The sequence below is a fragment of the Oryctolagus cuniculus genome, chromosome Y (genome assembly GCF_051225735.1).
Source record: "Oryctolagus cuniculus isolate XC-2025 breed Fujian yellow rabbit chromosome Y, ASM5122573v1, whole genome shotgun sequence".
In the NCBI taxonomy this organism is placed as follows: domain Eukaryota; kingdom Metazoa; phylum Chordata; class Mammalia; order Lagomorpha; family Leporidae; genus Oryctolagus; species Oryctolagus cuniculus.
In genome coordinates, this window is record NC_142889.1 from 22,668,291 (window position 1) to 22,812,469 (window position 144,179).

At 38.8% G+C, this 144,179-nt stretch overlaps 2 pseudogenes; one reads left to right on the plus strand and one right to left on the minus strand.

Moving 5' to 3' along the window:
- Window positions 1–5,229: 5,229 nt before the first annotated feature.
- Window positions 5,230–5,914, minus strand: LOC149119371 (acyl-protein thioesterase 1-like; annotated as a pseudogene).
- A 45,529-nt stretch (window positions 5,915–51,443) lies between these two features.
- LOC149119372 (nuclear receptor subfamily 2 group C member 2 pseudogene) lies at window positions 51,444–95,714 on the plus strand (annotated as a pseudogene).
- The last annotated feature ends 48,465 nt before the right edge of the window (window positions 95,715–144,179 follow it).

The following is a 144,179-nucleotide window of genomic DNA, read 5'->3' on the forward strand; positions in this document are numbered from 1 at the left end:
AATATAAACATAATTTAAAGATAAATTAATTCAGTAACAATCTCCTAAAACAGAAAGCACCAGGCCCTGATGGGTTTGCTGAAAAATTCTATGTAACATCTAAGAAAAAATTGCTGTAATTATTTATGAAGTTTTCTGGAAGATAGAACTTGAAGAAATGCTCCCCTATCCAAACCATACAGAGAGGGTAGAGGAAAATAATTTAAAGGCCAGTGTCTTTCTTATACATAGAGGCACATATTTTAAAATTTTTCATAAAATTCAATAAAGTATTATAAGAGTGATGTTTGATAAATGTATGGAATTAGTTCCAGATATTTAAGGCAGGTCAAACTGGTGGCAATTTAATTTCCCAAATCAATGGAAAAAAAGAAAAGCACAATTTTATCAATTTGATGAATACAGAAAATCCTGACAAAGTCTAACACCATGAGTGATGAAACAAATGGATGAAAAATTAAGTAAGAGCCTCCAGCCCAGGATGTCCTCAGGTTGATACAGTACATTTACACAGACCTCTCAGCTCACATTATAGAGAATGATAGAAAGCCCCAAGTTTTTCCACTAAAATGAGGAATAAAATAAGCGTGTGTCTTCACATCCAATTTTCAACATGTTACTGAAAGTCCTAAACAATGCAGTAAAGTAAGAAATAGAAATAAAATGCATACAGTAAGAAGAGACACTCTGTGGAGCAGCAAGGATTGCACAGACACACAGCAGCTCAGGGGACACCACCAGCTACTCCTATGGCTGCAGCTCCTGCAGTCCTCAGCTGGCAGTGAGGCCATCTTCCCAGAGTGAGTTGAGAGGATTCTGTACAAGCCTGTGCACCATTGATGATCCTGTCTGGAGACGAGATTTGTGGTCCCTGCTGACTCTCATTCTGGTGAGGTGAGTTATCCAGGGACTTAACTTTGTGAATGGAGGGCACATTGCCCCTTCCCCCACCAGGGGGGAAAGTGCCACCTTCTCATAGTAATGGGAGTAGAGGCTGCCACAGCTAGTGAATGTCGGGTTTTTATCACAGGGAGAAATCTACAATCTCCACTGACTTTGAGTCCAGAAAGAGGAGCTGGTGGGGGCAGGGCACCCATTTAGCTCAGGGAATGGAGAGTATGTTGCCTTCCTGCCCTATCCCAAGGTCAGGGAGAGAATAGGTCTCTGGATAGAAAGGCTCCAAGTGCAGAGAGTGGATACCCTACAGTCCGACTGCAGGAACCCTACACTCTGTGACTGGGAATGGAGGTCTTATGCTATAAGCCAGGAGGACTCCATGTTCAGGCTACATAGTGGACAGATTTTTGTGCAGTTTATGCACCTGAGTGAGTTGGGGGCAGGGTGCAGGCACAGAGAAGTTCATCTTGGCACAGAGAAGGGTGGAGGCAGTGACCACAACAACCAGGGGAATCATCCACTCTCTTCTGCTGAATACAGAGGAGAGCTACCATGCATATTTTGGGTGTTACCCTGGACTTTGACCTCACACACAAATGCTGACCAGAGCTTCCAGATCCCACCCAGCACACACCTCTAGATATCCACTGAAGGTGCAGGCATCTCCCTATTTTTAGGGGCACGTTCCTAAAAACAAAGACTTCAAAGGAGATATCCACAAGTGCTTCTCCAGATGTGTAAAAATCATAAATATAAGATATATTAACAAGGAAGACAATATGAAACATCAAAGAGAACACAATAATACTTCAATATTGGACTGTGAAGATGAGGATCTTGACAAAATGCCTGAAAAGGCATTCAAAAGACTTATTGTAAGATTACTCAAAAATACAGAAAAACAATTACATGAGTTAAAGAAACTGATGCATGCCACAGATGAGAAATTCATCCAAGAAATAGAAATATTAAAGAATAACCAAATTGAAATATTAAGAAATGAAGAATTCAATACGTCAAGTAAAAAATACAGTGAAAAGCCTGAACACCATTCTCAGTGGTGCCAAAGAAAGAATATCCATGGTGAGAGACTAAGGTTTTGAAATATCACAGTCTTGGGGCCAGAGCTGTGGCTCAGTGGGTTAATGCCCCAGCCTGAAGCACCAGCATCCCATATGGGTGCTGGCTCAAGTCCTGGCTGTTCCACTTCCAATCCAGCTCTCCACTATGGCCTGGGACAGCAGCAGAAGATGGCCCAAGTCCTTGGGTCATTGCACCCACGTGGGAGAACCAGAAGAAGCTCCTGGCTACTAACTTTGGATTGGCACAGTTCCGGCCATTATGTCCAACTGGGGAGTGAACTCTCAGATGGAAGACCTCTCTCTCTCTCTCTCTCTCTCTCTGCCTCTCCTCTCTCTATGTAACTTTGACTTTCAAATACATAAATAAATCTTTAAAAAAAAGAAATATAGTCTGGCAAAAAAAGAAAATAAATTCAGAAAAATGAAAATAGTGTTTAGTCTATGAGATACCATCAAGACCAAACTACACATGTCTTAGACATTCCCGAAGGAATGGAAAAACAAAGAAACTTAGAAAACTTACTGTGAAATAATAGAAGAAAATTTCTGAAATTTGGACAAAGATATGGACATTCAAGTACAGGAAGCACATAGAATCCCAGATAGACATGATTGGCAAAGCTCTTAATCACAATATAGAATATTCAAACTTTCAAATGTAAAACACAAGAAAAAGATGCTAAAAAGTACAAGCAGAAATGCCAGAGTATCTTTAAAAGAGCTCTATTTTGACAGATTTCTCAAAAACTCTACAGAAGAGGGTAGAACAGAGAGACATAGCCCAAGTCCTCAAAGAAAAACAAAACTGTCAGGCTAGAATACTGTATTAAATTATTTGCATTACCAATTAGCACCCATTTATAAAGATGCATTCTTAACATTGTTTGGTCTGTTGGAATACAGCAGAAAAATTAAAACACTTCAGAAATATTAAGCATCCATTTTTGCTACATATTAAACTGTGGTAACTAGACCACAGTACATAGTTCTGATTAATGTTTATTATCCATAAACTTGCTTTCAAAAATTATTCCAGTAATCTGGGAATTCTGACTATTTAGAGTTGAATGATCACTATTTTTATGTCAGAACAGAAAGCTAATCGTTAAAACTCGTTTTGCTAAATGAAAACTTAAGTTCACTGGCATAAAAAACACTTTTTTTTTGAGAGGTAGAGTTATAGACAGTGAGAAAGAGAGAGACAGAGAGAAAGGTCTTCCTTCCATTGGTTTACCCCCAAATAGCTGCTACAGTTGGTGCTGGGCCGATCTGAAGCCAGGAGCCAGGTGCTTCCTCCTGGTCTCCCATGCAGGTGCAGGGGCCCAGGCACTTGGGCCATCCTCCACTGCCCTCCTGGGCCACAGCAGAGAGCTGGACTGGAAGAGGAGCAACTGGGACTAGAACCCAGTGCCCATACGGGATGCTGGTGCTGCAGGTGGAGGATTAGCCAAGTGAGCCATGGCACCGGCCCAAACCAAAAACATTTTTCTAATGGAATGTTTATTTCCTACAGTAGCTGGTTTGAAACAAATGTACAGAAAAGAGAATCTATACTACCAGGAGATGAAATCATCTGAGAAATTAGTTTGTTTTTAAAGATTTATTCATTTATTTGAAAGTCAGAGTTACACAGAGAGAGGAGAGTCACAGAGAGAGAGAAAGGTCTTCCATCTGATGGTTCATGCCCCACCTGGCCGCATGGGCTGGAGCTGTGCTGATCCAAAACCAGGATCCAGGAGCCTCCTCCAAGTCTCCCAGGTGGGTGCAGGGGTCCAAGGACTTGGGCCATATTCTTACCTCTATCCCAGGCCACAGCAGAGAGCTGGATGGGAAGTGGAGCAGCTGGGCCTTGAACCAGCACCCATATGGGATGCCAGTGCCTCAGGACAGGGCATCAACCCACAGCACCACAGCACCAGCCCCCAGAAATTAGTTTTTAAGATTGGTCTTAATTATTTCAGAACACACTAGAATGTGATCTAATTATTCTTTTAATTATATACAGAAAAATAAAAACACAGAATGACTTATTACCTGGATTGAAGATTCTAATCACTGAACAGGTCCAAGTTTAGATTAATGTACAGCTACTTGAAATATTATACAGAAAGTTTTAAGTAATAGTTGCTTTCTCTTAAAGTGCAAATAGATTTTCAATACCATATATCTATGATTCAGAATGTCAAATTACAGCATTACTGACACACATTCTATGGCAGGAAAGCAGTATTTGGTCTGCGATGAAGGACAATCAGGCAAGAACATTTTTTTCTTGATACCCAGGGAAAAGTCTGTTCCCCAAAATAAAAGGGCCATTACTTGAAGAGAAGAATATTACTCTTTACTGACACTTAAAAGCATTATCCCCACTATTAGGAATAATGTAATACCTTCTCCCTCTTATGCATTACAATCATTACACATGAGAGCATATATAAAAACACCAAAGAGTGCATGGTGACTAAGCAACTTTGGAACAAATTTATAGACTAAGTCACACCATGCAAAAATCTCATTTCTTAACTGTTCATTCATACCTACATAAATTTTTCTTAAGCATACTGTTAAATTTCAAATAATATAATAAAAAATCTGACTGAAATGCTTAATTATTTTTCTAAATTCCAGTTAAGAAAAAGAAGCTAGCTGCTTCACCTATATTAATAACAGGTATTTTGGATCATATTTTACAAATACACGTATAGAAACTGATATATCACAAGTTTCCTATGAGGAGACATTATTTAGTCAGTGTCATAGGTGTGTAATTGTGAAACATTTTAACACTGCAAACAGAAGTTTCAAGGCTGAGTACAGGAAAAGGATTATACTGTATAACAATGATACTGGTGTATTTCTTTTTTTTAAAACTTTTATTTAATGAATATAAATTTCCAAAGTACAGCTTATGGATTACAATGGCTCCCCCCCCCCATAACATCCCTCCCACCCGCAACCCTCCCCTTTCCTACTCCCTCTCCCCTTCCATTCACATCAAGATTCATTTTCGATTCTCTTTATGTACAGAAGATCAGTTTAGCATACATTAAGTAAAGATTTCAACAGTTTGCTCCCACACAGAAACATAAAGTGAAAAATACTGTTTGAGTACAGTAGAAAGAATGGGTCATCAAAGAAGGAGGTACCTTTCTCTGAAGGGAGGAGAGAACTTCCACTTTGACCATGGCCTTGTCTAAAAATTATCAGAGTCAGTGATACTGGTGTACTTCTACACAGTCCTCTTAATGACTCAATCAATTGGAGGTAGGATTTTACCAATGAATTCCTTGACATCCATCATTTCCTGCTGACAGGAACTGTGACTCATGCCTTCATAGGCCTTAAAGGTTACACTGGCCAGATTTAGCAATGTGTTTAGTTTTTCCACAGTAAGAGAACCAAACATGAGTGGAACTAAAGAGTTGCAATCTCCATGGCACTGGAGAATAGAAACATCTCTATTAGCACCACTGATAGGACCCTGTGGAAATGAAGCCCGAAGTGGAAGCCAGCAACTGAGTGCAGTGACACCACCAGTTTCTGCTATGTGGTAAGAGCAGTATATTAAGCTCCTCCCTGAGGAAATCCTCCCAAAATAATTCTGTTAGAAGCAATGCTACTCGTCACCTCTTGATCTATCAAAGCCTTTACATTTTCTGTTGCTTGTTTAATTCCAGATTCATTCTCCAGTGAGCCTGGTGAAAGTCCAATATTATCAAACCAAAAAGGCATAGCCATGTTTATATTTAATGCAACAGGCACAATGGGTACATGCAGGCTGATATATCTGGCATGTGAACTTGTGCTACCTGCAAAGGCTTCTGCCCATCCATGTCCAGGATCTTCCAATCATGAAGGAAAATTACCACAGTGGCATCCTTCCTGGTGCAAGGCACTATGGCTGACAGTGGAGCAGGCATGGTATTACCAGACATACACAGACTAAGCCAACAGCATGTCAGAGGTGGAAGGGATGAAGAGTGTCTGGCCTCAGCCCAAGGGTCTGCCAGCAGTGAGTCACCAGAGCCCTACTTGGAGTATGCTCAGTTGTGTGGGTGCCAAGCCAGAGAAAATAGACTTTAATACAGAAACTGTCAAGGCCAATGCTGTGGCAAAGAGGGTAAGGCCACTGCCAGCAGTGCTGGCATCCCATATGGGTGCTGGTTCATGTCCCAGCTGCTCCATTTCTGATCCAGCTCTCTGCTATGGCCTGGGAAAGCAGTAGAAGTCCTTGGAGCCCAAGTCCTTGTAGACCTGCACCCAAATGGGAGACCAAGAAGAAGCTCCTGACTCCTGGCTTTGGATTGGTGCAGTTCTGGCCATTGCAGCCAATGGAGAGTGAACCAGCATATGGAAGACCTCTCTGCCTCTCCTTTCTCAGTGTAACTCTGACTTTCAAATAAATGAATAAATCTTAAGAAAAAGAAGGACCAGTGCTGTGGTGCAGCGGGTTAATGCCCTAGCCTAAAGCACCAGCATATGAGTGCTGGTTCGAGGCCCGGCTGTTCCACTTCCAATCCAGCTCTCTGCTGTCCTGGGAAAGCAGTAGAATATGGCCCAAGTCCTTGGGACCCTGCACCCACATGGGAGGCCGGGAAGAGGCTCCTGGCTCCTTGCTCCTGGCTTCAGATTGGTGCAGCTGTGGCTGTTGCAGCCAATCTCCCCCACCTGTGTAATTCTGACTTTCAACTAAATTATAAATAAATCCTTTTTCAAAAAGAAACCATCAAAAAAGACAAAATAAGGTCATTATGTAAAAATGCAAAAAATCAATGAAATGAAGAAATAGTGCTTTGAAAAATAAATAAAATTCATACCTCCTTGGTTGGAGCAGGCCAAAATTACCAAAATCAAAGATGAAAAAGCCGCTGCCTAAAGTGCTGGCATCCCATAGGGTTGCTGGTTTGAGACCCGGATGCTCCACTTATGATCCAGCTCTTTGCTGTGGCCTGGGAAAGCATTAGAAGGTAGCCCAAATCCTTGGGCCGCTCCACCTGCATGAGAGACATAAAAATCTCCTGACTCCTGGCTTCAGATCAGAACAACTCCAGCCATTGCAGCCAATTGGGGAGTGAACCAGAGGAAGACAACTCTCTTTATCTCTGCCTCTCCTTCTTTCTCGGTGTAATTCTGACTTTCAAATAAATTAAAAAAAAAACTTTAAAAAAAGAAAAAAGAAATGTTACAACAACCACAAAAATAAAGAATCATCAGGAATTACTGCAAACAGCTATATGCCAACAGATTGGGAAATCTACAAGAAATGCATAGATTTCTAGAAGCTTACAATCTATCAAACTTGAGTCATGAAGACACAGAAAAGTTAAATAGGACAGTAAGCAGGATGGAGACTGAATTAGTAACAAAGACCCTCTCAACAAAGAAAAGTCCAGGACCAGATGGCTACACTCGAATTCCACAAGACTTTTAAAGAATAACTAATTCTAATTCTAATTCTGAAATTTTCACAATTGAAAGGGAGGGAATCCTCCCAAGTTCCTACTATGAAGCCAACATCACCTTAAGTCAAAAACAAGAAAAAGATACAGCAAAAAAAGAGAACTATAAACCACTATCCCTGATGAACACAGATGCAAAAATCTTCTATAAAATATTAGCTAATCGAATCCAACAACACATCAGAATGGTCATAAATCTCACTTGCTCTGGACCAAGTGAGATTTATGTTTCAACATATGCAAATAAATAAATGGGATACATCACATTAAGCTGAAGAATAAAACCATGGTTATTTCAATACATGGAAATGAAGCATTTGATAAAATATAACATTTTATCATTATAAAAATCTTAAGCATATTGAATATAGAGGAACATTCATTCCTCAACACAATCAAGGAACTATATGACAAACCTACAGCCAGCAATGCACTGAATGAGGAAAAGTTGGAAGCATTTGCACCGGGATCCAGAACCAGATAAGGATGTCCACTTTCACAAGTGCTATTCAATATAGTCCTGGAAGTTTTAACCAGAGCCATTAGGAAAAAAAAAAAAAGGAGAAAGAAAGAAATCAAAGATATACAATTTGTAAAGGAGGAAATCTGATTATCCCTGTTTGTAGATGTCATGATCTTATATATAAAGGAACCAAAAGAGTCCACTGAAGAATATTGGAACTCATAATAGAGTTTGGTAAAGTTGAACGGTATAAAAGCAAAACAAAAAATTAGTAGTCTTCTTATACCTAGACAATGCCATAGCTGAGAAACAATTTGTAAGTTCAGTACAACTCATAATAACTACAAAAAATTTAACTACCTTGGAATAAATTATAGTTTTGAAAGATCTCTACAATCAAAATTACAAAACATTAAAAAGGAAATGAAGAAAGCACAAAAATATATTTAAAATTCATCCATGTTTGTGAGTTGGAAGAATTAAGATATTCAAAATGTCCATATTACCCAAAACAATTTACAGACTTCAATGCAATCCCAATCAAAATACCAATAATATTCTCAGATCTAGAAAAAATGATGCTAAAATTCACATGGAAACACAAAACACCTGGAACAGCTAATGCAATCTTAAACAAACAAACAAACAAAAAGGCCAGAGGCATCAGAATACTAGATTGAGACATACTACTGGGCAGTTACAATCAAATAGCTAGGTGCTGGCAAAAAGTTGACATGCAGTCCAATGGAACACAATAGAAACCCCAGAAATTAATCCATGTATCTAAACTAACTTTGACAAAGGAGCTAAAATCAATCCCTGGAGAAAGGACAGTCTCTTCAACAAATGGTGCTGGGAAAATTGGATCTCCACACACAGAAGTATAAGACATTTACCTTACACCTTACACAAAAGTCAACTCAAAGTGGATCAATGATCTACATCTATGACTTGATACCATCAAATTACTAGAGGAAAACAATGTGGAAATTCTGCACATTAACATAGGCAAAGAACTCTTGGAAAAAACCCGATAAGCACAGGCAATCAAAACTCATAGACAGATGGGATTACATCAAGCTAAGAAGCCTTTGCGATATAAAATAAAAACTTGACACAGTGAAGACACAACCAACAGAATGAAAGAAAATATTTGTGAACTATGAAACTGATAGTTAATTTTCAGAATCTATAAAGAGCTCAAAATCTCAACAACAATAAAACAAGATACAGTTAAGAAATTGGTAAAGGACATGAACAGGCATTTTTTCAAAGGAGGAAATATAACAACAAATGAAAAAAAAATGCTCAGGATCAGTAGCCATCAGAAAAATTTAAATAAAAACCACATTAGGTTTTTCCTCACCCAGTTACAATGTTAATAATCCAAAAATCAGAAAAATAATAAATGCTGGTGAGGACGCAGGGACGTTACCTTAATACGCTTTTGGTGGTAATGTAAACTAGCACAATTGTTATTGAAGACAATAGGGAGATTTCAGAAATCTGAAAATAGATCTATCATATGACCCAGTCATGCATCTCCTGGGAATTTACCCAAATGAAATGAAATCATCATATAAATGAACCTTATGTTCATTGCAGATCAATTCACAAATAGCTAACACATGGAATCCACCCAGATATCCATCAATTGATGACTCTATGAAGAAAACATGTGGGCCACAGCTGTTCTGCAGCAGGTTAAACTGGCATCTGCAGTGCTGGCATCCCATATGAGCACCCATTCAAGTCCTTGATGCTCCACTTCTGATCCAGCTCCTTCCTAATACACATGGCCAAATAGTTAAAAATGTCCTGTGTTCTTGGCATCTAGAACCCATGTGGGAGACTTGTAAGAAACTTCTGGCTCCATTCTGGCCCAGCCTTGGCTTCTGTGGCCATTTGAGGAGTGAACCAACAGAAGGAAGATGTCTCTCTCTCTCTCTCTCTCTCTCACCCTTTATAATTCTGCCTTTCAAATAAATAAATAAATCTTCAAAAAGATTTTTTAGTACATGTACATGATTGCATACTACTCAGCCTTAAAAATTAATGAAATCCTGCTTTTTGAAAGAAATGGATGCAACTAGAAACATTATGCTTAGTGAAATCAGCCAGTATCCCAAAAACAAATACATGGTTTCTCTAATATATTGTAGTTATTATAAAGCACAAAAGATGTATAGGAATGAAATGGACATCTTACAAGTTGATGTATTTAGCCTTTGTTCATACTTCTGTGGAACTATGGTCTTTCTACCTTATTATTGTTAGTGGTATATTAAATCTGTGAATATACAATGGATTGAAATTGTGCTTTTGCAAAGATTAAATAAAAAAGAATGGAAGGAGGAGCATTGGTTGATGGAGAGAAGGAAGGGAGTGAAGTATGGTTATCTCACTAATTGTACCTCAGAAATATATTAAATCTGTTCTTTTTACATTAATGAAAATCAAAAAGAATTGAAAAAATATTTTGAAATAATGAAGGGAAAATTTTAAAATTATACTGAATACATAGAAAAAGACAGAATAGGAACTCAAATTAGTCTTTCCATCATATTTGTGAAATGTAGAATCCCCTTGTAATCTTCAGTGGTTAGGATTAAAGTCTAATGATTATTTACTATTATGTATGCTTTGTGAGTCCCAGAAAGAAGACTTTAAACTTGTTTAGGCATTTTTGTGTCATCTAGTGACAGAAAATAACAAAGCTAAAGGTCTTTATTCACTCACCCATGTGTCGGTATCTATCCATTAATCACTACCTAAACTTCCAGTAAGTCAAAATGTTTTCAGAGTAGATAAGGAAGAGGTATATACTTCTTTAAATTTCTATTTCTCCACCATTTGTGGAAAACAAATGAGAAATGACTGTTGCTGCACTTAGAGGGATAAGGCATAATTCCAGATCTGTAAGCCTCTAAACCCCATGCTCAAATGCATTATGTACAATAGTTTCTCTCTGGAGAAGAAAAGAAAAGCATTTGTGACCTTCACATGCTACTTAAACTCCCTGGGTCTAGTTTCTTTTTGCAAAACATAAAAAAATTATAGTTTCTGCCTTACAGTGTTATTGGTATACCTGCCAAGTCCAAAATTATTAGCCATTAATTTTATTACCACAATTCAAATTCATGATTTATCCAATTATAGTCATAGTCTCATTCAACAGAATGAGATTGCCAAAGCTCAAGGACCAGGAACTCTGGTGTCAGTGGACAGAACAGGGATGTCTCAGCACCAGAGTAATGAGATGGAATTGGCTTTCTCTTTCCTATTTTGTTCTGTGTGGACCTTCAGTGGTTTGTACAACACTAGCCCACAATAATGATGGTGAATCTTTACGCATACTGATCCAAATGTTAGGCACTTCTGGAAATACCCTCAGATATACTTGGAAATAATGCTTCACCACCTCCCTGAGCATCCTTTACTCAAAAAATTAATCAGAATCACTAAGTGAAGAGCTCTGGTCCCTAGCATTGAAAGTGTTGCCAAATTGTGTTGGTACCTCCCTAAACATGTTAAAGACCATGGAAGAAAGATTAACAGTCACATTGACAATAAAGTTTGGCATTCTACTCTTACAAGATAGAAAGCAGCCTGCAGAACCATGAACATTTCAGAAGTTACATCTCAGGATTTGGAGGCTTTGGAGGATAAAGTCACACAGTTTTGTCAGGGTCAGATCATCATTGTTTAGTAAGCAATTTGGTGAAGTATTCAAGTTTTCTTTTATCTTTAGAACATATAACCCAATGCCAGATTACTGTTTGATTTAACAGATGTATTAATATTTATATATGGGCATTTAAAAAGTTTATTGCTCTTTTGTTTATGTTCTTATGTTTATACTCTTATGTTTCTTGCATGTCAGGAAAATTCATCTCTTTTGTGATACATAGCAATGCTTTACAAATTGTGATTTACATTCAATTCTAAGTCCCCCTCTCCTTTAGCCTATTTGCTAGGAAAGTCATTTTTCACATCATCAGAAATTAGTTTGGAGTTTTCTAATATTTATAAGGAAAAATAATTTGGGGTTAATAGTAATGGGTAGAAACAGAAATAATAGTGTATTTGAGAAATATTCGTGAGGCAGAGCTATTAGGCTTATTTAGGGCTAAGGGGAAAAGAAGTGTCAAAGATGCCTATTAAAGAATCAATACAATTTTGCTAAATATTCATCCACATATATACACATATTAATGTTAAACCAAATGAAAAACAAAATATTTAAATTATTGCATACTCTATAAAATATTTATCTGTTAAGATTTATTTATTTTGGGTTTTCTTTAATTTTCATATATTTTTAAATGTATTTAAGTTATACAAGTTTCATGTAGTTCATATATAAGGTTTAAGGAACATAGTGATACTTCTCACACCACCATCTCTCCCACCCATTGTTCAAACCTTCTTCCTCCTCCCTCTCCTATTCCTACTCTTAGTTTTTACAAAGATCTGCTTTCAATTTACTTAATCACCATAAGGTTAATCCTACACTAATAAAAGAGTTCAAAAAATAGTATGGAGAGCAAAAAAAAAAAAAAAAAAAAAAACCTAGAAGAGATAAGGGCTGTAAACAATCATCAAATCTTATAATGCCCTTTTCACTCTAATACATTACATTTTAGGTACTCTATTAGTTATGTCAGATCAGGGAAAACATATGGTATCTCTCTTACTGGGATTGACTTGTTTCACTAAATAATGGTTTTCAGTTGCATCCAGTTTGTTGCAAATGACAGATTTTGATTTTTTAAATAGCTGAATAGTATTCCATAGTGTATATATACAATGATTTCTTTATCCAGTCAATGGTTGATGGACATTTGATTGGGTAATTTGGTTTGAACATTTACAGCCATTGTGAACTGAGCTGCAATGAACATGGGGTTACAGATAACTCTTTCTTATACTGACTTCTCTTTTGGGTAAATTCCCAGCAGTAGGATGGCTGAGTCATATCCTAGGTCTATATTCAGGTTTCCAAGGTGTCTCCACACTGTCTACCACAGTGTTTGAACCAGCTTATATTCCCACCAACAGTCAACCAGGGTACCTTTTGCCCCACATCTTCACCAGCATTTGTCATTTGCTGATTTCTGTATGACATCCACTCTGATGTGATGTGAAACCTCATTGTGGTTTTGATTTGCATTTCCCTGATGGCTAGTGATCCTGAACATTTTTCAAGTATATGTTGGCCATTTGAATTTTCTCTCTTGGAAAATGCCTGCTAAAGCCCTTTGCCCATTTCTCAAGTGTATTTTTTTTTGTTGTTGTTGAATCTCTCAAACACTTTATACAGCCTTGGTATTAGCCCTTTGTCAACTGTGTAATTTGAAAATATTTTCTTCAATTCTGTGAGTTGCCTCTTTACATTGCTGATTTTTTTTTCAATGTAAAGCTTCTCAGCTTGAAGTAATCCCATTGTCAATTTTGGTTTTGATTTCCTCTGCTTCTGGGGATATTTTCCAAAAAAGTCTTTGCCTATATTAAAGGCTTGCAAAGTTTATCCAAGTTTGTTCTATAATAATTTGATAGTATTCAGTCATAGATAGGTCTTTGATCCATTTGAGTGGATTTTTGTGTAAGGTGTAAGTAGGGTTCTAGTTTCATTCTTAAACATGTGGAAATCTAGCTTTACCAGCACCATTTGATGAAGAGACTGTCCTTGCTCCAGGGATTGATTTTAGCTCCTTTGTCAAAAATAAGTTGGTTGTAGATGCATGGATTAATCGAGTTTCTGTGCTGTTCCATTGGTCTACTCATATTTTTTTTGCCAGTTCCAGGTTTTTTGATTATAACTGCCCTGTAGTATGTCTTGAAATCTGACATCATAATGCCTCCAACTTTGTTTTTATATAGAAGATTGCATTAGCTTTTCAGGGTGTCTAATGTTTCCATATGATTTTAGTATCATTTTTTTCTACATTAGAGAAGAATGTCATTGGTATTTTGATTGGGATCTCATTGAATCTGTAATTTGCTTTTGGTAGAATGGACATTCTGATGATATTGATTCTTCCAATCCATGAACATGGAAAATGTTTCAATTTTTTGTGTCTTCTTCTATTTTATTCATTTTTTAAAAAGTTTCATCATATAATCGCTCACATCCTTGGTTAAATTTATTCCAAGGCATTTAAATTATTTTGCGTCTCTTTGAATGGGAGTGAACTTAAAACATCTTTCTCAGCCATGACATTATTTTTCTATACAAAGGCTATTGACTTCTGTGTGTTAATTTTATATACTGCCACTTTTTAAAAAAGATTTAGTTTATTCATTTGAAAGACAGAGTTACAGAGAGAGGTAGAGAGAGAGGTCTTCCATCCACTGGTTCACTCCTCAATTGGCTACAATGGCTGGAGCTGTGCTGATCCAAAGCCAGGAGCCAGGAGATTCTTTCAAGTCTCCCATGTGGGTGCAGGGGCCCAAGGACTTGGGCCATCTTCTACTTCTATTCCAGGTTATAGCAGAGAGATGGATCAGAGGTGGAGCAGCCAGGTCTCGAACTGGCACCCATATGGTATGCCAGCACTTCAGAACAGGGTGTTAACTGACTGAGCCATAGCACTGGACCCTTGATTTTTTTTACTTGCCTATTGGATGTAGCTAATACTTCCAGGGCTATATTGAATAGCAATGGTGAGAGTGAGCATTCTTGTTTGGTTCTGTATCTTAGGGGGAATGCTTCCAGCTTTTCCCCATTCATTAGAATGCTGGCTGTGGGTTTGTCATAAATTGCCTTGACTGTCTTAAGGAATGTTCCTTCTATACACAATTGGCTTAGGGTTTTCATCATGAAATGATGTTGTATTTTATCAAATGCTTTCTCTGCCACTGTTGAGATAATCTCTTTTTTTTGTTGTTCTTCAGTTTGTTAATGTGATTGATCACATTGATTTGTGAATGTTGAACCTTCCTTGCATATCAGCCTTTAGTTCTACTTGGTTCAGGTGAATGATCTTTCTGATGTGTTGTTGGATTTGATTGGCTAGTATGTTTTGAGGATTTTTGTGTCTATGTTCATTAGGGATGTCTGTAGTTCTCCTCTGTTATATCGTTTTTCTGATTATGAAATAAGGTGATACTGGCTTCATAAAAGGAGTTTGAGAGGATTACATCCCTTTCAAATGTTTTGAATAGCTTGAGAAGAATTAAACGCTGTTCTTTAAACATCTGGTAGAATTCAGCAGTGAAGCCAACTGATCCTGGACTTTTCTTTGTTGTGAGGGTCTTTATTATGGATTGAATCTCAATGTTGGTTATTATTTGTTAGATTTTCTATGTCCTCATGACTCAATTTTGGTAAATTGCATGTGTCCAGGAATCTATCCAAGTCTTCTATAGTTTCCAATTTGCTGGCATATAACATTTTGTAGTTAATTCCTGATGATTCTTTTTATTTCTGTGGTGTTTGTTGTTACACCCCCTTTTTCACTTCTGATTCCATTGATTTGTGTCTTCTCCTTTGTTTTGGTTAGTTGGGCCAATGGTGTGTGTATCAATTTTGTTTACTTTTTTCAAAAAACGTGTTCTTCATTTCCCATCCACAGAGAAAGTAGAGATGTTCCCAGAGCCAGCTACCTGAGGGTGCTCCTCCTTGGCATACTGAGCATTGGAACCTGTAATATGTTGAGAGGCTGGGGGCACCTCACAATCCTGTATGGGTGCTTAGCCCCCAGCCAGACTCAAAGTCTGTGGGGAACATGGATTTTTCCCTCTGGTAACATCCCTGGCTCACAAGAACATACAAGTACTGCTGCATCCACTCTGTTGTCAAAATGGCTCCTTCCACCAGGTGCCTTGGTTGGGGTAAGGGAGAAAAAAATGCCCTTTGTCTTCACTGTGTTAGATGGTGCCCTGCTCCTATTAGGACCCCAGGATGGAATCAAAGACAGTGTGGTCTGCCAGGCTCTCCCTCTGGCAATATCACAAGAGGCATAGGCTGCTGCATGCAGCCTGCTCTCACCTCACTCTCCAAAGCTGGCAGTGTCCTGTTGCTCATGGTTGTGGGATCCTATATTGTGTTTGTACTCATTGCTTTATCTTCTGCACTATCTCATAGTGTCACTCTTACATCTGTAGAATTTCAACTGCAGTTTTGTCTCCAACTCTCTCCTGGGAATGCAATCCCTCCATTTTTTTCTGCTATTTTGTCCTTGCCTAAAGCAGTACATCTCTTTTCATTTCAGCTGTCTTGCAATCCTACAAGTTATGAGGATAGTACCTTTGCAATATCCCCACTGTATTGTGCCTACAACTTCCAGCATTTTGTGGGCATTTTAAAGGGTGATATACAAAAGCATTTTCAGTAAGATTAATTTCTTATTGACTATATAAGGATAAAAAAAGAGAATAAATGTTTCCATACTTTAGATTTCTAGCCAGTATTTAAGTCCCTCCATCTCCAAAATGGAGACGACTTTTCTCTGAGAAATTGTAAGAGATGCCACACAACTAGGAATTAAATATAATCTACAGCAAGGAGCTACTCTGTGACGAACACTACTCTGCTACTGGCAATGGGAGGAATATGCCAGGTGAAATCCTGAAACAGAAACCAAATCATGAAATTATGTGGGGTGTTTCTTAAGTGATAAATAAGACAATTTCAGAGGCATGAATGATGAAAATGTATATGAATTCCTATATCTGAAATTAGTTGCCATTGTGCCTTTGGTAATCAAATACATGAACTGTGTAGCTAACAGGCAGCTGCTGTTAGATTTTTGCAGTGTTTTGAGAAATACACTCATCTACATTTAAGCTTAAGGAAATTTCAACTAAGAATCCCAGTTGCAGTCCACAGCTGCCCACATTAAGCATGGACAAGCTGCCACAATGACCATCTAGTTCACTTTATTCATTGATGGTTACTTATGCAGCCCTTCCTTATATAGTCTGAGAACTCAGTATGACTGAAATCATAGAACAACAGGAACCTGGCGGATCCCTTTTTCCAGAAGAATTAAAGGAATTATAATTTTTCTGGTTCAGACTATTATTTGTTAGAGAACATTTAGGTTCTAAACCCATAACCATTGAATTGTAGAATTCAATGACACTGAGTTATTTAGACATAGTCAATAAACTTGTTACTATTTCTCTCCTCAAGCATGCCTTCTAATTATTCAGATCTGTCATATTTCCATGAATTGTTGTTCCTCTATTACCTGGAAATCTGATTTTTATAATCACAACTTTCTTTCTGTCTAAATAATGGCATCAATTAGAATAAGTATCTCAGATACATTTTTGTTGAATTCAAGATAGTTTGTCCATCTCAGTTATATTCAGCAACATGAATTTTTACCAACTGTTACACATATATGTTGTGCATATTTCCACTTAACAATTCCTTAACACTAATGTTCATAATCAAGCAAATAGCATTTTTCCTTAAGGTTTGATTTTAACTCTGAGAATTTGAATCAAATTCATATTTTACTTAAAAAGAATTTTGCATATTTTTTCAAAATTCTAATTTGAATGACACTTAGAATTCTGACTAATCCATGTTCTCTAGCATTCTCTATAAAAAGCAATAGGAAAGGAAATAAAAGAGTTGCAAGCAAACTGGAAGCTAAATGCATATACTCTGGAAAACATAAGAAGAAATACTTGGAATCATTGAAAGTTAACCATCTTGAGTTTCAGTATGAAAATTTATTATGCCTACAAATGTAAACAAAGTAAATATGAATCACAATATCTATGAATTACAGATTGATTAAAGGCACGTGATAATTTAGCATGCTCTCTGAATTCCAAACACATAGAGAAACATAGTGATGGTTGGATCCCTTGTACATAGTGTAATTTTTCAATGAATAAAATCACATACAAATTATACCACAAGATGGAAATACATGTATATAGCTAATTGTGAATATTTTGACACTTAAACTCCTGCATTTTTGCTATAATTCATAATGATGCATGAATAACATGATCTAAAGCTATCCAAATAATAATAAATCTAATCATATAACTCTTATTTTTTATAGTTCTAACACCATTTATTGACCGATACTGTGTGAATGATAAAATGTTTCATTAATATAAACCCAGTTACATAAAAAATGACTATGAATAGAAAGCATCTGCAAAGGAAGCTGTCAGTTTAACAATAGATTCTGGTTATGATGTATTATCATACTGTATGCCCATAATTATATTATATTTTCCATGACTCATAATTTATCTATATTTAAATAATAATATTTTTGAAGTACAAGGTAGTAATTTCAACATTTTCTTTGTTTTCTAACTGAGGTTGATGCTTCTCTGGCTTACACCTACATTTCAGAATCTATATATTGTATTAATAATTTATAAATGCATTTCTGGACATAAAATTATGACATGTCTACTTTAATAATAAATGCAAATATTTTATTTTGTTGCTCTTCTTGACAATTGCAAACTGTGAAACAGTACCCTGTGTGGTTAGAATTTTTTCCAATGTCAGCTGTGCATTGGGAGAGCACTAACACTTGGCAGCCATGAGATATTTCACTGATTCAGCTGGGCAGATGGAAGTCATTCAGGACAGACCCTAAGTACATACTGTTTATGTTTTATATTTCTCAACAACTAGACATGCTTTTATAACTTATTAACATACTCAGAAATCTATACTGTATGAAACCCCTTTATTTGTGTTTTTATTTCATGATCACTTTGAAGCCCTTATAGGATCCAAAAGTTACAACTAATGTGCTTGCTTCCCTTCAGAAATATCTACAAGTAAAGGAGCTCAAATATTCATAAAATGAAATTATATCCATAAAATGATCTTGCCATCTCAAGAACATTATATATCACTAGACAGGCCTATTTTTAATAAGATGGGATACTCGAGTCCTACTTCTCTGAAGGTGTCTTTCACTCTACAAATCAGGCTGTTCCCACTCAGAGGTGGAAACACCACTGTTGAGGTTTTGAAGGTTAAAGAGCTGGAGGCATAGGTGGCTGGGAGGCTCCCAGAACTGTAACCAGGCTGCTGTCGCTTCTCTCTTCTCTCCCATCACCTCTTGTCTTGAAAATAACTTTTTTACTCCAAAGAAGTGGCGAGGGCAGTAGCCATCAGTGCTTCACTCCCCCTTAGCTCTCTCACCTGGGAGGGATCCCAGGGGAAGTCTCAGCCACCTGGATGCAACCCCATGCATCCCTTTTACACCTGGGCCACCCCCATGATAGGCGAGATCGCCACCACCAAGTTCATCATCTCCATGTTCCTCCACACCAAGAGGCTCATGATCAAATGATAGCTGCAGACCTTCAGTCAGAGCCTGCAGGAGACATGGGCAGAGCATTACACACTCCACTGGCTCCCAGAGAAGCTGTGCAAGGGATCACATTACATCATAATCCTGTGAGCATCAACCAGAAACTGGACCCTCTGATTGCACTGAGCAGTCAAGAGCTATTCAGGCTTCTCCCTGAACACTAACTTGCACTCTGGGCTGATGCCTATGAAGTGTCCTACAGAGTAGGACAGGATGGCTCCACCAGCGTGCTATAGGAAGTCTCACCAGCAGGAGGAAGCACTCAGAACAGCACCAAGGTGCAAATGGTAGACAGAAGAATCTGCTCAAAGGAGGTTCTCTTAAGTAGAAAAAAAAAAAAAACCTTCTAAAAATTATAAGATAATGCCTATCAGGCTAAGATATAGGCTATGGAAAGATGTCTTATAATGGATGGACAAATTTGATTTTTGCTTTGGGTGAGCTTTCTTGAGGATACATTATGGAACTTAAAACATGTCACAGCTTTGAAGATCTTGCACAAAATAGAATGGTAAAATAATTTTAAGTGTCAAAAGCCATGGTTTGTACAGTCCATTTCAATGACTTAGTAGCCTTTGAGACCAAGTAAATGATCATTTTATTTCCTAGGGAGTGAAGTCCTATGTTTCAGTTTCTCCAAGGCATTAAACCTAAAGTTTTATATCAGTCACTTTAATGAAAATCAATATTTCAATGAATCTTTCTCTGCAGTATATCTTGCAGATAAGTTTTCACTATTAATGCTTGAAAATTAACATTAATTTTTGGTATCTCAATAGGAAAGATAAATGTCTTTAAAATGGTAGTACTGGGAGCCGGCGCCGTGGCTCAATAGGCTAATCCTCCACCTTGCGGCGCCGGCACACCGGGTTCTAGTCCCAGTCGGGGCACCGGATTCTGTCCCGGTTGCCCCTCTTCCAGGCCAGCTGTCTGCTATGGCCAGGGGGTGCAGTGGAGGATGGCCCAGGTGCTTGGGCCCTGCACCCCATGGGAGACCAGGAAAAAGCACCTGGATCCTGGCTCCTGCCATCGGATCAGCGCGGTGCGCCGGCTGCAGCGGCGGCCATTGGAGGGTGAACCAAAGGCAAGGGAAGACCTTTCTCTCTCTGTCTCTCTCTCTCACTGTCCACTCTGCCTATCAAAAAAAAAAAAATGGTAGTACTGGGAATTTTATGGCAAGACTTTAGCTAGCACTTAAATATCTATAAATTTACACAAATACAGACCAGTAAGCATGACCTGGGGAAATGGTCAGCTCTTGTATTTTTTTTTTTTTTTTGCCTTGAAAGTAGCAAGTGACCAGAATCTTCCATGGCCACAGGATTTAAAAAAAAAAAAAGACTCTTTAGAAAATACCAGGCACCAGCCAGCTCTCTGTATATTTGTTAGTTTGTAGTTTTCTAAGACCAAATAAACAACTTAATTTTAGAAAGTGTAGGTCTGGTTTGTAACTCTCCTTGGACTTAATTATTTAAAAGTCTTTTCCACAAATCACCATCTATTTCATTAACTTTGTTAGTCATGTTTTATTGTGTAAATTAGGAACTGGTATAAATTTGTACAGATTGTGGCAAAGTTGTACAGATTTCTATATTTTGGATTTTGGATGAGCAATATTTCTTCTCTCTATAATAGTTTCTTATAGTGGCATTGAAAATAAATGCTTTAGAAAATGTCAGGAAATATATAACTCTGTATGTGTTTTGAATATGTCATTTTCTAAAATGTATTGGTAGATGAAAAATATGCTGTGATTTATTAAAGTCAGATATTCTAAGATTCAATTCTGCTTTTCCAATTTAAGCTGATAAGACTGAGTCTCATCTGGAAGAAGACTGAATTATGAAAGTACACACTCAAGAGAGGAAGAATATATTATTCACATTATTATTTACAGGAAGGTGCATCAGATATGTAAATGATTTCATAACATATGTATTCTGTGTATGCAATGTATGATTTCTAAGGCTAATAGGTCTATTTTATCTTTCATCTGGATTCTATGTGGTGCATTTTTGGGTAAATATTCAAATAACAGAAGTTGTATAGAATATATATGTATTTATACATTATTATAAATATATCAATTTGTGATACTAAATGGACCAAAAGTAACTCCTAAACTAGTAGTAAAAATCAATTAAAATCTATGTTTTCAATATTTTCTCATAGTGTAAATCTAGAATTTTATTTAAATAATTTTACTTAACAAGTTTACTTAAATATTCTTAGAGGCCAACATTATGGTATAGTAATATAAGTCACTGCTTGTGATGCCAGTATCCCATATCAGAGCATTGGTTCAAGTCCCAGTTGCTTTACTTCTGATCCACTTTGGCTAGTGTTCCTGGGAAGTGTTATGGGTCATGGAGGGGAGGGTGGTTACCTGAGCAAGCTCCATGTGTGCTTTTCCTCAGCTTAGCATAGAAATAAAAACATGGGAAACAATTTGCAAATAAGATGCAAAATCTTTATTTAGTTTGCAAAGCAACAGTAAAGCATCTAGCCCAACAGGAGACCAGATGGAATGCCAGAGCAGGACAATGGCTTTCAGGAAGTGCCCAGGGTTTTTATGGCATTACTGCATTTTAATTGGGTCAATCTATGGGGGTGCCCATTGGACAGGGGCTTCACATAGTCTATGTTGATTGAACTGGGGCCACCCAAGGAGATAGTGGGGGTCTCATGAAGTCAGCCAGATTCCCCTTAGGGGCTCAGGCCTCTCCTGTACTAGCTCTGGGTAGAGGATTGATGTTGTGGTTAGAACTACAGGCTCACATATACTGAACAGGAGGTTATCATGGGGAAGATGCCAGCAGGTAAAACAAGCTTTCCAGCCACAGCTTGCAGCCTGCTTGCACATTTGCAACCTCATTATGTCAGAAATTCTTTCTGTGTCTAAAAGGCCCACAGGCACTTGTCCCCCTCCCCGGATATCCTCAGGAAGGCAGCAAATTATGGCCCAAGTACTTGGCCCCTAGCCACCCTCATTGAAGACTCAGATGGAGTCTCTGGATACTAGGTTCAGCCTGGTCCAATCTCAGATGTTGGGAGCATTTGGGAAATAAACCACTAGATGGAAAATCTGCCTCTACCTTTCAGAAAAATATATACATTTAAAAAAATAAATATTTAATTTTTAATATTTTTCAGTGGGAATTTTGTATAGAATATTGTTTTTTAAGATTTTTTAAAAGATTTTATTAATTTATTTGAGAGGTAGAATTACAGACAGTGAGAGGGAGAGACAGAGAGAAAGGTCTTCCTCCCGTTGGTTCACTCTCCAAATGGTTGCAATGGCTGGAGCTGCACTGATCTGAAGCCAAGAACCAGATACTTCTTCCTGGTCTCCCACGTGGGTGCAGGAGCCCAAAGACTTGGGCCATCTTCTAGAAGAGAGCTGGATTGGAAGAGGAGCAGCCAGGACTAGAACCGGTGCCCAATGAGATGCCAGTGCCACAGGCAGAGGATTATCCTATTGTGCTATGGCGCCAGTTCCCTAGAATATTTTGAGCCCTTATTTCATTTTGCTGTACTCTCAGCATTCTTTGAGTTAGCCATTGAGTGTGAAATGAGCTATTGTATAATGGTAACACTGAAGACTGGGCAGCAGAATACTCTGGAAGTTATACTTGCTCATGATAAATGGACAACAAGGACTAACACCTTGTTAGTGACTACTGCTGTCCCTCGCCCTGTCCTGGATGACACCAAGTGTGACCACAGGGTTTCTGTGATTGGTTGACACACTGTGATCCCAGTAATCAGAATAGCTGGTGCTATTGACATTACTTCCCACAAGCAACTGAGAGCAGGTGATAAAATTAAGAAGAACTTTTTGGGGAGGTGAGAAAAATAGGAGCACAGACACATAGGCACAACCTCAGATAGGCACATCTGCACATACAACAGAAAAGCAGCCCAGAGCTGCTGCATAGGCCTGCATCAAGTTAGGGATACTAGTGTTGCTTCCATCATACTAGAACTAAAAACACTCCAGGTCTTAGAAACCCAAATAAATTGATGATATACCTCTTAGAGTTGGAAGGGTTTTACTGTCAGCACATTTATAAGGCCTTCTCTGATTACTATTTTCTGTTTCTCACATTTTCTTCCCAAGACATTTGCCTGTAGAGATAATTCCATTTAGAAATGTCCTCTCCCTTTAAATGTGTTTTGTTTATGGCCCTGCAAAAGCACTCATAATATAGATGAAAACTAACTCATTTCCTAAACTCTGGATTATTTATAGCTACCACTGAATAGTATATTCAAGATTTGGATATGTTATATGATGTGTGAAAACTTAAAATTAAAATTACAATTAAAAAACACACATGTTTCTCATGAAAATCTGAGAACTGTTAAAAGCATAAAACTGTAATGCATTCCATTGCATGTAATCATTCTATATTTATTTTGGAACACTAAATTATCTATTTTCATTCTATATGATCACCACATAATAGATAATTTGCTAGTATTTACAAGAGAGGTACAACACTTTAACATATTTTTAAAGTCTTGATAACACAATGAACATAAATATTTAATGTAAAACTGTATGATTTTCTTAAAAGCTTGGTAGCATTTTCAAATAATTTCTATTAATGATTTTTTGAGAGAATTAGAAGAATGTGCGTTTATGTGCATGTAGGTCCTCATGTATATGTATCTTTCTTAAAGTTAAGCAAATTATATTTGAGAGTAAAATGGATTTATACCACTGCAATTCATGTTTTGTGGTATGTTGACAAAATATGATATCAATGTTTATCTCACATTAAATTTTTAAAGTACATGGTAAGAACACTGAGAATTTATTTCTAGGAGATTATAATATAATTCTCTAGAGTTCTCATGCTGTTCACCAGATCTCTAAACTGATTAACCTTACAGAATTAAAACTTTATACATAGACCAGGCATTTGGTGGAGCAGTTAAGATGCCACATGAGAGGCTCACATCCCTTATTGGAGGGTCTGGGTTTGAGCCCTGGCTCTGCACTAAATTCTGGAGTCATGCTAATACATGTTTGGAGGCAGCAGGTGATGGTTGAAGTTGTAGGTCTGTCACCACAGGGGAAACTTGGGTTGAGTCCCTGGCTCCTGTTTTGACTTGGCCTAGCCCTAGGTATTGTGGTAATTTGGATAATAAACTAAAAGGATAAATTTCTGTCACTGCCTTTCAAATCAATAATGATTAAAAACAATTTCTACCCTTTGATCTACATCATTCCATCCTATCCCAGTAACCAATGTTCTGCACTGTTTCTATGTACAGCATTTGGATCCTAAAAATTCTACATATAATCAAGACCATAAAGCAATTTAAATATTTTTTATATATCTGGTTTATACTCCAGATTCATCTGTGCTGTAGCAAATGGCTAAATAATTTTCTCTCAATAGCATTGCATTATAAAATATTTGATTCTCCATTTCTTTATTTATAATATTTCTTCATCCATCAGTGGTTACTTAGTGTGTTTTCATTTCTTGGTTACTGTAAAAACGCTGTAATAAACATGGGAGCACAGATGTCTCTACCAGGTGATGACTGACTGATTTCTTTGCATATACACCCAGTAGAGTAATTGATGAGTCCTATAGTTATTCTATTTTTACTTTTTGAGGAACTTTCATATTGTCTTCATATTGGCTGTACCCATGTACATTTCCACTAATTATATAGATGGGTTCTTAGTTATCCACATCCCTGACTACACTTGTCATCTCCTATCCTTTTGACAAAAGGCACTGTAAAAGAAGGTGAAATATTATTGTATATTTGACTTGCATTTACCTGGTATGTTAGTGATATTGAGCATCTTTCTATATATCTGATGCATTGCAAGAAAATGGTTCTCTACTTATATATGTACTTTGCTATAACTTTATTTTCTATAACAAAAGATGCCAGAAGGTAATTATAATAGCATTATTTATTAAAACCCTTGCATATTTGTTTTTCCAGAAACTGGTTTGCAGCTCAGAAAAGAATAAAATATTTTTAAATAAAGATTGTTGCTTGCTTTCTGCATATTTACAGATATTCCAAGTTTTGTGCTGTTATTTGTCTCTAGTTTCACTTGTAATCACCAGATGATATATTTTATATTATTCAAACCTTTGAAATATTGAATACTTTTCTTCTAAAAAATTATGACTTAAGTCATTTCCAGACAGCATTCCATGTATACCTGGTAAGAAATATTTAACTCACCAAGAAAATAATGACTATGCCATACATTCTGAGTGTTCCTCCCACATAAGGTCTTGATGTGGTTAACAGGTGACTTGTTAGTCTTACAGACAATTAAGTCATGCATTAATGAGTTAAGGTTTAGACTGTGGTAAGGGAGTTCTTATTCTATAAGCTTACATAATATATAACTTTAAAATACATAAGACATTTCCTGTGTACTTCTTAGTTATTTTTATTTTTATTTCATCATACTATATCTTTTTATAAAAGGCACTTATTGTATAAATTAATGTAAAGTAGCCAAATCCAGCTATATAGCAGCTTCAGAAACAGACCTGACCAAAAAGTTCCCAGTAACCAGGCATGATCCAATTGTAGTGGTTATTTGTATTTCACGAATATCAGAACTTCTTTCAGGAGCTGGCTATAAAAGAGAAGCTGGCCCAAGTCCTTGGGCCCCTGCAACTGCATGGAGACCTGCTAAAAGGTCCTGGCTCCTGGCTTCAAATTGGTGCAGCTCTGGCGATTGTGGCCATCCAAGGAGTCAGTGGATGGAAGACCTCACTCTCTCTGCTTCTGCCTCTCTGTACTGTGCCTTTCAAATAAATAAATAAATCTTCAAAAAAGTAATAGAAATACAAAGTAAACAATAGTAATATTTATGGAAAAATGGCAGGGTCAAGTTGTTACATATCAATAGTAACCTTGAATGTAAATGACTTCAACTCTCCAGTTAAAAGATTCAGACTGGCTGAATTGATTAAAAAACAAGAGCTCTCTATTTGCTGCTTATAATGAACACATATCACCAACAATATATACACAGAGACTGAAAAGTTATTCCATGCTAACAGAAAACAAAAAGAGTGGGTCAAGCCATCCTAATATCAGACAAAATAGACTTTAACGCAAAAATTGTTAAAAGAGACAAAGACGGCAGTATGTAATGATTAACAGGACAGTTCAACAGGAAGATGTCACTATATTAAATGTATGAACCCAATTACATCATACCTGGCAATTTTTTTCTTTTTTTTTAACTTTTATTTAATGAATATTAACTTTCCAAAGTACAGCTTATAGATTACAATGGCTTCCCCCCCATAACGTCCCTCCAACCCGCAACCCTCACCTTATCCACTCCCTCTCCCCTTCCATTCACATCAAGATTCATTTTCATTTCTCTTTATATACATAAGATCAGTTTAGCATACATTAAGTAAAGATTTCAACAGTTTGCTCCCACACAGAAACATAAAGTGAAAAATACTGTTTGAGTACTAGTTATAGCATTAAATCACAATGTACAGCACACTAAGGACAAAGATCCTACATGAGGAGTAAGTGCACAGTGACTCCTGTTGTTGACTTAACAAATTGACACTCTTGTTTATGGCCTCAGTAATCACCCTAGGCTCTTGTCATGAGCTGCCAAGGCTATGGAAGCCCCCTGAGTTCACTGACTCTGATCATATTTAGACAAAGCCATGGTCAAAGTGGAAGTTCTCTCCTCCCTTCAGAGAAAGGTACCTCCTTCTTTGATGACCCATTCTTTCCACTGGGATCTCACTCACAGAGATCTTTCATTTAGTTTTTTTTTTTTATTTTCTCCCCCAGAGTGTCTTGGCTTTCCATGCCTGAAATACTCTCATGGGCTTTTCAGCTGGATCCGCATGCCTTAAGGGCTGATTCTGAGGCCAGAGTGCTGTTTAGGACATCTGCCATTCTATGGGTCTGCTGTGTATCTCACTTCCCATGTTGGATCGTTCTCTCCCTTTTTTATTCTATCAGCTAGTATTTGCAGACACTAGTCTTGTTTATGTGATCCCTTTGGCTCTTAGTCCTATCATTATGACCAATTGTGAACAGAAATTGATCACCGGGACTAGTGAGATGGCATTGGTACATGCCACCTTGATGGGATTGAATTGGAATCCCCTGGTATGTTTCTAACTCTACCGTTTGAAGTAAGTCAGCTTGAGCATGTCCTGAATTGCACATCTCTTCCCTCTCTTATTACCACTCTTATATTTAACAGTGATCAATTTTCAGTTAAGTTTCAGCACCTCATCCTGGTTAGAAGGGCTCACATTCAGAAATCTACCAACAATAGATGCTGGAGAGGATGTGGGTAAAAAGGGACACTAACCCACTGTTGGTGGGAATGCAAATTGGTTAAGCCACTATGGAAGTCAGTCTGGAGATTCCTCAGAAACCTGGATATTCAGAATTCTTATATAAATATACAGCAAGGACACTCAACATATTAATCTTAAATATAATTAATAAAATTTTGAGTAAAACCAGCGAATTTCATTTCGAGTTAGTCTTTCCAATTCAGGGAAGCAACAAAAGCAGGCTGTTTCTTCTAGAGTTATTCGTCCCAGAGGCAACAAAGAACAAAGAGAAAAAAGAACAAACATCTGCTGAGTTTGACTAAAAAATACAGTGACCCTATTACACTTGGCAAGTAAAAGTAGCCTAATGACTAAAACAATATCTCAATATTGGGAGAATAACTCTATATCCTATTATGACCCACAGATTCTTGACCTTAGGCTAATAACATTTTCAATCATCTTTTGTGCAACTGTAAAGTGATAATAAGGGCAGGACAATTTATTTTCTAGTACACATAAAATCAACAGTATGTACTAATAAAGGATTTTAATCATACTGTTTTTTTGAACATCAGGTTCTACTTACATTTTACTTAAAGTGGCCACATAATTTATCATTTTCACTGCAACTATTTTAAGAATGAAAGAGATAAATGATAGTAATTACATTGGAATTACAGGCATAAATTAGGACTGATTGAGGAATACCACACCAATTAGTATTGTCAGCAGAGATATTTTATTTCTGTGTATCTTCAAGATCTATGGTGATCTAGTGGCTAATTACTTAATCACTATGAAATACTAATATAATAATTAATAGCTCTCACTGTGATCAGCTATTTGTACTCTGCAATTAAATATATGAAAATAATATTATTGGATGCCTTGCACTTCTAAAATTGTAGGGGCCTCAGACTGCACATGTCAACTCAAGTTGCACTTGAGTAATCTCCAATCTATAGATTAAGAAGTATGTCTGAGTTAGCACAGCTTTTAAATGGTGGAGTTGGGTCTTGAACCCAGGAAACAAAACTCCCAAACTCAGTGTTCTTTCTCCTACATCATGGACAGTCTCTTACTTGTTTCTTTGACCTTAAATCTACTAGAAAGTATTCCCTATACTGATTAAAAAAAAAAAAAAAACACCACCACAGAAATCTGTGTTAAAACATTTTGTATTTACAATCTTTGCAAAGTTGCTTTCTATGTTTGGGAACTCAAACTCATGAGGATTTGATCAAAGTTCTGCCACCATGGTCAAGTGAAACTTCAATCTTTATAGTGATTAAATTGGACTATTGGTTGATGAAAAGAAGTAAGTGTATTCACTGTAAAGTAGACTTGACTTTTCAAATTTATTGGCTCTGGGTAAACTATTTTACCTAGCCTGATTGTTACAACAGATGAATGCTGTTGAATGCTGAGTACATTGCCCATGAAGTGGTTCTATCGGTGGGATCTTATCAAGGTCAAGGAAACCAGCAGAGTGGATATTGTTAGGGATACCTGGACACTGAATCCACTTCTTCCTCCCCAGTGCAGATACTGACTTGATATTTAGAGTTCCGTTCAAGAACTAGGATGACCATGTATATGTCAACAAGGGCTTAACAGAAGTGCAAAAATTATTTGCAACCACCTGAAGAGAGATGGAAATTAAAAAAAAAAAAAACTGTAGGAGGAAATGCTGGCACAGTAAGCAATGGGCTTTCCAGACCAGTGAGTCCCTACTACTGACAGCAGGTTCTCATGGCAGGAGGGAGACTAGAAAAATTATGTTAGGAGTATTATTGGGTTGAACCTTAAGGAATTACATAATTCAAATTATTTTGACCCACAAAAAAGTCAAATTCATGTGTTTTAACTAAATACCTATTTCAGCTCCATGACCTGGATGGTTAATTTTATCCTGCAAAATTTGTTTCCTGCAAAATTTTAACCCAATTGAAACACATCTATTTCTTGTCAGTTTCCAGTGCAATGAATGGATGATACATCCAAATTCATGTGCTCAAAAGTATAAATAGATTGAAAAATTAGAACAGGGGTCAGAAAATTTTCCTATACAGCCCAGATAGTATATATTTTAGTCTTGTGGGCCCATCTGTCTCTATTTCTGTATTTTCTCACTTCTGCAGTTACAAACTAGAATCAACCAAAAACAGCCCCAAGCAATACATAAATAGGTGTACATAGCTCTATTCCAATAAAACTTTATTTATAAAATAGATGCCAGTCAGATCTAACATACAGATCATAGTTTGCCAACCCGATCCAGTAAAAGAATAGCAGATACATCATCAAACAAGTAGGAAAATGTAGCATTTGGCTACAACAGAGGAATTACATGTGAAAAATATGGGGGGATATAGATAAAGGGGAAGAAAAGTAAATGGGTGAAATTGTCATCAAATTCTAATTAATGTAAATGTTCAAACCTAAGGAACAACTACCTTCAATAAGCATACACCAACATCAAAACCTAAAAAAAGGTTACAAAAGCCACTATTATCCTAACAGTCACCTCCATTTCCAAAGGTCATCCAAATCAAGCCACTATTATCCTAACAGTCACCTCCATTTCCAAAGGTCATCCAAATCAAAGCTAGAAGAACCAAAATACCTGAACATCTGTGTTAGATGGTTCTTGCATGTTGCTTTGTTCCTAATGTTGTATTTTCCCACCACAAGAGGGGTTCTAGTGAAATAGGAAAACCAATATGGCCTGGGAGTGAGAAACCCTAAAGTAGAGTCCTACAGTTAGAACCAGAAGAAAATGTTCTAGTCTTTGATCAAAGGTTTCCATGTAAAAAATGAAGGGGTTAATTTATTGCCATATATTCTACTAGCACATATATATTGTTGTTCTACACACTTAGTCTATTTCTTCTTTCAACAATCCTATAGGAGAAAAATAACACATTAAATTAAGATAAATTTCCACTTGAACTTTAAAATGCATATATAAAGTACCAAATAGACACATGAACTTTTTTAAAAGATTTTATTTATTTCTTTGATAGGTAGAATTACAGATGGAGAGAGAGAAAGGCAGATGGTCTTCTGTTTGCTGGTTCACTCTCAAAATGGCCACAAAGGCTGGAGCTCAGCTGATCTGAAACCAGGAGCCAGTATCCTTTTTCTAGGTTTCCCATATGGGTGCAGGTGCCTAAGCACTTGAGCCATCTTTCACTGCATTACCAAGCCATAAGCAGAGAGCTAGATCAGAAGAGGAACAGCTTGGGCATGAATAGGTGCCTTTATGGGATGCCAGTCCTGCAGGCAAAGGCTTTGCCTACTACACCACAGCACTGGCCCCATACAGGAACTTTTAATGCTAAGATCTATCAATAGGTACTTTTACCACCTTACTGAGAAAGCTTCCTCATTTCTCACATGTGACTTAACACTGCCGTCTTCTATGGTTTAGGGTGACTGTATTCAGGCCAACACTCTGCTGGATATCAGCTTTTGTCTTCAGGGAGAAGACACTATCCACTGTATAACTTAAAGCCAAGCTTAATTCAACTACAAAGCCAATTATAACTGGGCCATTGGGCACCAAGCGTATGCAGAATTGTAAGTCCTTTGAAAATGAGCCAGTGATAATTAGCTCTGTGTTTTGCTTTTGGATTCGGGTCAGATTCATGGTGATCAGGGCCTTCGATTCATGATCATTATCTTACACAGAGACCTAAATAGAATTACATTGAAGCCTTCATGGATCAGGTTCACATAGGCCATCTGCTCTGGGGAAATTTTGGCTTTTTTTTTTTTTTGACAGGCAGAGTGGACAGTGAGAGAGACAGAGAGAAAGGTCTTCCTTTGCCATTGGTTCACCCTCCAGTGGCCGCTGTGGCCGGCGCACTGTGCTGATCCAAAGGCAGGAGCCAGGTGCTTCTCCTGGTCTCCCATGTGGGTGCAGGGCCCATCCTCCACTGCACTCCCGGGCCACAGCAGAGACTGGCCTGGAAGAGAGGCAACAGGGACAGAATCTGGAGCCCCGACCAAACTAGAACCTGATGTGCCAGCGCCGCAAGGCAGAGGATTAGCCTGTTGAGCCTTGGCGCCGGCCTCTGGGGAAATTTTGGATGTGCTCTCAGCAGAACAAAAGAACCAGATTCCTGATCACCCATATTTCAATGCTGGCCCAAATCTGCCATTATGGAATCTGTAGATGTTCTGAAATTCAACTGACTCTATGATTTTTAAAGGGCTATTTTGTTTAGCACTATCAAGGTGAACAATATGGATGTGAGGCCAGATGTTTTGGATTCAATTGACTTCAGAATTAAAAATACCAAGGACATTGAGGAATAAGGTCCCATTTTTGTTTCTTTGAGTTTTTTCAATCAACTACAGTCTTTAGAATAATGGTGAAACAAAATTTATTCTCAGCAGCTAAAGCTTTGTTGCTTGTTTTCCTTCTTCAATCCAGGGCACATAGCAAACAGTATTTAGATTTACAGAGTTGATACAAACCAGAAAAAGAGGGACCCTCCTTGAAATAATCTCAGTTATTTTTTTTGTCTCTGCAAGGTTTGGACTGAGAATTTCCTGACTATAGGCTATTTGATATGATGCAATCTGACAAAAACAGTGGAAACTCTTTTTGCCATCATAGTTTTAAATGATACCAAGATAAACTTCAACATACCCACTAGTATGTCCAAGACCCATAAAGTATTACAAAGGGAACACCCAAGAAAATCATGAAACAAAAACAATGAATTTACTTCTATTAATATTTATTTTAAAACAGAGAACTTCAATTATCACTGTTCAAATAACACCACTGATTTTTAAACATTTATATATATATATATATATATATATACTGTACATAAATGCATTTTAAAATATTTATTTATTTATTTGAAAGGCAGTTATCCACACACACACACACACACAGAACTTTCACTCACTGGTTCACTCCCCAAATGGCCACAAAGGCTAAAGTTGGGCTGGTCCAAAGTCAGGCGATTGTTCTGAGTCCCACACGTGGGTGTAGAAGCCCAAGAACTTGTGCCATAACCTGCAGCTTTTCCAGGCACAGTAGCAGGGAGTTGGATCAGAAGTGAAGTAGCTGGACTCCAAAGGGCACCCATATGCAACGCTGGTATTACAGGCAATGACTTTACCCACTACAACACAATGCCAACCCCCACATACACATTTTATATTTTACCTCTAAACTGCTTATTCAAAATTTAATAATAATTTCTAATAAAATAAGATTTATATTTTAAAACAAAAATGGTTTACTACTCATAAATGTATCCCACATGATACAAATATTCTAGTGATTTAGTGCTTACTAATGTAAGAAGATAATTTTCCCACTTTGTGATATGGTTATAAGATTTAAAACTGATTGTCTTGTCTATTGAGTTTACTTATATTTTTTTTGGACAGGCAGAGTGGCCAGTGAGAGAGAGAGAGAGAGAGAGAAAGGTCTTCCTTTGCCATTGGTTCACCCTCCAATGGCCGCCGTGGCTGGCACTCTGCAGCCGGCACACCACGCTGATCCGATGGCAGGAGCCAGGTGCTTCTCCTGGTCTCCCATGGGGTGCAGGGCCCAAGCACTTGGGCCATCCTCCACTGCACTCCCTGGCCACAGCAGAGAACTGGCCTGGAAGAGGGGCAACCGGGACAGAATCCAGTGCCCCGACCAGGACTAGAACCCAGTGTGCTGGTGCTGCAAGGCGGAGGATTAGCCAAGTGAGCTGTGGCGCCAGCCTAGAGTTTACTTATAATACATGTTATGTCATTAACTGAAAGCTTTGAAAATCTGTCAATACCCAAAATATTCTCTCCCCCCAGGGAATCACTGAATTACACCCATAGCTTGATGATTTATTATTCCTCAACAAAGCATTGAGTTCTCCATTCTAATGATGTTTATAATTACAATATGTTGACTACAGCCAGTTTTATCATTGTAAGATCATTTCTGCTTTATACAGAAAGCTCTTGCTATCAAATACTGAGTCTTCTGGGGAAAAAGTTAAAAAAGTTTAGAGCAGAGGTTTCTCAGTACAGGTTACAGTGTTAGCACAAATATGGCAGACTATATAAACAGCTTAGGATATCACGTACAGGATTTCTTCATTTCTGAATCAGATGAATTTCTAGAATTACAAGGCTTAACCAACAACCACGAAATTAAGATAGACACCTACGACAATGACTGTTGACTTTCAATGTAATTTCTGTTAAGTACTTTAGCTGTGTTATTTATATTTCATCTTCTAGGACATAAAATACTTTATATAGATTATAATATTCAACAAGGCAAAAACTGTATGTCAACCTTTAATTGTTGGGTTTATATATTTGTCCTAAAAGATGATTCAGCTAGCTACAGTTATAATATTCATCCACAAAGTTAGTTTCTATGTCTGATTAACCTATAATTGTTAACTGTGTCAATAAAACATTTTAATACAACTATCATTTTAATGTTGATAATATTCATCAAACATGTGGATTTGGGGAGAAATACAAGAAAGCTTACTTTTAAAAAGATTAAATTATGACAGTACTCCAGTGAAGCCATATAATATACTTACATAATTTTGATAATACCATAATATTAGGGGAATTAACTGGTTATGTTGCTTACTCATGAGGAAAATGGTCTTTGCCTAGTAGAACTAACTATACTCTCTTTTGTCTTGCTAAACTAGTTCCCAGACAGTGGATTTTCTGAAATTACTGATTGTGGTCATCCTGGTTTCATGAATTTATGTAAAGGTAATATAATCATATCACATATGCCTTAGTGAAAGAAAGGAGTCTGCTACCTACAAATAGATTTCACTTGGGGGTTTTACTACATCTACTAATCCTAAAAGTACTTTGAAGGACCAAATAACTTTTTCATCCTAATGAACCCAGATACAGAAGTATAGTTTTTTTAAGAGAGAAAAAATGGATCTATCTCAAAAGAAACAGTTGCAGGGCATAGCCAATATGTTCTATCAGGAGTAGGAGAATATGTATGGGGTTGGGTCCTGAGGGTACAGGACAAAATTAGGAAAGGGGCATTTCTCAAAGTGAGAGCACTCATTGAAAACAAAGGATTTTACTATCAAGAATTCCAAATGGTGATGGTAATGCTAGCATGACATCTGAAATTGAATAAAAATAATCCATGTTAAGTGAGGTACAAATACCTGAATTGCCGTGACAGAGAAACAATCGAAATCTCACAGTAATTATGCTTCAGTTATTAAATTAATACAGAAGTATATTTAAAATTGAAAAACTTATAAAACGACTATTTTTCTACAAGAGGCCCAAAGACAATCCATTTATGAAACTTATAAAATGTGTGTTGGTGAGAAAGGCACTGTCATTTCTGAGTACCACAGAGGTGAATCTTCTCTCCAGGTCACTCCTGATGGTGGGAAATGTCATAAACACTGGGAACTCAGCAATTTGAATGTCAAGATTCCAAAACAATAATAATAGGGACTTGGTGGAAGTACTTAACTATTGAAGCAAGCTGTGTTCACTTTGAATAAGAATGAAATAGCAGCCAAGGGTACTTGATCAAGAGAGCTATGGAAATGCTTATTATAGCATGCATCCCTAGAAACAACATGAATTCTCAGATAAAAAGGGCAGTGCTCAACTGATGCAATCTAAACACTTTAAGATCAGTTCATAAGACGAGTGAGAGCACATGTTCCATCAGTCATATTTCTGTTGTTCCTGTACATAAGCCAGTTTTCAAACACAAATCTCACTTGATTGAAGTAGATGACAAGTTCCCAGATATGTGTAACATCACATCAAGCATATAGGTTAACATTCTTCCAGTCTCTAACTAAAACAATCTGTCACATTTATGTGGGTAGTTGCACAGTGAGGGGAGATAAATGCCCTAATATTTTTTACCTGTATATCCTAAGTATAAAGCGGAATCACAGTCCTATTTTAGAGTAGCTGTGCATGGGGCACTGGTAGAAAACAGTGTTCTAGTCCAAGGTTAGTTTTCAAAGAGTCTACTGGTTCCCCAAGCCCAGCATAGCTAATGTCCCTGGTCTCAAGCTGTAGAATTGGAAGGGAAATACAGAGTAATGGGAAGAATTGGTTTCATGGCCTATAGTGTAAGAGTAAGTCCTCTAGCCATTCTTCCAGCCATAACTAAGTCAAAATCTATGTGACAATCAGAAGCAGTGGGTATTAGATAATATTCAACTATCAATTTTGAAAGTTGGGATGATGGTACTGGATTTATGTTCTTAAAAAGTATTATCTGCTTACATGCTACCCTTAAAAACTAAATAAAGCAGGAGGCAAAGATAGTGAACCCAACATATCCAGATTTAATTCATCAGTTGAAACATTACAAAGCCAGATACTGGAGAATGATGTTAGACTATCATAAATTCCATCCATGCCAAGGATCAGAAATGGTAAATGAGAGGTGGGAAAGAACAACACCAGAGATGTAAAACATGGCCTTAAGAATGATGACCATAAGAGTATCCTAAAGGCTAGCCTTCTTCTTAATGACCCAGCAGGGCTAGTGCACTGCACTAATGAGTTGAAGACCAAATGGCCTATATTCAGTTCCAATAAGGCCATGATTATCTATGCCATGAGCCAGTAAACAGGTGACTGTCATCCAGAGGGGTGCCTGTGGGGTTCCAGGCCTAGTATGCCAGGGGCTAGCTACTGGTGGTTATCTCTGTAGATGGGCCACCTGGATGTCGAGGAAGGACTAGAGGAACCCATGAGATTTACTTGAAATGAGTCATCTTAGAAGTCCCTCTCCCCACCACATCAGTAGAGAGCATTCTGACTTTGTTGTGGATGGCCAGATTGGGTGCTAGCCTGTGGATAATGGATGGAGAGAAGTCAGGGAGAACAGCACCTGGTGGTACACTGGATAGGTAGCACAGCAGGAGTCTGATGCTGTGAAGACTCCTTGGATGGTTGTGCCTGGGAACTTTAGGGGCTGTGATCATCAGAGCCAGGAGAGTGGGTTTGGCCTCCATTGGGAGTCCTCATAAAATAATAGATGAATCAGCATTTGGGAACTACACTTAAGATAGATCTTTAGAGGCCCACATCCTGCATCTGAGCACATAGGTTTGAGACCCCACACTACTACCAATCCAGCTTCTTGCTAAAACACACTCTAGAAGGCAGCAAGTGATAGCTCAACAACTTAGGTCTCTGCCACCCAGACTGAGTTCTGGGATCTTCACTTCAGGCTGGCTCAGTCCCAGCTATTGTGAGCATTTGATGAGAGAATCAGTGGATAGAATATCTGTCTTAGTGCCTTTAACACGAATAACACTGATTAAAGTTTTAATAAACTGCTGAACCCAAATGTGGCAGAATGGGACTACTCTGGTCTTCTTCCTGTCCCACGGGGATGGCAGTCAGATAAACTCTATGAAAAACACCTAAATGCCTCAGCAGCTCTTTTCTCAATTGTGCACCATCATTTGTTGTAAGAAAATTTATGCTGCAATATGCAATTTGTCAGTCTCCAAACAAGCATTCTGCACCTAGGACACCATCAACTGTGCTTTTGAGATGATCTTGGCATCTTTTCAGTGATGGCTATCAGCTCTCCAGTCCCTGTCTGTTGAGTTAGAGATCACTTCCTGTCAGGAACATATGTGCACCAGGTGTGTCTTTCTCACTGAGTCTTTGTCTTGGGTCTTTGAACAGGCTTTGTATTTCCATCTCTACCAAAGGTCATACCTTGGTATGGAGTTCCTTAGTATGGGCAGCAATCTTCCTCTTCCTAACTGACAGTAGATGTGGCCATCGCTTATGTGCTAGGCTAGAACAGTAAGAACCTGAAGTGCAGGCAGCAGTCACCTGGTGCTCTCAGAATCACTATTTCACAGCTACCAAAACTCTTGTTTATGCAATTTAGAGGACCTGAGTCTCAAATAATCCCATTGGACCTGTCATGCTTATAGACTGCTGCTATAAGCACACAATACACATTATAGGGTGTAAGATATCCCTTAAGAAGCTGTAGTGTCTAACTGGGAATGTATGAAGCAGAGGTGGTGTGATGCCCTGGGTGATTCTGTGGATTTTGTTGGCAGTGTTAGCCCAATGTCCAGCAGACAGATTTCTTTTTTTTGGGGGGGGGGCGGCAGCACCATGGCTCAATTGGCTAATCCTCGGCCTGTGGCGCCGATACCCCGCGTTCCTTTTTTTTTTTTTTTTTGACAGGCAGAGTGACAGTGAGAGACAGACAGAGAGAAAGGTTTTCCTTTTTGCTGTTGGTTCACCCTCCAATGGCCGCCACGGCCAGCGCGCTGCGGCTAGCGCACCGCACTGATCCGATGGCAGGAGCCAGGAGCCAGGTGCTTATCCTGGTCTCCCATGGGGTGCAGGGCCCAAGCACTTGGGCCATCCTCCACTGCACTCCCTGGCCACAGCAGAGAGCTGGCCTGGAAGAGGGGCAACCGGGACAGAATCTGGTGCCCCGACCGGGACTAGAACCCAGTGTGACGGTGCCGTAAGGTGGAAGATTAGCCTAGTGAGCTGCGGCGCTGGCCCAGCAGACAGATTTCTAACTCTCACAGGACAAACAACAGAACCTTTCTGCAGCCTTATTTGCATGACCGTTCATGTAGAGGATATTAAAGATTCTCCAGTAAAATTGTTAATATAATCAAATACAACAAAGTTTCATAATACAAAATAAGCATAGTAAAAGTAGCTGTCTTTTTATAAACTAAAAATTAACAATAATAAAGGAAATAACAAGAACAACTGAATTTTCAATATCATCAAAAGGAATAAAATAATTAGGAATAAATTTAACCAATGAAATAAAATATCTAAACACTGAAAACTATAAAGGATTACTGATAGGAATTAAAGATGGCCCAAGTAAATGGAAATATATCCTGTGTTTGTGGATTATAAAATATATGTAAGAAATCAGTATTAGGGCTGGCTTTGTGGTATAGTGGGTAAAGCTGCTGCCTGTGATGCTGACATTCTTATGGGAGCTGGTTCAAAACCAGCTGCTCCATTTCTGATCTAGCTCCCTGCTAAAGCACCTGGGAAAATCAGTGTAGCATGGCCCAAGTCCTTGGGCTCATGCCACCCACGTGGGAGACCCAGAAGAAGCTACTGGCTTTGGCCTGTTTCAACCCCAGCTGTTGCAGCTATTTGGGGAGTGAACTAGTGGATGGAAGATCTCTCTCACTGTATGTAACTATGTTTTTCACACAATTTTTTAAAAAGAGAAAAACTTTCATTAAAAATGAAATCAATATGATCCGAAGTGATCTATAAATTCAACATATTCTTTATAACATTCCAATACTTACTTTTAGCAGAAATTAAAAAAAAAAACTATACAGAAAATTCACATGGAATGTCAACAATTCAAATACACAAAGTATTACTGAAAATATGATAAATATCAAAAGCAAAAGTCATCAAAACAATGCATTATTACTGCAAAAACAGATAGACCAAAGGAGCAGACTACAGAGGTTAAGTGTGGGCATTCGGCCCATCATTTAAGATGCTGGCTAAGATGCCTTCACTCCATATTACAGTTCAATGTTTAGCTCTGACTCCTGACTCCAGTTTCTTGTCAATTTGGACTCTAGGAGGCAGTGGTGATGGTACAACTGGCTCCCTGCCAGCCAAATAGGAGGCCATGATTGTGTTTCCGGCTTCTGGCTCTGGTCTCAGTTCTATCCCAGACCTGGTTACTGCAGACATTTGGGGAGTGAACCAAAAGGTAGGAGCTCTATCTCTATGTAGTTCTCAAATATAAACAAAGAAAATGTTACAGACAAATAATTAATGTAATAATTTATGCTAATAAAAGGAAATCAAAATTTGATAACCTCATTGATAGAGGAAAATTTTTGACTAATGCAGTTTATGATTAAAACCCTAAACAAACTAGGAATTGAAGAGAACTTCAAGAAGGGCACCTATGGGGAATCTACAGTAAACTCCTATAAGATGAAAACAAACCACAAATACTCTTAGAAGTTCTACTCAACAGTGTATTAGAGGATTCTGCTAAAGACCTCATAATAAAAAATTCAACTCTCCAAATTAGAAACAAAAGAGCAAACTTGGCTTGTAATGCCTAACACATAATCTTGTATGTAAAATATATCCTAAGGAACTCACTATAGACCCACTCAAAGTAAAATTCAGTAATGTTGCAAAATATAAAAGATTCAAATATCAATCATATTTCTGTTTAGTAGCAATGAACATTCTGAAAATATAATCAATGATAACATTCAATGTAGCATCACAGAATGAAAATAGCACTAAGGAATTAAAATAAGACCATGGATTTCATACTAAAATTACAAAGTATAATTAAAAAGCATAATAAAATGAAGCAGTGATTTCAGTAACACATTTTAATATTACAAAAGAGGTATGCTTAAAGTTAGTCATTGTGAAAATGCAAATCAAAGCCTCTGGACAATCCAACTTCACAGTCAATAAAATGACTGATTCAGCCATAGGTAAACAAACTTCCAATAAAACTGTGAGACCACTAGGAAAAATAATTTGGCAGTTTCTCAGCATGTTTTACATGGGATTATTGATTGCCTCAGCAGTTTCCTTCCAAGATACATCACTAAAAGATACAAAGTCCGCATGCACCCAAATACTCACTTCAGCAATATTCATGAAACTCAAATGTGAAAGCAACCCAAATACTGATGTGGAAAAACAACAATATGTAGTATATCTTTTATAATGCTATAGTATTTAGAAATCAAAAATAATTATGAAATGACAGACTACAAAAGTAATGAAACTCAAAAAAGGAAAAAAGAGAGAAAAGAAATAAAAAGCAAAACCACACATACTGTAACACTATATGATTCCAATTATGGGTCAGTCCAGAAAAGGTCAATGTCTGGAGACAAAATTTGGATTAAGACCTGTCTGGGACTAATAGTCATGAAGAGGTACTGTAAATAATATGAAACATTTGTGGAATTAATGAAAATGGGCTTATCTTATACTGTGCTTATGATTATATGATTACCAAAGTAGTACAAAGCATGGAACACACACTGAAAACATGGGACAGTTAGGACTGCACAGACAGGCTTATGAGTTTGGGCTTCACAGAAGAAACTAAAAACCAATAAATATGAGGGGGCTTCAAGTATTTTGTGGAACATGAAATTAAAATATGTTCATTTTATTTCAAAAATATTTGAAAGCATGAATATGAGGGGACTTTAAATTCATGGACAACATTTTGTATGAAAGAACTATACATATGTTTCAAGAAATTTCTGCATCAAAATTAACCCAACATTTAATTCCACATTTCTTGTTTGATATTGCCCTAATTCTTATTCCATATACACTTTAAGAAATAATTTATTTTTTTCTTACATGAAACAGTTTAAAATATTAATCATTAATTTAAGGTAAAATACTGCCTCCTGATTGCTCCACTTAACATGACAAAATATCAGTCCATGTGTTCTAGATTATGTTTGTATTAATAAACTACTTCCAAAGATCACATTAATTGTGATACTAATTTAAATATTTCAACAACTTGTAACATACACTAAGTAAAATGTTGTTTTTTAATTTTTTATTGACAATAATTGTACATATCTATGGAATACAGTATGAGCTTTTAATCCATGTGTATTGATCAAATCAGGGTAAACAACACATTCCCTTCTCAAAATTACAATTCACAATTCTATTTGTTCATAAAATATAAGATTATGGACTATAGTTACTCCAATATGCTATGTAACACTAGGAACTTACTCCTATAATTTAACTCTGATTTGGTACCAATTATTCCATGCAGTTTTTACAAATTCATTAATTAATTAGTGTGGAAGAAAAAGAGATGTGCACAGAGACAGAGAGGAAGAGAACACCCTCATCTATTTGTTCACTTCACAAATGCCCAATAAAGCTATGGCCATGCCAGACCAAGCTGAAGCCAGGAACTCAACCTGGGTCTCTCAGGTGGGTGGCAAGGATTCACTACCTCAACTATCACTCCCCCCCATCCAGGAACCCACATTAGCAGGAAGCTGGAAGTGGAAGATGTAACTTTAGCCCAGACACCCCAATATGGGACATGTGCATTCTAAACAAGGTTGTAACACAATGTCCATCCCTCCAGGAAAGTTTTGAATTACCTCCACATCTCTGGCTTGCAGAGAGGGGACACAGCCCCATGAGCCCAACCCCATCACTGCACAGTCTGTTTCTCCCCATCATCCCAAACTCTTCTCATGTCCCTCTCCCTGAATTCTCCCCTTCTGTGGTATCCCAATACAGACAGGGCAGAGCAACAGAGCACAGCAAGATGGGCCTGGGAGATGAGATAGCAAGTGATGGTAAAACTGGACTCTGCCAGTTTCTACCTTATCACTGTTCAGCTCCAGGCACAGCATCAGGGGCGCTTGATCAAGTGACAATGGGTTCACTGAGTGTACTCATTGGACATTTTGGGGGCCAGCACTGGAGGCAGGGGCAAATTGGCCATCCACATGCCAGAATCTGAAAGTGAATCATTATATTACACCATGCCTGAAAATCAATCCAAATGGATTGAAGGCTTACACAGAAGATCTCAGAACTTAAAGCTCCTTAAATACTGGGAGCAAATCCATTGGCTTTAGCTTCAGCAATAATTTGGATATGACACAAAACGCATAGGTGACAAAAGCAAAAATAAGGAAGTAGGATTGCAAAAAAAAAAATGAAAATGGAATACTTTCATTTTCATTTGGAAAATATTATATTCAGTGAAGGAAGTCAGTCTCAGAAAGACAAATACTAAATGAACTCCCTGATCTGTGGTAACTAAAGTATGCCTCAAAGGTAATCTATAGAAATGCAAGTGACACTTTGAGATGTAATGACATTGAACAGCCCTTGTCTCCACTGTTGAGGAACAGTGTTGTTTTTTTTTTTTTTTTTTTCATGCTATTTGTTTAACTCTTTATTTAGTGTAGGGTTAATCTTTTGTGTTTAAAGTTAATAGAAAATATATCTTAGATAAATCTTAGCAAAAAATAAGGTTGGGAATAGGAGGGGGAAGAGGAAGAAGGGTGGGTGGGGGTGCAGGTGAGAGGGAGGCCAGGATGGAAAGGATCACTATGTTCCTAAATTTGTATTTACAAAATGCTTGAAGTTTTTATATCTTAAATAAAAGGTTTATAGGTTTAAAACAAAGCTGAAGATGTCACAGAGCTGTGGCATAGCAGAGAAAAATAAAAACCTGCCCCCTAAAGTGCTGGCATCCCACGTGCACACTGATTTGAGTGCCGGCTCCTCCACTTCCCATCCAGTTCTCTGCTATGGCCTGGAAGGGCAGTAGAAGATGGCCCAAGTGCTTGGGAGACCCAAAAGAAACTCCTGACTTGTGGGTACAGATCAGCCCAGCTCTGGCCATTGCAGCCATCTGGGGAGTGAACCAGAAAATGGAAGATGTCTCTTGCTGTCTGTCTGCTTCTGTCTCTCTGTAACTCTCCTTTCAAATAAATAAATATTTTTAAAAACTGAAGAAAGATTCTGCATACTAACAGAAAAAATTAAGAAAGAAATAAATAGGAGAAAATCTTGGCAGATGATAGTAAGAGGAATGTAATAATATAAAGAACATACATATTGCAAAAGCAAATACTGTAATAAAAATGGACAAAGTATTTGATCAGATTCTCCAATCAACGTATGCAAGCAATCATATGAAAAATGGCTCAGCAATGCTAATAAAAACCATAATGCCTACTACCTCACATAGGCTAAAAAGATATTATCAAAAAGTAAAATAAAATCAAAAGTGTCAAATGCTGAATCAGATGTGGAGAAAAGCAAATTCTGACATTTTTCACAATTTGGATCCAAAAGTACCGATGTGGACATTACACTATTTGGAATATCACAGAGAATGATAAATACCACATACTCTCATGTATATGTGGAATATAATAAAGTCAAATGAAAGACAGAACAGAATGGTGGTTACCATGAGCCTGAGAGTGGAGGAAATGGAAAGATGTTACTGGAACAATACACATTTACAATTATGGGATAAATTAACTCCTTGAGATATAATATACAACACAATAATGAGATGAATACAGCATCAGATATAACTTATTAAAAACTTAAGTACTCTTTTAAGAATGATGTAAGTTGATGGATATGAAAGTTGGATTGTCCTAATAATTTCATGATATATTATGCACATGGGGACTCCAAATGTTTTGTGAAAATAGGTTTAAAAATAATCTTAATTTTCCATATACTTTTGAAATTCCAGTAATGTATCAAAATATCAGGTTGCACGCCTTCAGTAAAAACCAATTTTGTCAATTGTACTCAAATAATCTTGAAAAATTACCTTGTTAAAATACAAATTAAAAATAACTTAGGAATCTAAGTTTTACTTTATCTTTGGGACTGGGAAGGTAATCATGGAACAGAAATCTTTTTTAAAACACTCATAAATGTAACCGAAGTTTCTATTTTGAAAGTTCAAACACAGATGACAGCCTGTTAAGGGAATGTGTGCGTGATAAAATGACATTCAAGTATCAAACACAGTGTCCCCCTGCCCCACTAAAACCTGGACCAAAAGCCTTGAACCACACAGCTTTGATTTTAACTTGCCTAGTCTATAACACTGATATCAGACTCCCAGAAAGAGCTATGCTGAGAGGTCAGAGTTTGCGAAATGAGACCCTGCCTCTGACATAGTCAGAGTAGGGTCAGCCCTGGGATGAGAAGGGGAACCGAGGACCCCATAGAGGACAGCTGCTCGCCTGCATGCACCCTCCCACCCCCAGCACGGGTTCTCCCAAAGGACCGCTCACCCCCACTACACAATCGGGGAAGATGGGCGACTGCTGCCACACAGCTGCCCAGAGATGGCTCCGGGCTGACAAGTCTCTGTGAGGAAGGGACAGGAAGCCGGGAGTCCCAGGTGCCAGTCCAGGCCTACACCGCGGAGCAGCGGGGGGCGAAGGAAGTGAGGTGCCAGCAGTGACATGAGGCCTGGGGACAACCTTCGGAGCCCTGCGAGTCCTGCCAGGCAGAACGTCAACTTCTGCCAACTCCCCTCTACCCCTCCGCGCACTCCCTGTCCCGCACACTCACCTCTGCCAGGCGTCCTGCGTGAAGGAAGATCAGAAAACAGCGAACGGACGCTCCTCACCTTCTCAGGTTCCCATCCGTGGAAACTCCTCCTGGACCTCGCTCCACCGCAAAACCGGAAGACTGCTGTGGCGTCAAGATCCCGCGTGATTGTGCATTGTTTACGCAAGCGCCCCTGATTGGACAGTTTGTGTAGCCGAGGGCAAGCACAAAGTAATACAGAACGGAGCCAATCAGCACCCTCCACAGCGCAGACGTGTATCTTCAGGGATCACAGGGGAGAAAAGTAGGGGCCGGTCCCGGGTTAGTTCTGACAGAGTCCTCACATCACCTGCCAAGCAGCAGGAGGGGTTTTCACCTCCTGGTCCTGCCACCTGCTGGCCCCTCCTGCCTCCCTGGTCCCTGTTCCTGAGAGGATCCTGCCTGGGGGTTGCAGCAGCCTACTTCATTCAGGTCAGTTACAATTTAGAGGCTGTTTATTGCCTTCTGGGCCTTTGTTTTTCTTTTAATTTTTCTTTTCATTCATTTTTTAATTTAATTTTAAGAATACTTAAATATATTGAATACTGTCATCCTTTTTTCCATTTCTCTTGCAGACTTTTTTCTAGTCTACCTATTGTCCTTTAATATTATTTTGTATTCCTTGCTGTACTTAGTAATCCAGTGGATTTTATATATATATATATATATTTTTTTTTTTTTGACAGGCAGAGTGGACAGTGAGAGAGAGAGACAGAGAGAAAGGTCTTCCTTTGCCGTTGGTTCACCCTCCAATGGCCGCCGCGGCCGGCGCGCTGCGGCCGGCGCACCGCGCTGATCAGATGGCAGGAGCCAGGAGCCAGGTGCTTTTCCTGGTCTCCCATGGGGTGCAGGGCCCAAGCACCTGGGCCATCCTCCACTGCACTCCCTGGCCACAGCAGAGGGCTGGCCTGGAAGAGGGGCAACCGGGACAGAATCCGGCGCCCCGACCGGGACTAGAACCCGGTGTGCCGGCGCCGCTAGGCGGAGGATTAGCCTAGTAAGCCGCGGCGCCGGCCGGATTTTATATATTTTATGTATTATTTATATATTGATTTCTCCAGTAATTTCATTTATCCTTGTATGTTTTTAGACTTCATCTCTGTATAAAAGCAGCATCCAATATAGTCACATTTTGTTACTTAGAAGTTGATTTTTGCACCTTATAGCTTCTTTTTACTGTTTTATTTCCCTGACTACTCCTGCAATAGAAAGCTGAAGAGAGATAGTACAGGTATCATGGGCTAGGTTTACTCCCAGGAGGGGGATAATACAGTGATCCTATACTAGTTGCACTGTTTTTGTAAGTTCCTTTCAATCTTGATCACAGTAATGAACTCACTGGCTTTTATTATTTCAATGTTCTGCTAGCAGTTTTTAAATTTTTACTAGATGCTGAACCTTATTAAATGCTTTACAACATGTAACCTACATGATGATGTGGTTTTTCTTCCTGTAATTTTACCTACCTGGATGACTTGTCCGAGAACTTTAACGACTGTTTCATTTTTATTATATCTTGCTTGCTATTGATGTTTTCTTATGTGGTTTAATTTATTACATTATTACTTTGCTTTGGATACCTATAGCTCAGTTTATGAATGGATACTTTTAAAAAACTTATTTTTTATTTCATAGCCTGGTCCACTTGCTTCATCATCAAAGAAACATTGATTTTCCAAAGGAAATTTAAAAATGTTCTCTGCTTATTTTTACTTTGGGTAGGTCTGGGAAATGTAGATCTGTTTTTTTCTACCTTAAAACTCTGGAGCATTCTGTAAATCGGACCTGAAATTTTTACTGTGTGACTTTTTTCTTGGTTGGTTGTTTGGGATTTTCAAAATGTGATTCAACTTACTTAGGAGCTTTCCTGTTTTATGGCTTTTTTAACTTTTATTTAATGAATATAAATTTCCAAAGTACAGCTTATGGATTACAATGACCTCCCCCCGCCCATAACTTCCCTCCCACCCACAACCCTCCTCTCTCTTGCTCCCTCTCCCCTTCCATTCACATCAAGATTCATTTTCAATTCTCTTTATATACAGAAGATCAATTTAGCATGTATTAAGTAAAGCTTTCAACAGTTTGCACCCACACAGAAACACAAAGTGAAAAATACTGTTTGAGTATTAGTTATAGCATTAAATCACAATGTACAGCACATTAAGGACAGAGATCCTACATGAGGAGTAAGTGCACAGTGACTCCTGTTGTTGACTTAACAATTTGACACTCTTATTTATGGTGTCAGTAATCACCCTATATTGTTTTATGTTACACTTGTGTTTTTGAAATTCAATTTTCAAAACATGGTGTATTTTTTTAGAGATTTATATATTTGAAATATAAAGTTAAAGAGAGAAGTAGAGAGAGAGAGTGAGAGGGAGGGAAAGAGAGAAAGAGAGAGAGAGAGAGAGAGAGAGAGAGAGAGAGAGAGAGAGAGGTCTTCCATCTGCTGGTTCATTCTCCAGATGGCCACAATGGCCAGAGCTGTGCGGATCTGAAGCCAGGAGCCAGGAGCTTCTTCTCGGTCTCCCATGCAGGTGCAGTGGTCAAAGAACTTGGGTCATTTCCCATTTTCTACTGCTTTCCCAGGCCATAGCAGAGAGATTGATGGGAAGAGGAGCAGCCAGGACTCCAACTGCCACCCATATGGGATGCCAGTGTTTCAGGCCAGGGCTATAACCTCTACGAAAGGATGATTCTGTATAATTACTGAAATTGGTTATTTGTGTTACTTTTCCCTATGTCTCCCTAATTCCCTTTATTAATGGTTTATTAACTTTATTAACATTTTTCTTTAAAAATCATTGGATCCTTTTTTATGTGTGGTATTTTTAATGGTATTTGATAGATGTCTACTTTTACTTTTTCTTTCCTTCATTCAATATTCTTCTAATTTTCTTTTAAATTCTTGACAAGGAAGCTATAATGATTGCTTTTCAGTGTTTTATTCTGACATAATCATCTAAAACTATAAATTATCTCCAAGCAATGGTTTATTTGTATCCACTTTATTACATTTCATGTCTACAAACCCTATATGTGCATGCCCTGTCTGACTCCCAGTGTCTCCACCCACATGTGCCTGCAACCATCACAGGCTATGCATGTCTCCATTTTTGTTCCTGAAGTCCATCTATTCTGATTGGTGAATTAGTGCCTCAACCATCAGAGACCCATTCTTTACACTTATATGCTCAGGTAGTCACAGCCCATCAACTACCCTTTCCATGTCTACAAAAGGACTGTAGCCCCTCAAAATGTATCACATCCTCATTGAGCCATGTCTCTCCTGTTTTCTTTTAGAGAAGCAAGTAAACTTTCCCGGACCTTCAAAGGTAGACACTTCCATATTTACTACTGACTAATTCTGCATTATCAGCCTATAAAGCACTCTTTCATAACAAATATAATTGCTCTGATTTTCAGTTTTCTGGATTATTTTGTTTGTTTTAGTTTGTTTTTTAGTTTATGGGGCTGCCTGTTAATTGCTAACTTGTGTTGAAAATGAAGTTCATATATCTGAATTTTCTATAATTCATTCTACATTCTGGAGTGGGCTGAATGTCAAAAACTCTGACCTCATAGAGCATATTTCAAGAAGGTAGTACAAAATAAAACTTTGTGTAAAAATAGTTCATGTTTTTAAAGAGCTCTGGAGAAAAAAATAAAATGTTGTAATGTGACAGGTCCTAGTACAGGGTTAAATGTTAGTTTAGCTTTAGTAGTTTGAAAGACATAACTAATTGGTAATGTTTAATATTAAAGCATAATAATAGGGTAACTTTAAGGAAACTAGGAAAAGAACATTTAAGTTCAATAGACAAAGTTGAAGATCTTAATTAACAGAAGAAAAATGTGCATGTATAATCAAAAGATAGAAGATGATTGAGCTGGGACATGAATAAAATGTGAAACATGGTGACTATGGTTAATAAAAATGTATTGTATTCTCTAAAGTTGTTGAAAAAAATAGATTTAAGGACTACTACCTCTTAAAAATGTGCAAGATGATATATGTGTTAATTCACTGTTTGGTCATTCTACAATGTGTACATCTTTCAGAACAATGCAGACAATGATGTTTCAAATAGTTCATGCAAAATGGAATTAAGAGATTATTTTTGTTGAAAAAGACTTGAATCTATGTATAGATTTTTATAATAAACATGTCCTATTACTTTTTAAAGAGCACATATATACATAGATTTCAAAATTTCTTCCACTAAAATAAATTTAGCTTAAATTCTATTTCCCTCAAACTTTTGAAATACCCCTTGTTCATAATTAATTAATATATAATGAATATATTTTTGTTTTTAATTAAAATGCAATTTTTGCTTTTTCAAATGAATAAATAATTAATAAAAATAAAATGAGATTCTATTGATGGATTTGAAGCATGGAGAGCTTTTTTGTCTTTGGTGTTTTTTTGAGATCACATAGTTGGTTGAGACTGGACAGTAGGGTAAGGTCCCATTAGGAAACTAATCTTGTTTGGTGCACCATCTGGGACATACCTAATCCTATGCTGATGGAGATTTGAATGTTGGCCTCCATTTTTGTTTCTATTTATTTGTTGATTTATTGCTATTACAAGTAAACCTGTAAGGAACATCATCTGCATATGTTTTTATGTTTTTTTTTTGTTTGTTTCCTTAGCATGAATTCCTGAAATGAAATTACTAGGTCAAAGAGCACAAACAGTCTAATCTTCCCTCACACAAGGCATCCTATTCTTAGAGTCATGGTGCTTGAGCTGTGGCTCAAAAGTTCGAGTTGTAGTCATTGTTATGGAAGCAGTGATCCTGCCTTCCTCTGCTTTGATTAGGAATCATAGCTTGAGCATTACTAATAGCCTCAGCTGACAAAGGAAGTTTTTCTGTGCAGTAGAATGTTACTACAGTAATGTAGGAGTTGATTTAACAATTGACACTCTTAAATCAACAACAGGAGGCACTCTGCACTTGCTCCCCATGTAGAAACCCTGTCCTTAATGTGTTTTTCTATGAGAATTAATAGTAAAACTAGTCTTCAAACAGTAATTTATACTTTGTGTGTCTGTGTGGGTGCAAACTGCTGAAATCTTCACTTGGTATAGAGTTGATCTTCTGTATATAAAGATAATTAAAGATGAATCTTAATGAAGAATTAGATGAGAGAGGAAGTGGAAATGGGATGGTTTGCAGGTGGGAGGGTGATTATGGGGGAAAGAACTGTTATAATCCAAAAGTAGTACTTTTGAAATTTATATTTATTAAATAAAAGTTTTCTATTAAAAATAATATAGAAGTCAACTTAGAATTATGAGAGGCATTTTGTGAAGCCTAAAGATAGGACTAGAAAAGAATCAGTGTAATAACCTGGGAAGTTGGTTAAATGGTTGTTGAGAGTGGAAATTTATATGATAGCCAAGCAACCTCACACACTTGGTAGCAAGAAGGAAATAACCACAATGATACAACATAGATAGCAGTTTGTCATTTTATTAGTTAATTTGAGAAGCTTTTATGCGTCTTTTGAGTAAGGTAGTCAGAGTTAGAAAGATGGAACATTTAGTTGAATTTGAATTTCAGTTAAACAACATACATATTAGTATAATTATGTTCCACACAATATTAGGGTGTCCTGGACTTTATATAGCAAACCATCCCTGCAGCAACACAATATGTGATACACATAGTGCACAAACACACTGCCTTCCACTCAAGCATGTTTACCTAGAACCTATAAAGATTTAGCTTTAAAACTTTCTTCCTTTTGAAGGATATTTTGTAGATAAAATGAAATATTCAAGGATAATCTAAGAGAACCCAGACTAAAAATTAAGCTGAGGTGGCATTGGGTACAGCTGGCCATTGTCTCCTGCAATTCAGTGAAGTAGGGGCCTTCATTTTGCCATAGTGGGTAAAGCTACAACCAGCAATTCCTGCCCCCCATATAGGTGCCAGTTTATGTTCTGGTGGCTTTGTTTCTAATCCATCTCCATGGTAATGGCCTGGAAAAGCAGCAGAAAATGGCCTGAGTGTGTGGGTCACCACCACCCATGTGGGAGACATGGATGAAGCTCCTGGTTTTGGCCTGACCCACCTTGGACATTGCAAGGAGTGAACCCACACTTTCAGGGTCTTTCTGTATCTCTCCCTGTAACTCTGACCTTCAGCTAAAAATAAGTATATCTAAAAAAATCAGTGAAATGTTAATAGGAATGTTGACTTGGTTTCTTCCCAGGACATTCCTGTTATGTGGGAAAGTTGAAGTAAGCATTGCTAATTAAATGGGATAGGACTTCATTGTCTAATAAAAATAAATACCATTAACTCATGAATTCAGGTTACCATGCTACACAAAGAATGTTTTAATACTGGGAAAAAAGTCATACTATATCTGCATAATGAATCTGAGATGATATGATTAGAAATCATGGAAAATATGTATTTTAGAAAAACTGTGTGTCATGGTTGTCACAGAGAAAAAGAAGAACATTCGTGCTCCTCCTCCCAGTGCCCAGGCTGCAGTGGCTACAGCAATGGGGTCAAGAACTCTGACCTTTCACTGACAAAAACAATAACAGTTTCTTCCTTCCCCACAACCCCTGTGGCACCCCCAGGCTCTTGCCATCTACCTACTCAGGGGGCCCAGTCTCACTGTGCCCTGCCCTCCTCTTTGGGGGTTGCCCACCACCAACATGAGACCTGCTTCCAGGCCACTTTGGTGCCAAATCCTGAGGTTCTCGAATGATCTTGCTTCTCCTTGGCTACAAATATGGAGGGGCTGGTTCATTACAGAATGAGGACCCACAAGTGGTTGAATTACCACCTACAAAGACCTCTCTACCAGAATCTCTAAGGGATGGCCAGCCTCTCCCTGTGCTTTCAGATCATTACACCAACCTGGTTCCTGGCAGGATCCAGGTCGTCATGGGTTCTGCTTCTGTGGAGCAATTTCTGGGCAGGATGGACCTACAGCAGCTCCAGGTGGTGGCGTACTGTACAGTCTGTGGTGACAAAGCCTCTGGCCATCACTATGTGGCTGTCAGTTGTGAAGGTTGCAAAGGTTTCTTTAAAAGGACCATGCAAAAAAAAATTTCTAGAGCAACCAAGACTTCATCATCAGCAAACATCACTACAATCACTGTCAGTTTTGCCAGCTGAAAAAATGCTTGGCTATGAGCATTAAAATAGAATCTGTACAGAGTAAACAGATGTCCTTTGATAGCAGTGGGAGAAACTGAGCAATTGTGCTGCTTCACCTGAGAAAATCTATATCCAGAAGGACCTGAGAAGTCCTCTGATATCCACAAGACATAGAAGGTGCAGGGATGCTTGTGAATGTCTAGCAGCCCAGGATGGCACAATTCTCTTTACTCCAAGGCAGAAACAAGCCAGGGAGCTTAGGCACACTGGCAAACGTAGTGACCTCCTTGTCAACCTAAGTGAATCCTTGAACAATGGTTACACTTCAGAAATCCAGCTAGAGGGCCAGTCTGCAAGTGAGATTGCAGGGCATTTGATACCTTAGCTAAAGCACTTAATACCACAGACAGCTCCTGGCCACCAAGCCTGATCAAACAGATGGACACCAGTGGAGGAGGGAGCATCCATGTCACCAGACAAGACCAGTAAGCACCTGCCATTGAGGTTGAAGGCCCTCTCCTTTCAGACACACACTTCATGTTTAAGCTGACAATGCCCAGCCTGATGCCGAAGCACCTCAATGTGCAGTACATCTGCAAGTCTGTGTCCTTCCTGTTCTTCCTCTCCATGCACTGGGCCAGTTCAGTCCAAGCCTTTCAGGCACTTGGGCAGGACTGCCCTCTTCACTTCCTCAAGGGTCTGTTGGCCACATGCAGACACAGAGCCTCAAACCTGTCAATACTGTGGCTGTCTTGTTCCCTAACATTTTCTCCACTGTTTTTATTTCATAAATAATACACAGTGAACATCAGGGATTTATGAATATTAGCGAGTAGTCACCAAATTATTTTAAGAAATATACAAAGAACATTTATGGTAGCACCCTATAAAGTAAGAGTCCCCAGACTTATCTGATGTAAGCCTTTAGTAAAATTATAATCAGGTTTGTGAACACTGATTCATTGATAGCATCCACATGAATTTTAGCCAATTCTTAATTACATTTTGTCAAATTTACAATCCCTTGCATATTTTGAACACTCCACCATCCAGAGATGTACTGATTAATCATGGACAGATTATACATTGAGCTATTCCATTGTGCTGTAGTGACACATATATATCTCTCCAATTTTTGTCACAATCCAATTGAACATAATTAACAAGTCCCTCTGTCACTTCCCTTAGGAGATTTATGTTCTATTTTAGGGTCATGATCCCATTATGCAGATCCTGGATATAACTTTGTATCATTTACACACCAATATGGAGCTGCCTGATACCATTCTAGCACATGCATACCAGGTGGGTAAGGAACAGAAGCCCGATGTACTCCTTGAACATTTACATTGCTAACCGTAGGTGTCGCTAAAAGATTAATAAATTTTCAGGCTTGGAAATGTCCTGTCTTTCTCTTCTTCCTAAGTTATTGGCTTGTTCCACAAGTGCTTTCAGAACTCTCCATGTCCTGGCCCACTTTTGATCTCCCTCAGTGTTTTGGGGATGTGTAGCCTCTTTGTCCCCTGTTGTATGGTGTGATTGGATGTGTAGGAGAGGGATCCATTGTGATCTGGGTTCATTTTTTGGAAAGACACAAGCATATCCTCTGCCACAGGTTAGTAATGGGCTAGGACCACACCATTGATTACTTTAGAGATCCTTCCACTGTACCTGAGGTAACGGAGTTCAAGAGGCTAATGGGGTCAAATGAGTCATAATAGGAGCTTCTTGTTTGTTATTTAAGGTAAAAAAAATAGTTAGTAAGGCTTTTGATAATAATGCATGTTGAGAGTGGGCTCCCCCCTTGTGATTTTTTTATATGTGTGCCTTTAATCTCTGATGATGGTGCTCCACGATAGCTTGAATTATACTGTTATAGGGAATGCCCGTGACATGTTGAATTTTTCACTGCCTGCAGAAGTCCTGAAACCATTGACCTGAATATTCTGGGCCATTGTCTGTTTTAATCTGAAAATTAATGCCTAAAAATAAGAAATATTTAATACAACAACTTATTGCATGTGTGTGGCTGTTTCTCCTGTCAAAGTGGAGGCCATTAAGGCATTAGAATAAGTATCTATAGTTATATGGACATATTTTAATTTTCCAAATTCCAGAAAATGTGTAACATCCATTTGCCAAACAGCATTTTTTTAAAATCTTCTAGGGTTGGCAGACATTTATAGACCTAATGGCTAGAATGGAGAGTATTGGTTGCAAGACAAGACAATACATTTTTTTTAATTAATTAATTAATTTATTTTTTTGACAGGCAGAGTGGACAGTGAGAGAGAGAGACAGAGAGAAAGGTCTTCCTTTGCTGTTGGTTCACCCTCCAATGGCCGCCGCGGCTGGCGTGCTGTGGCCGGCGCACCGCGCTGATCCGATGGCAGGAGCCAGGAGCCAGGTGCTTTTCCTGGTCTCCCATGGGGTGCAGTGCCCAAGCACCTGGGCCATCCTCCACTGCACTCCCTGGCCACAGCAGAGAGCTGGCCTGGAAGAGGGGCAACCGGGACAGAATCCGGCGCCCCGACCGGGACTAGAACCTGGTGTGCCGGCGCCGCTAGGCGGAGGATTAGCCTAGTGAGCCGCGGCGCTGGCTAAGACAATACATTTTGATTGCTGAGTAGTAAATTGTAGAAACTGTTGATTTAGCATAGTTGGATCTTGATGTAGCAACAGATGATTGAGTTTTTCTTGTTCTAAATATTGGATATTTATCCTAGTAAGTTTGTCTGTAGCCTCATTTATTCAGCTAGCTGTCCAGGAATTCCAGAATGGACTCTGATATGGAAGATGTAAAAAGGCTTATTATGTGATAAAAAATTTTTGTAGAGAGGTAAAAAAATAGTTGCAAATGGTGTATTCTTTGGTTTAATATAGGAAGTTTATAAGGATTGTAAAGGGTCAGTAAGGACATTGACCTCTTGGGAAGTCATTTGTAAGTCATTGTGAATACCCACTAATTCCAAAATTTGTGCTGATCCCTGAATATTATGCCAAGTCTTGTGGACAGAAAGTTTTTGATTTGATTTATAACAAGTCATTGTGGCTGTCTCTGTAGAACTACCATTTGTACATAGGGTATCAGCCTGGGGAACAGCATATCTACTCAGCATTTGAGGCATAACATGGGTCTTACAAGTAAGGTGAGTGAGCATCTTCCTAGATGGGTAGTGGGAGTTTATTTTTCCCAGAAAATGTTGTAGAGTAGCTTGCCCTATGGGATCATTTTCATGTAGATATTCTACTTCTTGTTTATTTAAATGTAGTAAGAGGGTATGATACTCTACCCCAGCAATAGCTTGACACTTTTCTGCCTTCCTTATTAAGAGTCATAGTCATAGTTAAATAAGGTGTGATGAAGTTAGGAAGTACATGAGAGAGATGGGTATACTCTATGCCTGCTTCTGACTTTTGGCTTATTATTCGCAAAGGTTGTTTTTTTGGTAGGGACTATAAGTAATTGTATTTCCTTTTCTTGGATTTTATCTATGTAGTTCCATTTTATCCAAAACTTTATCAATTGAAGTACTTCCTGAGCATGAAGAGTAGCCATTCCTATTGAATTAAAGTGGAATCTCCCTCCAATAATTGAAATAAAGGACTCATTTGAGCAGTAGTAATGGAAAAATATGGTCCACACCAATTAATATGTCCTAGGGCTTTTCTAGCTCATTTAACCTTAAAGTTTTCTTTAACTCCAAATGAGGTTTTATAGATCTTATGGCTGTGTCAGTAATTATTGTTCCCAAATATTGTAAAGGTTTCTACTTTTGTACTAATTCTGGTGCTATGTAGTCTGTTTATACAGCATGCCCTGAAGGTCACAAAAGGCTTTGTCTAAATAATCCTCATCTGGATGTCCTACCAATATATAATCCATATAATGAAAACTGTGGGATATAGGCAAAGGAAAGGTTGTGTAGCCTTATTAACATAATACTGGCATATATTAAGACTATTTTTCATTCCCATGGGGAGGACTGTCCACTGATATCAGGGTGTAGGGATACTATTATTTAACTGTTACACTGGAAAGGTGAATCGCTCTTTGTCTTTAGGATGGGGAGGAATAGAGCAAAAGCAATCTTTTAGTTCCAAAATAATGATATGGTAATGAGCAGGGATAGCAGGAGGAGCTAGGAGTGCAGGCTTCAAGTGCCCATCTTATTCATGACTTTATTAAGAGCTCTGAGGTCCCAATTTTAATTGGTTCCTCAACCAAATGTTGAAAAGCCTTTAGTTCTCATTCAGGGGCCATTGCTCAACCCATGTGGTGGTATCTGAAGTCCACTGTAAAGGAAGAAGCTATATGTTTGGTGGTGGCCCTTAGAATAGTAATTTACGAAAGGCATTGAAACTATGTGAACACTTTACTCCTCTTGTCTTTAGCATACGCTTTCTCATAGCTATGAAATGCCTTCTTTCCACAGTGGCTGAATTTCCCATGACTACCTGTATTTATGGGACCAATTACCCCTATTTACCCAAACTGCCATGGTGAATTTCTCTCCTCTCTGAAAGTGTTGTGTGCCAGGATGAGTCCTCTGTCCCAATCAGAAGCAGGAAAGACTAAGGCAAGGACTACAGCTGCAGTGAGCAGCAGGGGTTGTCAGTGCACTACAGATGATGAAAAGATAGCAAATGCAAACTGTGCCAGCCCCACATTGAGCAAAACTTATGCTGCTTATTTTCTCAAGCAGCAACCCAGTGAGTCTGAAATACTGTAGAAAAATGATCGAAGGCACTGAGTGAAGACTCTGGGACTATCTTCTTTAGATCAGCCATTTTTTTTTTCAAACAAGAAATATGGAGTCTGGTATGAGAGGTTTGACAGGGAGGCTTTGTTTTCCACAAAACTATAACTACAGTAAGGACTTAGGTCGTCAGAGAGGAAACAGACATGAAATCACCCACAATATTGAGAAAGGAGGATGTTGTGCGCTTCTCATACAGCCAAATTCCCTATTGCTCCATGCAGTGTTCTGTGAAACTAGGACAGAGTTCACTGTGTGCAGCCCCCTCTTCCCTTCCTCAAGGGTCTTTTGGCCATGTTAGACAAGAGCCTCCAAGTTGTCAGTGCTGTTGATGTCTTGCTTCCCAACACTCTCCACCATTCTGGCTGCCATTATAAACCACCTGCATAACAGCATCCAGGAAGACACACTCTCCATCTACTAGATAAAACAGGTCATGGAGCACATCTGGAAGCTGTAGGAGTTCTGTAACCACATGGCAAAGCTGGATATAGGCAGCTATGAGTATACATACCTTAAAGTTATAGTTCTCTTTAGTCCTGAGCATCCACGTTTGACTGAACAAGCCAAAAAATTTCAGGAAAAGGCACAGATGGAGTCGCAGGGTTATATTCAGAAAACCTACTTGGAACACACCTACCAATTGGCCCAGATTCCTGTCTGCCTGCCAGCATCCAGGTTCATGGGATCCAACATAACAGAAGAATATTTTTTTTACTGATCCCATTTGCAATGCTTTGATAGTATAATATCCTATATCCTCAAGATGGAGACTGCAGAGTACAGCAACTCAATCCCAGAATATAAAGATGAAGATATTGAAGAAATGGCAGAAATGGAATTAAAAAAAATTGAACATAGGATTACTTAGAAGTAGTTTTAGAAGCAAATCCATGAATTAAAGAAATCCATACATAATATGAAAGAATGACTATTTTCTCATAAAATTGAGATTATAAGAGAAATCAAAATGCAACATTAGAAATGAAAAAATCAATAGATCAAATTAAAAATGTGGTGGGAAACTTTAGCTACAGATTTGGTGAGGTAGAAGAAAGAATATACAAGTCACAAGACAATTCAATGGAAATTTTATAGTAAGACAAAAGAAGAAAAGAAATTTGAAAAATAAAAAACAGTGTTGGAGATTTATGGGATACTATCAAATGACCCAACATACAGATCTTAGGAATTCCTGAAGGCATGGAAAGAGAGAATGGATTTAGAAGGCCTTTTTAAAATATTTATTTATTTATTTGAAAGAGTTACACAGAGATACAAGGAGAGGCAGAGAAAGAGAGAGAGAAAGAGAGACAGAAAGAGAAAGGGAGGTCTTCCATGCACTGGTTCACTCCCTGGTTGGCTGCAATGGCCAGAGCTGTGCTGATCCAAATCCAGGAGCCTCTTCCAGATCTCCCATATAGGAGCAGGGTCCCAAGCATTTGGGCAATCCTCCACTGCCTTTCGAAGACATAACAGGGAGCCAGATCAGAAGTGGAACAGCTGGGACTCGAACTGGTGCCCATATGGGATGCTGGCACTGCAGGTGGCAGTTTCACCCACTGTACCACAGCACTGGCCCAAGAAAGCTTTTTTAGTGAAATAATTACAGAAAACTTCCCTAATTTTGGGAAAGAGAGGAACATTCAAGTACATTAAGCACATAAAGCTCTTAATAGCCATGATAAGAAAAGATCTTCATGACACATTGTACTAAAATTCTCTACAGAGAAATATAAAGAAAAGATTCTAAAATGCACATGATCGGCAACAACTAACTGAGCACCAAAGGGGAAACTTGTTGAAGTGAAATGGACACTATGAGAAACAGTGACTTGATCAGCTCTTGTCCTGACGGTTGATGTACAATGTAATACTTTATCCATTTTAGTATTTTTTTGTGTTCTAGTACCATTGGTTGAACTCTGTAATTAACACACAATTATTCTTAGGTATTTAAATTATAACTGAAAAGTGATCCCTGTTAGGAATTTGGAAAACATTATGTTGAGTGAAATAAGCCAACCCCAAAGGGACAAATACCACTTGTTCTCCTTGATAGGTGACAACTAACTGAGCACAAAAAAGGAAACCTGTTAAAGTGAAATGAACACTATGAGAAACGGTGACTTGATCAGCCCTCACCCTGACTGTTGATGAGCAGCTTAATATGTTATCCCTCTTAGTATTTTGTTTGTTCTACTTAATACTTTTGGTTGAATACTGTAATCAATACACAATTCTTAAGTGCTGAAACTTAACTGAAAAGTGATCGCTGTTAAATATAAGAGTGGTAATAAGAGAGGGAAGAGATGTGCAATTCGGGACATGCTCAAGCTGACTTACCTCAAACGGTAGAGTTAGAAACATACCAGGGGATTCCAATTCAATCCCATCAAGGTGGCATGTACCAATGCCATCTCACTAGTCCCAGTGATCAATTTCTGTTCACAATTGATCATAATGATAGGACTAAGAACCAAAGGGATCACATAAACAAGAATAGTGTCTGCAAATACTAGCTGATAGAATCAAAAAGGGAGAGAATGATCCAACATGGGAAGTGAGATGCACAGCAGACCCATAGAATGGCAAATGTCCTAACAGCACTCTGGCCTCAGAATCAGCCCTTAAGGCATGCGGATCTGGCTGAAATGCCCATGAGAGTATTTCAGGCGTGGAAAGCCAAGACACTCTGGGGGAAAAAAAAAAAAACCTAAATGAAAGATCTCTGTGAGTGAGATCCCAGTGGAAAGAACGGGTCATCAAAGAAGGAGGTACCTTTCTCTGAAGGGAGGAGAGAACTTCCACTTTGACCATGGCCTTGTGTACATATGATCAGAGTCAGTGAACTCAGGGGGCTTCCATAGCCTTGGCAGCTCATGACAAGAGCCTAGGGTGATTACTGAGGCCATAAACAAGAGTGTCAATTTGTTAAGTCAACAACAGTTGTCACTGTGCACTTACTCCTCATGTAGGATCTTTGTCCTTAGTGTGCTGTACATTGAGATCTAATGCTATAACTAGTACTCAAACAGTATTTTTCACTTTATGTTTCTGTGTGGGAGCAAACTGTTGAAATCTTTACTTAATATATGCTAAACTGATCTTCTGTATATAAAGACAATTGGAAATGAATCTTGATGTGAATGGAAGGGGAGAGGGAGTGGGAAAGGGGAGGGTTGCGGGTGGGAGGGACATTATTGGGGGAAGCCATTGTAATCCATATTCTGTACTTTGGAAATTGATATTCATTAAATAAAGTAAAAAAAAAATAAAATGCACATGATAGAAACTCCAGATTGCCTTCTGAGGATTTCAAATTAGATTCATGTAGGCAGCCTTTGGACAATCAAGGCCAATCTTGGCTTGTGGAGTTCTTGGGATAAGAAAGTCACATACTCCCATACTGAAGGAGGATGATAATCAAGAACGCTCTGTTGGCCGGCACCACGGCTCAATAGGCTAATCCTCTGCCTGTGGCACTGACACACCAGGTTCTAGTCTCGGTTGGGGAGCTGGATTCTTTTATTTATTTATTTTTGACAGGCAGAGTGGACAGGGAGAGAGAGTGAGAGACAGAGAGAAAGGTCTTCCTTTTTGCCATTGGTTCACCCTCCAATGGCCGTCGTGGCCGGTGCATTGCGCTGATCTGAAGGCAGGAGCCAGGTGCTTCTCCTGGTCTCCCATGTGGATGCAGGGCCCAAGCACTTGGGCCATCCTTCACTGCACTCCTGGGCCATAGCAGTGAGCTGGCCTGGAAGAGGGGCAACCAGGACAGAGTCTGGTGCCCCGGCCAGGACTGGAACCCAGTGTGGTGGCGCCACAGGTGGAGGATTAGCCCATTGAGCCACAGTGCCGGCGGGGTGCTGGATTCTGTCCCAGTTGCCCCTCTTCCAGTCCAGCTCTCTGCTGTGGTCCTGGCTTTGGATAAGCACGGTGTGCCGGCCGCAGCGTGCTGGCCTCAGTGGCCACTGGCGGGTGAAGCAATGGAAAAGGAAGACCTTTCTCTATGTCTCTCTCTCTCTCTCACTATCCATTCTACCTGTCAAAAAAGAAAAAGAAAAAGAAAAAGAACACTCTGTTAAAATTATCTGTGCCACCAGAGGCCCCAATAAGTTGCTTATGTATGTTGTTATCTTTTGTGCGTCTTTGTGCTTTTTTGTGCTTCTTTGTGCTTGTTATGTAAAAATACCACCCAGACATTGGAATAAATGAGCTTTGATCAGCCTTGTTGTCTTGGCTCCATTCTCTCTGATCGCTTGCCTCTCTTTTAGGTCCCTCTCCCTTCCTCAGGTTCCATTTGACTGATGCGGCTGACCCGCACAGATTCATAGCTGAATTTTGATAAGAAACACCAAAGGCTAGGAGAGAATGGGAAGATATATGCAAAGTGTTAAGAGGTAAAACTGTCAACCAAGAATAATGCACCCAGCAAAGCTCTCTTTTATAAATGAAGGTGAAATAAAGATATTCCATAATAAACAGAAATTTAAAGAATTTGTCACAACTTGCCTAGCATTACAAAAGATGACCAAAGATTTTCCATTCTCTGGTTTATTGCCCCAAATGTCCACAATGGCTGGGGATTGAGAAAGGCTAAAGCCAGGAGCCATGAACACCATCCAAGTCTCCTTGGGGGCCAAAATACTTGGTCCATCCTCTGCTACTGTCAGAGGAGCATTATAGAGAGGTGGATTAGAAGAAGAGCGAGCAAGCGAGCAGGCACCCACATGAGCTCTCATATGGGATGCCAGCATTGTAGGTGGCAGCTTAATCCACTGTACCACAATCTCAGCCCTTGAGATATTTTAACTGGAATCCCTTTATATCTTTTTCTTTATGGACATTCACAAAAAATTCTGTTTTAATGAATAGGAAATATATTTTGTTAATACAGAAAGTATTAGTGTTGATTTATCTCACATTTGTTGGTTTTATGATATTCTCCATTATAATCCTCATCATTAAAACCTATTTCATAGAGAGAAAATTCCCTGACCTTTACAGACAATATTTTGTAACTATTTACATTTTTTAAAAACTTTTATTTAATGAATATAAATTTCCAAAGTATGGCTTATGGATTACAACCACAACCCTCCCCTTTCCCACTCCCTCTCCCCTTCCATTCACATCAAGATTCATTTTTGATTCTCTTTTATATACAGAAGATCAGTTTAGCATACATTAAGTAAAGATTTCAACAGTTTGCTCCCAAACAGAAACATAAAGTGAAAAATAATAGATGATTTTTTAAATGATGATGAAATCAGATCAGACCTATTGTCATGTTTAATCCCAGTGAGAGTCAAGTTGGGAATTGATAATTTTTTCTTTTCTTTTTTTTTTTTACAGAAGATCAGTTTAGTATACATTAAGTAAAGATTTCAACAATTTGCACCCCCATAGAAACACAAAGTGAAATATACTGTTTGAGTACTCGTTATAGCATTAAGTCTCAATGTACAGCACATTAAGGACAGAGATCCTACATGAGGAGTAAGTGCACAGTGACTCCTGTTGTTGACTTTACAAATTGACACTCCTGCTTACATTTGAAGCATTTTGTTTTGCTGACAATCTGTTACACAGTGATTAATTGTTCTTGCATAATGAAAATTCATTATGCTATCATGCTTAGAGATTTTTTTGCCTTATAAACCATTTTCCGAATTGATTATATTTTCAAAAAGAATTCATTTAGTCCATTGCTTTTACCATTATTTTTAAATGAGAACTATAATAGTGAGTACTGAAAGTTGAATAAGTCATGAATGGGAGAGAGGCTTGTGCTGGGATTTAAGCAATGGAAATGTCCTCATGGAAAACTGACAGCCTTACAGAATTAATCAAGTTAAAAACATTTTCCCAGGAAAATTCTTCTTCCCCACAGATTATTCCTTTGCAACTACATATCTTTTAAACTTCAACAGATTGCACCCACACAGACACACAAAGTACAACACACTGAGGGCAGAGGCCCTACATGGGGAGCAGGTGCACAGTGACTCCTGCTGTTTACTTAACAATTGGCACTCATATTTATGATGTCAGTAATTACCTGAGGCTCTTGTAATGAGCTGCCAAGGCCATGGAAGCCTCCTGAGTTCACAAACTCCAATCTTATTTAGACAAGCCATATTCAAAGTAGAAGTTCTCTCCTCCCTTCAGAGAAAGGTACCTCCTTCTTTGATGGCCCGTTCTTTCCACTGGGATCTCACTCACAGAGATCTTTCATTTAGGTCTTCTTTTTTTTCCAGAGTGTTTTGGCTTTCCATGCCTGTGAAACTCTCTGGATGCCTTAAGGGCTGATTCTGAGGCCAGAGTGCTGTTGAGGGATTTTGCCATTCTATGAGTCTGCTGTGTATCCTGCTTCCCATGTAGGATCATTCTCTCCTTTTTAATTCTATTAAATATTTGCAGACACCAGTATTATTTATGTAATCCCTTTGACATGTAATCCCATTTCCAATGCGCCTTCCTCATTGTAGCTCTCTGCTCCAAAACAGAAGCATGTGCTATTGACTTTTGTGAGCTTTGTCTTCCTAGGTCACACCAGCATCAATGAACCTTCAACTAAACAAGCAACCCTTAACCCATCCTCCCTGATTTCAGCTTTTCTTAAGTCATCCAACAAAATTTCTCTACTGGATTAACATTTCACTTTTGCTAGGGGTTTTTGGTTTCCCTGGATTTCAAGATGATCCATAATTTCAATGACTTCTGTTTTATCCCATGAAATAATTCATGCCATTTTGAGGTGGCTGCAAGAGTGGGCCAGATTTTCAAATTTCCTTTTAAATATTTATTTTTATTTATTTGAAAAGCAGAGTTGAGAGTGAGAGAGAGAGAGTGAGTGAATATCTTCCATCTATTGGTTCACTCCCCAAGTAGCAGCAGGCCTGTCCAAAGGTAGGAGAATTTTGTTGGTCTTCCACGTGGGTGGCAGGAGCTCAAGCACTTGAAACATCTTCTGCTATTTTCCTAGGCCATTAGCAAGGAGCTAGATCATAAGAGGATCACCTGGGAACTGAATTGGTCCCCATATGCCTGCAATATTTTGAGGAATATTTACGGATGCTTCCAATTAATTGGCATAGTTCTAATAATCTGAAACACTTATAGAAACTGAAAAAGTTCATTAGTATATGGCATATTGCTAAAATGTTAATGTATATAATAAATAAATATTTAAAAACAATGTTCAGAATTTAACAACCGCATATGTGATGCAATATTTCTTTTTAGTAATAATTTAAAACCTTAGAACAAGTAAGTTAAAACATACTGGGTTATACAAAAACAACACTGGTTGATATGAGATTGCTTAGCATATATACACAAGGGCATACTGAGACAATTTTGGAAAATGGAATTAAAAGTAAGTATTTTGTGCAGAAACATTAAATCCATGCATAGTCTTTTCATAGTACATATTTTATATCAATCAATTTTAATACTTATATAATCCCAGATCTCATCATGAAAATACAGTATTACAATTTTCTTATATGAGAACTTCCTGTGTGTCACAGTTACCTGCTTTCATGAATACGTCTTGTTCTTTTTTTAAGATTTATTTATTTTATTTGAAAGCCAGAGTTACACAGAAAGAGGAGAGGCAGAGAGAGAGAGGTCTTCCATCTGATGGTTCACTCCCCAACTGGCTGCAATGACCGGAGCTGTGCCGATCTGAAGCCAGGAGCCAGAAGCTTCCTCCAAGTCTCCCATGTGGGTGCAGGGACCAAGGACTTGGGCCATCTTCTTTCCCAGGCCATAGCAGAGAGCTGTATTGGAAGTGGAGCAGCCAGGTCTCAAACCAGCACCCATATGGGATGCTGGCACATCAGGCCAGGGCATTAACCCACTGTGCCACAGCACCGGCCTTGATGAATACTTATTTTTCATCAATGTGTTTCTATCTAATTTAGTTCTTCCACATGTCAGACATGTCCAAGTAACAAAGCAGTGCAAATGACTGGATATGTTCTTGGCCCATTTCTTTCATTTAGTCTTACACATTCCCTTTAACATTTCATTGACCTAATGGAAATAAAGGCCAGTTGCCTAAAACTCTACCTCATCATCATCTTTTTGTCTCAGTTCTTTTAGATTGTCCTTAAATATTTTTATTCTATGCTCTGAAAATCCTTCAGGAATACAAATTTAAAGCTAAGTATTTATTTGATGTGTAACATGTTGACTGGAAGACAATGTGTATATGCATTGTAGTATTACACATTACATTGCTATAAAAGTGGTTCTGCCAGATAAAATACAGGGCACTCTAAAACTGCCTGGAATATGTTCAAGCTAATTTTATCTTTTTAAATATTTATTTATTTATTTATTTGAAAGCCAGAATTACAGAGGAGACCCAGAGGAGAGAGGGTGGAAGGGAAAGGGAGAGGAAGAAAGAGAAAAGGAGAGGGAGAGGGAGAGAAAAAGGGATAATCTTCCACACACTTGTTCACACTGCAGATGGTGGCATAACCTCCTCTGCCACAGTGATGGCCTCTCAAACTAAAATTGATGTTGTTTAACTGAAATTCAAATTTAACCAAGGGTTCCATCCTTCCTTCTAAATCTTACTACTTTATTCAAATGACATATAAAAGCTTCTCTAATTAACCAAAGTAATGATGACAAACTGCTGCCAATACCGTATCATTATTGTTATTCCTCCCTTGTAACCAAGTGTGTGAGGTTACTTTGATGCTGTGTAAAGTTTCACTTCCATAAACCAATTAACTATCTGAGCAATTAATTATTCTTACTATGGTGTAGTACATATATGCTTAGGCTTTAAAGTACTTCACTTATAACTCTATCCTTTCACATCATCTTTGTAACAATCTCTGAAAAGAAAAATTTCCCTTGTCAGCTGTGGCTATTACTAATGCTCAAACAGTGGTTCTTTTTTCTTTTTTTTTTTTTTTGACAGGCAGAGTTAGACAGTGAGAAAGAGAGACAGAGAAAAAGGTCTTCCTTCCGTTGCTTCACCCTCCAAATGGCCGCTACAGCCGGTGTGCTGCACCGATCTGAAGGCAGGAGCCAGGTGCTTTCTCTTGGTCTCTCATGGGGTGCAGGACCCAAGCACTTGGGCCATCCTCCACTTCCTTCCTGGGCCACAGCAGAGAGCTGGACTGGAAGAGGAGCAACCGGGACAGAATCTGTTGCCCCCACAGGGACTAGAACCTGGAGTGCCGGTGCCACAGGTGGAGGATTAGCCTAGTGAGCCATGGCACCAGCCGAACAGTGGTTCTTAATCAAAAGAAAAGTAAGATCACTGCTCCCAAAATAATTAATTACTAATTTACCTTTCCTCAAATCCCAGAGATGAAGAACCATGACTTTTAAGGACAATATTTCCTGTGTGATGAAGAATTAGACTTATCACACCTTTTGACAAAGTAATTTCATTTCTAAGAATTTCTTCAAAGGAACCAAAAGCACCAACTACATACTGATCACCTTGCATATGTTTTAAGTTAGAATTCCTTAAATCTATTTCTCACCAATTTTTAATAATAGAATTCATTGTCATTGCTTAAAGATTGATTCATTTATTTGAAAGAGTTACACAGAAAGAAGGAGATGAAGACAGAATGAGAGAGAGTGAGAGAGAAAGAGAGAGAGAGACAGAAAGAAAGAGAGAGAGAGAGAGGTCTTCTATCCATTGGTTCATTCCCCAGTTGGCTATAATGGCTGAGGATTCACCAACATGAAACCAGGAGCCAGGCACTTCTTCTGTGTCTCCTACATGGGTGCACAGGCCCAAGAACTTTGGCCATCCTCTACTATTTTACCAGGCCACAGCAGAGAGCTAGATCAGAAGTGGAGCAGCCAGGAATTGAACTGGTGCCCATGTGGGATGCCGGCACTGCAGGTGGCCACTTTAACCAGTAAACCACAAACACCATCCCCCTTCATTTTTATTAAAGTCAATTAGCTTTTTAAAAATGCATTTGTTTAAATTTTAATAATATAAGGAGAACAGATTTCTTGTATTTTCATGCATAATTCTAAGAACATAAGCCTAATTCCAACCCTCTTTTCCCCTGCTCAACTCCTCCCTTTTGTTTTCTTTATTTTTTAAATTTTTGCAAAAATGTAATTTTAGTGCACTCTATAATCACAGGCTTAATGCATCACTAAACATAATGTCCAGTAAGTAAGAACAACTTTTATCCTTTCATTATACACCCATATTGTTCTCTCTCTCATTAATACAATTAAATGTGTGGTTTGCTTCCTCAGTTGGAATATTCATTTCCTTGCTTCCTTATTGAAAATTGAGTTACAGAGTTCTATTTTTTTCTCAAGATCATTTTTTTTTTGACAGGCAGAGTGGACAGTGAGAGAGAGAGACAGAAAGAAAGGTCTTCCTTTGCCATTGGTTCACCCTCCAATGGCCACTGTGGCCAGTGCGCTGTGGCCGGTGCACCGCACTGATCCAAAGGCAGGAGCCAGATACATATCCTGGTCTCCCATGGGGTGCAGGGCCCAAGCACTTGGGCCATCCTCCAATGCACTCCCGGGCCACAGCAGAGAGCTGGCCTGGAAGAGGGGCAATCGGGACAGAATCCGGTGCCCCGACCGGGACTAGAACCTGGTGTGCCGGTGCCACAAGGCAGAGGATTAGCCTAGTGAGCCACAGCGCCGGCCTCTCAAGATCATTTTAAAAATGTTAATTATTTTGAGTTAAAATGATATTATCTGTACCACATTCTTCAGATATACTCTATGGTGGTAGAATTTTACCATTCAGGTCACACCAGAATGTGGAGTGAATTGGTAGGAAGATAAAATATATGAATCTCATTTGTATTAACACATGTCAGCAATTAACAGGCAGCACCATAAAGAAAAGAAAATCAACAATCATAGCAGCATTTATTTCAAAAGATTAATGTAGAAATGAACAATTGCATGTAGTCAGCAGTACATAAGTAAATGCCTACCTTAGGATATCTGGGAAATTTTACTTGCTTTATTGAAATTATTGGAGACACTGCTCTATTGTGGTGCTCTCTTCAGCACCACAGCCATTCTGCATCCATGAAAGGGGTAGTTGACATACTGTGATTACCTGGGCAGGTAAGCATAAATAATGGATCTCAGATAGTTGAAGCACTAATGTATCAACCAGAACATATAGGTTTAAGGTACAGAAATTAAGACATGTAGACTGCAATTGCTTCAGGTACATGGGATTGGAGACACTGGGAGAAACATAGGACTTGTACATACAGGGGTTGGAAAAACATGAGGGAATAAAGAGAATGCAGTAAACCATAGTAAAAAAATAATTTACAGCCTTCAATGATTATGTTAGAGTGAAACAATGAAATCAATCATTACAGCTTATTAAGAATTATAAAGAAAAAATGAAAGTATTTAATTAAAGCAAGAAGATAACAGCAAACCTTGTGAAAAGCTGCAAAAAAAAAAAAACTACCACAAGCAAATAAACAAGGATATAATGATTTAAAAAATGTTAAGTTAATAAAACATTAGTAAAAGCTATTAAGAAAACAGAGAGAAAAGTCACACAAATAACCAGTTTCAGGAACTAAAACAGGATCATTCTTCTGCAGCCTTTACCAAGATACTAAGAGAAATCTGTGAAATCTTAAGAGCAAAATTCTGAGTAGGGAGATCAAAATCCACCATATTTTGAAAATCAAATTCCCAAAACACATATATAACATAAAATAGAAAAAGTCATATATAAATCAAGTAAGTTGAATGACATTTCAAAACTCCAGCCAACCAATGAAGGAAAAACTGCATAATCAAAATTTCAGGTCCATCTTTGTAGACATACTCCAAACTTTTAAGGAAGAAAGAACAAACTTATGTTTCCCAGATCTATGTAAACTGGAAATAAGCAGAGGATATGTTTTAAATTTCTCTTGGAAAACCAATATCACACTGATGATGATGCAAGTGCATCAGGATTTGAAAGAATTTTTAAAAGCATCCTTTTTATAAACAGAAATATGAATATCATAAGCAAAGTGTTATTATAATAAATTAAATCATGTATGAAAGCCATAGATCAATTACAAGCAAGAGAAAATAAAAAATGCAAGAGTTGGAAGATTCCCAATTAGGTGAAAAATACAAAAAGAAAATCACATGATCATTTTGAGTGAATGTTTAAACACATATAATAGAATTAAGTTTCTATTTGAAAAAACTTGCTATCAGTCAAAACAAACAAAAATTAATGTCCTCAATCTGATCAAGATCAAAAGGAACCTAAAACAAATAACACACTTAAGCTTTGAAAACTTTTTCTTTGGAAGAAAGCCTAGAATAAGATGCCAACACTATTTTTTTTCAACTTCATAGTGGAGGAGTAGTCCTGTAAATAAGCAAAAAGAAAATATAAGGGGTAAATGGCCGGCGCCGCGGCTCACTAGGCTAATCCTCTGCCTAGCGGCGCCGGCACACCGGGTTCTAGTCCCGGTCGGGGTGCCGGATTCTGTCCCGGTTGCCCCTCTTCCAGGCCAGCTCTCTGCTGTGGCCAGGGAGTGCAGTGGAGGATGGCCCAAGTGCTTGGGCCCTGCACCCCATGGGAGACCAGGATAAGCACCTGGCTCCTGGCTCCTGCCATCGGATCAGCGTGGTGCGCCGGCCGCAGCACGCCGGCCACGGCAGCCATTGGAGGGTGAACCAACGACAAAGGAAGACCTTTCTCTCTGTCTCTCTCTCTCACTATCCACTCTGCCTGTAATATATATATGTATATATATATATGTATATATATATATATACACACACACACATATATATATATATATATGGGGTAAAGATAAATTTTGAAGGAATATATTGTTTATATAGATCATATATATTATATATCTAGGATGACACTTTAATACAGAGATAATTCAGAAAATCTAAAATACAACTGATAAATTTAACAAGATTACTGGGAAGATTAATGTATAAAATCTGCTAATTACTCAGTACCAGCAAGAAACAACTATCATATTTAAGAACAAGAGGCAGACTAGAAAACAAGTATCTACAACAAAATGATTATTTAACCTCTGGAAGGGGAGAGGGAGTGGAAAGGGAGGGTAGTGGGTGGGAGGGACGGTATGTGGGGGAAGCCATTGTAATGCATAAATCGTACTTTGGAAATTTATATTCATTAAATAAAAGTTAAAAAAAAGAATAAATAAAAAAATAGAAAAAGAATAAAAAAAAATTTCAAATGACCCAACAGAGAAATGAGTCAGAAATATGAAGAAAACGAAAAGGCCCAGAAGCCAATAAACACCATTAGACTTTAGCTCATCTTAAGCAGGTTACTACAACTTCTAGGTAGGACAGGTGCAGGAAAACCCATGGGGAGGCAGGTGGCATGATCCAGTGGTGAAAGGCCCTCCCCCTGCAGGGAGGGTGGATCCCTAGGGGAGGCAGTTTGCAACACAAACGCAGCCCTCCCTGTTACTTCTCCCATCTGGAGAGGCCTACAATTATGTAACTGCTATCTAGGATGCTGATTCCTTGTGTCTTTTGTTTCATGCGTGCTGATGGCTATGCAAGCTGTCTAATCAGGCCCAGTGGTATAAATACTGCATAACTACACAGGATCTTGACACCATAGTAGTCCAGTTCCTATAGGGAGAAAGGATCCAAGGAGGGGGCTTTGCTACTGGGAGACTCCGAAAGCTGTCCCAGTGTCCACTGATCTCTGACCCTCTTTCAGCACAGGAAACCACACACTTAGGACACTGGGAAATGGTGAGTGTGTGGGGCTGGGGTCTAGAATGGGGGAAGGTGGAGCTAAGGCAGGATGCAGGCTCCCAGAGCTGTCTGTGCAATGCTTGGCCCCATCTCACAGGTGGCACAGCACTTCCCTGGGTCTCTTTTGACTGACAAGTTGGGGCCTGGACTTGCACCTGGGATCCTCGGTGTTCTGCCCTTTCGCTGCTGGCAGAGACTTCTGGGCCCAGAGCCATCCCTGGGCAGCTGTGTAGCACAGCCTTGTGTCTCCCCTGATTGTGCAGTTGGGACCAGGTGGCCACTACAGAGAAGCCTGGGCTATGTGTGGGGCTCATGCAGGTGAGGAGCTGTCATTTATGGGCCCTCGCTTCTTCCATTCTTCTCATGTGGGACGAGGGGCCTCAGTTCCATCACCTGACCTTTCTGTGTAACTTTCTAGAAAACATCCCATTATTTTTAATATATAATAATATTAAGTATAAACAGTGTAGATGATTTCTAAAATTTACAAGGAGGGGGAAACTTCATTTAAATTTATTAAAAAGTTTTTCTGTGAGATTGTCAAGAAAGCTTGAGAGAAGTTCCATTTTATTACACAAAAATCCACTTTTTACATCCGTTTTCACACTGACATTTGTTAAATAATAACTTTCTCTGAGTCTTTTAGTAAAGAAGTTAAAACTGTGATTTTATCATTTAATCTTTTCTATTCTTATTCAAATATGGTTTATGGCCATTGTCTGTATTCTTATTAAACTAGGTGTGTTTTTTTTTTTTTTGCTTTATACTTGTTAAACTAATTCCCTGAAGTATTAAGTTTTTTTATCATAATGTAAATTTAAAATGTTATCTCAAAAACTAAAAAGACAAGGAAGGAAAGAGGGTGGCAATGAATAAGGATGGGTATACATTATTTCTTCAACTTGTATCTATAAACCTATTGAATCTGTTAAAAACTAAAAACTTAACTAAAAATTATCAATTTGACAAATTTTTAAACAAAATCATGAAACACTGTAGATATCTTCAATTTTCACTATCATTCTATGAGATTTCAAAGAAATCCTATTTTCTCACCTTAAAATATATTAATGTGTTAGGATTTATTATGAAATTATTCCCTTGAGAGTTCTTATTTAATATACTGTTTTAAATGAAAACATAATGATTACCAAAAAAGAAAAATCCTTATTATTTAAAAATCATTACTCAAAACATTAAGCGACCTAAAATATAGCATTATATCTTAAAATGCAAGTGACATTGTACCCTTCAAGGTTTTCAAATATGCATTGCTTTTTCATATTGCCAAGTAAGTCAGCAAATAATTTTAAGCATATATATGTAATAGTTTCTAAAATTCATCTGGGAAATAGATGTAGTTACTTGTTATATATATATATATTTCAAATAAATAGCAAACATACTCAAAAATATGTTGAAAAAATTCATGCAACTCATGAATAAGTATGCAAAGAAATTTTGCACCATAACAAAAAAGCAAGTATTTATTTTCCAACATTAATTTCCCACAAATTATAACCTTGAACTCAAGAAGGAGTACTATATTGATAGAATGATGGCCTACATTTCAGGATACCAGATTCTTCATATAATTTTCACTGCTACAAATTACCTGCATGACTTTGAACAACTCACTTTACTTATCTGGGCATTAGCACTTAGCATACTTTTGTGCAAAATAAGGTTTGTGTAACATTAATTACACTCAATATAGATTTCAAGGATCTCCAAAGAGGTGTTTTCATGTATCGATCACAATTTAAATCAAAGATTGCATTCTTATATACCCACATATTTTGAACTTTTGCTAGAACTAATATAAAGGAACTCACACGTTCAAATTTATACAATATCAATTTTAGTATTTGGGGATAATTAATGCATTAACATTTGAAGCTAAATTGTTTTGGTACAACCCATTTTTCTTAACAGGTCCAGTAATTTATACTGCTTGCATTATATACCTGATTAAAATGGTTAGGTTTGTACAAATCTGTTTTAATGCAAGTAATGCTTGTGTTTTCACATAAAATTAAGAGTAAAGATATCATGTGAGCAGGTGGTATCCTAATGACTCAACTGACAACTTGTCAAACTTAATAGTTATGGTTTTGATTTTCATTTCCCTGATGACTAGTGATCCTGAGCATTTTTTTTTTTTCATGTGTCTTTTGGCCAGTTGAACTTCCTCTCCTGAAAAATATCTGGTCAGGTCTGTTGCCCATTTCTTGACTAAGTCGTTTGTTTTGTGTATGATTAGTTACTTTACCTATTTATAAATTCTGGAATTCAATCCTTTGTCAGTTTCATAGTTTGCAAATAAATTCTCCTATTATATTGGTTGCCTCTTCACATTGCTGAGTGTTTCTTTTGCAGTGCAAAAGATTCTCAGTTTGATGTAACCCCACTTGTTAATTTTGGCTTTGATTGCCTGCGCTTATGGACTCTTTGCCAAGAAGTCTTTCCCTATGTCAGTATCTTGTAGCATTTCCCCAATGTCCATTAGGAAAATGCAAATCAAAACCACAATGAGGTTTCACCTCACCCCATTAGAATGGTCCTCATACAGAAATCAATAAACAACAAATGCTGGCGAGGATGTGGGGAGGAGGATCCCACTGTTGAAGGGATTGTAAACTTGCACAGCAACTGTGGAAGACAATATGGAAATATCTCAGAAGGCTGAATATAGACCTACCATATAACCCAGCCATCCCACTCCTTGAAGTCATCCAAAAGAAATGAAACTAGCATATGAAAGAGTGATAGGTATCTGCAGGTTCACCTCAGCTCAATTTACAATAGCTAAAATTTGGAATCGACACAGATGTCCATCAACTAAGGACTGGATAAAGAAATTATGGTATATATACACTTTGGAATACCACACAGTGGTAAAAATTAAATCCTTTCATTTGCAATAAAATGGATGCAACTGGAAACCATTATACTTAGTGAAATAAGCCAGTCACAAAAAGGTAAATGTCATAGGGTCTCTCTGATCTTTGGTAACTAATATAGTACTAAATGTAATCCATAGGAGAAAAACAGGGCAAGATGGCGGAATAGGAAGGGAGCACACTTATAGTCCGGGAAGAGACAGTTTAATAAAAGTGGAGATACTGCAGGTTCAAGGAAGAGTTGGGGAAGAAACAGCAGAGGAAACTATTCCAGAACTAGTGATTCATGGTGGACCTGCGTGGAGGGAGTGGGAGCCCATGGCTCAGGACAACAGTGGTGGAATCTACGCACCAGCACTGGAACACAAGGTGAGCCGAACCTCAATAGCCCATGACACTGGCAGGAAAGCAGAAGGAGGAGCCTAGAGGGAACGAGGCTTGAAGCGCTGTGGGGGAAAGTTCACCAGGCTAACTAGAGGAGAGGGGAAAAAAAAGGGGGAGCAGTACCAATACAAGTTTCTCTCTCTCCGCTCACCTCTCAAAGGCGAGCAAGACAAAGAGCAGGCACCATTTTGATCATACGTATAAGCTGCATGACCTTAGGGCTCTGCCCACCCACAGCCAAGCAAAAAAACCTGACTCTGGGAGGCGGGGGTGAAATAACAGGAGAGTAGGACCTAGTGAATGTGTGGAGCTAATGAACTGAGACTGTGAAAAAAGAGACGGTGGGTGAGAGAACTCATGGAGTTCACGTGAGTACTCTCTAAAGACGCTGCAATTCAGTAGCCTTGGCAACCCAGTGAGACTGCAGGAGAATTTGAGCCCACAATGAGGGCAGAACAGATTCTCTGTGTGGTCCTTGCAAAAGAGCAGGTGAATGTCATACCCACAGGAGCCAGAGATTGGAAGCTGACTACCTTCAGTTCTGCTCAACTGTGCAGAATTACTTCCCTTCTGAATCAAAGAGAGAGAGAGAGAGAGAGAGAGAGAGATTTACCCCACCTAACCTGGGAATGTCACCTTTGGCACACCCTTAACCCTGAGGAACCAAACAGAGCTCTCTGGCCACACCCATCTCAAGCCTCTAAGGCTCCATCAAAAGCAGACAGTCCACTTAATACAGTCATAGTATAAAGAGAAAAAAAAACACCACAGTGAGGGAAGAAGAATCCAAAGAATATCTCCACAATACCAAGCAACAAACGCAGAAACTGAGGAAACAAGAACAAGGAAGACATTATGACACCCCCAAATGAAAAAGACATCCCAAGCCAAGATTATGAAGGTGATGAGATGGAAGAAATTCAAGATATGGATTTCAAAAAATTTATGATAACATTTAGGGAGATTTCTGACGCCATATACAAGAGTGTCAAATTGTTAAGTCAAGAACAGGAGTCACTGAGTATTTAATCCTCATGTGGGATCTCTGTCCTTAATGTGTCATCCAATGTAAATTAATGCTATAATTAGTACTCAAACAGTATTTTACACTTTATGTTCTGTGTGGGTGCAAACTGATGAAATCTTTACTTAATATATACTAAATTGGTCTTCTGTATATAAAGATAATTGAAAATGAATCTTGATGTGAATGGAATGGGAGAGGGAGTGGGAGATGGGAGGGGTGCGGGTGGGAGGGAAGTTATGGGGGGGAAAAGCCATTGTAATCCATAAACTGGAAAATTATATTTACTAAATAAAAGTTAAAAAATAAAACAAATCTAATTTTTTCTCAAACACTACTTGTAACAAACATTCATTCTAGAATTCAAATATCTGGAAAATCAAGAATCTCCTATGTGTACCTGCATTTCACTAGGAAAAAAAGAGGTTCAAAACTCAAAATAAAACAGAATGGCCAATTCTAAATATATAATCTTCTAAGAATGTAATCACTGTAGCTATTTAGTAATTCATCCATTAGCCTGCATTTCATGTGTTTATCAGATGTGCATCACATTGTGAGGATCTGGCTTGCTGCTTCTCCAATGATTGATCTCCATTTAAAATATATTTGTAACATTACAGAAAATTAAATTTTTCATAGTGAAAAATTGTACATAACAAATTTATATGACTTGGTGTTATAAGGGCAAGTGTCCTAAATATTAAAAATAAAATCTAGTATGTTATAAACCATCTCATGCTTAGAAAAAAAATCAATTCTAAGAAACATGTGTGTGCACAGTGTCATGTGCAGGAAGGACTGAAATATCACCTATAATTGATGTCAAAAATAACTTTCTGGGCTGGTGCCATGGCTCAATAGGCTAACCCTCTGCCTGTGGCATCAGCACACCAGTTCTACTCCTGGTGGGGGTGCTGGATTCTCTCCTGGTTGCTCCTCTTCCTAGTCCAGCTCTCTACTGTGGCCCAGGAGTGCAGTGGACGATGGCCCAGGTCCTTGGGCCTTGCACCCACATGGGAGACAAGGAGAAGCACCTGGCTCCTGTTTCGGATCAGCATGGGGCACTGGTCACAGCACGCTGGCCACGACAGCCATTTGGGGGAGAACCAATGGAAAGAAGGAAGACCTTTCTCTCTGTCTCACTGTCCACTCTGCCTGTCAAAAAAAAAAAAAAACTCTCTAATTGTTACACAGAGAAGATAGAATGTGACAAATTGATGTTTGACATTTTCTGCTACTTCAAGGATGGATCTGTCAAGAAGTTACCATCTCTTACACTGACAAAAGCACATTTTGTTGCAGTTAATTTTAAATCCTCATTTGTTTTAGAAGTTAGACAGTCTCTAGAATTAATGCTCATGACCACTTCTAATAAGATCTACATCTTCCATGTGTCAGTTTTTTTGTGTGTGTAAAGACCTATTTCTGTTTCTGAGTATATTATGATCATTATATAGTAAAATACCATCTAAACTAATAAAAAGTCTGAAAAGAAAAAAAATGCTTTCTATAAAAGTTGAACATTTTAGAATACCAGTGAATATGAATGTCAAAACTGACAAATCAGATATGAATCAATCAATACGATAGATTGAAAATGTATTAAATTTGAAGGAGTTTATACCCAGGTTACTTGTCAAATATCTTCAAGTGTTTGATCTTTAAAATACTTCAAAATGAAAAATTGCAATTGGCTTATCAGATAAGAGACTACATAAGTACAAAGATAAAAATGTGCCCGTTAGATATAAGCAATGAGCCTTTATATTTTAATATTTAAGCATATAATGTAAAAAGCTACATATAAATCAGTGATGACCAATCTACAATTAATAATTATGATTAATTCAGTTCTGTGTACTGAAAGTATAAGAAAGAAAATGCATGAGTCGTACTTAGCCACATATTAAATAGAACTATCCTATCTTTACTGGACCTTTGCCTATAGAATATATCAAAGAACAAAACTCCTGGATTTCCTCTCATTCAACTGTTTCCACCTGACATTTACAGAGTACAACATAAAAGTGATATTCAAGTATTTTGTGGAACAGGAAAACTCATTAAAATTATGCTCCTTTCACAGAAATGTACATACTTAGAAGACATCTTTTTGTACTGGTAGATTGCAGGGAATCCTATTATAGTAACATGTCTAATTGTCCCCATCATATGCAGCAACCAAAGGAAAAAAGGAAAAACTGGACAAGGAGAAGTTACACATTTTTCTCCCTTAGGACATAGCAAATAGCTTTCAAAACACAAAATATATGTTTCAAGTACCCAATGTACTTATTAGACATAGTCATGAATGATTTCTTTCCCAGTTATCCACCATTTAGTGCAATGATACAAGCAGTTTTTCTCACCACAGTTTCTGGGTGCCTCCCTTGCACTTGCCCATTTTGTACTGATACATTTTGTTTTTCTTAAAGATGACCTTACGTTTTCAGTTTCAAAATTCCCAAATCTATCTCCTTCTATTTATGATTTATTCAATGCTCAATATACAATAGTATGGTCCCTAATTTCCAAAATATCTCATTTCATATTCACCTGCCATCTTCAAATAATATTTACCTGCTATCTTTAAATAATTGATAATTTGTATTATGCTTAATCTTTCCTGTGATAAACAGTGTATGTGTGCACGCATGCACACACACACAGCATTGAAGGTACAGTTAAATAAACAGAATACATTTTTCTGTCAACATCTTAACATCTTTTTGTTCAGATATGTTTTATAGAAAATACTTATCTATTTTAAAAGGGTAGCTTACCTGTTTGGGTATATTATACTTGTTAGGTGGAAGAATAATTCTCACCTTATGAAAAATATTCAGACCAACTATATAAACACACTGATCTTCAAATAATACAATAGCATGATGATTCTTAGCAGTTTCCAATTCAGAACAATTATTATTGTTCATAAAATGCAAATAGAATATTATGTATTATGCTACATTCAAAATGGCAAAACTATACTCTGATTTCTCTTCAGAATGTATAAATCTTTCACCTTTTTCCAAAATAGCAAAACAGACACATGGCTATGTCTGTTATTGGTAAATTTTAGATTTTAGCAAAGAGCAGATATGTTTAAAAGGCTATGCATTTTGGTATATAGGCAAAATACATCAGTAAGACTTTTCTATAAAATAATCCAACAAATGATATAAAAGGATTTACCAAGTGTAAATTTGAATTTGGTATGAATAAAGAGAGTCACACTATTTATTAATGTATTGAGAAAACAAGTAAATCCAGGTTTCCCTTCAGTGGTAATCAAACATCCTAATAACATTGTTTTGAAGTCTTCTATACCAGGTTTAAATAGTACTTGTAGTGTCGTGTCAGTGGCAGAGCCATCTCAAGCCTCTCTCTGATCCCATTGGCAGCTCCTGAAATGTGAAGATAGAGGAACATAAATTGGATAAAAATGGGAGGTGACACATTGGAGCTTGGCTCAGGACCCTGCCTCCCCCACCCCCTTCTCTATAGTGTCCTTGCCCTCTGGCTCCCACTCATGTCTCCACTCTGCTTGCTTCTCCCAGGCCCTTCCCCTCCAGCTTGGTCCCTCTCCTTTCTTCATCTGCTCTCTTGGCTTCCAAGCTCTCCAGCCTCCCTGGCTCTGTATTGCTTGTCATTGTCCCATCCCTCCAGTGTCCTAACCCTGTCCTACTCATTTATTCATCTCTTTCCATCCATCTGCCCACCGCCCCTATATGTATCTCCCCAGTCAGCCTCACAGGCTGCCCCCACCTCGAGGACAAACTGAGGCTCCCAGGGCCCCATCATCTGTTGCATGTTCTGTGGTTTTGCAGGGACACTGTCCTTACCCTGATCTGGCCCAGAGTGCACAGATAACATGAGTCCTGTTGGCCTCTGCCAGAGCAGCAGCCACTCATGCCCTTAGAGAAATTGCAACACATCTGTGCCCTGGCCCTCACAGTGTTTCTGGCGCAGGTGGTGCAAACTTACCCTAGCTGTGTTTCCCAGCCTATCAACAGCACCATGGCAACCTGTCTTCATCCCCCACCACAGCCCCACATGGACACACTGTCACAAAATCCCTGTCAGAGGTGCTGTCCTGAAGTGATAGCACAATTCAGGTGAGATATCATGCCACCTGGAAGTCACCAACAACTTTGGCACAGGGAGAACAAGCAGCTGCCCAAGGTGGGTCATGTTGGTGGGAGCAAGAGGTTTCTGACTGAAGATGATCAGATTGATGAAGTGATGAAAAATGGGGCAGACAAGGCACCTCCTGGTATCTAACTGTCCCAAAGACAAAGACAGAAAAGAAAGAAAAGAAATGACAGTAACAGCTATTTAAAAAATTCTTGAAAAAGAAAACAACTTTGACATTGAAACCACCATGAAATCAATATCCTGTACCTCATGTCAGGCCAGGAAACAGGAGACACCTGGGAGTAGAGAATTTTTGTTCACTCAGATGTTATTTGAGGCCCCAAAAACACAAAATTAGAAACTAGAACTTGTAGGTGTCTTACTTGCTTTATGAGATATTGCAATGATGGTGTTAACAATAGGTGCAGTTGAAGAAATTAAGTACATGCATCAAAGAACCAAGATAATATAGAGTAAAAACAGAGAATGAGGGCTTAGATTGTATCATGAGGTTTTCCAATACTATTGAATGAGTAGAATCTTGCCAAAAACACTGGCAAAGGGGTGACCAGATTTATTTGAAGACAGACACCTTGAGATATCAGAGAAGACTTGGAAAAGTAACAATCCCAAAAGGTGGTCCTGGGTAACTTTTTCATTTACCCAAGTAAGATTATTATATAAGTACTCAATAGATTGATGGAGCATAACTGATTTTATTAAGATTTATTAATATGGGTAACAGATTTTTAAGTGGGGGAATAACTGGTTATTGACAAGGTTATTGACAAGGTTAATGACTGGTTATGACAAGGGTGTGCAGCAATGGTAATGGTTCCTTTTTTATTGTGACGGGAAAGAAATTATACTGGAGCTTTATACATTAAGTAAAGATTTCAAGATAAAAACAGCTTAAATGAGAGGACAAATAAAGGGTTAGACAAGTTAATGACAGTTTATTTATGATTAGTGCTATGTGTTCTAAGAAATATGAAGAGCAAGGAATGCAAATTAAAAATCTAGGGGGCTTCTAGTCTGGAATTTTGTGCTCTCTGCTTGAGCTGGCTCTGGATTCCAGGTGCTGCCTCCCGCTATGTCCCTCTCTGATCTTCTCTCCCCTGCTCAAATTTTCCCTCTGCTGTCCTCTGCCAGGTCCATCCTTTCCAGCTCAGCCCCTCTCCTTTCTTACTCTCCCTTTTCACTGCATCCATTGCTTCCCTGCCTCCCTCCATATGGTTCCATCTGGGTCTCCCCCTCCCACTGTATCCTCCCACTGTCTTTCCCATCATCCTTCCCTGCCCTCATCAGCCTCTCCTGCTATCATCACTACTGCAGCTGTCCAGGAAGCCCCTTAGCTCCTGCAGCACCAGCTGCAGCTCCCAGGACTCACCCTCCTCTGTACCACACCCTGCAGCTTTGCAAGGCCACCCTCTTCCCACCCCGGCCCTTGATCCTACACAACCGCTACCCCACACCCAGGGGCATCCTGTTTGTACATCCTGTTTGCCTCTAGTCAGTAACTGCTGAGGTACCACGTCTGAGCACTGTGTAACACAGCTACAGGGGCTCACTGTTTCTGGAGCCAAGGTGGCATGACCTTGCAATAGCCATGTCCTCTGGCCTGTTTCCCATGCCACTGCAACCCTGTCAGCTATCCTTACAGTCTTCCCCTGGCCACACTGCTGCTGGCCATCTCCACCAAAGGAGGACATATGAGAATGGGAGGTCTCGCTGGAAAACTTCTGAATGCCACAGGGTCCCAGTTGCTGCCTTGTGGTGACTGAGGTGACAGAGATCCTAGCCCCCCAGGCATAGGAACTTCCCTATGTGCTGTGCTCACTGTCTTATCCAAAACTACACCACCAAGATGTCCAAGGCATGGCTGATTGGGAAACTGAGGATCACTCGCTGTCACTCATATCCAGCTTTGTGCAATCACTGGCAGTGAAATGCATTTTTGTGTGCTTGTCTTGGAATAGTCAGACCCAGGTGGAACAATAAATTTGTAGTGAGGTCATGTGTATGGGTTTACCTATACACACACAAGCCCACACATGAGCCCACAGGAGAACAGAGCTCACCAAAGATGCAGCAGGAGCTGAGGCCTGGGACTACTACCTTTGTGGGAAATAGAGGTGAACAAGACTGACACTGGAATGGAGGAGATGAGATTCTGATGATAACTGTGATGCCTGCTGCTGCCCAGACTGGAGTATCCAAATACCATCAATCCTGGGAGGTTCAGGGCCTGCAGGTGCTCCTGCCTCCTGCATCCTGGCTATGGCCTAATTATTGTCAGCATCATCCTCAGTGTTACCTGCGTGAGTATCAGGAAGTGTGCTGGAGAAGTTGTAGTGTTTTTCAGTTTAACTCCTTGCCTACTTTAAATGCAGGGTCTTTGTTCCTTCTCTTGGAGACAGTATGGGCTAAGTCAGCTTGGGGTCCCAGATAGGTGGTGATTAGCTGGCCACTGACCTTTCTTTTATCCCAAGAGGTCTACCTAGGTTACAACACCAACAGAACCAGAGAGAAGGGCAGGAACAGAGCAGGGGCATAGTCTGGATCAGCAGTGGCAGTGTGAGGCCTGACTTGTGGTAGAAATTTGTAGTGCTAGGAGTCCCCAGTTATGGTTACTGCGGGGGTAAGCAGAGAATCCAGAAATCTTAGGAAATTGCTTGAGACATGTGGGGACATGTGATGACATTGACTCAAAGTGAAAAGGCCTTAAAACTTGTGTGAAACACGGTTGTGGGATAAGAAAGTTAAGGAGATAGAAAGCTATAGACCATGTGCAGCAGTTGATAGAGTACAGTGACTCACCTGGACCTATAGCACAAGAACCACATAAGTTTCCTCTTAACATGCCTCTTTAACAAAAACATTATTAATATAAAGTGAGCAGACTGCACTCCATAGCTACAGTTCCAAGACGACAACCACACCTCCCCTGCTACCTCAATACCTCTCCCACCCTTCCCACTTTTCATTAGTTTTTGCAAACACATAATTTTAATTCATTTTAGTAATAGACTTAATTTTCCACTGATTACAGTATCCAGCAGGAAAAAAGTAGGCAGACCACAATTACACAGGAGTACAAACAAGGATTAAAAATGACAATTGTATCCCAAAATGACCATTTTATTCCTACATATATTTTGGTATTCTATGTTAACTGCCACATACCATTTTGTTGCAAAAATAGGGCTTCATTCTTTTTTATGGCTGAGTGTATTCCAAAGTTATATATGCAGTCATCAGTTGATGGATATCTGGATTGATTGGAAAGACCATGGGACCCATCTCCAAGGGATTCAATTATTCAAGGAGTAATCAGGCTGATCCTAGGTTCTGTTGATCCTGGAGGGCACCATTGTGACAGAGTTGATAGAATCCTATGATGCCTCTATGTCCTGTGGCAATCAGAGGCCACCAGTGTGTCCCAATTGATTTACTGACCTGGTGCATGTTATTAGCACCTGGCACCTTTGGCAGAGTTGATTATTTTAGAGTTTAAGTGAGTGGAGCTTGATCTCTTCATGTTTTGATGACTTGAGTACAGTGTCCCAGTTGCGTGGCCCAGGCCTCTCCTGGATGCTGACACTGGTGATGCCAACTGATCCCTCAGGAGTATCTGTTCTGTGATGGGTATATGCTTGTTCATTTCATTCTTTCCTCATTGTGATCTTGTGGAGTGGGTGTGAGTGTGCCCTAAATGTAATCTGTGTTGGGACATGGATTTCTATGGATGCATTGGGTCTTTGCTGGTCCTTGCAGCTCCAGGAAGGTTTGGCTCTGAAAACATGGCCCATAAATGAGCAGACATCATCACTAATAGAAGTAGATATAGGCCAGGATACTACATAGAGAAGATGAGTCACACATCATGTGCCAAATCCACAGTCACAAGTTCCTGAACTTCTTTGAAAAAACAGTATGGAGGGAATCCCCTAATAACCCCAAACCTTGAGCTTCCCTGACTGTTTATTCAGGATCCATTCTAGTTGCAGGGTCACCAATGAAAGGCACAGTTGGAGTATGAGAAGTAGGATGCTTTGACCAGTTGCATATCACCACACAAGCAGTGGATCCTGCACTGTCATCACCCCCAACTTATGTAAAGTTTGATGTCATTTTCAGAAAAACTTTCCTTGTTTCTGAATGTACAGACCTTGTCTTCAGCTGCAGTGACACTATTCAGCCTCTTCAGGCTCAGGGGCAGAGATGGCTATGACCCTGAAATCAACTGAGGAGGGCTGGCAGGGACAGAGCTGAATGTAGGACAGCACTGAGCCTTCATAATTGAAAGCTCTGCTTCTACATAAAGGGAGGATTCAGCCTGAGAGACATGCCCTGTCCCTAGTGGAGCCAGCCTGGTCAGAAACATTCCACAGTGACCAAAGACTAAGGGCACCTGGCCACATTTAGTGCATGTCCAGTGGCTAACTGGGCCTCAGCAGGCTACAGCCATCTTGAAGGGCCTAAGGAATAGCTGGAGATGTGGTCATGGAGGTAAGGAGCTAACAAGTGACTTTTCCAGGATGGATCAGAGGAGGGGAGGTTTTCAGGTGAAAATGACCTGTTTTTAATATGTTCTGGGAAGAGAATTGGAGCCTGATTTGGAAGATTGAGGTCTTCTGTGTTTTCCCAATGTCATCCCAGAATAGGAGACAAGTGCAAGAACAGGGAACTTGAGGTTACTGAACCATATGGGGTGATGACTCAGAGGATATTCTGAACATGTCCCAGCAGTGGGGGAGCCAGGGGGGAGGTCTTCCATCTGCTGCTTCACTCCCCAACTGGCCGCACCAGCTAGAGCTGCGCCAATCCAAAGCACTAATTACAAATATTTTTTACAATTTTTATACTGTAATGTTTATTTATTTATTTATTTATTTTACTTTTATTTAATAAATATAAATTTCCAAAGTAAAAAAAAAAAAAACGAAACCTAGAAAAGGCATTAGGAACTAGGCAGAGGGGGTGGAGTCTTACATGATACAGAATAAAAGAAAGGCCCAAGATTCTGGAGTGCCAGTCTCTGCCTCTAGGTTTGATAGTAATAAGAGGGTGGAAACAGGTGTTACAGTTGTCCAATGAATGGGTGAGCCAGGTTCATGAGGGGGCAACTACTTAATAGATTCATAGCTCAAAGAAAAAAAACTCTACCATGAAAAGAAAAAAAAAACTCCACAAATTTATTCATTGTATTTAACTAAATATAAATGAAGAAATTCAAGAAACAATAATAAAGAAGACCCTGTGAGAACACAACTATGTTTCAATATTTAAATGTTTGGATGAAGAGATTGATGAAATTCTGGAAATAGAATTAAAAAGTAAACATAGGTTATTCTTAAGCAACCAGAAGCAAATCCACAAACTTAAGAAAACCATACATGGTATGAATGAAAATTTTCCTATGAAACTGATATGTTAAAGAGAAATCACAATGAAATATTAGAAATGAAAAATTCAATAGACCAAATAAAATATGTGGTGGAAAGCCATAACAGCAGACTTGGCATGGAAGAAGAAGGAATATTGTCCTAGAAAACAAAACTTTGGAAATCATTCAATTAGATCAAAGAAGAAGAAAAAGAAGAAATTAGAAAACTTAAAAACAGTGTTGGAGATTTATGGGATACTATCAAATAACACAACATACAGGTATTATAGTTCTTGAAGGTGTAGAAAGAGAGTGGATTAGAAGCCCCATTTAGTAAAATAATTAGAGAAAACTTCACTAATTTGGAGAAAGAAAGGAACACTCATGTAGATGAAGTATATAGATCTCCTAACAGATATTACCAGAAAAGATATTCACCATAAAGACCATAAAATGTGCATGAGAGAAATCCAGATTACTTTCAGAGGATCCAGTTAGACTCACAGCTGACTTCTCATCAGAAACACAAGCTAGGAGAGAATGGCAGCATATATCCCAAATCTTAAGAGAAAAAAAAAAACTGTCAACCCAGAATCCTGTAGCCTGCTATGTAGTCATTTATGAGTGAAGGTGAAAGAAACACCTTTCATAACAAACATAAATTGAAAGAATTTGTCACTTCTCATCCAGCTTTACATAAGCTGCTTAGGGATGTGTTATGCACAGAAACACAGAAAGATAGCCATCAATATGAAAGAATGTAAAGTTTGATAATCCTCCAGTAAACATACAAAAGAAATCCAAAGTAAGCACTAGGAATATTTACTGGAAAATGGCAGAGCCAAGTTGTTAAATATCAATAGTCACATTGAATGCAAATGGCCTCAACTATCCAGTTAAAAAATACAGGCTGGCTGAATGGATTAAAACATATGACCATCTATTTGCTACCTATAAGAAAAACATCTCACTACCAAAGAGACATACCAACTGAAAGTAAAATACTGGAAAAAATTTTCCATGCCAATGGAAAGTAAAAAAAGTCAGGTGTTTTCATCCTAATATCAGACAAAATAGATTTTAACACAAAAAATTGTAACAGATGAAGAAGGGCTTTATATAATGATTAAGGAATCAATTCAACAGGAAGATGTGACTAAAATAAATGTATCCACAACTAATTATAAGGTGCTTAGCTGTTCAAAAGAAATGTTAATGGATATAAAAGGATACATAGACTACAATACAATAGTAAGGGGGGATATCAGTATCCAACATTTATCAATAGATCAAATAGACAAAAAAAATCAGTACAGAAACATAGGTAATAGAGTCTATGGACCAAAAGGACCTAACAGATATGTACAGAACATTTCACCCTACAGTTGAAGAATGCACATCTTTCTCATCAGTGCATGGAACTTTCTCTAGGCTAGACCATATTCTAAGTCCATAAAATAAGTCTCAACAAATTAAAAAAATGTTGAAACACAACATACATCTTCTCTAGCCACAATGCAATGAAGCTGTAAATCAACAACTCGGGAATCTCTAGATCATATGCAAACACATGGGACTGAAAACATGTTCCTGAAAGAACAGTGGTTCATAGACTAAATCAAAAGTGAAATCAAAAATTTTCTGGGAACAAATGAAGGTGACAATACATCATATCAACAATTATGGGATTCAATAAAAGCAGTGTTAAGAGCAAAGTATAGCAATTGTTGCCTACATGAATAAATTGGAAAGGAACCAAATAGATGAGCTATTAATGTATATCAAGGACCTAAAAAAACAACAAACCAAACCTCAAATTAGTAGGAAGAAATACATAATTAAAATTAGAGAAGAAATAAAACTCAAAGCAAAAACCAACACAAAAGATCAGTGAAATGAAGAGCTTATTTTTTGCAAATAAGCAAATTGATACATCATTGGGCCAACTAACAAAAAAAGGGGGAAGAAGACACAATTCAATAAATTTAGAGATGAAAATAGAAATATAACAGACACCACAGAAATAAAAAGAATCATGAGGAATTACTAGAACAAGCTGTGAGCCAAAAAATTGGAAAACTAGAAAAAATGGAGAGATTCCTAGACACATATAATCTACCAAAATTTAGTCATGAAGGCATAGAATATCTAAACAGATTGATAACCAACAGAGAATGAATCAGTAAGTAAGACCTTTCCAACAAAGAAAAGCCTAGGACCTAATGGCATCACTTCTGAATTCTACCAGACATTTAAAGAACTAATAGTAATCTTCTCAAGCTACTCAGAAAAATTGAAAGGGAGGAAATTCTCCCAAACTCCTTAAATGAAATGTTAATCATTTACTTTCTAAGTCAGAAAAATGATACAATAAAGAGAACTACAAACAAATATCCCTGATGAACATAGGTGTAAAACTCCTCAACAAAATATTAGCTACTCGAATCGAGCAAAACATCAGGCATATAATTCACCTGGATCAAGTGGGATTTATTTTTAGTATTTAGGAATGGTTCAACATTCACAAATCAATAGATGTGATACATTACATGAACGAACTGAAGAACAAAACCAATATGATTATCTCAATAGATGCAGAAAAGCATTTAATAAAATACAACATCCTTTCCTGAGGAAAACCTTAAACAAATTGGGTATAGGAGGAATGTTCCTCAACATTATCAAGGCAATTTATGACAAACCAATGGTCAGCATCCTACTGAATGGTGAAAAGCTGAATGCATTCCCTCTAAGATTCAGATCCAGACAAGGACGCCTACTCTCATCATTGCTAGTTAATATAGTCCTGGAAGGTTTAGCCAGAGCCATTAGGCAAGAAAAAGCAATCAAAAGGATATAAATTGGAAAAGAAGGAATCAAACTATCCCTATTTGCAGATGACATAATCCTATATATAGGGAATCTGAAAGACTCTACTAAGAGACTGTTTGAACTCCTAAAAGAGTTTGGTAAAGTGTCAGAATATAAAATGATCACAGAAAAATCAATAGCCTTTGTATACACAGACAATGCCACAGCTGAGAAAGAACTTTCAAGATCAGTCCCATAAACATTAGCTCCAAAAATAATTAAATATCTCGGGATAAATTTAAGAAAGAAGTCCAACCAAGTTCTCTATGATGAAAATTACAAAAGCACTAAAGAAAGAAAGAAAGAAAAAAAAACAACATTTAAAAATGAAAAAAAAAAACTTCCATGTTCATGACTTGGGAGAAGCAACATCATCAAATGTTCATACTTCTGAAAGCAAATTACAGATTCAATATATTTCCTGAGACTATTGTGGTTACTAGGCAACAGAATCTGTCCTTTCCAGTTTGTGCCACACAAAACCAGCCATAGGAGTCACTATAGCATGCCAGATCTTAAAACCAAAATCCTGAGGCAAAGCAATCACCAATAACCATAAAATCATCCCCTAAGAAAATTGGATTTCCATGTGCAGAATCATGAAGCAAAACCCCTACCTTTCACCTTACACAAAAATTCACTCAACATGGATTAAAGGCTTAAATCTACGACCCAACACCATCAAATTATTAGAGAGCATTGGAGAAACTCTACAAGATATAGGTACTGGCAACTTCTTGGAAAATACCCCAGAAGTACAAACAATCAAAGCCAAAATTAACATTTGGGATTGCATCAAATTGAGAAGTTTCTGTACTGCAAAAGAAACAGTCAGGAAAGTGAAGAGACAACCGACAGAATGGGAAAAATATTCGCAAACTATGCAACAGATAAAGGGTTAATAACAAGAATCTACAAAGAAATCAAGAAACTCCACAAGATCAAAACAAACAACCCACTTAAGAGATGGGCCAAGGACCTCAATAGACATTTTTCAAAAGAGGAAATCCAAATGGCCAACAGGCACATGAAAAAATGTTCAAGATCACTAGCAATCAGGGAAATGCAAATCAAAACCACAATGAGGTTTCACCTCACTCCAGTTAGAATGGCTCACATTCAGAAATCTGCCAATAATAGATGCTGGAGAGGATGTGGGGGAAAAGGGACACTAACCCACTGTTGGTGGGAATGCAAACTGGTTAAGCCACTATGGAAGTCAGTCTGGAGATTCCTCAGAAACCTGAAGATAACCCTACCATTCTACCCAGCCATACCACTCCTTGGAATTCCCAAAGGAAATTAAATTGGCAAACAAACAAGCTGTCTGCACATTAATGTTTATTGCAGCTCAATTCACAATAGCTAAGACCTGGAACCAACCTAAATGCCCATAAACAGTAGACTGGATAAAGAAATTATGGGACATATACTCTATAGAATAATATACAGCAGGGACCTGTATACTTAAACATGAAAAATATTATTACTACCTGAGAACCTGAAGCCCACAGACTTGAGAAGGAGTTAAAAAACAAAATCCTGAAATTCAACATGTAGGTATGGTGAGATTACTAACTGATACAATGAATCATCTTGGAAGCATTTCACTCAGCTTCACTGTGAACCTCATTTCCTACTTTTCCACACTGACTACAAAGCCATTCAGAAGACATATTTTCTAAGGAGAACACATGTTTTGAAGAGCAGTTGTACAGGCAACAGAACTAGAACTACTTGCAAACTTAGGGAATATTTTGGTACTAACTAACATTGTTCACAGTTTCTCATTTTAGTCTGTCAATGTGCTATACCTTGAAATGATGTTCCTATTGTTTACTTTGGTGAAAACAAGTGGCATCTCCATGATTGTTGGTTTCATTTGTATTCCCACTCTAAGATTTCATTCCATCAAAATCAAAAGCCTTGAGTATGTTGGTTGTATCTTAGCATGCGATTTTTATTTATTTCTGAAAGATTTATTTATTTACTTGAGAGAGAGAGAGAGAGAGAGAGAGAGAGAGAGAGAATTTTACATCAACTGGTTCACTCCCCAAATGGCCACAGTGACTGGGGCTGTGCCAGACTGAAGTCAGAAGCTAGGAAACCTTTCCATGTCTCCTGTGTGGGTGCAGAGGCACAAGTACGTCAGCCATCCTCTGCTACCTTCCCAGGCAGATTAGCAGGGGGCTAGATTGTAAGTGGGGAAGCCAGGACTTGAACTAAGGAACAAATGGGATGTCAGCACCAGAGGTGGAGGCTTAACCTTCTATATCACAGCACCAGGTGTATGTGATGTTTATAAACAATTACTGTTTCAGGGTCAGTCTTTATAAAATGCTTATATTATTTCCACATACCTTATGACCTTGCTAACAGAAGCACTCTCCAAACCTATTTATACAGTGTTCAATCCAGAAATGACTTAGTTACCGAATTGAATATTTCAGTATATTTTTAGGCCATAGTGTTCTAATTTTGTAAAATTTCTTGTTTCTCTTTTAATTTTAATTCTTTATTTCATTTAATTTTTCTAAAGTTAAGAGATATAAAATAATCCTAGGCACTTCTGTGGGCCAGTGTGATGACTTTTTCCTTTTAGATGTATTGTAGCACCATGTTTATTTACTGAGAACTAATGCATTCATAAGCACTTTAATAATTTGTAAAATGAACTAGTACAACTTTATAGACAGGATATCATTTTATTTTTTATTTATTTAAAGAGGTACTACTTATGTAAATCTCAACTGTGGATGTTTCTTGCTTTATGAGAGAGATTCAAATTTCTTACACTGAAACTAGGTCATGATTGTTTAATATATTCAGTAGTATGCCTGTAAGCACCTTGCAGATACACATGGGAATAATATATTATGAAAATAAATAGTTTTCTAATGATGTAAGCTGCCCATATGAAAAAATGCAATTCAATAATAGAAAGTTTACTGTAAAACTACAGCTGTCTCCATTGAAACAGCTCATACAGACTTTGAAGTATTCAGGTAGCAGTGAGCACTGCTCCTGTGATTCATGGTTGGCAACCTCTTTTCTGAGTAAGTTCTTCACTTGTGGACCTTTTTGACGTAAGCAACTTCAAGTTTACTCTGATGGGAACATACAAAGTATAGTAAAATGTGATTCCAGAAACAAAAACAAATTTTTATTAAAAGTTTAAAAAATAAAAATGAAATCTATGCGAATGAATGATAACTATGTATGCATGGATTATCCATGAGAACATCTATAAAGGTTATTACCTGAAATCTAAATGAGCACATTTTTCCTTTTGGACTACTTTTCCTTGGCTTTATTTTCCCCTTACTCTGATAAGTCAGTGTACATCTTATAGACTTCCAAGTGACTCTAATCAAGTGAGACTTGAGCTACTAGCACTTTTCTACATAGGATCCCAGGTTTTTAACTGTATATAAAGGTAGTTATGGGAAATGGTGTGCTCATGTCCGAATTTGAAATAACTTAATTGTTACATTTTAGTGCATGTAACTAAAATGGTAACATCTCTGACATTAGCACTATTGCTAAGCATTTTCTTTGAGTCTTATTGCTTTTCACTTTCTTCTTACTAACTTCTAATGTTTTGAAAATTTATTGAAGGTTTATACAACATTTATTTAACAATAAATTGCAGGCCTGTGAGCAGCGCTGGTATTTCTTTTGCTTTGTTTTAAGTGGAACCAAATTTCACAAGAAAGTGCCAGCTGTCAGCTATGCATCTCCAGCACAGAGTAATCCAAATAGTAAACTGAATACCCCAAGTTTATAGGTAAACAGTGCAAAGTATCTAGGAGAGACTAGAGGATTAACATCTTTAACTTCCAATAGATGACATTTCTGATTTTGAAGTCCAAAATTTAACAACTGCAGATGCGAAGTTTTATATTCTTCTTAGTCATAATGTACAGCCTTAGAAAAGGCAAGTAAGTATCACATTGAAAATGGAGTCATACAAAAACAACATAGGGTTTAAAAATATTTCTTAGCATAATATACAGGGCATTTCAAGAAGCTTTTGCAAGAATTCAATTAAAAATAAGATTTTGAAGCAAAATATATTTACATCCATGCATGCCTTTTCCATAATACATATTTTCTATGAAATTTAAAAGGCTTATCATATCATCCCAGATCCCATCATGTAGGGTTGGTGCTGTTGCATTGCAGGTAAAGTTGCTGCCTGCAATGCCAGCATCCTATGTGGGTGCTGGTTCAGGTTCTGACTACTCTACTTCTGATCCAGCTCTCTGCTAAGGCCTAGGAAATCAGTGGGAGATTACCCAAATCCTTGGGTTGGGGCACCTGCATAGGATACCCAGAAGAAGCTCCTGGCTCCTGGCTTCATATCAGCCCAGCTCTGGTTGTTGCGGACATACGGGGAATGAACCAGAAGATGGAAAACCTCTCTCTTGTCTTTCTGTCTCTCTGTATCTGTCTTTGTCTCTCTGTCTCTGTCTCTCTCTTCCCATTTCTCTCCCTCTCTTTCTCTCTCTCTGCCTCTGCCTCTCTGCTTTGACTTTCAAATAAATAACCTTTAAAAAAAGAAAATATAATATTGCCTTTTTCCAATATGTCAACATTCTATGTGTACAATAGTTACCGGATTTAATAATATTTTTGTTCAGCAATGCATTTCCATTCCCTTTAATAAGCAATGATTACTTCAATTTTTCCTGTGTCAGACACATCCAGGGGACAATGCAGGGAAACTGACTGGATTCTCTCTTTGACCTTTCAGTCATTTAGTCTTGCTCATTCCCATTAACAGTTCATGATGTGTTGGAGACAAAGGCCAGCTCTCCCAAAGCCCACCTCATTCTCTACTTTTTGTCTGAATTCTCTTGGGTTGCCTTTGACTATTTTCTTGAATATCCTTGAAACAGGAATACAAGTCTTTATGGGTTCAAATTGAACATGTTTGACAATGTGTATATGCAATATGTGCATAACACACTGCACTGCTACAAGAGTTGGTCTGCCAGGAACAGACACAGACATCTTCATATGATGTTCCTTCCAGTGTTTTTTATGGCAACAATCAATCAACAAATAAGTAGGAAAAAGTTGGAGGTCAAAATTCAAATCTCCACCAGAAAAAAACAGGTCGTTGTTGGTGCACCCAAAGAGATTAGTCTCCAAACTGGATCCTATAGTCCAGTGTCTAAAAGATAAGTGATCTCTTTTTTTTTTCTTTTTCTTCCTTTTTTCCATTGGTTCACCCCTCAGTGGCCACTACGGCCGGTGCGGTGTGGCTGGCGCACTGTGCTGATCTGAAGCCAGGAGCCAGGTGCTTCTCCTGGTCTCCCATGTGGGTGCAGGGCCCAAGGATTTGGGCCATCCTCCACTGCACTCCTGGGCCACAGCAGAGAGCTGGACTGGAAGAGGAACAACTGGGACAGAATCCAGTGCCCTGACCGGGACTAGAACCTGGAGTGCCAGCGCCGCAGGTGGAGGATTAGCCTATTGAGCTGCGGTGCCAGCTGATAAGTGATCTCTTAAAACCATCACAAACAGAAAAAGATCTCCATGCTTAAAATCCACCAACAGTCTCATTTTATGTTCCTTATTTATTTATTTGAAAACATAAAAATAGATTTCAATTAAAATAAAAATTAAAATATATACATTATATATCCATTTATTATTCACAATAGATATTTTGAAAAGTCTGAGGTGAATGGAATTCAATGGTAAGTTTATTTTGGTGCAAGATAATTTGAAATTCATGAATATGAGGGATTTTTTTTTTTGACAGGCAGAGTTAGAGAGAGAGAGAGAGAGAGAGAGAGAGAGAGAGAAACGTCTTCCTTCCATTGGTTCACCCCCCAATTGGCTGCTACAGCTGGCGCTGCACTGTTCTGAAGCCACGAGCCAGGTGCTTCCTCCTGGTCTCCCATGCAGGTGCAGGGCCCAGGGACTTGGGCCATCCTCCACTGCACTCCCAGGCCACAGCAGAGAGCTGGACTGGAAGAGGAGCAACCAGGACAGAACTGGTGCCCCACCCAGGACTAGAACCCAGGATGCCGGCACTGCAGGCCGAGGATTAGCCTGGTGAGCAGCGGTGCCGGCCAATACATTGTTATTAACTACAGTAACCATGTTTCATTTTTTTTCTTCATCTTCCAGCTCAGTCCTCCTTTATCCTTTGATTATACACCTGCATTTTTCTTCCCTTCATTAAAATATCTAAATTTGTTGTTCACTTCTTCAGCTTAAATGATCTTTTCCCAGCTTCCTTATTGAAATTTACTCTCCATTATTCTGTTTTAAGATCATGTATTATCCATTAGTGAGGACTTTCAACTATTCTGGCCAAAGCACTGGGACATTATTTTATTTTTTATCCAGAGCACTTCAAAAACTTGAACTATTTTTACACAAAGATATAATTTTTGCCACCTTCTTCAAATGAGGACAGAATTTTGCCATTCATGCCACTCCAGAATGTCATGAGAATTAATAGAAAAATAAGATATATGACTCTCATTAGCATCAACACAAATTGGCAATTAACAGGCAGCCCTGTAAAGAAAAAACACCTGACAATCAGAGCAGTTCTATTTGATATGAAAGGTTGATATCGAAGCTGACACTTCAATGTTGTCAGTACTTTCTGTGGAAATTTCTAACTTGGGCTGTCTGGGAAATTGTATCTGCTTCTCTAAAAGAAATTAAGATGTGATATATTTTAAGGGGCCATAGTCCTTTTGCAGACTTGGAAAGGGTAGTTGATGGGCTGTGATTAACTGGGCACACAAGTGTAAGGAATGGGCCTCTAATGACTGAAGCACTAATCTACCAATCAGTACATATGGGTTTCAGACCTGGAGACACATGTAACCTGTGATGGCTGCAGGTACATGGAATTAGGGATACTGGGAGACAGACACGTCTTGCACACACAGGTGTTAGAAACACCTGAAGGAACACTGAGGATGCAGTAAATGAGTGCTCAGAGATAATTTATAGTCAAGTGGTTACATTAGAATAAAACACTCAAAATCATCATTACAGCTTCCTCTTTAAGAATTATAAAGAAAAAAATAAAAAAGTATTGAAGAAAGGCAAGAAAAAAGAAAACAGGAGATTTCTATGAAGTGCTATAAAATGTATCACAAATAAACAAGGACACAATGAATTTTTTTAAGAAAAATATTAACAAAGTTAATAAACCATTAGGAAAAACGATTAAGGAACCCATGGGGAAAGTAACACAAATAACCAGTTTAGGAATTAAAACAGAATCATTCCTTTGTAGGTTATAATTTTGACCAAGGTGCTAGGAGAAAGGTATGAAATTCTTAGAAGTAACATTTCACTACAGGAATCAAAATCTTCCCTATATTGAAAATCAAATTTGCAAAAAAACAAATATAACATAAAGTAGGAAAACTATATAAATCAGGTAAGTTAAATCATATTTTGAAAATTCCAAACAACCAATCAAGAAAAAAGTCACAGAATCAAAATTTCAGATCCAGAATTACAGAATACTCCAAAATTTTAGAGAAGGAAAAGCAAATCTACATTTCACCCAAAGTGCAAATAAGTAGAGCTTTTTTCTTGGTTTCTTTTGGAACACCTGCATTGCAGTGAGGATGATGCAAGCAGACCAGGACTTGAAATAAACATTAAGTTTTATTAAAAGCATCCCTTTCATAAACATAGCTACAGATATCTGCAGCAAAGTACTAATATAATAAATGAAATAACATAAAATATATCAGTAGCAAGCAGGACTTAATAAAACACACAAGAGTGGTAAAGATTCTCAGACAAGTCATCCAGGTAGGTAAAAAACACAAGAAGAAAATCACATGGTCATTTAGATTACATGTTGGAAGGCTTTAATAAAGTTCAGCATCTAGTAAAAAAGAAAACTGCCTGCAGAACAACAAAAAAGCCAGTGACTTCGCTACTCTGATCAAGAGCGAAATGAACCTACAGCCAACAACACAAGTAATACAGCATCGTTGAAGCTTTTTCTCCCTGGGAGTAAACTTAGACCACGATTCCTGCACTCTCTCGAGCTTTCTACTTCAAGGGCAGTAAGGGAAATAAAACAGCAAAAAGAAATTATATGGTGTAAAGATCAATTTATAAGTTGTAAAATGTGAATATATTGGATGAGGTTTATATACAGAGATAATCCAGGAAAAACTAAAAACAAATACAATTGATAAATGAGATTACTGGAAAGATTGTGTGTTTGTGTGTGTGTGTGTGTGTGTGTGTGTGTGTGTGTGTGTGTTTCTACTAAGTACCAGGAAGAAGCAAATAGAAAATAATATTAAAGGACAACAGGCAAACTAGAAATAAATGTGCAAGTAAAATTGGAAAAAAGGATTAAATTACGTTATATACGTATTCTTTAAATCAATATTAAAAATAGCATAGAAGATTCATTAGACGAAAAGTGTCACATATATGATAAAAAAACAAAGGCTCTTAAGTCAATAAACAGCCATTAAATTGTAGCTGACCTGAATTACGTTCAACCCCCAAGCAGAAGCCACTCAGGAAGATGCAGGAGGGATCCAGCGGCTGGCAGGACCAGAGAAGAGAGAATTCCCCCGCGCCCACCGCAGGGAGGTGGAGCCCAGGAGGTCCTAGTGTCAGAAATGAATCCAAACTCCCTCTTGTTTTCCCATCCAGAAAGACCTGAAGTTGTAAGTCAGTGCTATGGAGGATGTTGATTGGCTGCGTCTTTTATGGCGTGATGCTGCCCCTGGTATGCAAGCTGTGCAATCAAATCACGCGGGATGTTGACGCCATAGTAGTCCTCCCGTTCCACTGAGGAGAGAGGGCCCAGGAGGGGGCTCCAGCACTCGGAACACTGCGGGTAGCCGGCGTCCGCTGCTCTGTCTGTTCTCTGCCCCTCTTCCATCGCAGGACACCACCCCCTCGGACCCGGGACATGGTGAGTGTGTGGGGTCAGGTCTGAGGAGCAGGGAAGGGGAGCAGGTGGACGTTGATAGAAAAGGCTGGTGGGATGCGGTCTTCCCAGAGGTCGGCTCTGGGGGTCTGTGGGCCCTCTGTTACTGGCATGACTCCTCCCTCTGTGTGGGGCCAGTGTGGAGGCTGGACTGCAGGATGGGGGCTGGACTGGCACCCAGGACTCCAGATGTCCTGTCCTGTTCCTGCTCACAGCACGACCCTGCCCTCAGTGTGGGGCCAGTGTGGGGGCTGGTCTGCAGGATGGGGGCTGGACTGGCACCAGGGACTCCAGGCATCCTGTCCCATTCCTGCTCACAGCTCGACCCTGCCCTCAGTGTGGGGCCAGGATGGGGGCTGGACTGGCACCCGGGACTCCAGGCTTCCTGTCCCATTCCTGCTCACAGCACGACCCTTCCCTCAGTGTGGAGCCAGCATGGGGGCTGGATTGCAGTATGGGGGCTGGACTGGCACCCGCGATTCCATGCATCCTGTCCCGTTTCTGCTCAGAGCCATCACACAGGCACAGACCAGGTCAGTTAACCAAAGCAGCTTTATTTCAGTCAGGGTTTTAGTCTAGGTTTTAGGGGGTCACGAGGACGTTGTATTTTGCTACCTCGATGTCATCTTAGCATTTATATGTTCGCTAGACAGACTGCGATGTGTCCCTGTACTTAAAGTTGGAAATTTTAGGTAGCCACATTTACGAGTGTTTTAAAACTGTTTCTATTCCACCATGTCTTTCCAACCACAAAGATATCAATCTAGTTTCCTAAGTTAATTTTAATTTTGATGTAGGGTGATTTTTTCAAGGTTATTGGAGTATAATTGACAAACAAAATTTGTATGTATTCGAGGCCTGCAACCTGATATTTTGATTTGTGAGGGGACTTTTTTAAAAGTTTATGGAAAATTCCCTTTATCTTTTAATCTAGTTTTTCACAAATCTTTTGGAGTTCCCTTGTGTATGTACATTATGAAATGACTAGGACAATCAACTTAACAAATCCTTCACCTTACACAGTTTTTAAAAGAATAATTAATATCTTTACAAGTGTGAGTACCCAGTAGTGTATTCATTTTGATTCTGTGCTGTGTATTATGTCTCAAGGAGTTAATTTATCTCCTAGTGATAAATGGGTGTCATTCAACTAACATCTTACCATTTCCTTCACTCTCAGCCCCTGGAAACCACATTACTATGATCTGTTATTAAATTTGATTTTATTAGGTTCCACAAATAAGGGAAAGTGTGAGATATTTATCTTTCTGTGTCATACTTCAATCAACTTAATGTCCACATTCATACTTTTGAATCCAGGTTATGACAAAATGTCAGGATTTCTTTTTTAAGGTTGAATGTGATTTGTGTGTGTGTGTGTGTGTGTGTGAGTGTGTGGCATTTTCTCTATTCATTTTGATAGACAATGTATTTATATATCTAGTTCTTGTGATTAGTGCTCACATGAACATGGATGTGCAGATGTGTCTTTGAGATATTAATTTTATTTAGATATGCATCCAATTATGGGACCGCTTTATCATTTATTAGTTCCATTTTTAATTTTGTTTGAGGCATCTCTGTAGTGTATTTCATTGTAAGTATATCAGGTTACATTCCCAAAAAGAATTTATCTGTTCCCTTTCTCCAATTCTGGTTCAGTACTTATAGTTTCTACTTTTTGATAATAGCCATTTTTACATATGTGAGATCATAACCATTGTACTCTTGATTGGCAGTGCTGAGAGCCCCTTTTCAAATACCTATTGGCTGCTTGTGGAAAAACTGATCAGATCCTTTGTCCATTTTTATTACAGTATTTCCCTTTGAGTTGTGTAAGTTCTTTGTATTATTCTTTTAATCATACAATGGTTTACCAATATTTTCTCCTATTCCTTGCTTTCACTTTTCAGCTTTCCCTTTAGTACACATAGTTTTTTTGTTTTGTTTTGTTTTTTTGCAGTCCTACTTCTTTATTTTTCTTTTGTCACCTGTGCTTTTGATGTTATTCCTAAATCATTGTTGAGGTCTGTCACAACCATAGTTGTTGTAGGCATTTGTGAAGTGAACCAGTGGGTGAGAGTGTTCTCTCTCCCTCTCTGTTTCTCTATGTGTCTCTTTTTCCTTAAAACTAATTAATTACATAATTTTTAAAAACTACTTGGAGGGCTCCTCTCTTTTTGGAGAAGTTAGATGATAGATGAGTTGGATGGTAGGGGTGAGTTCCTAGTGTTACATAGCATGGTTGTGTGACTATAGACCATATAATCTATTCTATATTTTATAAGCAAACAGGAAAGGTGCTCAAAGGCTGTGATCATGAAGTGTAATTTCAGAGAAGGGAAAATGTTGTTTACCATGCTTTGTTCAGTACACATTGCATGCATCAATTAAAATCTCACACTGTAGCCAATAGGTATATATAATTATTGTCAATAAAAATAAACTCAAAACATCATCTTTCTTGGTGTATAAGGTTAAGGGGTGTTAAATTAGTATTGCAACTAATAATATGATCTTTGGAAGGAGTTTATTAAGACAAACATAATCTGGAAATAAGTATATTGGCATTTTGTCATTCTAAGTGGAGTGATTAGGAGGCAATACTTTATCTTAAATTGATGATTAATACATCTTTTAAATTGTTTCATGTAACAAAAATGAAGTATTTCTTTAAGTATGTATTCAATTAATTTGAATTAGGGCAGTATCAAACAAGAAATATGGAATTAAATCACTTGTTGAAGTATGAAACAAGACCAAAAATCCACTCAACATGCATTAAAGATCTAAATCTATGCCACGACACCATCAAATTAATCAAGAGCATAGGGGAAACTCTTCAAGATATTTGGGCTATTTAGATCCTTTGACATTCCATATGAATTTTCTGTATAATTTTTTTTAATTTTTTTTTCTAAAAATAACTATTAGGATACTATAGAGAATTATTTGAATCTAAGGATCACTAGGATCATAGTGTAATCCATGAACACAGGATATATTTACATTTATTTGTGTGACATAGTTTTCAACATTTAGATATTTTATTTCCTTGGTTAAGTTTATTTCTAAGTATTTTATTCCCTTTTATGATTTTGAAATTGAATTGTTATCTTTATTTCCTTTTGATTTATTTACTGATTTTTACATTTTATTTATATACGGGGAATAAATTGTGTGCATTTCATATATTCAGATTTTGGAGCATAGTGATCTATCCTAACCTCTCTCCTGCCCAGGCTCATAGCTTCCTCCCTCCTTCATTATTAGTTTAATTTTTACAAGGACATACTTTCAGTTTATGTTATAATCACAAGCTTAACCCTCCACAAAGTAAAGGATTCAACAAATAATAGAAGGAAACTTACTGTTCCTGAAGAGTATAGAAAGAGCTATACACAATAATCTGAAATGTTAATTTCACTCCTATACATAGCATTTTTGGACGCTATATATTAGTAACCACATATTTTGGAAATCAGGATGTTTGTATTTTTTGAGGCTGATCATAATGGTTTCCAGGTGCATCCATTTTATGGCAAAAGACATTATTTCTTTATTCAGTTATCAGTTGATTGGCATCTGGGTTGATTCCAAATCTTAGTTATTGTGAACTGAGCTTCAGTAAACATGGGGACACAGATAACTCAATTATGCTGATTTCACTTCCTTTGCATACATTCCCAGGAGTGGGATGGCTAGGTCATATTGTAGATCTTTCTCAGATTGTAGAGGAATCTCTACACTCTCTCTAGTGATGGTTGTATAAATTATATTGCCACCAAATGTGTATTAGTGAACTTTTCTCCTCACATTCTCACTAACATTTATTGTTTGTGTGTGTGTGTGTGTGTGTGTGTGTGTGTGTGTGTGATTCTAACTGGGGTGAAGTGAAACCACATTGTGTTTTTTTCTTTTTTTTGGACAGGCAGAGTGGACAGTGAAGAGAGAGACAGACAGAGAGAAAGGTCTTCCTTTGCTGTTGGTTCACCCTCCAATGGTCGCTGCAGCCAGCATGCTGCACCTGGCACACCGTACTAATCCGAAGGCAGGAGCCAGGTGCTTCTCCTGGTCTCCCACGGGGTGCAGGGCCCAAGCACTTGGGCCATCCTCCACTGCACTCCTGGGCCACAGCAGAGAGCTGGCCTGGAAGAAGGGCAACTGGGACAGAATCCGGAGCCCCGACCAGGCCTAGAACCCAGTGTGCCAGCGCTACAAGGCAGAGGATTAGCCTATTGAGCCACGGTGCTGGCAACTCCTTTCCTTTCAAATGTGGGACTCAGTAAGTCCAATCAGACAGAACTGTGTGTACTAGTACATGTAATACCTCAGGTGTGCTATTATTTTGGGGAAAGTGGAAGGGAACATCTGGGATCCCTCTGCAAAGAGAAGAGAGCCCCAGTACTGGTCCCTCTGCTGGTTGGATTAGGGATTGCAGACTCCACTGCAGTTGGAACATTGCCCCTGGCCACCAGTCAACAAAATTTCAAGATCCTAAGCAGACAGGTGGATGGTAGCCTAGCAGAGTTAGAGAAATCTATAACTCATCTTGAATCTTCACTAGACTCTTTGCCTGAGGTAGCCCTACAAAATCAAAGGGGCTTAGATCTTCTATTTCTAGAACAAGGAGGGTTATGCATGGCCTTGGGAGAAACTTGCTGTTTCTATACTAACCACTCAGGTGTGTGTTTAGGAACAGTGTAGCACTGGTTTGAAAACAATTGAGAGAAAGAGAACAACAAAGAGAAAGTGGAGATAATTGGTATCAAAACTTCTTCTCATGGTCACCTTGGCTAACAACACTTATCTCAGCAATTGTTGGAGCCCTGACCATCATTCTTATAGGACTTTTTATAGGACCGTGCTTCCTAAATTATCTCTCAAAGTATATTACCAGCAGGTTAAATGCAGTCAAATTATTAATGTTCTGAACTCACTACCAACAGCTAAGTCAGGAAGAAAGAGAAGGGCCATGCCAGGTGTTGGGTCAGCAAGGCAAGTCAATAGTTTGACTCCTGAGTAAAACCAGTGGGGAATGTGACAGCATGTCTTTAAGTTTAAGGTTTTCTCATGGGACATAGCCTGCCCAAGTGGTTATAGGTTATCTTGGTTGGTTGTTTCAGAGCAGGGACTGTTCCTCTGAAAGAAACAAGTTATAGATATCAGTCTGCTCTTCCAGCTGTAACCAGCATATTTCTGGCTTCTATATTTCTGCTTGCTTGCTTGATAGTGGTCAAGACCACTAAAATGTAGTTGCTGCCTTTAACAACCCCCCCACCACTAAAACTCTGGGCTACCTTCTCCAGACTTGCTCTGTGAGAGGGCAATCACCAGCTGGCTAATAAAGACTCCTAATTTACTTCAGAGGTCTCACTATGTTTTAATCTGTGTACCCACAACAATGCAGCTTACCTCTCACATACTTAAATAAAATTTAATGAGGTTTTCAATGTATTGTTTAGTTCTTGCTTATTTGGTGTAACACACGTGATGAAAATAATTGAGTGAAATGATGTGTTTTGTACCCTAACTGGAAGTTGATAAAGAAACTATTGTAATCAACAACTCAACTTAGTCAACTTAGTTGCACTGTTGTGATGAATTTGGCAAAACAGTATTATTGATATTGCTATGTATATATTTTGTAGATGTGAATAACATGTCATTGAATAAGTAAGGAAGATTATGTTTGTTAATGCTAATTCCTCTATTAAGAACCCAGACTGATATAATAACTAAATACTGATAAGAAAATATAAATTTAAATTAGTAATATGCATATCTGCATGCTCTCTGTGAAATGGAATGTGGGCATAATTAGAAAGCTTATGGACTCTTAAGAATGAGTTTATGGGGCTGGCACTGTGACATAGTGGGTAAAGCCACTGTCTTCAGGGCTGGCATCCCATATGGGTGCCAGTTTGAGTCACATCTGTGCCACTTCTGGTTAAGCTCTCTGGTATGGCCTGGAAAAACAGTAGAAGATGGTCCAAGTGCTTGGGATCCTGTGCCTGTGTGGGAGGCCTGGAAGAAGCTCCTGGTTCCTGGCTTTGGATTGGCACAGCTCTGGCCATTTTGGCCATCTGCAGAGTGAATCTGCAGGTGAAAGACCTCTCTCTCTCTCTTTTGCTCTCTGTGCCTCTCTGTACTCTGTCTTTCAAATAAATTAATATTTTAGAATGAGTTTACTATTCAATTAATTAAATATTTTTACTCTGTATAATGTAAGTAAGTTTTTAATAATGCATTCTAGACTGTTGCTAGAACATTGCTGTTCAAGCCACCTGTAGGAAAGGACCAGTATCTTCCCTAATGCATTGTGGATTGATATTTTGTAACATTTAATACTAAGTAAAATGTAAATTAGTTACTAGAAAAATGAAATTCTGAAAGGACAGGAAATATATAATCCTGCTATTTCATTTTAAATCAGATGCTCCTACAAAATTAACCATTCTTTCTAATGATAATTACCATATTTTATTTTAAAATATCTGCAAACTTTATATTTTGTGCTGTCTTTGAATATATAACAATTACCAATACAGATTTAATGTCATTTTTATGGGCTACTTTTTGGCAACTTCTCTTATCTCTTGGCATTTGTATTGTTTCTAACAAAGTACTCATTTCTTCTCATAGTAATGACAGCAAATTGCTTTTCATTTCATAATATTTGCAGCACATTTGAACTTTTTGTTCTTTGAATTTCTACTTACCACCTGTACATACCTTTAATATCCAAGTTTAAGTCAGTATTTGCCTGGTGGAATGGAGGCCAGAAGTTCTGTAAGCTGTCCTGGAAACTTTCATGTACACAGTGTCTCAGAGAGACTTAGGATGGGGTAATCATTCACCACTTTCAAGTAATATATTTTGTACATTTTATGGATGTTTATGGGGCTTAAATTTTCCTTTAGTTGTGAAAGATAAAGAAGTCAAAGACTATTCTGGTAAGTGCTATTGTCTTTGATTTTGTTTTTCTTGAGCCTTTATTTTCCTTTTTTCATGTGTTGTAATAGTCTGTTATCAGCAATTTTCCATATGTTTTTTATCAATCTATTATTTCTCCCACTGGATTACTCATTTCTCCTCTCTTAAACACAGCTTATTTTATTTCAGAAAACATCCAATATTTTTATACTTCATATTTCCTATTACCATTACCTGTGTGTGTTTATAATATCCTTTTTTTTTTTTTTTGAGAGGTAGAGTGGATAGTGAGAGAGAGACAGAAAGAAAGGTCTTCCTTTTCCGTTGGTTCACCCCCCAATGGCTGCTGTGGCCAGCGTGCTGCAGCTGGTGCACAGCACTGATCTGAAGCCAGGATTCAGGTGCTTCTCCTGGTCTCCCATGTGGGTGCAGGGCCCAAGCACTTGGGCCATCCTCCACTGCACTCCTGGGCCACAGCAGAGAGCTGGACTGGAAGAGGAGCAACCGGGACAGAATCCAGTGCCCCAACTGGAACTAGAACCCAGGGTGCCAGTGCTGCAGGCAGAGGATTAGCCTGTTGAGCTGTGGCACCGGCCTATAATATCCTAATCTAAGTTTATCCTTCCATTGTGAACCTGTGAACAAATTAAATTTTGATTAGGAGGTCATGAATTCCAACAAAATTATTTAAGTTGTATTAAGAACCCATCATTTACAAATATTTTGAAAGATCTTGGCATTCATGATAATTCACATCATCCGTGTCATGAATTTTAAAGCCATCTTTTATTCTTTTCCTTTTTAATTTTTTTTTTTCTTATTTGAGAGTTGCAGAGAGGAGAGTCAGAGATCTGCCATCTGCTGGCTTACTCTACAGATTGCTGCAATGGCTGTGTGGTCCAGGTTGCAACCAGGAGTTTCTTCCCATCTTCCACATGAGTGGCAGTGGCCCAATCACTTGTCTATCTTCCACTGCTTTTCTCATGCCATTAACAGGGAGCTGGATGAGAAGTGAAGCACAAAGGATAGGAACGAGCACCAGTATGGAATGCTTGCTTCACAGATGGAAACTTTATCTGCTGTACCATAATGTTGGGTCACATGCAACATATTTCTAAATTATTTGAATTTTATGGAACTCTATATTTACTATCAGTGTATGATAGTTGCATTATAATAGGTGCAGACACTGGCTTCTTTGAATTTTTACTGCTAACTTACTTGAGCTTTGATTTCCATTTTTTATTTTTTTCATCCATTTTCCTTTTTAGGGTAATTGTAGTCATATAGTTTCCAGCCAAAGTACTTATATCTACTTGTTGTTGTACTATTGTTTCTCTAAAATTATTTTTCTTATAATATATTTGATTTCATAGCATCTCTATCTTTACTTAATTTTTTATCTTGGTCCTTGTAACTATCACCTATATATATATATATATATATATATATATATATATATATATATATATATATATATATATATATATATATATTTAGTGATCTATGCTCAGCAAATCCTACCACTGTGAACCTTAAGCCATCTTTCTTGGTGTTTTTATTATGAGGTTATCAACTACCACAAAATTGTATAAGTTGTTCTGGGAACCTTCATGTACAGAATTTTTCAGAGCCATTTTAGGAGCATTTGATCTTTACCCACTTCAAGGTAACAGATTTTATGGTAAGTGTGATTGTTTATGGAGCCATACCATTACCTTTGATTTTTTTTGGAAATATCAGTAGGTTAGCCCTAAATACTGATATTTTACTGGTGTTTTTATTCTGGCAGGTGGTGTTTTCTTTGATTAACATTTCCTGAAGCACTCATTTATTTTTCTTTCTACCTTAATTATAATAGTATATTGCTAAAATATTTTATTTATTTGAAAGGCAGAGTTACAGGGTGAGAGGGAGACAGTGAAATTAAGAGTGTGTGTGTGTGTGTGAGAGAGAGAGAGAGAGAGAGAGAGAGAGAGAGAGAGAAAGAGAGAGAGAGAGAGGAAAGAGAAAGATCTTAAGATCTTCCATCCTGGTTCACTCCTCAAATTCTGACAATGGCCATGGCCAAGCCAGATTGAACCCACAGCCTAGTAGACTTCCATGTCTCCCACATGGGTGCAGGGGCCAAAGAATTGGTCCATCATCTAGTGCTTTCCCAATAGGGAAATCTAGATCAGAAGAGGAGCAGCCAGGACTTGAACAGGTACCCATTTGGGATGCCAGCCCTGAAGACAGTGACTTTACCCACTATGTCACAATGCCAGCCCCAATAGTCTAGTTTTCAACAGTTTTTTTTATCTTCTTTGCGTTCTATCATTGCTACTAAAACTATTCATTTTTTCATTGCAATCATAATATATTTTATTTCATAACAGCCTGTTTATTTGCTTTTGCATTTGAGTTCATAACTTATACCTATATATCTCTTTAACTTGATATTGTAAGCCAATTCTAGCACTGTGAATGTGTGGTCATCATGGTTGGGCTTTTCTTTATGAGATCATCAACTCCATCCAAAGACTACAGTTTTTGCTGGCAATCATCATGGACACACATTTTCAGAGACATCGTAGATTTATCTGATAATTCTGATAAAAGCCAAGACACTGTGGCAAAAATATTCTACATCAAGGATTTCAGGGAATGATACCCCAGTGGAAAGAAAGGGTGATAAAAGAAAGATGTGCTTTTCTCTGAAGTGAAAGGAGAACTTCCACTTTGCTTATGGCCTTGTCTAAATATTGACAGAGTTTGTGGTCAAAAAGGCTTCCATAGCCTTGACAGGTCATGGCAAGAGCTTTGAGTGATCACTGAGGTCATAAATAAGAGTGGTAATTGTTAAATTAACAAAAGTCACAGTGTACTTACTCCCCATGTATGACCTCTGTCCTTAATGAGTTGTACTATGAGAACTGCAAAACTTGTTCTCAGCTGTTTTTTTTTTTTACATTGCATGTAGGTATGTGTGTAAACTGTTGAGAGCATTACTTAGTATAAAGTTGGTCTTCTGTATATAAAGTTAATTAAAATGAAGCTTAAAAAAGAATGGGATGTGAGAGGAAGTAGGGGGTGGGATGGGAGTGGGGGAGGGATGGTAGGTATGGGGGGAAGAACCAATATATTCCTAAAGCTGTACCTATGAAAGTTGTATTCATTAAATAAAAACTTTAAAAAAATAAAAGACACACACAAATAAACCAATCTCTATGATGTCAAGTCAAAAAAGCCAATGTGATGCCACAAATCCAATGTTGTTATATCATAATCTCTGAGATATCCTAATCCACCTTTGTGATACTATAATCAGTAGTGATGCTATAAAACAATTATGATGTTATAAATCAGTATTGGGGTGGCATAAAGTATTGTACTACAGTAAAACAAAATAATAACAGAAACTAACCATTGTGGTATTACAAAACTACCATTGTAACATTATAATCAATTGCAATGTATAAACAACCATAATTATGTCATAATGACCAATGTGATTTTATAAAATTACCATTTTGGTGTCATAATCAATTGTGAAGTCATTGAAATATTTGGGACATCATAACCTTACCATTATGACATTATAATTAATTGTGATCTCATAAAGTAACCATTATAATGTCATATTTAATTGTAAAATCATGAAAACCATTGTGATGTCATAAACTTATAATATGATGTCTTATTCAATTACTATGTCATAAACCAGCATTTTGATGGCAGTATCAATTGTGATGTCATAAAACACAATATTGATGTTATAATAAAATCAGATATTATGAAAACTATTTTGATATCATATACTAATATGCTGCCATGAATGTGTAATTGTGATATCATAGATCAAACATTGTGTAGTCATGATGAAATAGTAAAACCATGAATATCATTGTGATGTCATGAAACTGCCATTGTGAGGTAACAATCAATTGAGATGTCATAAATGAACACTGTGTGGACATGACTTTTCACTGTGAGGTCATCATAATTTATAAAGTCATAAAACAATATTTTGATATCATAAGCCACAATTGAAATGTCATAAAACTGCCAATATAATGGTATGATCAACTATGATGTAATTAAAACAATTTTGAAGTCAATACCTATTATGATATGAAAAACCATGATATAAATAACATAAAGCTATAATTGTAATGTCATAATCAATTAGGATATCATAAAAATCCTTGTAATTTTCTAATCAGCTAGGATATAATACACCTACCATTGTGATGTCCTAATCAATTGACTCATAAATACTATTGTGATGTTATACATATACTAGTATGAAGTTATAACCAGTTTGTGATGTCATAAACTATAATTGTGATAACATGAGCAACCATTGCTGTTTAAACTATAGTGATGTCATATCAATTATGATGTCATAAAGCATCATTTTCATGATAAACCCAATTATAATGTCATAAAATCTACTGTGATTCCATAAACCAGTGTTGTGATGGCATAACATACAATTGTTATTGCAACAAAGGTACCAATGTTATGTCATAATCAATTGTGATGTCACAAAAATCAACTGGGATATGATAAATAATCATGGTGATTTCATAATCCACTTGAAATTACGATCAATATTGCAGTCTTAAAAGCCACCATGATGTTATGAACCTATCATTGTAACATTATAAGCAATTCTAAAGTCAATAAATCATTGTGATGCTATAAAGATACAATTTTGATGTCATAGTCAATTGTGAACTAATAAAAACCATGGTGATGTCAGAAACTTACCTTTAGGAAGTCATAATCAATTGTGAAGTGTTAAACTGCCATTGTTGTATGATAATCAATTGTGATATAATGAAAGCCATTATTTTGCCATCAATATTATGATGCAATAAACTAATATTTTCATGTCACAAACCAACCACTGTGATGTCATAATCAATTGTAAAGTCATAAATACCACTGTGACATTTTAAACCTAGCATTGTGATGTCACATTATGATTCCATAGACCATGATTGTGATGTCATAATCAATTATGATGTCATGAAAACCACTGTGATGACATATACTAATATTGTTATGTATACTGTGATAAATAGAAAAATGTGATTTCATAAACCAGCTACGATGTTGTCATTATTAACTGAACTTTTATTTTTTTGACAGGCAGAGTTACACAATGAGAGAGAGAGGGAGAGAGAGAGAGAGAGAGAGAAAGAAAGCTCTTCCTTTCCATTGATTCACCCTCTCAATGGCTGCTATGGCCGGTGCTCTGCGGCTGGCACACTGTGCAGATCTGAAGCCAGGAGCCAGGTGCTTCCTCTTGGTCTCCCATGTGGGTGCAGGGACCAAGGATCTGGGTATCCTCCACTGCACTGCCAGGCCACAGCAGAGAACTGGACTGGAAGAGAAGCAACCAGGACAGAATCCGGTGCCCCAACCGGGACTAGAACCCAGGGTGCCAGTGCCGCAGGCAGAGAATTAGCCAAGTGAGCTGTGGTGCTGGCCATTAATTCAACTTTGAAGCCATAAAAGCCATTGTAGCATAACATACCATTGTGATGTTATAATTGTGATATCATATACTACCATTGTGATGTTATAAGCTTCCACTGTGATGCCATAAAACTTGTTATGGTGTTATAATCATCTATGATATAATAGAAACATTGTGAAATCAAAATCTGTTGTGATTCTGTAAAAAATTTTGATGTCCTCGGCCGGCGCCGCGGCTCACTAGGCTAATCCTCCGCCTAGCGGCGCCGGCACACCGGGTTCTAGTCCCGGTCGGGGCGCCGGATTCTGTCCCGGTTGCCCCTCTTCCAGGCCAGCTCTCTGCTGTGGCCAGGGAGTGCAGTGGAGGATGGCCCAGGTGCTTGGGCCCTGCACCCCATGGGAGACCAGGAAAAGCACCTGGCTCCTGGCTCCTGCCATCGGATCAGCGCGGTGCACCGGCCGCAGTGCGCCGGCCGCGGCGGCCATTGGAGGGTGAACCAACGGCAAAGGAAGACCTTTCTCTCTGTCTCTCTCTCTCACTGTCCACTCTGCCTGTCAAAAAAAAAAAATTTGATGTCCTAAACTACCATTATTATCTCATAATCAATTGTGATGACATAGGACCTGGTGATGTAATAATTAATTGGAATGCCATAAACCACCATTATGATATCATATTTTTAAAAAGTTACCAGGGGAGTGATGTTCCATTTTTGGGCAATTTACATATGAGTGTGAATTTTAAGAAACATAACAATAGCAATGCTTCCCCACAGCATCAGCCCCAAGACCCCATTTCTTAAATCTGCAATTTAATATGCAATTCCAATTTTTTAATGTGCAGGCAAAGCTCAACATTTCTGCAAGACAAATAACATCAGTTTATGGCTCATGGCTCTAGCATTTACATGTTTACTATTTTTCATAAAAAGATCCAGCTGAGTGTATATTCAAAAGAAATTAGATCATACTATGAAAAATATACCTGAACTCCCATGTTTATTGTAGTGCTCTTCACAAGAGCAAGATATAGAATAAACTTAAATGTACATTACCAGATAAGTGGATAAAGAAAATGCAGTACATATTCACAATGGAATACTATCAGCCATAAAAAGGATGACATTCTGTAACTTTCAGCAAAATGGATGGATTTGAATTTGATGTCACTTCAAATATGCAAAACAGACAAAGATAAATACTACACTTTATCCTACATGTGTTGAAGCTAAACAAGTCGATCTGAACACAAAATAATGATAATTGTAGGATGGTAAGTGTGTATGTTAGATTAAAGGAGGTTGAATAATGGCTACTAAATCAGATTTTGAAGGAATAAATTCCTAGTGGTAAATAACAGAGTGGGATGGCTATAGTTCACAATAACCTATTAGATATTTTTTGAGCAAATAAAAAGAGGGGTTCTTAATAGGCTGCAATCATCAACTAAAGGCAAAGATGGGAAAATGTTAATGACTGATTTTACCAGCTCATGTGATGTACATTTGTTGAAATTTCACATTACACTTCATAATTATGTACAATTATTAGAAAACCATTTAATATTTAAGAAGATGAAAATGCTAACTAACCTGAGGTGTTCCCTTATCCTGTCATGTCCCATAAATATGTACAATTACAATACTTTAAAAAATGTTATTCTAAAATAATTTTTACAGAATTTATTTTAATTATTTGAGATGCAGAGTACAGAAGATGAGGGAAAGATAGCTGGAAAAGTCTTCCATCTGCTGGTTCACTCCCTAAATAGATGCAATGGTCAGAGATGGGCCAATTTAAAACCGGGAACCAGTAGATTCTTTGGGGTCTCCCATGCTGGTGCAGGGTCCAAGCACTCAGACCATCTTCTGTTGCATTCCCAAAGCAGAGAGCTAGATCAGAAGAGGAGCAGCCAGGACATGAGCCAGAACACCTATGGGATGCTGACACTACATGAGGAGGCTAAGCCAACTATACCATAGCATTAGCCCTTCTAAAATCATTTTTAAAAGAACTTTCTATTTGAGTGAATAGCTAAAATAAGCTTAAAATTATGAAGTGAGCATTTGTCCTAACAGTTGAGATGCCTGCATTCCATGGTGGAATGCTGAGTTTGAATCCCAACACTAACCCCTCATTTCAGTTTCCTGCTAAGGTGCACTCTAGGAAGCAGCAAGTGATGAAACAAGTAGGTACCTAGATTGACTTCTCATCTGGTCCCAGCCTCACCTGGGCTATTGTAGGCATTTGAGGAGTGAACATGTGTGTGGGAGATGTCTATCTCTCCTTCTGTTTTATCTATTGGCTTGTTTCTCACTCTCAGACAAAAAATAATTGAAGAGGTACTTGCAATATTTACTATGATTCCACAATAAACATCTTGTGCTAATATTTTTGGATGCACAGATTTTTAAATGAAAATTAAGGAAATTACATAGATACTATTTACTTTGTGTGCATAAAATAAAAAGCTATATGATAAAAATCATATATAGTATTTAAAAAGAAATATCAAAGCAGAAATAATCTTTCCGTGTAATAAAGAACAGCAATATTAAACCCATGAAAGTATTCATTGCTTCTACATTTCTATAGGCAAAATGTATGAAAAAGTTACAAATAAAAATACTTTCAGGATAATCATTTGTTCTAGCAAATAACACATAGGTTGGGATGTTTGAGTTCCATATCAGAGTTTGTGTTCCATATCTTGGGCTTGAGTCACATTTCCAATCTGAACTGTAGCTTCCTGTTAATGCACCCCTCAGGATGTGGCAGGAGATGGCTCAAAAACTGGATTCCCTCAATCAAGTAGGATTCTGGATTGAATTCTAAGATCCCAATTAATCCTGGTCCAGCTCTGGCCATTGTGGGCATTTTATAAGAGAACCAGCAGATGGTGCTCTGTATGTTCATATTTCTCTGTCTTAAAATGTAAATTTAAAAATAATATTACTACTGATCTATTAAAACAATAGGCCTTTATCCTAACAAGGTTATTTGATATAGTATTATATATGTTTAAAATTAAACTGCATGAATGATTATTCTAGAATAGTTATCACATCAAGTATATTTAATTACATTATTACATCACATTATAGAAGCAGGGGAAACGTGCAGAGACTAATTCAGTTTTCTACTTTTCAAAAGAAGTCTCTGTAAAGCCCAGTTTATGCAGGGGCATGCCTGAGCATCACTGAATCCAGCAGCAATGGAGAAAGGCATGGAGTGCTCCCTGGAAGAAAGTCCACCTGAAGTTCAGGAGGCACCACACACTGAGGGGTTGTGACAATCACCTTCCCCACCACCAATAAGGTCTTCTAGCACCTTGTACAGGAATTTCATGGGGATCTGAAGTGGGTTGTGATCAACTAACTTGCTCGCCAGGAAGGGCCCACAGAAGCAGGTTGTGGACTAGTCAGAGTAAGCTGAGGAAAGGGCTCAAACAAAAAGAGTGTGGAAACCTGGGACTGGAGACCAACCTTCAACAGCTACTGTGAGGGGAAATCTGTGAGGGATGCCTGAGAGTGCTCCAGGGCCTTGTCACTTCTAGAGGCAATGCATTTGAATCATCTGAGAGGTGCCCAGCTCCAATCTGTGGTTACCAATGATACCCCTGCATGAGTCTCATATGCTGCTATATGAAGCTCATGAAATAGTACATCTGATACAGTCCCACCCTGAACACTGTATCACCAGCTCCAGAGGGTAGTGAACAGAGCTGCATGATGTCATCCACTTGGATCCCTAGGCAGCTCTGCCCCCTTCCTGGATGTAGCCTTGCAGGCTGCAAGCAAAGGAGGGTTACTGTGCCTGACCTGAATAAAGATGGTGGTGCTGGCAGGGAGCAGTTGAGAGACCTGCTGTAGCAAGGTCAGTGCCATAGCCTTCAAGTGCTGGATCTGCCACGAAATGGCCCTGAGGATCATCTTGCAGTTTGAACCTCCAGACCAGTTGCTGCCAGTGCTCTGTGGTGCCACTGCTCATGTAAGGGACAAGTTCTATGAATGAGTGTTTGTTAGAGTCTTAGGACTTATCTCTCCCTCAAAATTCCATACCTAATGCAACAATATTCCTTTTGTTTTACTTGTTAAATATCTTGAAGTTTGACCTACTCTCATAACTTTTGAACTTGAATTGTATCAAGATGCTTCCTACTCATATCCAGTATTTTTTATCTTCAAATAAACCACCCAGTAGTGTATATTTTGTAGATGTGATTAACCTCTACCATCAACTAAGTAAGGGAGGTAATACTTTTTAATGCAAATTCCTCTATTAAGAACCCTGGCTAAAATAATAAAAAAGCAGAAAAATTATGAAATTAAATTAGTAATATTAATATCTACATGCTCTCTGAGAAAAGGAATGTAGTTATGATTAGAATATTTATGGGCTCTATTCTTTATGAATGAGTTTATGGGGCTGGCACTGGTTTTTGACTTTCTATCTACCACCTACATATATCTTTTATATCTTAGTTTAAGTCAGAATTTGCTAAGTGAAATGGAAGCCATCTTGTTTGTATTTTACATTGTGAGGTCATCAAATTCCTTAAAGTTCTGTAAGTTGTCATGGGAACCTTCAAATACACAGTTTCTCAGAGAGACCTTAAGGTGGGGTAATCATTCACCAGGTAATATATTTTGTACATTTTATGGAAGTTTATGGGACTGTAAATTTCCTTTTAATTGTGAAAGCTAAAGAAGTTTAAGATTATTCTGGTAACTGTTATTGTCTTTGATATTCTTTTTCCTGAGTCTTTATTTTATTTTTAATGCATTATAATAATTTGTTTATCACCAATTTTTCATGTCTTTTGTCAATCTATTATTTCTCCCTCTTAATCATAATATATTTTATTTCATGAAACAGCCAATAATTTTATGTTTCATCTTTCATATTACCGTTACCTGTGAATGTTTTTAATATCCTAGTCTAAATCTATCCTTCCATCGTGAACCTATAAACAAATTGAATTTTAAGTATTTTATCATGAACTCAAACAAAATTATTTCAGTTGTACAGACTACAATCATATATATCTATTTTGAGAAATCTTGGAACCCTGAATAATTCACACTATCCAGGTAATGCATTTTTAAAGCCACATTTTCTTATTTTCTTTTTAAAAGTTTTGTACACTTATTTGAGAAAACTTTTCAATTAGCAAGAAACTTCGTTGGCTATGATTAGTGCCCAATAAGCTTTTCCATCACTGGGTATAAAAAGAAGTTTTAGAAGACACCATCCAAACTAGAAGGAGCACTAGAGGCTGAAGTTGGGCACCTTTTCCTCTGGACTGCTCTTAGTGATTGGTGCTGAAGATGAAGAATTCCTTAAAGAGCAACCCCAAAGGAAGGCTTTGGATATCTTGAGGGAAAGCAGGAGCAAGAGCTGAGAAAAATGCAATTTCCTTACCAGACACTCGGAGTCTTGTGCATTGTTGACTTCTACCACCCCCTGACCCAGAACTCTTACCAAAGTTTGGTTTAAGGGTCTCAAAGTTACAGGTTTACTGGAAAAGATAATAAATCAAGAACTGTTGAGAACTGCTCTCAAGCATTCCTATCCTATTTTTAGCTGGACAGAGGCAAGGATCACCACTGGCTGGCCCAAAGGAAGTTGAAACTCAAAATCGCACCATTCTGCTCACCTTAATCTCATCTATAAGAACTATCTCTGTAGACTCCTGCATTGTTTTTCCTCTGGGAAAGTGTTGATGGTTATTTCTCTATTCAACTGTGTAATTCTAAAAAAATCAAGTATTTATACCAAACAATCCAGCAACTTAGCCCCTAAGTAACTACCCATAACTACACTAATAAATTATAGACTTGCATATAAATTTCCTAGCAATATTATACTATGTAGCCCAAAATTTGAAACAACTTAAATGTCCTTTAACTGAAGATTTGACATATAAAATGTAGTATGTTCCTAGTATGGAGTAACACTCAGCAAAAAAAGAATGAAATAACACAATCATTATGCATCTCAAAAACATTGTGATAAGTGAAAGAAATCAAATGCAAAGAATTACATATTGTATAATGAAATATATGATATTTCTAAAATGGCAAAACTATAATGCACAAGAGTTGTTGCCTGGTGCTTTGAAATGGAGTAGAGATTAACTTAAAAGGGCAAGGGAGGTCTTTTCAGGAGAATGGGAGTGTTCCAAAATTGGATGTGGTACTGGTTATATAAGATAAATTTAAGAAAAATGTATTAAAAGTCACAAAACTGCATACATGAGGTAGGTGACCATATGGTATGTAAATTATACAACAAAGCTGACAAAATAATTCAGAGTCCCCAAAAACATTGGCTAAATGAGTTTCTTAATGACATGTTCTAAAATAAAACTAGAAAAGAATTAAATATGCATTTACTGATCATTTGAAATAAGTTGTAACACAATCTTAACCATTGGTACATTTTTAAAATTATCTCCTTCTTGCTATTGATATATTTTCTTACATAATTTGATTTATTACCTTAATATATTGCTTAGGATACCTATAGCTTGGCCTATGAAATGGATGCATTTAAATAACTTGATTTTTATTTCATGTCCTGGTACCTTTACATCAACATCAATATAATATCAGTTTCCCAAAGGAAATTTTAAAATATTCTTTGCGTTTTCTACTCTGTGTAGGTATGGGAAATGTAAATTTATTTTTCTTCCTTAAAAGTGTGGAGTATTCTGTAAGTCTGGACATGAAATTTTGATTCTGTGGTTTCATTTCTTGCTTGGTTCTTTGGAATTTTCAAAATGTGATTCAACTTTCTGGGTTTATATAGGGTTTTCCTGTTTTATGTTGTGCTTGTGTTTTATAAATTTGATTTTCAAAATATGGTGGATTTTGATCTTTGCAGTCAAATTCTTACTTTTAAGAATTTCAAACTTTTCTCCTAGTATCTCTATAAAATAATTATTCTGTTTAAAAAAAATAAGAAAGAAGTTGTAATACTATAATTGTGGGGAAATTAGTTACACGAGGCAATTCAAAGATGGTACCCAAAGGAAGTAAGGTGGGTGGAATCCAAAGTTGTTTACCACTAAAACTAATTGGCGGCCGGTGCCTCGGCTCAATAGGCTAATTCTCCGCCTTGCGGCACCAGCACACCGGGTTCTAGTCCTGGTCAGGGAGCTGGATTCTGTCCTGGTTGCCCCTCTTCCAGGCCAGCTCTCTGCTGTGGCCAGGGAGTGCAGTGGAGGATGGCCCAAGTCCTTGGGCCCTGCACCCCATGGGAGACCAGGAGAAGCACCTGGCTCCTGCCATCGGATCATCATGGTGCACCGGCCGCAGTGCGCTGGCCGTGGCAGGCCAATGGAGGGTGAACCAATGGCAAAGGAAGACCTTTCTCTCTCTCTCTCTCCCTATCCACTCTGCCTGTCAAAAAAAAAAAAACAAACAAAAAACAAAAACTAATTGGCTATGCAACATCAGGGGGAGTGGTAACAACTGATAATGAGGGTATACACATGGCTAGTCCTATAGACATTGCCCCATAAAGTGATCTTTGATTGGTTGGTCCTTATGCGCTGCCCCAATGACTCTGCAGTTTTGTGCTTTAAAAGGCTTTGTTACACGTGAAATAAACCAGTTCTTGCTACACTTGGCTCCCTGCTGCATCTGATTGTCTCCGGGATCTGGAGGCTGGGGAACGGGCAAGCAGAGCACTTACCTTTTCTCAGGCCCAGTCTATCCTGTATGTGTGGACTAAGACCCTGCAATAATCTATAGCAATTTTTTTTTTTTGACAGGCAGAGTGGACAGTGAGAGAGAGAGACAGAGAGAAAGGTCTTCCTTTGCCATTGGTTCACCCTCCAATGGCTACCACGGCTGTTGTGCTGTAGCTGGCACACTGTGCTGATCCAATGGCAGGAGCCAGGTGCTTCTCCTGGTCTCCCATGGGGTGCAGGGCCCAAGGACTTGGGCCATCCTCCACTGCACTCCCTGGCCACAGCAGAGAGCTGGCCTGAAAGAGGGGCAACCGGGACAGAATCTGGTGCCCCGACTGGAACTAGAACCCGGTGTGCCGGCACTGCAAGGTGGAGGATTAGCCTAGTGAGCCATGGCACCAGCTCAGCAAAATATTTTTGTAAGTAACTACATTTTCTAAAACCACAAATATAAAAAATTAGGACAGTAGCATTGTTTTCTATTTTTGAAAATCTCTTTAATGTCTTGCTTAATAAAAAAAAAATTATCTGGACTCTCATAGCTGCTTGTCCTTCAATCTTGGGTAATACTGCAAGTCACACTACCCCCTGGAAAAATATCCTGTAAACTCATAGAAGGACAAGAGGGCAGGGAGCAATTAATGACAAGGTTGACAGAACTATACTTTGAGAATACTTATAGTGAGGGACTGTTTCCCTGCTCATTTGTTGGTTGAAGGTTTAGTTGGGGAAATGGATGTTTTAAAGGGGCAGACTTTCTGGGCTCCTGAACAACAGAGCTGCATCTTGTGTCTTGTTTAAGGGGCAGAGCTGATTCAGCCCCTGGACCACACAAAAGACCCATGAAATCATTTGGCCTGGCCTTAAGGCAGCCACAGGCAGGGCTGGAAATTCAACAGACTAATTTTTAAGCTGATAATTTTCTATGGCCTGTGAATGATGTTTTAAATATCCAAATGGCCCCAGGCAGAAACAATTTCCCCACCCCTCTTAGACCCTGGAAACCAAGTGTGCTGCACACTAGGCATCTCATTGCCCTCCACAGGTGCTGTAGCTGTAGGACCTTAAGGGGTTGCATGTCCCGCCATTTCCTTCTCCTCACCACAACCACAAACTGCAGCATAAAATTCTCATCCTGGAATTATGTTGTGTTATGCAGGAAGATTCTATTGTAATTGCTTATCTTTGTGCAACCTAGAAGTATCATCTTTAATGAACATTGAGCTAAGTCAGAGGTTCTCAAAATACAGTCCAGGGACCAGCACCAGAAGCAGCATCTTATAACTGATTTGAAATTCAAGCTCTCTGGCCCCACCCTCCTGAACAAAGCCTCTGCAATTGAGGCTCAGCAATCTGTAGTCTAACAAGCCTTTCAGGTGATTCCAATGCACCAAATAGTTTAAGGCATTAGCCTTGAAGTTAAACTGAGCTGGATCTTTCCTTGGAAAGGAAACCCAGCACAGGTGATAAGGAAAGCACTTTCATTCCCTTCCTATCTCCTCCCCTTCCTGTGTGAGTGGTTCTGGAGAGACAGTGGCAGTACAAGCTTTGAATCAGAAACACAAGTTTTTGTTATCCTGTTTCTCTGGAGATTCCTTATTAATCCATGGTGAATAAATTACACTGATATATAAGAAAAGATATTTGATAAAATTCCTAAATATTATGGATTAAAACCAATTAATACTGGGACCAACGTTGTGGTACAGCTGGTTGAGGTACTACTTGTGACACTGGCAACCTAAATCAACTGTTGTTGAGTCCAAACTGCTCTCTTTCTGATCCAATTCACTGCTAATATGCCTGGGAAGGAAACAGAAGATGGCTCAAGTACTTGGACACCCCCCAACCCAGGTGGGAGACCAGGTTAGAGTTCCAAGCTCCTGGCTGTGGCCAGGAACAATCTCAGCCATTATAGCCATTTAGATACTGAACCAGTGGATGGAGGATCTACCTTCCTCTGTCATTTTGCCTGTAAAATGAATACTTTAAAAAATAAAATTAATACATATAAACCCAACATTTACTTAATATTTATTTCAAATAATTTGCTAAAATAATGTTTATGGTTGCAGCCATTAGCTTCGAAGTCAGAAGATGAGATCAAATCATTACTATTATTTACCATTGTTTCTGATACTCACAATGAACATATTTAGAAAAGGAAGCTTGTGGTATAAAAATTGTAAATGTTTCAAAACTGATTTTTGATCTAGAAAAACACTTTAAATCATACTTTGTTAAGATTTCTAGGAACAAAATAAGCACTCAAAAATGGCCATCATACATAAAGGGTAGAAATACTAATTAGATATAAATATTTTTAGCACACAATGTAGAATTTGGGGAGTGAACTGGCAGATGGAAGAGTCTCTCTCTCTCTCTCTCTCTCTCTGTCTCTCTCTCTCTCTCTGCCAGTCCTTCTCTCTGTGTGTAACTCTTTCAAATAAATAAATAAATAAATATTTATAAAAAAACAACAGAGGAGGGGCTGGCATTGTGGCATAGCTGATTAAGTTGCCACTTATAACTCTGGCATTCCAAGAGGGATGGTTTGATTCCCAGGTGCTCCAGTTCTGATCCAGCTGTTAATATACTTGGGAAATCCACGAAAGATGACCCAAATACTTGGGTCCCTGAATGCGTGTGGGAGACCTGGATGGAGTTTCAAGCACCTTTTTTGGCCTGGTCCAACCCTAACTAGTATGGCCATTTGAGAAAGGAATCAGTAGATGGCATAACTCTCTCTCTGCCTCTCCAACTCCATCCCCTTCCTTCTCCCTCTCCCTGTAACTCCTTACCAAAAGTACTGTGAGATTAACTACAAAACTTGTTCTCAAACATAAACAAGAGTGTCAAATTGTTTAGTCAATAACAGTAGTCACTGTGTACTTATTTCTCATGTGGGATCTGTCCTTAATGTGTTGTCCAATGTGAAGTAATGCTATAACTAGTACTAAAACAGTATTTTACACTTTGTGTTTCTGTGTGGGTGCAAACTGATGAAATCTTTACTTAATATATACTAAATCGATCTTCTGTATATAAAGATAATTGAAAATGAATCTTGATGAGAATGGAATGGGAGAGGGAGAGGGAGATGGGAGGGGAGTAAGTGGGAAGGAAATTATGGGGGGGGAGCCATTGTAATCCATTAACTGTACTTTGGAAATTTATATTTACTAAATAAAAAAATTCTAAAAAAATAAAATGATGATACACAGTCAAAAATAAATAATTAATAAAAATATTCTAATAACCAACTACAGTTCAGTTCAGTGATAAATCACAATAGACATTGGCTATAAGCAACATATATGAATGTATGAATCAGATTTTTAAACAACTAGATTTGTGTGGGTGAATTGTTTCACTACCTCACCATACACACACACACCAAATTCGTGCATTTAAAGACTTAGCCCTCAGTGCAACTCTTTGGTTAATTGAGTTCAAATTAACTCAAGGTTAATTGAGTTCAAAGGCTGAGTCTCCATGTCAATAGAACTGGTGTGCTCAAAAGACCAGGAAGATGCTAGGATCTCCCTCATGCAAGCCAAGACTATCTGAGGGCACAGGAATATGGCAGAAGGCAACCATGTATCAGCAAGCTAAAGAGGCATCTGCTGGTCTCTTGATCTTGGACATCTGGTCTCCTGAAAGGTGAGAAATAGAATTCTAATGTTTCTGCCACCAGTAAAAAACTAGGAGTGGCAATAGGAGATGGAGGAGGAAGATGGGATGAGGGTGAGAGGGAGGATAGGGTGGGAAGAATCACTATATTCCTAAATTTGTACTTATGAAGTGCATGAAGTTTGTACCTTAAATAAAAGGTTTCTGGGGGAAAAGAAGATAATAAGAACAACCAAAAGAAGCATCCTAGATTCTCATATCTTGGAGGCAACAATTTTATACTATTTTAAACATTTCTCCTGGAAGATGTCTTTATATTTGTAAGTAAAATATTTGTATTTTTTATATATTAATTACTGAAATAAAACTCTAAAAGACATGAAAAAAATCATCCCTTAGGACTAAAGGCTTAAGTTTTAACTTCCCCAAATACACAAATTATCTTTTTTTAAGATTTATTTTATATCTTTCAAAGACAAAGTCACAGAGGGAAGTAGAGACAAACAGAGAGAGGTCTTCCATCCATTGGTTCACTCGCTAGATGGCTGAAATGGCCGGAGTTGTGCTGATCCAAAACCAGGAGCCAACAGTTTCCTCCAGGTCTCCCTTGTGGGTGTACTGCTTTCCCAGGCCACAGCAGAGAGCTGGATTGGAAGAGGAGCAGCTGGCACTAGAACTGGTGCATACATGGGATGCTGGCACTTCAGGCTAGGGCTTTAACTCACTGCATCACAGTGCTCGCCCCCATAAATAATCCTTACAAACACATCACAGAAAACTTGGAAGCACAGAAAGACTGGCAAACACTCACAAACAGGCCCCCTTTCCTCCCACATTTTGACCCAAATTCTATTAATGGAAACAGTCTATCTTAGCTTATGCTCCCCTAAAGGTACCAAAGTGGGGAACAGAAAATATAATACAGTTTGCATTTTTGCTTAGCCTTCCCAAGCCACATGCACTGAGGGAAGAGAGATTGAATGAAGGATCTTTTACAGGCTTCAGAAACTGCATGATTCTGAGGCAAGAGCCACCTGAGACCTGCCGCTTCTGAAACTGCATGCTGCTGAGGCGCATACCCTAAGGCAAAAATCGCACATTTGCTCAAGCACATTTTCTGAGGCAAAAATCTTGTGTTTGAAATGAATTATCAGGGCTGGGACTGTGGTGTAACGGGTAAAAGCACCACCTGCAGTGCTGGCATCCCATATGGACTCCAGTTCAGGTCCCAGATGCTCCACTCTGATCAAGCTCTCTGCTATGGCCTGGGAAAGCAGTGGAAGATAGGCCAAGTCCTTGGGCTTCTGCACCCACATGGGAGACCCTGAAGAAGCTCCTGGCTCCTGGCTCCTGGCTCCTGGCTTCAAATTGGCGCAGCTCTGGACATTGCAATCAGGGAGTGAACCAGTGTATGGAAGACCTTTCTCCTCTCTCTCTCTCTCTGCTCTCCTTCTCTGTGTAACTCAGACCTTTGTCTTTATATCTCCCTGTCCCTTTAAATCTGCCTCTCAAATAAATAATTATTTTTTAAAAAATTCTAGAGATGGAGACTGCTAAATCACTCTCCACTTAGAGCACTAGAGAAACAAATTGTCCCCAAGTAGTTGGTGGCCTAGCTGACAGGTGAAGCTCTGCTGGAAGTGAGAATGAGCCAGCTCAGCCCCAGGAAGACAAAGTCGCTTTCTTCCACAGCAGACTAATCAGTGGGGAATTAAAAAAGAGAATTTGCAATTATGAAGAGTTGGGGATAGCAGGAACTATAATGGAAAACAAACTAAAACTATGCTCATTATTTATGTCATTTTGTAATCATTTATTCATTAAATATATATTCAATTTTGATATTATTATTATCAAGTGTAAAGGTATATAGGGATGCTGATTATTATGAATCTTTAGGCAATCATTGCTTAAGATGACATTCACTCCAAACACTGAAGAATATTTAGTCAGTGCTTTATATAATGTTGCAATAAGTGCAATTTAAATACTATGTGCCCCTCATAGTCATAAAACTCAAACTTCTAGCATAAATCCAAATATGTATATTTATATTACACTATTTACAGAATTACCAATTTCTCTAGTGCATATTTGCATTTAAAATAACTTTCTAGGAATACTTCTTTATGTCTTCATGCTTTAGAAAATAAAGTAAATGTCTTTAGGAAACTTTTGCAGTAGTTATTCCTGTGAACAGTAGTCAATTATAAATTATTCATATTATTATGATTAAATATATTTAAAAATATTTATTTATTTACTTGAAAGAGTTACACATAGGAGAGGCAGAAAAAGAAAGAGAGTTCTTCCATCAATTGGTTCACTCTCCAATTGGCCACAATGGCTACAGTTGGGCCAATCCTAAGCCAGGAGCCAGGAGACTCCTCCAGGTCTCCAATGTGGGTGCAGGGGCCCAAAGACATGGGCCATCCTCCACTGCTTTCCCAGGCCATAGCAGAGAGCTGGATCAGAAGTGGAGCAGCTAGGATTCCAACCAGTGCCCATTAGGGATGCCGAAACCACAGGTGGTGGCTTTACACACTACACCACAGTGCTGGCCCCATGATTAACTGCTTTATATTTTAATTTTTTTTTTATTTATTAGACAGGTAGAGTTACAGACAGTGAGAAAGAGAGACAGAGAGAAAGGTCTTCCTTCCATTGGTTCACTCCCCAAATGGCCACTACAGCCAGAGCTGCACTGATTCGAAGCCAGGAGCCAGGTGCTTCTTCCTGGTCTCCCATGCGGGTGCAGGGGCCCAAGCACTTGGGTCATTCTCCACTGCCCTCCCGGGCCACAGCAGAGAGCTGGCCTGGAAGAGGAGCAACTGGGACTAGAACTCAGCACCCATATGGGATGCCGGTGCTACAGGCAGAGGTTTTGCCATGTAAGCCACAGTGCCAGTCCCAACTACTTTATATTTAAAAAATTTGACACCATTTATGTTCTTTCAGATAATTCTAATGAATTATCAAGGTATATTGGTATTTAAAATGTATTTTTTGGTGGGGAGCCTTGAAGTATCTCTTTTCTTAGAATGCCTCTGTTTCAAAGTACATTGAAAACATTTTAACTACACTTTTTCATGAACTCCTATAATGGGGAGGGTTTTCTTTTTTTAAGAAAATTTTCATTTAATAAATATAAATTTTGAAAATAGAACTTTTGCATTATAGCAGTTCCACCCCACAACCACCCTTCCACCCACAAACCATCCCATCTCCTACTTCCTCTCTCATCCCATTTATTCATTTATAGTTATCTTTATATACAGAAGATCAACTTAGTATACACTAAGATATCAACAGATTGCACCCACACACACAAAGTATAGAGTACTCTTTGAACACTAGTTTTACCATTAATATGCATAGTACAACACATTAAGAACAGATACTACATGGGGAGTAAGTGCACAGTGACTCCAGTTGTTCACTTAAAAATTGACACTCTTATTTATGATATCAGTAATCACCCGAGGCTCTTGTCATGAGCTGCCAAGGCTACAGAAGCCTCTTGAGTTCACAAACTCCGATCTTATTTAGAAAAGGCCATAATTAAAGTGGAATTCCTCTCCTCCCTTTGGAGAAAGGTACTTCCTTGTGTGATGGCCCATCCTTTCTGCTGGGATCTCACTCACTGGGATATTTCATTTAGGTCATTTTTTGCCACAGTATCTTGGCTTTCCATGCCTGAGATACTCTCATGGGATTTATAGCCAGATCCGAATGCCTTAAGGGCTGCTTCTCAGGCCAGAGTGTGGTTTAGGGCATTTGCCATTCTATGAGTCTGCTGTTTATCCCGCTTCCCATGTTGGGCAATTCTCTCCTTTTTAATTCTATCAATTATTATTAGCAGACACTGGTCTTATTTATGTGATCCCTTTGATACTTAATCCTATCTTTATGGTCAATTATGAACTTAAACTGATCACTTTAACTAGAAAGATGGCATTGGTACATGCCAACTTAATGGGATGTTTCTAGCTATACTGTTAGGGATAAGTGAGCATGTGCCAAACTGTACATCACTTTCCTCTCTTACTCCCGCTCTTATTGTTAACAGGGATCAATTTTCAGTTAACTTTAAACACCTAATAATAACCATTGTAAATTAAAGAGTTAAACCAATGGGATTAAGTAGAAAAAGAAAATACAGTCATCACAGGACTGATCAAGTCATTGTTTTTCATAGTGTCAGTTTTACTTCTACAGGTTTCCTTTAGGTGCTCAGTTACTTGTCACAGATCCGGGAGAACATATGATATTTGTCCCTTTGGGACTGGCTTATTTCACTCAGCATGATGTTTTTCAGATTCCTCCATTTTGTTGCAAATGACCAGATTTCATTTTTTTTTTTTTTACTGCTGTGTAGTAGTTGATAGAGTGCTTATCCCATAATTTCTTTATCCAGTCTTCTGTTGATGGGCATTTAGGTTGATTCCATGTCTTAGCTATTGTGAATTGAGCTGCAATAAACATTGAGATGCAGACAGATCTTTTATTTGCCAATTTAATTTCCCTTGGATAAATTCCAAGGATTGGGATGGCTGGGTCATGTGGTAGGGCTATATTCAGGTTTCTGAGGAATCTCCAAACTGTCATTCATAGTGGCTTTACCAGTTTGCATTCCCACCAACAGTGGATTAGTGTGTCTTTTTCCTCACATCCTCACCAGCATCTAATGTTAGTTGATTTGTGTATGTAAGCCATTCTAACTGGCGTGAAGTGAAACCTCATTGTGGTTTTAATTTGCATTTCCCTGATGGCTAGTGATCCTGAACATTTTTTCATGTGTGTATTGGCCATTTGGATTTCCCCTTTTGAAAAATGTCTATTTAGGTCATTGGCCCATCTCTTAAGTGGGTTGTTTGTTTTGTTGTGGAGTTCCTTGATCTCTTTGTAGATTCTAGTTATTAATCCTTTATCAGTTGCATAATTTGCAAATATTTTCTTCCATTATTTTGGTTTCCTCTTCACTTTCCTGACTGTTTCTTTTGAAGTACATAAACTTCTCAATTTGATGCAAATCCCAATTGTTAATTTTGGCTTTGCCTGTGCCTCTAGGGTCTTTCACAAAAAGACTTTGCCTGTGCCTATATCTTGCAGGGTTTCTCCAATGTTCTCTAATGATTTGATGGTTTCGGGTTGTAGATGTAGATCTTTAATCCATGTTGAATGGATTTTTGTGTAAGGTGCAAGGTAGGGGTCTTGCTTCATACTTCTGCATGTGGAAATCCAGTTTTCCCAGCACCATTTGTTGAATAGAATGTCCTTGCTCCAGCAATTGGTTTTAGATCCTTGATCAAATATAAGTTGGCTGTAGATGTTTGGATTGATTTCTGGTGTTTCTGTTCTGTTCCATTGGTCTATCCATCTGTTTCTGTACCAGTACCATGCTGTTTTGATTACAAGTGTCCTGTAGTATGTCCTGAAATCTGGTATTGTGATGACTCCATCTTTGTTTTTGTTGTACAAGATTTCTTTAGCAATTTGAGGTCTCCTGTGCCTCCATATTAATTTCAGCATCATTTTTCCCTATCTGAGAAGAATGTCTTTGGTATTTTGATTGGTAATGCATTCAACCTATAAATGGCTTTTGGGAGAATGGACATTTTAATGATATTGATTCCTCCAATCCATGAGCATGGAAGATTTTTCCATTTTTTGGTATTCTCTTCTATTTCTTTCTTTAAAGTTTTGTAATTCTCATCATAGGGATCTTTGATATCCTTGGTTAAGTTTTTTGCAGGGTATTCGATATTTTTTTTTGCTATTATGAATGCAATTGATCTTAGAAGTTCTTTTTCTTCCATGGCATTGTCTGTGTATACAAAGGTTGCTGATTTTTGTTCATTGATTTTATATCCTGCTACTTCCTAGCGCTTCTATGAGTTCCGATAGTCTCTTAGTGGAGTACCTTGGATCCCCTAAATAATCATATCATCCACAAGGAGGATAGCTTTACTTCTTTCTTCCCAATTTGTATCCCTTTAATTTCTTTTTCTTGTCTAATGGATCTGGGTAAAACTTCCAGTACTATATTGAATAGCAATGGTGAGAGTGGGGATTCTTGTCTGATACCAGATCTCACTGGAAATGCTTCCAGCTCTTCCCCACTCAATATGATGCTTGATTGTGTTGAGGTATGTTCCTTCTACACCAATTTGATTAGAGTTTTCATCACAAAAGAGTGTTTTATTTCATCAAATGCTTTCTCTGCATCTATTGAGGTAATCACAATGGTTATTCTTCTGCAGTTTGTTAATGTAGATTGATTTGAAATATTTAACAATCCCTGAATACCAGGGATAAATCCCACTTGGTCTAGGTGGATAATCTTTCTGATGTGTTGTTGCATTCTATTGACCAGAATTTTATTGAGGATTTTTGCTTCTATGTTCATCATAGAAATTGGTCTGTAATCCTTTGCTGCAGCTTTTTCAGGTTTAGGAATTAAGGAGATGCTGCTTTTTAGAAAGAATTTCGATGGATTCCTTCTCTTTCAATTGTTTTGAATAGTTTGTTAAGAACTGAAGTTAGTTCTTTAATTTCTGGTAGAATTCAGCAGCAAATCCATCCAGTCCTGGACTTTCCTTTATTGGGAGGTCCTTTATTACTGATTCAATTTCTGACTCGGTTATGAGTCTGTTCAGATTTTCTGTTTTCATAGTTCAGTTTATAGGATGTATGTGTCCAGGAATCTATCCATTTCTGATAGATTTCCCAGTTTGTTAGTATATTTTGTAGTTATTTCTGATGATTCTTTTTATTTCTGTGGTGTCTGTTGTTGCATTCTCTTTTTCATTGCTAAATTTATTGACTTTGGTCTTCTCCTTTTTTTTGGTTAGTTGGATGAATGGTGTGTAAATTTTATTCATATTTTCAAAAAAATAGCTCTTCATGGCCGGTCCATGGCTCAATAGGCTAATCCTCCACCTTGCGGTGCCGGCACACCGGGTTCTAGTCCTGGTTGGGGGTGCCAGATTCTGTCCCAGTTTCCCCTTTCAGGCCAGCTCTCTGCTGTGGCCCGGGAGTGCAGTGGAGGATGGCCCAAGTCCTTGGGACCTGCACCCCATGGGAGACCAGGATAAGTACCTGGCTTCTGCCATCGGATCAGCGTGGTGTGCTGGCCTCAGCGTGCTGGCCATGGCGGCCATTGGAGGGTGAACCAACAGCAAAAAAAGGAAGACCTTTATCTCTGTCTCTCTCTCTCTCACTGTCCACTCTGCCTGTCAAAAAAATTAAAAAAAAAATAACTCTTCTTTTTGCAGATCCTTTGTAATGGATTTTGGATTCAATTTGTTTATTTCTTGTTTAATTTTAATTATTTCTCTTTTCCTACTAGTTTTCTGTTTGATGTGCTGTAGTTTTTCTAGATCATTGAGATGCATTGAGCTAATTTATTTGGCACCTTTATAATTTCTTGATGTAGGCACCTATTGCTACAAACTTTCCTCTTAACCCTGCTTTTGCTTTATCCCATAAGTTTTGATATGTTGTGTTGTTATCCTCATTTACTTCCAGAAAGTTTTTGATTTCTCTTTTTATTTTATGCTATAGCCCACTGTTCATTCAGGAGCATGTTGTTCAGTCTCCATGTGTTTGCATATGCTCTGGGGATTCCTGAGTTGCTGATTTTCAGCTTCCTTCCATTGTGTTTTGAGAAGATGCATGGTATGATTTTGATTATTTTGAATTTGCTGAGACTTGCTTTATGGCCTAGTATCTGGTCAGCCCTAGAGAAAGTTCCACGCACTGCTGAGATGAATATGTATTTTGCAACTGTAGGATGAAAGCTCTGTAGATATCTGTCAGATCCATTTGGTCTATAGTGTTGATATAAGTTTATAATAGTTACATCTTCCTGTTGAATTGATGAATAAATCATTATTTGGCACTGCAGATGGCAGCTACACCACAGCACCAGCCCTTCAATTTTCCTCTTGTTTAGAAACTTGAGCTTTTGTTGGGGAAAATGTATTTACTTGCTTAGGTAGGAAATTTAAAAACTGGATGGTATTTTCAGTTAAGTCCTCATTGGAGGGACTGTAGATGAGACTATCATCTACATATTGTAAGATTGCTCTATTTTTAGCTATAATTCTCTGAGTTCTTTTGCAAGCACATTACCAGACAAGTGCAGGCTGTCCCAGAAACCTTGGAGGAGGACAGTCCATGCATATTGCTGAATTATACTGGAAACTAGGTCAGTCCATTCAAAGGCAAATAAAAACAGATTCTGAACTTAACAGGATGCAGAAAAAAGCATCCTTTAGGTTTAAAGCTGTATACCATGAGATCCTTTCAGGTATTTGTGTCAGTATTCTATTAGGATTTGGCACAAGAAAATGAATTGAAGTAACTGCTTTGTTGACTGCCCTGAGCTCTTGAACCATCCTGTATTCTCCACTTGATTTTAAAACATACAAGATAGGAGTATTATAGGGAGACATGGATTCAAAAGTCCATGGTTGAGCAACAAAATTAACTTTAAGGAAACACGTAAGGAAGATAGCACATCTCTTAGAAGCATTTACACATAACTAAAACTTAAGAGATATAAAAATAATCTTTACTTAACACATTAAAGGAAGTAAATCTTTGAGAACAAGTTTTACTATTAACTCTAATATTGTAACTCTAATATTGAAGATAGAGGTCCTGCATGGGAAATTAGTACACAGTTAATCCTGTTGTTAATTTTAACAATTAATACTTTTAAAATTTTATTTTTATGTTTATTTTATTTATTTTAAAGTCAGTTACACAGAGAGAAGGAGAGGCAGAGAGATAAAGAGGTCTTCCATCTGCTGGTTCACTCCCTAATTGGCCACAACAGCTGGAGTTGCACTGATCCAAATCCAGGAGCCAGGCGCTTCTTCTGGGTCTCCCACACTGGTGCAGGGGCTCAAGAACTTTGGCCATCTTCTTTTGCATTCCCAGGCCATAGTAGAGAGCTGGATTGGAAATGGAGTAGCCAGGACCTAACCCAGCACCCATATGGGATGCTGTTACTGCAGGCAGTGGCTATACCCACCACACCACAGCACTGATCCCAACAATTAACACTCTTATGTATGCCATCAGTGATCACCCAAGGCTCTTGACATGAGATGCCTAGGCTACTGAAGCCTTTTGAATCTGTAAACTATGTTTTATCAATGGCCAAGAACTTCTCAAAATAGATAGTGGCAGGACACAGGGAAATTAACATTCAGACAGGGACATCTCATTGTTGATTTCCCTGTCATGTAGCCAGCCTGTCCCCAGCATACACCACAAGCCTCCTTGGTTCCCTAAACCATTCTTTTGGAACCTCTAAACTCTAGTGGCTTACCCCAGCAACCAAGCACCATCTGCAATGGGTTCTAGAGCTGCATGGTCTGGGAGCATTGGGTTTCCATCAAGGCACAGGCCCAGGGTGCAAAATTTAAAAGACATCAAGTAATAATCATTGGAAGAAACATTGAAAACAAAAGTGAATGGACATTTGGCATAGCAGTTAAAATGTCATTGAGGATATCTATACCCATGTCATAGTGCTTGAGTTCAAGTCCCAGCTATGCTTCTGAATCCAGCTTCCTGCTAATGCATATCCTAGAAGGCAACAGTGATTTCTCAAGTGATTGGTTCCCTGCCAACCAAATGAGAAACCCGTGTGGTGTTCCTGGCCCCTTAAGCCTAGCCCAGCACCAACTATGTCAGGCATTTGAGAGAGTGATCCAACAGATGGAAGATCTCTCTCTCTCTCTCTCTCTCTCTCTCTCTCTTTCTCTCTCTTCCTGCTTCTCTGAGTCTCTGACAGGTCTGGAAACCATTTCAGTGGGGTCACTTCATCTAGAGGAGACCCCGAGAGTCTGGCCAAGTAGCATTTCCAGGGAGAAGGGAGCTTACAGGCTCACACACAGGAAGGACACTGATGGTGGTGACGACCAAGATTTCCCAAAGGAAAAGCAAAGAACAGCTTCATGTGAACACCCAGTTGTTTATAACATGCTATGGAAGGTGCAGAGCAGAGTGACATATAAAATCATGACTTGACTTTCTAGGCTTCTCAGTTTCAATCACAACACCCAGACAACTATCTGGAACACTGTTCCAATATAGGAAGGAAAAGCCTTGCAGGGTGGTACAAGTGTGCCCCAAAAGAGAAACTCAGGAAATGAGAATGGGAACACTGGCACTGGGCAAATGAGGGCCTGAACCCCTAAGCCCTTTGAAGAGACACATGGACTCAGGAGGCAAAAGTCCAGGGATGACAGAACCACCCATTTCAGAGCCTTGGCTGCTTCATCCACAGGATCCCCTTAATGGCAATCAACTGGGAAGGTCAAATTAGGTGAGACCTGGGAGGTGCCTTGCAAACAATAATGTCTCTACAAATGAATGTGTGTCCACCTCATTTCAAAGGCACTGTCACAGAGACAGCATGGGAAACAAACACAAATTCTAACACACCTAAAGCAGGGCCACAACTGGGACTTCATGCTCTTCCTTGATTCATTGGGTGCTGTTGTAATGGAAAGTGAAAGAGATCATGCTGACACAAAGATAAAGAAGAAGAATCTGTATTAAAAGCCATGTCTGGCAATGATAGATCCCATTGGAACCTTGGAGACTGCCTGCTACAGTGAGGAGGGCAAGGATTTTTAAATTTTCAACTCATATTCTGTTTGGCTTATTTCCAGGGCCTAAGCACAGGTCCTGCTAGCCAATCATGTTGCTCCAAATCTTATCCTCCATATTCTTATCCAATCCAGCTGTAAGCATTTTACAGGGTGAGAAGTAACAGTCGCTCAATGTCTGAATATTTTAAACTGTTTTATACAATTTCTTTAGTGATTATCTTAAGAAAGCAGCAAGCATGTTTACAGAAGCAGAAGGCAGCAGTTAATAGAGATCCAAGTCTGAGGTGAGAAAAATATTTCCTGGAACGGACCCAGACAAAAGCACTTTCTGGAACCTAAACCAAAGCCCACAACATGGGGCTTGGTCCAAAAAATGGAGTAACTTTGGTCAAGCCCAGATTATTTTGCAATAATGGGGTGTCTTAATTTTTCTGTACTTTATCATAGTCAATCCATGTGATCTTGGGCAAATAATTTTCCTTACTTGAACAGCAAGAAGAACTGGAAAACAGCCAAGGTCCCTCTGAAGAAAAAATACTTTAGGAAGCATATTCTGGTCTGCATGGGTAAGTTCTAGGGAAATCACCACAAACCAGATACAATTGCTCTACAATGTTGCCTCCAAATCAGTTCTGTGGTTTCTCTTCTAGCACTTCCTGTTCCTAGCACTTCCTGTTGGGAATTGTCTCTCATAGACCTAAAGGATAGAAACAACGAAAGAGAAGAAATTAACAGGTGCAACTGGATCCTGTGCCCCCAAAACAGAGAATGCCTTTTTCTCAAGATATTAGTGAAAGATTTCAAACACTTACTGCACCTTTGTATACAAATATGTAATTTTTCTTAAATTCCAAAAGGCAGGAATTGCACAAGTCAGGTCTTTCTCCAAACCATAAAACCAAAAGCAAGCTAAACAAGAAACCTGCATTTCTGAACAATGAAAGATAGAGGATAGATAGGTAGGTACATAGGAAGAAGGATGGATAGATATAGCATAGATGGATGGATGGATGGATGGATGGATAGATATAGAGCTTAGATAGAACTAGCTCATTTGAAAACCAAAATGTTCCTATTCTGGGTTCATAAAATAATACATGCAATGCACTGTACTGCATGGCTTGAAACTTACCACCTAGGAGGTCAGGTCATGATGTACAGACAGCTGCACCACTGAATGAACAAATGCAGTCTCTACCTCTGGGATGACATCACTAGCAGCCCCTGGATCATGCTCCAGTGAAACAGAAAATCTGGCAATAAAAACAACTTAAAAATTAGACAGTTAAAGTCTCCACAAACTGTTCTAAAAGCATAAAACACATGAAGAAACATGCTTTCAAAAAAACCTACAAAAGGGTGGACAGCAAGAGTCTGAGGCATGTAGGCTACAACTTTACCTCCTCCCAAGCTCAGGCTCATCTCACAGAAGCTTCACTCTGGCTGCTTTTCCCCCACCTCCCATACAAGTCTTGCTGTATCTCAGGACATTCATTTATCAACCTGTCCAATTCCAACTGAGAAAGGCTATATTCTTACTGAGTGTGGCCAAGAGACTGGAGATATCTTCTTTTGAGTCACTACCCATCAAATAGATGCTGTATATCAGGCATGACAGCCAAGACACTTGGGCCTCAACTGTGCTCACCATAGCTCACCTGCAGGACTGAATTTTCACGGGAGAGGGAAACTGAAAATGCAGGAGACTCATCTCCTATCCTTTCCTTTGGTTACTGTTGGTTGAAACAGATTCACTCCCACACTGAGAGGTGGCATAGGCTTAGAGGAACACCAGGCTAACCAGTTTAAGCTGCTTATTCTGACTTTAAAAATAATTTAAATTGAACCAGAAGTGAATTATTTAAAAGAGCTACCACATCCTAAGAGATTAGCCAAGGGCCATTAGGATTGTGTCCCTTTGGTTTGCTGTCTGAGTAATGGACTCCATCACACTGATGCATGTGTGTTCTATGTAGCATCAGCTGGGCTGCAGGACAGGGGTGGACACTGGGATGGAGGTAGGGGGGAAGTCTTGATAAAGCACAGGCACCCACTAGGATTGGCAAACCCCACAGTTAGGAGTCTCCCCCAAAAGACAAACCCTTGGCCACTGCTGTTCCTCTTTATTAATTGCTAATGCAAATATGTGGGAATCAAATCATATATAATTTGGTCCAGGAAGGTGGCCCATTGCTGGAACAGAATGAAGTCTCCTTTTGGTTTATTGAGAAAATTTTGGAGCTTCAACCAGGAGCAAATTCCTCTCTGTCTCTTTCTCTCTCTCTCTCTCTCTCTCTCTCTCTCTCTCTCTCTCTCTCTCTCTCTCTCCATCAAACACACAGTTGTGGGGAAGGAAGCAAAGGAAAGATTAAGTAAAACCACTAAACTGGAAAATGAATCATTTATAATCAGGCCTGTTGGTGGGGTGACAAAAATGTTAACAAGTCAAGAAAAGCCTCTTAGCAGAATATGGAGCATTCTCTCTTTAAGAAACAGTTCCAGTATGCTTGATTTCCAAGACACTGAATGAGACTGTGGACCTTCTCTCTTTTTCCTCTATTTTATCTATATGGGAATTGGCAGTTGCTGAAATGTTTTACTGCAGCAGAAAATTGGGCTGAATGATAGACAAGGATTAAATCATTCCTTCATATGATGAAACAAACATTTTGTGGGAAACAGACCCTCAGAACCTAGACAGAGGAGGACTATGGGTCCCACCTGCTTCATTCAGGCATGATGTTGGGGTTCCATGTAGTTTGTGAGGGTTTCAGGTAGGATACTGTTGTTCCAAGTAGGAATCCAATGTGAGCTCTGGTACAGGATTTTTCTTAAGCCTGGAAGCCAGGTATCTTTTGGAGCTATGATCAATTCAAGATTGCACTGAGGGATAATCCACTCTACTGTCAGGCTCAGCCACATGGTTATTGGCCAGATTTCTTATAAAGTTAGGGACCACAAGCTTCAGTGCATAGCTAGCTGCTGACATAAGGCTTCAGTCTGCAGTGGACCACTAAGGCTTTGTCACAGAGCAGATCACAGCAGTTCAGCTGGTTTCTCATAGAGTGAGGGGGGCACAAAGGAGGTAAGCAGGATAGATTCTGGGGACTCTGGGATCAACATCTTTGAGTGACACATATCACTCAGGCCATCTTTCCCTAGAGGTGCATCACTCTCTACAGGGCATGCACAAGAGGAGGGCTTCCCACAAGAAAAGCAAATATGTTGAAGTGGGGAACATTGGCAGATGATGTAGGAGTTGCCTACTCAACAGCCATCCCAGTCTAGTGCTGTGTAGCACAACACCCTAAAACTTGACCAGTAATAACATATTTTATCCCCTCACAGTCTCCATGGGAGCATCTTGGCTGGGGACTGCGATGTGATGGTCTCTGTGGTGAGACTGCAGTCAGTGTCAGCTGTGGCTGATGTCTTCTGAATGCCAGACTGAGGCTGGAGGAGCCACCTCCAGGTGGAACACCCTCATGGATGGCAGGTAGGTGCCGACTACTGGTGGGGAGCCTTGGATCCTTGCCATGTGGACCTCTCCAGTGGCTGCCTCTGGATACTGGTCTCCTCACACTCACTTTTCCATACATTCTTTCATGGACCAAATAATCAGGGTCATGTAATTTTTGGTTCCCTGGTCCCAGAGACTTGGAGGTAGGTAGATAGGGGATATTTTCATTTTAAGCTCCTGATCAGCATTCCTGTTCAACCAGATTTAAAAGTCCCTATGATGGAGGGAAAGTAACTATCCAACCCTAATTTTCTGACACAATCCTTGTTTCATAGGATCTAGCAATGAAGGTAAATTTTATTCAAATGGGAATTATTTCATTTTCTACCCATTAAATTCTTACATGTAAATTCATTTAAGTATTAGCACCCTTGTTTGTGATCCATTGCTCCATTATTGAGCATTATGAGTTTTTTGTTTGCTAACAAGAAGAGGACAAAGTTCTTGAAAAGGATTTCCAGAAAGAACCAAAATAATAGCCTCTTTCCTAATGACTTCACATTGAATCTATCCTCTCACTGCCTCTAATTTAATCTCATGCATAATAGCTGCTAGGTCTAAGGAACAGGAGTGGGAACAAGGTCTGAAAATCTGATATCCTATGAGGCCCTGCCATCTAAGTCCAAAGGCCTGACCGTATCATGAATCAGCTAAACCCAGTCTCAAGGAACCTACTGGCCTTCTTTATTTCCAGTTAGCAGGTATGGGTCATCTGGACACTGATCCCAAGGGGTGGTTCTGGGTCAGGTTTTCAGGGAGCAGTTCAGGGACACTCCTGTGGTTTCAGTTCTCCCTTAGATGTCTGGGAAGAAGGAGTGTATCCTGAGTTTGTCAAGGCAGCCCTTGGAGGGCACAGGGCCCCTGGTCAGAGAGGTGGTCCCAGGGCCAAAGAAAGGAAATGAACATGATGTGTAAGCAGTACAGTCTATGTACCTCTTAGGGCCTCTCACACCCTCATTTTGAAACATCTCCCACTCCAATGGTCCCTACATTCCCAATCCAATGGTCCCTACTTCCCCAATGACACTTTTCCCTAGAGAAGTAAAATTCCAAAAGCACAGTCCAGAAATTATACTAGAATTTTTACAGAGAGGTGAAAGATTATTCTGCTTGTCTCTGCAATACTTCTGTAGGACACTCTATTTTTAAAGATTTACTTTATTTACATGAAGAGTTACAGAGACACACACAGAGAGTGAGAGAGTTCTTCTATCCACTGGTTCACTCACCAAATGGCCACAGTGGCCAGGGCTGGGCCAGGCTGAAGCCAGGAGCAAGGGGCTACTTCCAGGTCTCCCGCTTGGTGCAATTCCCCAATTACCAGGAGCATCACCAGAAATCTGGATTGGAAGTGGAGCAGCCAGGGCTTGAACCAGCATCCATATGGAGTGCCAGTTTAACAGGCAATGGCTTAAGACACTATGCCACCATTTCAGTACCTGTAAAATACTTTTAAGGTGTGGGGATTGTAGGGCTATAGGTTAAGCTATCACTTGGCAGGGCAGATTCCAGTTCTGGCATCAACACTTCCCATCCACCTTTATGCTAATATGCTCTGGAAGGCAATGGATAATGAACCAAGTACTTTGGTTCCTACCACTCATGTGGGAGACCACCCAGATGGAGCTCTTGCCTCCTGGCTTTGACCTGGCCCAGCCTAGGCTATTTTGAGGTGTGAACCAACAAATGGATGATCTCCCTCTCTCCCTGAATGTGCCCTCTTTTTACTCTGCTTTTCAAATAAATAAATCTTTTTAAAATATCTTTTGTTATCTCTACTTATTCCCAAATTTCCTTTCCTCTCCCCAGAGATTTTTCTGTCTCCCCCTTGTCCTGTTCAGCCCCATTGGCTCTATCTGGTTCAGAGGCCTCACTTGCCTGCTCTGTGGGCTGGAGGGATCCATATGATTCTGAAAGCAGCTTATGTTCACCATCATAGCTTATGCTGTCCCTGTCTCATCACCACCTGCAGATGAAGATGTCCTTCATGGTCATGGTAGTCTTCCTGGTCATGGCTTGGGGATGTTCCTGCCCTGGGATAGAGTCCTCCCTGAGGGGAAGAAAGTTTTTGTTTATGCAGTGCACACCATTACTCTATACCCACATGCTATGAAACACCTTGAAGTGGTCTACCTTCTGTAGAAGCAAGCTACTTCCTTTGCCCAATGCCACCATACTGTGGCAGTAAATTACACGGAAAATTTCCCTTACATTGAGACAGAGATGGACCCTTGACTTTGGAACTCACTAACTCCCTTAGAAAGCACAAGGCACAAGTTCCTCTTATCCTCTTACTTGTTTCAAACTCAAAATGTTTCTATATGTCTGATGCTACTCACCCCAAGAGCCCCTTGTACCCAGATTTCCTTCTACAGGCTCCATCCTGCCATGAAAATGAAAGCACGGGTTCTCCAAGAATCGCTGGATTGGCAATAATTGATGTTCATTCAATAAATCTCACAAATGTGAATTTAGTCAGAGTTATAGGGATTATATTGAGGAACTGAAGAAGTTTGACCAGGAAGTGCAGGTATAGTCCAAGGGACCAAAGGTGGTGGGATGAGGCCTTGACATTCTCCATCCCCTATGATACTCAGGACTGTGTAGTTCCCACCTCTGCATCTCTGGTCCTCTGATTCTTTAGTTTTCCCCCTCCTTAAGATCTTTCCTCCCTGACCTCAAATGTTCAAACATGGATACCTCAGTGTCAGTGCCATCAGTCAATTGACCCATGGATCTGATCCCAAATTCTCAGGATTGATCTGTTTGGTTCCCCTGAATCATGGCATTTCTCCTGCAATCAGCTATGACATAGAAGTAGTGGGTCACCAGGTTCAAACCCTCCCTTGTGGAGGTGTGGGTGATTAGAGGCCCCAGACATGGACCGTTTTCACTGCTGACTAGATCCTCATTTATCTCTAACCCTACTGTCCTCAAAGAGCTGAACTGAGACAGGACTTGTTCTTTCTTTCTGAACCTTTTCTTTATTTTAATCCCCATTCAGGTTTTTGGAATCAATACTCTTCCTCATATTTGTTCTGTTGGAAACTATGGTGCACATGTTTGTTGGCCCCTATTTGGCCATAGCCACAAGTGCAACATAGGATGGATGAGGTGCTGAGAGAAAACCTGGAGTCCTGCCCATGGATCTGGCACCAGGACTTTCACCAACTGGACTCTGGACTATGCACCTTTTCTTGCTGTCCACCACTGCCTGTCCCTTCCTGCCAGAACCTTGGCTTCTGATAACTACACCTGCCCAGAACCTTGCTTAGCCCCAACTTAGTGCCCAAATAGCAGGGTTCCCCAAATTACTGCCCCAATCCTAACACTTAGCAGGTGGTCATGCCCCCTACCCTTTCCACAGAACATAGAGAGACACTTGACCCCAGAACTCTTATAGAAACTCCTGGATGACAGAAAGGGACAGGCATTCCTCTTGAATTATCTGAAATCAAACATCAATAAACAGGGTCCCAGGCTCCCTCAGCTGGGAAGTAGCACCTGTAACAGACTGATAACAAGTGCCAACTTTAAAGGACTGTGGATTATAGTACTCTGCTGGCCACAGAGAAACACAAGGAATTCATCATATTTCTCAGACACTGTCCTCTGCACCACTGCTTCCTGGAGCTGGGGAGCATTTCACAAACACATATTCTGAGCATCGTTGGAGTGCATATGTGTGTGTCTGGAGGTGTTCTTCAAGTATGAAAACCCTTGGATTTTAGGAACCATTTTGGAAGTTTTGGCAGGGCTCATTTTCAAGGTTTGAAAGAACATTGTCATGAACACATTTTAAAAAATCATGTTGCTAATTCAATTTCTATGGAAGAAAATCCAGCAAGATTTTCTTACTTAATATTTCAGTAACCCAAAAAGACATCATGCGTCTAAGGCAATGATTAAATCATTATTCACTCCCCTCTTAGGAATGTTCTAAGGCCACAGCAAGCTTCCTACCCAGGAAGATGGGTTATAGTGATCTAGGCTACATCTGCTCATGTTTTTCAAAACTGGTCATATCTCATCTGCATGTTCCATGGTCCCATGCTATCATGACCATGACCATGACCATGACCATATTATATAATAAAGAGCCCACTGTAGAGGACCTGAGTGGGAGCCACACGATGGGGTTGAAGATTTGCTCCCTTCCCAAGGGTTTCAACATGCCCTTGACACAGGCAAATGGACAGCTTGTGGCAGAACCCTTGCTGCCCTTTTGGTATCCCAAGGCCTATCTCTGACAATGTGACTTCTTGGTGAGAAGTACCAAGAGCTCGGTGACCTCACCCTCATCTACACTGATAGCCTCATGCCTATTCCCAGGTGCATGGGAAACTGCTCTGGCCAAGTTCCCACAGCCAGAAGTGCAGAATCCATGCCTCCAGGATCAGCTCATCTCACTGGGGGAGGGGCCTAGTAGGTGAACAGTCCATGCTTCCATCCTTTCAGTAAGCAAATCCATTCCTGTCCTAGAGGTGGCAGTGGATCAAGCTTCAGGGCCAAAGAAAGCAGCCTCAGCCTTTCTTCCTTCCTTAGAGGGACTTCCTTATCTTCTGCTCCTTTTCTTCTGATTCCCGGGACCAGGGCTCACTGGGTCTCCGTGGACCTAAGTCTCAGACTTGGCCTCCTAGGAACTCAAACTAAGGTCCTATACCTTACCCACCACAGCTACACAGAAAACACATGATACTAGGGCTTTTCAAAGTATCTAGCAGTGAAATCTCATGCATGTCCAAGTGGTCTGTATAGGGTCACTCAGAAAAACTCTAGCAGCTTCCCCCCACACTGGCCTCTCCTTACTAGCCCTGAGCTGCATCTCAGCCAAGCATGGTCACTCATGGTAGGGACACCTTGCTCTCAGGCTGATGGAACTCACATCATTGGTTTCTTCCATGCCATAGTTCTCAGTCCATGAAGGGAGGCTTAGAGGCCAGAGATGGGTCTTGTCTTTGGGCTCATAGAGCTACCATCACTGTTGTCACTATCAGATAAGCATGACTCCTGCCTCATAGGCCTACAAAGTGTTCCACAGGGAATGTACAAACATCATCACTTTCTACTGAGGGTCCAACTAGACTCTGCCTGAAGCCAGAGGCCACATCAGACACCTAGACCTAGATGGGCACTCTAAGCAGCCCATCTTCCAAGCACTCTCCCAAACTCCTTGCAGAAGAGCCCAGTAGAAAGAAAATGCAGTTACTGCACAGATCAAGGAATTTGGAACATACTAGTGCCAAGAAAGATGTGGGTGTATCATGAAGCCCACATAGGAGGGAAAATGGCAGTCAGGGTCTCTGAACCCAGGATGACTTGCAGGCTCCATCAAGAAATTCCTTCCTCACATAAGGACTAGCTTTTCCCAGTGACAGAATAAGAAGCTTGGGCAACACCTGCACAGGCCATCCTGGCTCCAAAAATTCTTACTCTGACCATGACTCCAGAGCACCAGACCTGGGAGCCAGAGAAGGATGCTTCATGGATATGGTGTCCATTGGTCCCCAATATCCTCAGGAAGCCCTGCACACAAGAGTCTTACTGGACTGACACAGCTTCTCTGCAGACCCTGAGAAAGCCTGCAGTACCTGTATGTGAGTTTCCCTAACATATGAAACCACAATAACACTTTTACACAAGGATACTCATTACTGCCAAACACATGTTGAGAACTGATTATTGTGCCCCCTCCCAGTTTGGTTGATCTTTATCAGTGGTCCTCTGAGGACAATGTCTCTTAGGTCTGTACAGTCAGAAGAATCATCTCAAATAATAAAGGTCCAGGCACAGGAAAACAGATGTTTCCAGGGGTTGTTCTCAGAATAGTCCAATGAGGAACAAAGAAGGGAAACATCTGAAACCCTGAGAGGCTCCTTATTTCCACTTGTGTTTTGTCTGTATGTGGTCAGAGGTGGAAGAATAGGCATCTCCAGCTGGCCAGGCCTTAGCAACTCCTCCTCCTGGTCTGTTTGCCCAATGATGAAATCAGGAAGACCCCAAAGCCACCCAAGCTCTGCAGATCTTCCATAAGTCACAACCTCAGGGGGGCTAAAGATTGACATGCAGGGCAATGTATTTAAGGTCTTGAAAGAAAAACCTTCCAACCAAGAATGGTTGTTACAGAAAAACTGTCTTTTCAAAGTGAGAGAGAAATAAAGTATTTCCAGACAAGCCAAATCTGAGAGAATTCCTAACCATCCTAACCTTACAGGTTATAGTGTAATTCTGAAGGGAGTCCTGCATTAGAAGTAACCATATTGAAAGCACATAGTGGTACAAACTTCACTAACAGAGTTGATAGAATCAGTAATCAATCAAGAAAATGACACCACTAAGTTCTTATCTATCAATATTAATCTTGAATGTAAGTAAAATAAGTTCTGTAGTGAAAGATACAGGTTGACTGGTTTGATTTTTTAAAAGATGCAACTATATGCTGCCTATGATATATTCACTTCACCGATTAAAAATACACATAAACTGAAAGTGAATGGCTGGAAAAAGATATTCCAAGCAAATGGAAGCCAAAAACAAGCTGTATTAAAATAGATTTTGAATCAAAACTTGTATAAAACACAGGGGAAATATATATTGTGAGAAGGAACAATGTAGCAAGAAATGCAAGAAGATATAACAATCATAAATATATAGGTACCCAACAAAAGACAACCCAAATTATACCACACATATTATTAGACATAAACAGAAAGATAGACTCTAATACAACCATAGTAGGGGACTTCAACATCTGACTATCATAGGTAGAGAGATCATTCAGACAGAATGGGGGCTGGCACCATGGCACCACAGTAGGTTAATCCTCTGCCTGCAGTGCTGGCATCCGATATGGGCGCTGGTTCTAGTCACAGCTGCTCCTCTTCCAATCCAGCTCTCTGCTATGGCCTGGGAAAGCAGTAGAAGATGGCCCAAGTTGTTGGGCCCCTGCTTGTGCATGGGAGACTGGGAAGAAGCACCTGGCTCATGGTTTTGGATCAGCACATTTCTGGCCATTGGGACCATTTTGGGAGTGAGCTAATGGAAGAAAGACTTTTCTCTGTCTCTGCCTCTCACTCTCACTGTCTGTAACTCTACCTCTCAAATAAATAAATTTTAAAAAAATCTTAAAGAAAGAAAACCAAGAAATATACACCAGATTTCAACCACACTATTTAACGAATTGACCTAACAAATATTTACAGAAAATTTCATCCAACAATTATGCAACCCATATTCTTCTGATAAATACATGGAAGATTTTCTAGGATTGTCCATATATTGGGCAGGAAACTAAATCTCAATAATGTTTTAAAACTGCTTTATATCTTCTAAAACCACAGAGAAACAAAACTAGAAATCAACAAGAACAATGGAAAATTTACAAGCATACCAAAATTGAGCAATATGCTCTTGAATGACAAGTTGCTCATTAAAGGAATTTTAAAGAAATATTTTGAAACAATTGAAAATGAAAATTCAACATATCAAAAATACATATGGTATATGGAAATATTGTTAAGAGGAAAGTTTATAGCATTAAGTGTATACATTAAAAATAGAAATATTTCAAATAAATAGTCAAATGATGCATCTTAAAGACTTACAAGAGCAATAAAAAACATGAAAAAATTATTAGGACAGTAGAAACAATGAGGATCAGAGAAGGAATTCATTAAATTTAAACTAAGAAAACAATACAAAAGATCAACAAAAAGAAAAGCTGATTTTCAAAGAGTTGATTACAAGAGGCAAACATGTCAGAGAAACAATGAAAAAACTGAAATGAACAAAATTTGGCATGAAAAAAGAAACATTGCAACTGATAAAGTGCAATGGATCATAAGAAGCTATATGCTAACTAATTGGAAAAGCTTAGGAAGTGGATATATGACTGGATAAAGCAACCTAATAACATTAATTCAAGAAGATATAGAAAATTTACACAGACCTGTAATAAGCAATGATACCTAAATCTAAGCAGTAACAACATTTTTTCCTAACAAAGCAAAGTCCAGGACCTGATGGTTTTACAGCTGAATTCTACAAAAAGAGGAAAAAAAAAGAGGAAATAAATCTGGGAGCAGTGTTGCAGTGCGGTGGTCTGTGATGCCAGCATCCCTTATGGTGTTGGTTCGTGTTCCACTTCCAATCCATCTCCTTGGTAATGACCTGAGAAAAGCAGGGGAAGATGGCCCAAGTACTTGGACTTCTACCCCCAACCTGGGAGACCCAGATGAAACTCCTGGCTCCTGGTTTCAGCGTAGCCTATCCCCAGGCACTGTGGTCATCTGGAGAGTGAACTGGTGGAATGAAGATTTTCTCTCTCTCTCTCACTTGCAAATGAATCATTTTAAAAAAGAGGAAATTACTCAAATATGTTCTAACAATTCCAAAATATTGAAAAAAATAGAACTCTGTCAAACTGTTTTTTAACACCAGTATTACTATGAAACCAAAACAAAAGCAGGATACAACACACAAAAAACTACATACTGATATCCCTGATGACCATAGATGCAAAAATTCTCAAAAATATTAGCAAGCCAAAACCAATACTACATCAAGATAATACATCATGTACAGGTGAGATTCATTCCAGGGATGCAAGGATATCTCAACATTCACAAGTCAACAAAGGTAATAGATGACACCAAAATGAATGAATGAAGAACAAAAAAGCCATATGATTATATCTGTGGTGGAATGAGGTGAAAAGGTCATATCAAGATGGATGCTAGGCTAGAGCTGTGGCTCAATAGGCTAATCCTCCACCTTGTGGTGCCAGCACACCGGGTTCTAGTCCCGGTCAGGGCACTGGATTCTGTCCCGGTTGCCCCTCTTCCAGGCCAGCTCTCTGCTGTGGCCAGGGAGTGCAGTAGTCCTTGGGCCCTGCACCCCATGGGAGACCAGGATAAGTACCTGGCTCCTGCCATTGGATCAGCACGGAGCGCCGGCCGCAGCACGCCAGCCACAGCGGCCATTGGAGGGTGAACCAACAGCAAAGGAACACCTTTCTCTCTGTCTCTCTCACTGTCCACTCTGCCTGTTAAAGAAAGGGATATAAACAATAATGAAATGAAAAGATGTTTAACTCCTTTCAAATAATGCAAATTTAAAATAGTCACAGAATCATAAAAGTTATAGGGTCATAAAACCTAAAGCTAATTTCTCTAAATTAACAGGGCAACAATATGGAACTATTGGAAACTATAAGGAACTAATTGGAAAATGAATTTTTTAAAGATTTATTTATTTGAAGGTCAGAGTTATACAGAGAAGGAGAGGCAGAGAGAGAGAGAGAGAGAGAGAGAGAGAGAGATCTTTCATCTCTGGTTCACTCCCCAATTGGCCACAACAGCCAAGCTGCACCAATCTGAACTCAGGAGCCAGGCATTTCTATTGGGTCTCCCACAAGAGTGCAGGGGCCCAAGGATCTGGGCCATCTTCTGCTTTCCCAGTCCATAGCAGAGAGCTGGATGGGAAGTAGAGCAGCCAGGATCTGAACCGGCACCCACATGGGATGCCAGCACTGCAGGCAACAGTCTTACCCATTATGCCACAGTGCCGGCCACTGGGAAATTAAATTCTAAATGCTTACCTACATTTGCGTGTTTCTGGATTTTCGTTCTTTCGTTCATTTCTTTCCAATTTTGAATAAATGATTAATTTGTGGAAATCAATACCTTGTCATATCTAGAAAGACAAGACTTTTTAAAAATAAATTACAAACATCATCACAACAGTAGAAGAGCATTTGTAACTCTAAAATTTGAAAACCTTGTGGTTTTGGTAAAGGCAATAAACATAAAGTACTAACATTTTGACAAAGATAAGCCTCCTTATCCATGAACACAGGGGCATCTTCTCACTGCAGTGCCCCCTCTTCAAAAATGCACACATTAAGTGAGGTGTGCACTGATATAACATGGATACTGGGATTTACTGAAAGAATGTTTTTAAAGACTTATTTATTTATTTTTATTTGAAGAGTTCAGAGTTATAGAGAGAGGGAGGGAGAGAGAGAGAGAAGAAAAAGACAATGAATGTGAATGCCTTTCAACCCCTGGTTTACTCTCCAAACAACTGCAATGGCTAAGGCTGAGCCAGGCCAAAGCCAGAAAAGAGGAGCTTCTTCCAGGTGTCCCATTTAAGACAGAGGGCCCCAGCACTTGGGCCCTCTTCCCCTGCTTTTTCCAGGCTGTTAGCTAGTAGAGAGACAGGTTTGGAAATGGAACAGCTGTACATGAACTGG